The sequence below is a fragment of the Nothobranchius furzeri genome, chromosome 2, assembly GCF_043380555.1.
Source record: "Nothobranchius furzeri strain GRZ-AD chromosome 2, NfurGRZ-RIMD1, whole genome shotgun sequence".
Taxonomy (NCBI): domain Eukaryota; kingdom Metazoa; phylum Chordata; class Actinopteri; order Cyprinodontiformes; family Nothobranchiidae; genus Nothobranchius; species Nothobranchius furzeri.
In genome coordinates, this window is record NC_091742.1 from 90,521,235 (window position 1) to 90,662,057 (window position 140,823).

At 43.2% G+C, this 140,823-nt stretch overlaps 4 protein-coding genes across 13 annotated transcripts; 2 read left to right on the forward strand and 2 right to left on the reverse strand.

Annotated features, from left to right (window-relative positions):
* Positions 1–11,388: 11,388 nt before the first annotated feature.
* Positions 11,389–31,415, reverse strand: LOC139066161 (zinc finger protein 235-like). Of its 6 annotated transcripts, none has more exons than XM_070548270.1 (3): positions 31,333–31,393; positions 31,099–31,201; positions 11,389–13,419 (listed from the first exon to the last, which is right to left on the reverse strand). In XM_070548270.1, exons 2-3 carry the CDS (start codon positions 31,106–31,108, stop codon positions 11,825–11,827), a joined length of 1,605 nt encoding a protein of 534 aa, XP_070404371.1. In that variant the 5' UTR covers positions 31,109–31,201; positions 31,333–31,393; the 3' UTR covers positions 11,389–11,824. The 6 variants fall into 6 exon arrangements, with proteins under 6 accessions (XP_070404371.1, XP_070404373.1, XP_070404376.1 ...); XM_070548272.1 differs by lacking the exons at positions 31,099–31,201; positions 31,333–31,393 and adding exons at positions 16,110–16,290; positions 16,431–19,266 and having other exon boundaries at positions 11,389–15,775; XM_070548275.1 differs by lacking the exons at positions 31,099–31,201; positions 31,333–31,393 and adding exons at positions 15,834–15,903; positions 16,110–19,266 and having other exon boundaries at positions 11,389–15,732.
* A 9,544-nt stretch (positions 31,416–40,959) lies between these two features.
* LOC129159929 (zinc finger protein OZF-like) lies at positions 40,960–58,904 on the reverse strand. Of its 2 annotated transcripts, XM_054737086.2 has the most exons (3): positions 58,757–58,904; positions 58,523–58,625; positions 40,960–43,384 (listed from the first exon to the last, which is right to left on the reverse strand). In XM_054737086.2, exons 2-3 carry the CDS (start codon positions 58,530–58,532, stop codon positions 41,979–41,981), a joined length of 1,416 nt encoding a protein of 471 aa, XP_054593061.2. In that variant the 5' UTR covers positions 58,533–58,625; positions 58,757–58,904; the 3' UTR covers positions 40,960–41,978. The 2 variants fall into 2 exon arrangements, with proteins under 2 accessions (XP_054593061.2, XP_054593060.2); XM_054737085.2 differs by lacking the exon at positions 58,757–58,904 and having other exon boundaries at positions 58,523–58,744.
* A 13,006-nt stretch (positions 58,905–71,910) lies between these two features.
* Positions 71,911–97,217, forward strand: LOC107372741 (gastrula zinc finger protein XlCGF57.1). 4 transcript variants are annotated; one of them, XR_011519132.1, is made up of 4 exons: positions 71,911–72,230; positions 72,355–72,457; positions 80,675–86,171; positions 86,890–87,587. XR_011519132.1 is itself a non-coding variant. In XM_015940944.3 (3 exons), the coding sequence occupies exons 2-3, from the start codon at positions 72,448–72,450 to the stop codon at positions 95,544–95,546; spliced, it is 1,521 nt and encodes a 506-aa protein (XP_015796430.3). In that variant the 5' UTR covers positions 71,911–72,230; positions 72,355–72,447; the 3' UTR covers positions 95,547–97,217. The 4 variants fall into 4 exon arrangements, 3 of the variants coding, with proteins under 3 accessions (XP_015796430.3, XP_070404379.1, XP_054593055.2); XM_015940944.3 differs by lacking the exons at positions 80,675–86,171; positions 86,890–87,587 and adding an exon at positions 94,036–97,217; XM_070548278.1 differs by lacking the exons at positions 71,911–72,230; positions 72,355–72,457; positions 80,675–86,171; positions 86,890–87,587 and adding exons at positions 88,898–92,566; positions 92,682–92,853; positions 94,036–97,217.
* Positions 97,218–118,550: 21,333 nt separating this feature from the next.
* Positions 118,551–133,803, forward strand: LOC107373917 (zinc finger protein 665-like). Its single transcript, XM_070548210.1, has 2 exons — positions 118,551–118,846; positions 131,270–133,803. The coding sequence occupies exons 1-2, from the start codon at positions 118,837–118,839 to the stop codon at positions 133,366–133,368; spliced, it is 2,109 nt and encodes a 702-aa protein (XP_070404311.1). The 5' UTR covers positions 118,551–118,836; the 3' UTR covers positions 133,369–133,803.
* Positions 133,804–140,823: the final 7,020 nt, after the last annotated feature.

The following is a 140,823-nucleotide window of genomic DNA, read 5'->3' on the forward strand; positions in this document are numbered from 1 at the left end:
AGGATGGATTTAGTGAGGAGGAAACATCAGCTTCAGAGGATGATGATGTTAAAGCAAATATGTTTGAAGATTTATTAGCTTCAGAGGGAATTGAGGCTAAATATTTAGTTTCAGAGGATGGATTTATTGAGGAGGAAACATCAGCTTCAGAGGATGATGATGTTAAAGCAAATATGTTTGAAGATTTATTAGCTTCAGGGGTAATTGAGGCTAAATATTTAGTTTCAAAGGATGGATTTATTGAGGAGGAAACATCAGCTTCAGAGGATGATGATGTTAAAGCAAATATGTTTGAAGATTTATTAGCTTCAGAGGGAATTGAGGCTGAATATTTAGTTTCAGAGGATGAATTTAGTGAGGAGGAAACATCAGCTTCAGAGGATGATGATGTTAAAGCAAATATGTTTGAAGATTTATTAGCTTCAGGGGTAATTGAGGCTAAATATTTCGTTTCAGAGGATGGATTTAGTGAGGAGGAAACATCAGCTTCAGAGGATGATGATGTTAAAGGAAATATGTTTGAAGATTTTTTAGCTTCAGAGGGAATTGAGGCTGAATATTTAGTTTCAGAGGATGAACTCACGCAAGATGAAGATGCTTTGGATGAAGGAGGTGTTGAAACAAATGTGTTGGATCTGGGTGACGAGACACTTCAGATCAGGCCTCTTGATAAGGACAGGACAACCACTCAGAGGGCCCTAGCTTCACAAGAGAGTTCGGTTGAAAGAGCGTCGGTAGCTGCAGAGGACAATGAACCTTCTTACAAGCCTGCAGATGAAGGCACTGACTTATGTGGAAACAAGCGCGATCATTCTGTGCTGCTGAAGTCAAGTGATATCACACTTGAGTATTTGTCACTTTTAAGTGATATTAAACAATTTTTTGCTAACCTTCATCTTGATTCTTCAAGCTCTTCTTCTGAAAGTGATGACGACGATGATTTATCTTTAGAAAAGAGCAAAGATCAAGAATCTGTCACATCAGAGCGTCGCCTGTTGCCCCAAAACAGCAACGGGAAATCGATAAGATGGGTGGATAATTTTGGACTTCCCTTGTGTAAAAACAAGTTATTAAGAAAAAATGATAAAACTACTCTTCCCAGCATGCCACCCAATAAAATCCCAATCCCTATTCTCAGGCAGGATAAGACTGCCCTTCCCAGTATGTCCCTTAGTAAGCCATCAACCAGTTTAACAAAGCAGGTTAAGACTGCCCTTCCCAGCATGCCACGCAGTAAAATCCCAATCCCTATTCTCAAGCAGGATAAGACTGCCCTTCCCAGCATGCCACGCAGTAAAATCCCAATCCCTATTCTCAGGCAGGATAAGACTGCCCTTCCCTGTATGTCCCTTAGTAAGCCATCAACCAGTTTAACAAAGCAGGTTAAGACGGCCCTTCCCAGCATGCCACGCAGTAAAATCCCAATCCCTATTCTCAAGCAGGATAAGACTGCCCTTCCCAGCATGCCACCCAGTAAAATCCCAATCAGTATTCTCAGGGAGGTTAAAACTGTCCTTCTCAGGAAGTAAGACGTCATCCACTTCAACAAAGCAGGATAAGACTGCCCTTCCCAGGATGTCCCTTAGTAATGGGCTCGACACACGGGAGGCGACAAACGACCGCGATCAGCGAAATTTGTCGCTGTCGCTTTTATTACCTGACACACGGGAGGCGATCCGCGGCAGTGGCCAGCGGCAAAGCCGTCTACGCGTTCTGTTCCATGGCGAAATCGAAACTTCCGTTGTTTTGTTTGGCTGTGTCAGGTTGGAGGGAATTAAGGTTATTTAAGCGGTTCAGAGTTAATAAAGCGGTAGATATGATGTTTCACAAGGTGCTGCTAGAGTTATGTGAAATCTTACTTCTGATTTTACTATATAAAACATAATAATAATAAACTTCTCCTCCATGTTTGCTCGGAGGTGTACGGAGCATCCTGTCCGCTCATTGGTCAGTGAATGAAACCTCCGTTGATTGGTCCTCGTCCGAGCGACAGCGATGAAAAGTTGAAAATGTTTCAACTTTCTGGGATCGCGTCGCTGGGTCGCCTGTGCACGACACGTGCACGAGCGCAAAATTTTTCGCGTTTCGCTTAGTAGGAGGGAGACCCGCGATTATCGCTTTGTCGCGCATGTCTCATTGAAAATGATTGGAGGAGAGGCGATGTCGCCTCCCGTGTGTCGAGCCCATTTGACGTCATCCATTTTAACAAAGCAGGATAAGACTATCCTTCCCAGGATGTCCCTTAGTAAGACGTCATCCAGTTTAACAGCAGGATAAGACTGTCCTTCCCAGTATTTCCTCCAGTAAAACCTCATCCAGTTTTAGAAAGCAGGATGAAACTGCCCTTTCCAGAATGTCCTGCTTTATGACCCTATCCAGTATTCCTGAATCAATTCCACCAGAAAAAGACACACATTGGTCCCATCTGGAATAATTAGAAAAGCATTTCCATCAAGGGTGACTTTCAATCACGTCCCTTCCCTGGCACACTGCACCACTACGTGTACCCAATAATCTGTTAAAAAAAAAATAAAAAAAGGCAACACAAGGATTATGTCACAGAAAATATTCATCCAAATAATTTTTGTGTATCTTTGTGCTGCACGGGGGGTTTTCTCTGGGAGCTCCAGTTCGCCCCCCCCCCCCCCCCCCACTCCTAAATCCTGATGGATCTGCTCAGATATTTTACGAGGACAAAGCCCCTTGAGATGAAACATCTGGTTTTTGAGAGGGACCTCCTTAACATACAACAGAAAATAGAAAACCAGTAGAACAGATAAGTATTTGAGAGAAATATATAAACTTAGATAAATAATAAACATAAAAAACTTAGATAAATAAAGTTATGATAAACTCAATGGTTATCAAAAAGTGGTCAGACAGGACTGGATTGTGTGGAAATCTGGCAAAAATCACGCCAATGTTGTCTAGGACATATCTGGAGTCCGCCCTGCATGCATTTGTTTTATTCACCGCTTGATTACTACACTGTATTTTGCGCTGAGTCAGGCAGCATTGAAGTGGTTGCAGTTGGTTCAGAATTCGGCAGCTAGATTCCTGACAGGCTCGAACAAAACAACACGCATTACTCCTGTCGTGGCTTCCCTACACTGGCTCCCTGTGGATTACCAGGCAAAGTTGTTCGTCTTCCGCTCCCTCAACGGTGGTACCCCACCATATCAGGCTGGACTGCTTCAGATGCATGCCCCTATGCGCTCTCTTCGCTCAGCTAACCAAGATTTGCTCATCGTCCCAAAAATAAGACTGAAAGCATGAGGTGATAGGGCCTTTTCTGTCCTAGCTCCGAAACAATGGAGCAAGCTCCCACTTGTTGTCACAGACCCCATCTCTGCAGGTCTTTGAGTCGTTTCAAGAGGTTTTTTTTATCGCTTGGCTTTTATGTCATATGGATTTTTAGAATTTTAGTCTTTTATCGTATCTGTTTTTTTTTATTTTAGTTAGTCTTTTATGCAGTTTTAATCTGTCTTGTAGTCTCTTTGCTCTTTTGTTGTTTTGATGTTATGTTCAGCGCCTTGGGCTTCTGAAAGGCAGTGGAAGGTGCTATACAAATTAAATTTGATTGATTGAATGATTGATTGAAATATTGCTATTTCCTCACACCCTATGCCATAAGTCAGCACAAGGTCTAATGTATGATGGCAGGTAGGGATGGGTACCAAATTTGGTACTTTTTAAGGTACCGACCAAATTCCACAGTACCGACCGAGCACCGATTCACTTCATTTGAAATGGTGTCTCGTTTCGGTACCCGTCCTTCACAACGAGAACTTGCCTAGACAGCTGCGCATGCGCAAGAGCGTTAAGACATCGGTCGCTGCGAGCGAGTTGTAAACAGAGCAGCATGGTAAAATGTAAGATAACGTTAGCTTGATTTGTTAGCTTCCGTTTCACTAATGGTGCGTTCGCTTTCTCCTCTGAACTCCGAAATTCCGACAATAAGAACATGAACGCGGACTAAAGTTTGGCTTCACTTTACTAAATGCGACGGGTGATTGGGTGAAGATAAAACCAGTGACAACGATTTAAGTGTGAGGCATCATCGTTTAAATCTGCTCCAGCAGTTAAATAAACTGTTTAAGATAACGTTAGCTTGATATGTTAGCTTCCTATTCCACCATTGTTATCATCTAATGGTGCGTTCGCTTTCTCCTCGGAAATTCTAACTTCCCAGTAGGAAAAATCAATTGAAAAAGGACGGTAAAAGGAATAAAGATACACAGTAAATTTAGTTCACAGTAAAGATGTTTGCTTCAGTTTATTTATCAGCTTATAAAACTACAAAGACGATGTTAAAATACAAACAGTTGTATGTTATTTATCGTGATATTTATCAAATATGGTTATAAATTGAGAAAAATATATATCTAATTATAAAAGAGAATTAAAATATTAAACACTCAAAAGTATCGAATATTGGTACCGTTAAGTACCGGTATCGATTCGTAGGTACCGGGAATTAGTACCGGATCGATTCAAATGTCAAAGGTACCCATCCCTAAAGGATTGGGTGAAGCTGTATTCTTTGAGTTAAATAAACCATTAGAGTCTAAGGCCCAGTCTCAATACTCGCACCGTGCCCTGCGGACTTCAGCTATGTGCACTTTGGAAAAGTGCGCAGTAAGGTTTCGAGTGCGTAGTACACAAGTGTGCAAATAATTGCACAATTGAGACAGGGAGCATTGCGTCATTGATCGTGTAAGAATTCCATAGTAAATAATGAAATCAACCTTATGGATCTTTGGGTACTTTTAACCAGAAGATTGGAAAATTTTATCGCAGGGATTATGTAACAACTTCGTATTAACTCAGAGACAAAAGAGAGTCAAGTTTTAAAAGTTAAAAGATTTATTACTAAACAAATTAAAACTAGACTAACTTTAAACACTAAATGTACGGTGTAACTAAGGTGAAGTGAGACGGAGAATGGTGTCGTGTGGAATGTTGTTCAGAACCAGCAAATCTGGAGAAACGATTAGTTCTGATGGGAGTGAAGGTGATGTTTTCGTGCTAAGCTTTGGTTTGGAGATTCATAACACACATTGAGACGCCATTCTGCCGGTCTACGTACCCTTGGCGAAAGTCCCCGTCTAGATCAGGAGGTGTAGAGGTCCAGCTTGGACCTTTCTGGAGCCAAAGCCTGTAGAACAGCCGCGGCTGCCGACCAGTCCAGTCTTGAGATACTTCCGGGTCACGACAGTTTACTGGCATCTAGCAAGACCCAAAATGGGGTCGTGATGGTTCAGCTTTTATTCTGAAAGGAACCGTTGCTTGGTTGGAACAGCAACAGATTTTATCCAGTTTGTCGTTGGTTCTTTCGGCTGAAGAGGAAAGTTACGGATTGGCCACTCCGACAACTTCTCTAGAACGCTTTGAACTGGCATTAGAGATGACGTGGGCATAGTTTTATAATTCGGATGTTTTGAATTACGGTCAAATGAAAAGATGACAGATTTACCAAGCACCACCAAAACCACGCCTCCGTGAGATCTGGAAGATTCTGACTGGATCAGTAAAAGCAATGTGTCATGTGACTTAACCTTACGTGTAATCAGTCTCTAGTGGAAACGTTTAAAGTTATATTACTTATTATATTCTGTGGGATTATAACATCAAGTAATTAATATTTTCATTTCACAAATTGCTTCACATTTTGTTATTGACTAACACTTTCTTTGATTAGCTTATTAAAATAGAGTTCTTTGATTTATTAAAAAGAAAGAGTCCTTTTTCTTCATTCTTCTCTTGCGCTGGAAAGGAAAACAGTTTAGAAGCAGATGCATGAGACCTTGAACAATATCTCATGCAGACTAGTTCTTGCTAAGGAGAGGGGGGAAATGACTTTTAGGTGGAAAACAGTCATTTCATTCTGTTACATATCCCCCCTTTTCAATGATATGGTGGACCACCTGGTGTTGAACAAACCAGAGTCCTAAAGGGACTCCAACAATAGGGGAAGGTGCAGTTCCCCAGGAAGAGGCCAAAAGTGGTGAGGTATGAACCCCACTCCGAAGAACAGTCTCGCATAATCCCTTTGGAAGCACACAAGTCAGCAGATTGTTACGATATCCACGTGGAGGTCATAATTTGAAGCAGGAGCAACTTTATATATCCACGGATAGGGAATACTTCTCCAAAATAGCATATTGATCTTTGTAATTGCACTTATCGTGATCCAGTGCAGGAAAGAGCAGCAGGTAGGTCAGGTCCCAGCGAGCAAAGTATCCCAGCAACCATGCCGGAATCCACGAACGTCCAGGTCCTACGAGCGGGAACACCCATCAGGAGGAGTAGAATCCGATGACGAATCATAGGTCCAACCCCAGGAAGCGAGGATCATCAGCGAAACTCAGAAGAGGAGAGAGAGCACAGCACAGGGCACTTCAATGTACACAGCAAATTGGTGTCTAATGCAAATTAATAAACAAAAAGAAACCTGGCCCTGTGAGTACCTGCATGTACTATGTGTAGCATTTATGTGAATTAGCGTTTTAAGTGAAGAAATTGATGCAATACACTATGTGTAATGGAAAAAGTGGTGCGAAAAGAATAAAATTAATAAAACCCTATACTGCGTATGGGAGAAATCACTGCACTAAGTAAAAATGTAATCAAAACGAAGGGCAAAAATTGTTGTAGCCCATAATGGTAAATTAACAAAGTTAGTCATAAAGTTTTCAAAACTTAATCACTGTAGTAAAGTTCTATAAAAAGATAATCCCAAAACTCGTTAACTAATCCCAAAACGTCTTTAGTAAGGTTTCCAGTGTGTAGTACACAAATGTGCAGATAATTGCCCAAATGGAACAGTGAGCATTGTCATCAACCACGACGCATGCCAGGATGCAGTCGCTGTTTGTGCTACCTTTTAAACAAACTTTTCAGAGCATGAATAAATATAATTAATTGTCTTAAATAAATTTATTTAGTTAGAAAATACATATTTTCAGAAAAGGCACTTGAGCCGTTGCTCCCTCTCTCTCAAAATTCCCACTCTGCAATGGATGGTGGGTAATCCGGAAAGTGCGCCTCAACTGTGTCAAAGGGGCACGGTCAACTTCCTTACTTGAGAATCGAGATACCTTACTCCAGGGGTACCGGCAGATCAAATGCACACAGGACAATACAATATAACCAAACACCAATACACACCAGCCTATCCTACCCCTTCGATGCAAATGCGACTGCCGGTCCGGGGGAGATGGTTGCTGGCAGTTATGTACTTTTTCACTCTTTGAGGCCACTTTTAATCCTTTAAGTGTTATTTCTGATGATTTGACATCATTCTGGTGATTTTTACCTTCAATCATTAAACTTTTAATGCCAGAAAGATCATACTGAGACAACAAATCGTATATATTTAATGAAACACATAATGATGGAAGGTGGGATTACACCAGCAACCCTCAAAGTGGGAAAGACTTTTCCTTGTTACAATATTAATAAAAAAAGGTGCATATTTGGAAGTTTATCTCGTTAATCTCTTATTTGTGTGCAGTGGTTTACTGTATTAACTGTTATTTAATTCTGAGCTGAAGTAATAATAAAAATGCGCAATGACCGTTGGAGGTCTACGTGGAGTTTGTTTAAGCTGGTCACTCATTGTTGTCCTTATTATAAAAGCCTGAATTATGCTTGTCAGAAAAAATTGAACTTGTAATGATGTGATCGTTCCACAGCAGACAACTTTTCCTCAGATTTATATATTTACTTTATTTTGATTTGGATATTTGGACTTCCAATCATATATCTTTATTTTCAACAAACAATAAGTTTATTGTGATTTTTTTTATTTAAATTTTACCACAGGGAAGCCGAGTTGCTCCCTTGAACCGTCACCTTATCGTGGTGGAGGAGTTTGAGTGCCCTAATGATCCTAGGAGCTATGTTGTCTGGGGCACTTTGTGCCCCTGGTGGGGTCTCCCATGTCAAATTGGTCTTAGGTGAAGGGTGAGAAAAAGAACGGTTCAGAGGATCTTTCATGAATGGAAATTGAAAGAGTTGGAGTACCCGGCCCGGAGGGTTACGGGGGTCCCACCCTAGAGCCAGGCCTGGGGTTGGGGTCCGTGAGCGAGCGCCTGGTGGCCGGGTTTTCGCTCATGGGGCCTGGCCGGGCCCAGCCCGAACCGGATACATGGACTCATCCAACTGTGGACCCACCACCCGCAGGAGGAACATGAAGGGTCTGGTGCAGTGTGGATCGGGTGGCAGACCGAAGCGGGAGCCTTGGCGGTCCAATTCCCTGACAAGGAAACTGGTTTTTGGGACATGGAACGTCACCTCGCTGGCGGGGAAGGAGCAGGAGCTTGTGGCAGAGGTTGAGCGGTACCGGATAGATATAGTCGGACTCACCTCGACACATAGCATTGGCTCTGGGACGCATGTCCTTGAGAGGGGGTGGACACTCTCCTTTGCTGGAATTGCTCCGGGTGAGAGGCGGAGGGCTGGGGTTGGCATTTTGTTAGCCCCAAGACTCTCTGCCTGGGTGTTGGGGTTTACCTCGGGAGACGAGAGGGTAGCTTCCCTGCACCTTCGGGTCGGGGAATGGGTCCTAACTGTTGTTTGTGCTTATGGGCCAAATATAAGTTCAGAGTACCCACCCTTTTTGGAGTCCCTGGGACGAGTGCTAGATAGTGCTCCGTCAGGGGACTCCATTGTCCTGTTGGGGGACTTCAATGCTCACATGGGCAATGACAGCTTGACCTGGAGGGGTGTGATTGGGAGGAACAGCCCGCCTGATCTGAACTCGAGTGGTGTTTCGTTATTGGACTTCTGAGCAAGCCGCAGTTTGGCCATTACGAACACCACGTTTGAACATAAGGATGCCCATCGGTACACTTGGTACCAAGGCAGCCTAGGTCGCAGGTCGATGATAGACTTTGTTGTCATATCATCTGACCTGTGGCCGTATGTTTTGGACACCCGAGTGAAGAGAGGAGCGGAGCTGTCAACTGATCACCACCTTGTGGTGAGTTGGATCAGATGGCAGGGGAAGATGCCACGTAGACCTGGCAGACCCAAACGCATAGTGAGGGTCTGCTGGGAATGCCTGGCAGAAGAACCTGTCAAGACGGTCTACAACTCCCACCTCCGGCAGAGCTTTGACCGCGTCCCGAGAGCAGTGGAGGTCATTGACTCTGAGTGGGCCTTGTTCCACTCTGCGATTGTTGAGGCGGCTGTTGCTAGCTGTGGTCGCAAGGTGGCCGGTGCCAGTCCTGGTAGCAACCCCCTTACCTGCTGGTGGACACCAGAGGTTCGGGGAGCCGTCAGGCTGAAGAAGGAGGCCTACAGGGCGTGGCTGGTCTGTGGGTCTCCGGAGGCAGCAGACAGGTACCAGATAGCCAAGCGGGGTGCAAAAGTGGCAATTGCCAAGGAAAAATCTCAGGCGCGGGAGGAGTTTGGTGAGGCCATGGAGAAAGACTATCGATCGGCTCCAAAGAGGTTCTGGCAAACTGTCCGGCGCCTCAGGAGAGGGAGGCAGCAACTCGCTCACACTGTTTACAGTGGGGATGGGGAGCTGCTGACGTCAACTGGGGCTATAGTCAGACGGTGGAAGGAATACTTTGAGGAGCTCCTCAATCCCACCTACACGCATTCCGAGGAGGAACCAGAGCCGGGAGACCTGGGGATGGACTGTCCAATGTCGGAGGCAGAAGTTGCTGAGGTAGTCAAACAACTACACAGCGGCGGAGCACCGGGGGGAGGGAGAGATTCGTCCTGGGCATCTCAAGGCTATGGATGTTGTAGGGCTGTCATGGTTGACACGTCTCTGCAACATTGCGTGGTCATCGGGGACAGTTCCTGTGGAGTAGCAGACCGGGGTGGTGGTCCCCATCTTTAAGAAGGGTGACCTGAGGCTGTGTTCCAACGATAGGGGGATCAAACTCCTCATCCTCCCTGGAAAGGTCTACTCCAAGTACTCGAGAGGAGGGTCCGATCGATAGTTGAATCTCAGATTGAGGAGGAGCAATGTGGTTTTTGTCCTGGCCGTGGAACTGTGGACCAGCTCTATACCCTTGCAAGGGTGATGGAGGGGGCATGGGAGTTTGCCCAACCAATCCACATGCGTTTTGTGGATTTGGAGAAGGCTTATGACCGTGTCCCCAGGGACACCCTGTGGGGGACGCTCCAGGAGTATGGGGTGGGTGGCTTTCTGTTAAGGGCCATTCAGTCCCTTTACCAGAGGAGCGCGAGTTTGGTCTGCATAGCCGGTAGTAAGTCGGACCTGTTCCTAGTGACGGTTGGACTCCGCCAGGGCCTTTTGTCACCGGTTCTGTTCATTGCCTTTATGGACAGAATTTCTAGGCGCAGCTGTGGTGTGGAGTGTGTCGAGTTTGGTGGCAGGAGAATCTCGTCTCTGCTTTTTGCGGATGATGTGGTCCTCCTAGCTTCATCCAGCTCTGACCTTCAGCTTGCTGGATAGGTTCGCAGCCGAGTGTGAAGTGGCTGGGATGAGGATCAGCACCTCCAAATCTGAGACAATGGTTCTCGATCAGGAAAGGGTGGCTTGCCAACTCCGAATCAGGAGAGAGGTCCTACCTCAAGTGGAGGAGTTTAAGTATCTCGGGGTCTTGTTCACGAGTGAGGGTAGGAGGGATCGGGAGATCGACAGGTGGATTGGTTCAGCATCTGCTATGATGCAGATGCTGAGCCGATCTGTCGTGGTGAAGAGAGAGCTGAGCCAGAAAGCCAGGCTCTCAATTTACCGGTCGATCTACGTCCCAATCCTCACCTATGGTCATGAGCTTTAGGTAATGACCGAAAGAACAAGATCGCGGATACAATCGGCTGAAATGAGTTTCCTCCGTAGGGAGGCCGGGCTAAGCCTTAAAGATAGGGTGAGGAGCTCAGACATTCGGGAGTGACTCGGAGTAGAACCGCTGCTCCTCCAGATCGAAAGGAGTCAGTTGAGGTGGTTTGGGCATCTGGTCAGGATGCCTCCTGGACGCCTCCCTGGGGAGGTGTTTTGGGCATGTCCTGCAGGCGGGAGGCCCCCAGGTCGACACAGGACAAGTTGGAGAGGTTACATCTCCAATCTGTTACGGGAAAGCCTTGGGGTCCTGCCGGAGGAGCTGGTGGAGGTTGCCGGGGAGAGGATGGTCTAGAGCTCCCTAGTTGGGATGCTGCCCCCGCGACCCGGACCCGGATAAGCGGAGGAAGACGACGACAATGAGCCGAGCTATGAGAATCGGTTCTATTAAAAGAGCCGGAGTTCACATCACTAATGTCCTGGCATTTTAAGTTGAACTTATTTTCTGACAAAGATACAGTCAGGTCCATAAATATTGGGACATCAACACAATGCTAACATTTTTGGCGCTATACACCACCACAATGGATCAATGGATATCAAATGAAACAAACAAGATGTGCATTAACTGCAGACTGTCAGCTTTTATTTGAAGGTATTTACATCCAAATCAGGTGAACGGTGTAGGAATTACAACAGTTAGCATATGTGCCTCCCACTTGTTAAGGGACCAAAAGTAATGGGACAATTGGCTTCTCAGCTATTCCATGACCAGGTGTGTGTTATTCCCTCATTATCCCAATTACAATGAGCAGATAAAAGATCTAGAGTTCATTTCAAGTGTGCCATTTGCATTTGGAATCTGTTGCTGTCAACTGTCGAGACATGTTTGAATAGTGCAGAGGTTGTTGACCCTAACAGCCACACATTGGTAAAGTCTTGCTCAAACACAAAAATACTACTTGCTTGCAATCATTTATGTATGTACTGCCCCCTATTGCCAGGAAAAACACAGTCACTTTAAATCTGTCCACAGAGCTCACAAACAGAAGGTTTCTATCCTGTGTGGACTCTCATGTGCTTGAATAAATTTCTCTTTTGTCCATATCTTTCTCCACAGAACTCACAGACAAATGGTTTGTCTCCTGTGTGGACTCTCATGTGAGTATTTAAATTCGACGTTTGGGTAAATCTTTTTCCACAGAGCTCACAGGCAAATGGCTTCTGTCCTGTGTGGACTCTCATGTGACGGTTGAAAGTTGACTTCTGTTTAAATATTTGTCCACAGAGCTCACAGACTATAGGCTTCTGTACTGTGTGGACTCTCATGTGAGCGTTTAAATACAACTTGTGTTTAAATCTTTGTCCACAGAGCTCACAGACAAATGGTTTATGTACTGTGTGGACTCTCATGTGATCGTTTAAATTCGACTTACGGGTAAATCTTTGTCCACAGAGCTCACAGACAAATGGTTTATGTCCTGTGTGGACTCTCATGTGATTGTTTAAATTCGACTTATGTTTAAATGTTTGTCCACAGAGCTCACAGACAAAAGGCTTCTGACCTGTGTGGACTCTCATGTGATCGTTTAAATTCAACTTATGTTTAAATGTTTGTCCACAGAGCTCACAGACAAATGGTTTATGTCCTGTGTGGACTCTCATGTGAGTGTTTAAATTCGCCTTTTGGGTAAATCTTTTTCCACAGAGCTCACAGACAAATGGTTTTTGTCCTGTGTGGACTCTCGTGTGATCGTTTAAATTCGACTTATATTTAAATGTTTGTCCACAGAGCTCACAGACAAAAGGTTTATGTCCTGTGTGGACTCTCATGTGATCGTTTAAATTCGCCTTTTGGGTAAATCTTTGTCCACAGAACTCACAAGCAAATGGTTTCTGTCCTGTGTGGATTCTCTGGTGTCTGTTAAAATTTGATTTTGTACTAAATATTTTTCCACAGTCACCACAACTAAATGATTTTAGTTCTTTCTGGACTTCCCTATATGAGTCTACAGGTTGCTTAAGTCCAACCGATTTCTTATTACCCAAAGAGCTGGAAGACCTGATTGCTGAATGGCTGGTTACTCTCACGTGTTTCTGGAGAGACTGCTTGTCATGAAATCGTTCACCGCACTCAAGACAGCTAAGGGATATGTTGACAGTCTTAACACCTGACTCAGAAGACCTTTTCTCATTCCAGTCATGGTCTTCGTCTCCAGTTTCAGACCCAGAGTCTGACATCCCAGAGTCTAGATTCATATCATCTTCTCCACTAACTTCAGTCTCTGAAGAATCAGATGTTTGTTCATGAGGGTTCAGATCTGGGTTCCTGCTAGTTCCTGCTCCTCCACCAGTTTCTGCTGTCATCTGGTCAGATGAGCTGCTGGTTGGAACATCTTTGTCTTTTATTTGCTGCTGATGAAGCTGTGAGACCAGACGTTTCTCTTCATCATCCTCACTCTTTATAGAAACAGCACTGAAATGAAACCAGGCAGAATCAGTCTCCTCCTTCAAACAGAGATGCTCTCCCTTAAGACTGGTCCAGAGTTCCTCCTTTTCCTCCTTTATGTGGAGGTGTTCTTGGTCCTGCTGTTCCACACCAGCACTCTGTTCTTCAGGATCTTCTTTAACCTGCACCATCTGTTGAACACCTGTAGAAACAGAAACACATAACGTGAATTACCGTCTGCTGTAACTTTAAATTCGCACGTATGAGAGTTGTGTTATTGCAGGGGTCTCCAATATGTCGGTCGTGAGCTACCGGTAGCTCTTGAAAGTCACTGGCCTGGAAGCAGCCAGTGAGCTGCCCAGCCTGACTTGTAATTAACAAGGGACGGATTTCTAATTTGATGGCAAGCCTTCCCCGGTTCTCGTAATATCTCATGTAAAATTAGCATTTTGTGGAAGTAAAATAAAATCTGATTATTGCACAAATCTTTCAGCAAACGTGCTCTACTGGAAATATGTGGAATGGATTAATTGCTTATGTTGCAGCGCGGATCCCCATTTCTGATATCAGCGGCTGCAGGTGCTTCTAAAGACGAGGTGACGTCGGTCATACAGACCTGGTTTCAGAATAAAAAACATCCTCAATAAAATATTCTGGGCGACTGTAAAGTCCTATCTGCGTAAATATGTTGTTAAAGCAAATTAAATGCCCTTCGCTTATTAACACGATTAACAGGCTTTCTGTTGAAGCGAGACTAGTCTCAGGCTTGTTGATAAAATAAATCAAGCCTAAGATAGTCTCCCTCAGTGTAAACCTTTGACCACCTGCCATTCCACTCCTGCACAGGCCTGAGCTCAGCTCCTCTTGGTGTGTGTGTAAACCTTTGACCCGCAGCCCACACTGGTCCCCACTCTCAGCACTTCCGCCCCTGACTCTGGGTGTGTGTGTGGGCTTCTGCCCTGCCTCCACTGCCCCCCTCCCTGCTCTGCACTCAGTTCTGTGGAACAAGCTGACTGGGTCCAACGGAACCAAGATGCCAGAGGTGTGAATGCTGACTTCTCAGAAACCAGAGCAGGAGGTCTAAAAAGGACTGCATGTCTGAAAGAAGAACAGGAAAAGACAATGAGGCCATATGTGTGAGAAGGGGGGACAGGAAACCACAACAGTTCACACTTCAGAAGAATGGGTCTGCAGAAAGGCCTGAAGGCTGCAAAAATAAAGATGTGACTTTTCCTCTCAACAGGTGTTAAAGATAGTGGTCAGACGGAGCATTAAAGCATGTTCTGGAACTGCGCTGCTCTGGGTGGCTGCATGTTGGAGTAGCTCTGTTGACTATATCTTGGAGGATTTTTACTGCTATTTTTTCACTTTTTGAGCATTTGTTATGATGTGTAACCATGGCAACAAGCTGGTTTACAATCGGGAGTAGCTGATTAACATTGGGAAGGCTAAAATAATACCTCAACTGAAGCCACAAATCCCAAATGAGCTAAAACGCAAGAAGCGTGGGTGCAGAGTGGGAGAAAAACGGAGACAGAGAAAGAAGAAATTCAAACCATCTCTTCCATCGATCATAATGGGCAATGTGAGATCACTGACCAACAAGATGGATGAACTCCAAGCCCTTTCAAGAACAGCCAGAGTATTGGCAGTGTAGTGTTATGTGTTTCACTGAGACGTGGCTGCAGGACCATATCCCTGATTCCCGCATCTCTCTGCCAGGATTCCTGACTGTACGAGCAGACAGAGATCTGAATAGGAGCGGGAAAAGAAAAGGAGGTGGAGTGGCAGTGCTTGTCAACAACAGACGGTGCCATCCATGTCATGTTTCAGTGAAATGTCATCTCTGCAGACCAGATGTTGAACTCTTGGCAGTAAGTTGTTGCCCATATTATTTGCCAAGAGAGTTCACCAGTGTTGTCTTGGCAACCATTTATATTCCACCTTCAGCCATTGCTGAAAATGCATGTGATGCCGCCATCAGTTCCGTTGTCGCTAAGCTACAAACCCAGCACCCCAATGCATTGCATGTTTAACTAGCTATTGTGATTAATTAAACTAGCACCTCACTGTTAAAAGCTCGTTCTAATTTCAAGCATGTTTAAGTATTTATGGACATGAACAAAAACAGGAAATATATAAATTGAGATTTATTTAATTAATATAACAAATAAGGGGGAAAGAGTCATTGAAAGGCACATTCTTCTGGAAGTTCCTGATCATCACAATAGAGCTAGTTAAGCATGCAACAATGTGATAATCAATGTAATTTATAAATATCCATTAAAATATCAAAACTGGAATCTAAATGAGATATTTGGCAGCACAAAAAACTTGTCAAACACAATATTTATTATAATAATTGTAGGCAGACAGGAGACAGAGCTGATGGAGGTTCTCAGTCATCGAAGGAAGGCTGAAGGCTTTCCAGGAACAGGAGATGTGGTGTTGTCTCTTCTCTCTCTATTCTGCCAGATGAGCTGATAGGTTACAGGTGTGTGAGGACATCCTCGTGCTGTCATAACCAGATGACAGGAGTTATCAGGTGATCAGCCAGGCTAATGATGAGATGCAGAAAGAAAACAAATTCAGGACAGTGTATGTGGTGTTGCTCACCTTATGTGCTCTTATAGAATATTAATGTGTGCCTGCCTCATGGTGCAGAGTCCATATTTTGCTGAATGTCCTGCAATAATGCAGGTTATTAGTTAATTTACTTTTGATAGCAAAAACAAAATATTTAATGTAAAAGTTATTTTCCAGGAGAATCAGCTTACACGTCACCACCAAGTGTCACGGGAAGAATCAGTAGCCTCCGTCATGATGTCATCACATACTTATTTAATTGTTAATATCTTAAAAATTCTGAAATGTTTTAATTTTTTTTTTTACCTTGAACAGTTCACTGAGCTTGCACTGTCACTGAGGTGGAAGCTGGAATCAACAGCAGACACCTCACACCTTGGTCTTTTCAGGGGGTCTGGACGCTCTGGGACCTTCTGGAAGATGAATTTTCATCATGGTCCCCGTGGGTCACCAGACACACTGCGGCTGTGAACTCCATTCTGACTGGCTATGTAAAAACAAAGAAGCAGCACATTTATAAATGTTTAAAAGAGCATAAAATCACGTGTAAAAATAATCTGTAAAACAAATTAAAACTAGAAGGTGATAATAAAATGTTTGCATAGAAGATTATTAAAAATAATTCACCTTTGCTACAGGGAAGGTTTCACATCAGCCTGGCCAAGTACATTCATGCAGCTAAATCAGTCTGACAGCCAGTGTCTTGGGTAGATTTAGCCTGGAAAAAAAAATAGAAGCACATTGTTGTTGGAGTTTATAGTCAGATAATATACAAAAGAATCTCCTATATAGGCGCTTTATAACATTCCTAGTGTGTGATCGTTGTTATAACGTAAAAGTCAGTCACACATGATGTGGAGAGCCTGAAATGCGACCTCCTGAACAGAATTCCTCACAGAACCGGGTCACAAGCTGGATTTCACGCTGTAATGTTGTCAACAAGTGCTGCGTCAGTTAGAGTCACTGTTGCAGAATTGCCGACTGACTAGCTAAAGGAAGTGAACCACGTCTCTCAGACTTTGCATTTAGGTAGGGAATTGTCTTTAGAAGATGTTAAAACGTTTATTTAGCTGACTCACCTCAGACTGGAGCCCGCCGTGGTGGGGGAGCAGAGTCGGTGGGCTGCATCTAAATCGCGGAAGAGCCACGGTGGGCACAGCCTCCCTCTTCAAACGGAGACGTGCAGAATCGCGGGTAAAATGCCCACAGAGTCACCGCAACCATACTACACTACACCTACTCACCAATACTAAGACGATATGGAACACTAAACCCGAAATACTTTCCCAATTACACTAACAGCCAAACACTAACTAAACTATAATATACAACAGCCAAGCTAACACTAAATAAGTATTTATAACACTAAAAGATATGCTAAAGACTAGGATATGCTAATGCTATATGCTAATGCTGAACTACCGCTGACCTCCTACACTCGCTTGCAAATCCAACTCCCACTCGCCACAGGGCGTGGCCGAGACGCTCGTTGCTTTTATAACTTTGGCACGGAGCTGCTACGTAGTACTCTACTGGTTTACGTAGTACTTTACTCTTTAGCCATTGGCTAAAATTTATTCAAAATGACTCAAATTCTATGTTTTCAGCTGAAGGTGGCGCATTACTGTGGTTTTTAGACAGAATTTTTAATTTTTAAAGAAAATGCACCAAAATGCTAAAATAAAGAATGCACACATTTAAAACACTATTAGACACTCATTTATACAGTTCATCAGCAAAAAAAAGTTAATTTAGACGTTACTTGCTCTTTCAGTTCAGGAACAAACCAAGCATCCTCCTTGCCTGTCCCCAGCCATTCAGATATCCCATCCTCCTCTGATCAGGGGTGGACCTTTAAAGCGCCCGAGCGCCAATGGTGCTAAATTTTCTCGTTGGGCGGTAAATTTTTGACGACTTACCGCCCAGGTGGAGCCCAAGCCTTTTTTGTCAATTACACACCGGCTTTCACCTACATCATGGCCGCGCCCTGTAGAAAGCCGCAGTTTTCGTTTCGCGCGTGTGAACCTGTGCGCCTCTAGCCACGTACTGCACTTGTACGATTCGTGCACGTACTGCACGATTCTAGTTATAGTCACGTGAACTATAAATTCACTATTAAAGACGAAGTGGAACCACGCTAGAAACACACAAGCACGCAGGAAGATGGCGCCGCCACAGGGATGGGATTTCTTGATGAAATCTCCCTCAAAACGCGTTAAAACTGGTGAGGAGAAGCGAGACAGTTCGAAACGGTATGAAGCAGAGAATCGTGTGCGTAGGTGGAATGATTCTTGGCAGTTTAAAGAAGATGGGAGGCGCAGAGAATGGCCGTGACGAGAGCCGACGGAAGCAGCAGGGGGAGTGGCTGAAAGCCGGTGTTTAAGTCGGACAGATTTCCCTACATGTGTAGCTCGGGGGTGACGATGGCTGAAGATATCGTGCTAGCGTTCACACTTGTTCAATTTTAATTCTGGATCCTGTTAGCAGCTGAAACACATCCTCACGTGCTTGTGGATATCATATATTCCATATGAAGACATGACTGTAATAATAAGTAAAAGTTATCAGCTGCAGCTTCAGTGTGATCATAGGAAACGTGACAAAAGAAAACAAAACACATTTCTCTTTATGGCCTATATAGTTGTCATCATCAACATAACATGATTTACAGAATACATGTGACCAACTAACATTTCATGTTCTACCACCGGATGTTTGGATCAAAATGTGAACCAATCAGATCTTAGATCAGGTGAGAGCCAGGCATTTCCCGTCATCTAGTTTTTGCAGCCAAGGGAGAGCAATTGCAGCGCCTTGCTCCAAAATCTGCGGCCGCCTTGATCTCACGAGGTTATCGTTGCCTACGTATGCATGACGTCAGAGCAAGTCGGCGTTAAGTCGGACACAAATCTAACCGGTGTCCGTACAGGATCTGCTCGGGTGCAAGATCGGCTCGGGGTCCTTTGACTGCCGATGATGTCAAAGTACGGCAAACCCACTCGGACAAAATACAGTACACATCTATACTGTTGGGAAGAATTTAGCAGTTTCGTTATTAAAATGTTTCTTAAGACTTAAATTTGTGTTTATAATGGTATTTGTAAAATAAAACACTATATGGTATTCATTATGTTGAACTCCTCTTTGAGCACATCCCTTGAAGGATCATAGGTATTAGCAACACCTGTGAAATTGTATTTGGTGGAAAGAAGTGTGTCCCGTTTATTGAAGAATTTTGTGTTTACCGTAAATCCTCTAATACAGGCCCGGGCCTCTATTTGACTCAAGCTCATCAAGCTCCAGGCCTTTATTGGAAGGAGGGCCAGTATTAGAGGCAGGCCTCTATTTCCATTTGAGCAAAATGAACTAATGTTCATTGGAGTTTTTGACAATTAAAATTGCGCCCACATTTTCGAAGTTAAACACATTTCTTTTAACAACGGTAGTTTCTGCTTCAGCCATCTCCCCCCTCCCCCTGCTTTAGCCCTCTCCCCCCTCCCCCTGCTTTAGCCCTCTCCCCCCTCCCCCTGCGCAGCGGCCGCAAACTCACTGATGCGCCTGCAGCCTCTCGGAGTTCCTGCTGCTCTAAACATTAAAATAATTATTTCATTTTCTGTTCCTCACTTCTGATGACCTTCAATGGTGTCTGTTTGTTGCAACAGCAGGTACAAAAACTAACTTGTTTTTATTTTGACTATTTTTCTGTCCTGTCTGTTTATTATCTTCCTGCATCTCCTCTCAATCCTAAAGAAAAACTGCTACCTGGGTTCATATATATTCACCTCATGAGTTACCTTTGAACTGCAGTTCTAAAAGATCTACCGACCGCAAAAACAGCGGAGTGCTCGCTGTTTGTCGGCCGTATCAGTGATCAGTGCGTCGGAGGACAAGGTGATGCGCGCAGCGCCCCGCTCCACAGCATGCAGCAAACGCATCAGGCGCAAATAAAAGACAGAAAACATTAAAGGAAATGAACTGACATGAACGATCGCGTGTTAAATTAGTTTTTGAGGTGGCGACACCTGATTGTTACTGTCAGGGGCGTTGGACTGGAGGGGGAAAGGGTACCGTTTACCCAGGGCCCACTGCAGGGAGGGGCCCTGAGACAGCTTTGAATAAAAATGTTTTATTGTTGTTGTTTTTTTCCCCCAACTTACTTAATGTCTTAATAAATTTCCCTTTACCTGGATAAAGAGGTTAAGAAACAGAATTTCGCCTTAAAAATAATAACTGAATAATCTCTGAGGCATCTATCACCCCTTAAAAATGTGCAAAGTGGTTTAGTCCACACCAGCGGCCAGGGGCTGCCCGTCTGCATGTGCTAATGAGACATCGCAGATGCCGACAGCCAGAGCTGGAGGCAGGAGAGTCAGTCATGTCTTTTCCCAAGAAAGGGAAATCTGGCTTCCAGAAAAGAAAAGAAAAGAAAAGAAGGAGAAGGAGGAAAAGTTAATTGAACAGAAGCAAGTAGAAGGAAGGTGAGCAGCAGCAGCAGAACACAGTTTTAGCTGATATTAGCTAGCTCTCAGAAGCTGCATTCATGTTAGGTGTTCAGTGTTAAACACCTTTAGTTTCACCATCAAGATCAAATATAAATTAATTAGTGTTATCAGTGAAAACACTAATTTTAGGGATAAGCCGGATACTCATTTCAGACGAGTATCCGGTACGGATAACGCATTTTTGACGAATACGAGCATGAAACTAGTAAAACGAGTCATTATCTGTAATCGTGCTGAAGGAAAATCTTCATTGGGTAACTGACTGTCTTCACGCTCTGTGATTGGCCAGTCACATAGAGCGCCCGCCCCTCCCTACTTACAAAACTCTCTAGCCGACCGGGAGCTCAGTCCGGCCGGCTCATCCACGCACACACGCAGACAGTAACGGATCGCGCTGTGATGGCTTCACTGTTGCTCACGTTTCTTCAGTTTTCCCTAGGTTTTCTTCAGCTCGCCTCTTTTTCGGTTGAATATTTAAAGTTACTTTTTTCATAACTGACATGGTGCATTTGACAAGACAGAGCTGACGTGCTGTTGTCACTACCTCCGCTCCGGTGGGGTTTTTAATTTTTTCTCTCTCTCTCTCTCTCTCTCTCTCTCTCTCTCTCTCTCTCTCTCTCTCTCTCTCTCTCTCTCTCTCTCTCTCTCTCTCTCTCTCTCTCTCTCTCTCTCTCTCTCTCTCTCTCTCTCTCTCTCTCTCTCTCTCTCTCTCTCTCTCTCTCTCTCTCTCTCTCTCTCTCTCTCTCTCTCTCTCTCTCTCTCTCTCTCTCTCTCTCTCTCTCTCTCTCTCTCTCTCTCTCTCTCTCTCTCTCTCTCTCTCTCTCTCTCTCTCTCTCTCTCTCTCTCTCTCTCTCTCTCTCTCTCTCTCTCTCTCTCTCTCTCTCTCACACACACACACACACACACACACACACACACACACACACACACACACACACACACACACACACACACACACACACACACACACACACATTAATCAACATTTCTTTGTTAAACTTTGTGTGGGAAAATGCCAAGAACGTTAAGAAAAAAATCAGTTTAATCAAATTAAAATAAAAAAAAATATATAAAGTTGTGTCTGGTTCTAGCATTTCATATTTCCTAGTTCCTACTGCATGGGTTCAGATGTATTAATCCATGCACTCAAATATTAATGTTCTGATTTTATTGAAACACTTTTTCTGTAATAGTTTCTTTACTATTGTGATCAAAAATATTTAATCTCACTTCTGAGGCTGCTCTGTAAATAGTTTTCAAATAAACAATACACATAGCAACTTCTGATCAATCCATATCAATTTCAGACTTAAAATAATACATTGATGTAAACCATGTCCACTTCCGGTTAAACCACGCCCACTTCCGGGTTATGCCACGCCCATTCCGAGTACAGATACAGATAGTGGTGTACTCGCTCATCCCTAATATATATATATATATATATATATATATATATATATATATATATATATATATATAAAATCAGAATTATTATCGCGGGCGGCCGCCGCCAATTAATTCGCGGACCTCGCAGTAAAAACAGGTTCACTCTGTGTGGATATTTCAGCTCCTTCCCAGTCATGGACCAGGACAAACTTGGTATCGATGGATTCGTGGTAATCTCAGGAATGAGAAGCTGCCACTGTTTTTCGTATAGCATGACGACACTGGTGTTAGAGGATTGTTATTGACTTGGTTAGATATTTTAAGCCTATTTTAAATTTCTTTATATTTGATCTTGAAAACGGACAATCTTATAATTTGGCTGATAATGCAGGGATTATAAAATTTAGAGTGCATTACATTCACAGAGAGAACCTGGTTTATTTCATGTCATATGTATTTAATATATCAATACATATAAGTATTAGCAAAGCTTAACATCATGAACCATGACAGACATGACTGAAGAGCAGATGAAGACATCATGCCAGGCACTGATGAGAAAATATTACAAGGATCTCACAGCTGAATTGGAGAATGAGATGCTACACCTGAGAACAATATATGGTGCCACATTTCCACACATTCAGTCTCCTCTTGAGCTGCTTAATGCCATCTACAGGATGCAATTACAGAGCATTTTTGGAGAAGTTTGTATTGGACTGAGGATTTTTTGCACACTGCCTGTGACTGTTGCTGGGGGTGAACGGGCTTTTAGCAAACTGAAACTGGTGAAAAATTATTTGAGATCAACAATGTCCCAGGATAGACTGAACAGCCTAGTTCTTCTTTCTATTGAAAGCCAATTAGCCAAAGGATTGGACTTTAAAGATCTCATAAGTGATTTTGCTAACATGAAGACCCGTCAGTGGGCATTTACAGGAAAATAAATTCCAGGATTTTTGTTTGAACACATTGTTGGCAAATAAAAATAATTATATGTGAAGTCTTGGCATTTCACTTTTATTATGCTGGCATTTGTATTTGCTCAATATAGAGATTAAACTAAGATCATATTTATTATCTTGTCTTATAGCATGACAAAAAATGTGTCAGAGAGATATTAAGTAATTGAGCATGGGGGCCCACCTAGAAGACTTGTACCTAGGGCCCAGAATTTGGTGCTACGCCCCTGGTTACTATGGCCGTGCTCAGGAGGCAGATCTACCAACCGCGAAAACAGCGGAGCGCTCCCTGCTTGCCGGCCGCATCAGGGACAAGTTGATGCGCCCCGCTCCACAGCAGCGATACACATCAGACGCAAATAAAAGACAGAAAACATTAAAGGAAATGAACCGACATGAACGATCGCGTGTCAGTGCCTACGGTCTGGCACAGCGCGTTGCCCCCCCCCCCCCCCCCCCACCCCCTGAGCGCAGGAGCCTGTCACCTGCTGACAGCAGGCTGCTGTCTTTTCCGAGGGCTGCATCTTGCCGGTCATTATCACGTGACAGCGACTAGTCGACGACAGGCATAAAAAGTCACTATAGTGAAGTCGACTAGTTCATACACCCCCTACTGCTGCTCTCCAGAGTGTTCTGCAGCATAATCAGCATGTTCTCTTTGAACTTGATAGTGTAATGACCTGGCTGGGGTTGTAAGCCAGGTGCATTCTGGGTATTGTGTCATATGTGTTTCCTATCATTCTGCTAGTTCCTATGTGCTGATTTGCGTGTTGTGTGAGTGTTATGTAAGCCACAGGGAAGGTGATGTGTGTTCTGTTGAGTGGGTTAAATTAGCATGGTTAACTGACACCGTGACTCTGTGTGGTAGGAGCGTGATAGAGGATCGTGTCTGTAGCGTTACAAAGCGTTGAAGAAAAAGCTTAATAAAGGTCTGCGTGAACCTCTACTGCCTACTGCTGGTTGATTTGGGGACTATAACCCTGCCACCGGGACGCTCATACTTGCTTGTTACTACATTCCACCCGGCCACAATAAGAGACCGGCCATTATTTACCTAAACTAACTCTGACACCGGCCACAATTGGAGACCCGGCCTTTAATTGAATACCGGCCTGTATTAGAGGATTTACGGTAGTTTTTGACGTCTTGTCCATACGTAGTTCAGTTACGCTCATAGCTGCTAGCCAAAACTCTGGAGTTAAACGTTTTCTGGCTTTACTAAAATACCTGTCTGTACTTATTTGATTGATGGTAGTTTTACTTTCTATTAGACTCCAAATGTAATCATTTGGCACGTTTCTAATTCATAATTTGTAATAATGTAATCGGTGATATTAGCATTAGCATTCCTATGGGTTTTTCCACGTATATTAGCATTGCGCTAACCACTCGCTGCCAAATTACAGCCTTTGCGATTAGAAAATCTCCTTTTGTCACATCACAATTTAATTGCACATGCAGTTAATCATTCAGCCCTAATATACATGCAGCTCTATGCTAAAAGTGTATTTTCAAAGAGGTAATGATGGATTTCTTTGTAAAAGTTGTCCATCTTTCCAAAAGAAAGATTTGCCTGGACCAACGTAACGTGATAACAACGTAACATGATTCCTTAATTCCGTAAGGTTCATGTTCAGCCAATCAACTACTTTGACGTCATCAGCAGTCAACGGACCCCGAGCCGATCTTGCACCCGAGCAAATCTTGTACCGACACCGGCATGCACTGCTCACCGATCACCGCTGGTCTAATCTGCGCAGAACTGGCTCATCTCGAACACAGCCAATGGCTCGAGTACAGCAAAGCGGAGTTGGTGATGTACTGTATTGTATGCCGGAAGTATGCAACAACAAAATCGAGTTTTGTTGAGGGAACAAACAAATTCTAACTTGAATACGTTATTATGTTTGTGAATGTGTACAAAATAAAAGGTTTATTACATTTAAAACAGTTCAGTTCGTTTTGGCAGCTGACCAGCGGGGCCGGTAGATTCTTGGCGGGGCAGGTAAATATTCAGAGTTACCGGCCCGGCTGGCCGGTTGGTTTTGAACAGTGATGGGAACGTTACTTTAAAAAAGTAATTAGTTGTAGTTACTGATCATAAAAGTAACTAATTACCAACAAAAATAACTACTTAGTTACCTTTTTCATTAAAGACTGCAAGAATTACTACAATAGTAAAATATAAATGACTAATGACTGGAACATAAAAAAATGTATGTTCAAATGTTTTTTTAAAAACCTGAATAATTTAAATAAATAAGCACTTAACAGGAGGAACTACTAATGGGAACATTACACTAATCTAGACTATTAAAAGGTCACTGTGTGATATTTAACAATACTCCAATCAGCTAAAATTTAAAATTGCAAATAGAAACACCTGTAAAGGTTCCCCAGCCTTTAAATGGTCTCTCAGTCTAGTTAAATTACAGAAATAAATGTAATTTTGCACAGTATTCTAATTTTTCCAGCTTCACATAATTGTGTGTTTTTAGCAGCATTTCTGTTGCTAGTAATCTAGTAATGGTTAAATAAATAAATATCCTTTAAAATGACACTAGAAGAGACACAAATCTGATGGAGGATTTAAATGTACTAACGTGGGTCAGACCCAACCACAGAAGAGCTGAAGCTGGGTGGTAAACACACACAGGTAGTTCTGATAACACCTGAGCTCCATGACGTCTGAGACTGATGCATCAGTGTTGTAGCGGGACTAAAGACATGATCAGAAACAGGTTACAGCTGGATGATCTAGGAAGGCAGAAGATCAGGACGTCTGAGCGGTGAACAGGTGAGCGGACCTTCGGGACGTCCCGCTGTCACGCCAAGAAGGGCACGGCTGCAGATTCCCACCTGCAGCAGCGAATCTGCGGGTCTGCAGCCGTAGACTATTCATCATGTCTTCCTCGTTCTTCACAGGCCGTGATGCTCTTGGATGAAAACATCTACCTCTTTAGCTCCTGATCAGCTGATGACAGCTTCAACACACCGCGCAGCTTAACGCACGCATTTCCTTATCAGTAACAGAAACGATCGTTTTGTTAAAAGAAGGCGGTAATTAATTAGTTTGCTCGTTACAGAAAGAAATATTTTTTTATTAACGTGGTTATTTTAAACGGCGTTATTACCATCACTTGCTGTGTCTACACTACAGCATGCAGCGAATGAGCATGCAGCGAATGAGACCGTGAGGGTCTCCGCCCACCCGGCCAATCATCATCGTAAGTGCATCACCGACACCTCTCTCTCCCAGGCTGCAGCTGAAGTGTGGCGGTCAGAAAGCCTCACACTGTTGCTCAACGTTCGACAAGCACATAGTTACGCACAACCTTCCGCCCCCAGTAACGGTAACGGCGTTGCAACGTCGGGAAAAGTAATTAATTAGATTATTCCGTTACCTATAAAAGAACGCCGTTAGAAACGCCGTTATACTTAAACGGCGTTACTCCCAACACTGGTAACGACACCCGGTTACGCCAATCGGAGGTCACTAAAATTAATGTTGCTTCGGTGTGTAAGTTTACCAAAACAATGTCGGACTCCGTAATTTTCTCTGGCCCCCTGCCTGATCGGACCAGTGACGACATGTTTAGCCGCATGCTGTCCTTCAACCGCTGGCTGTCTAGGCGGTGTCATGAAAACAACGTGGGCTACATTGACAATTGGAAAACTTTTTGGGGAAAACCTGGTCTGATGCGGAGAGACGGCATCCATCCCTCTTTGGATGGAGCAGGTCTTCTTTCTAGGAATATGGCCAGTTTTATTAGTCCTCCATGACAACCCAGGGTCCAGACCAGGAAGCAGAGTCGTAGTTTAACACACCCCTCTGCAGCTTCTGTACTGTTACCCACCCACTACCCCATTGAGACAGTGTCCTGCCCACGGCCAAAATCACACAGATTAAATAACAGGCTTAATAAAGCAAACCATGGAAATCTCAGAAATATTAGAACAAACTCAACTGAGCAGAAAACTAGAAAAATTAAATGTGGGTCGTTGAACATTAGATCCATTTTTTCTAAGACTTTGTTAGTTAATGACTTGATTTGTGATAATCAGATCTCTTTGCTCTCTCTCACAGAATCCTGGCTGCAGCAAGAGGACTGTGTTAGCTTAAACGAGTCGACTCCTTCAAATTATTTAAATCATCATATTGCTCGAAGTACAGGGCGAGGAGGAGGAGTGGCAACCATTTTTCATTCGGACTTATTAATCAGTCCCTTACCAATTAATAGCTACAGTTCGTTCGAACATCTTATTCTTAGTTTTCCTAATCCAGATTGCAAAACTGTAAAACCACTCTTGTTTGTAGTTTTATATCGTCCACCAGGCCCTTACTCTGAGTTTTTGGATCAGATCTCTGATTTTTTATCAGATTTGGTGCTAAATACTGATAAGGTCATTGTGGTGGGGGATTTTAATATTCATGTGGACATTGAAAATGATTGCCTCAATGTAGCCTTTAGTAATATCTTAGACTCAATTGGTTTTACTCAAAGCATACATAGCTCCACCCACTACTGCCATCATACATTGGACCTTGTGCTGACTTATGGCATTGAGTGTGAGGAAATAACGATCTTTCCACATAATCCAGTCCTCTCGGACCACTTTCTGATAACCTTTGAGTTTTTTATAACTGAGTTCTCGGGACATGAAAGTAAATTTCACTATAGTCGGTCTCTATCTGACAACGCAGTTGCATCTTTTAAATCAACTGTTCCATCTTTACTGTCCTCAGCATCTCAGAGGAACGTAGCAGAGGGCAATATTCTCAGTTCTAACCCCTCACAAATTGATGCCTTAGTTCATCATGTTAATTCCTCTTTACGTGTGGCATTAGATGATGTTGCCCCTTTAAAAAAGAAGGTAATTAGGGACAGGAAGTTGGCTCCCTGGTTTAATTGTCATTTACGAGCCTTAAAACAAAACTCTAGGAAATTGGAGAGAACATGGCGCTCGACGCACCATGAGGAGGCCTACCTATCCTGGAAAAATAGTCTTGTGCTTTATAAAAATAAGCTTCAACAAACTAGAACTGCTTATTTTTCAGCATTAATTGAGGAGAATAAGCATAATCCTACATTTCTTTTCAGTACAAATGCCAAACTTACACAGAATCATAGCTCTGAGCCATCTATTCCCTTAGCCCTCAGCAGCAATGACTTCATGGGATTTTTTACAAGTAAAATTAATTCTATTAGAAACAAAATCTTTAGCATCCTCCCTAATGCGACTTCTTCTTCCTCAGTAAGTGAGGCAGCATCAGAGGTGACTTTAGAACCTCATCTGTGCTTGAACCGTTTTGATCCAGTTGAGCTTTCAGAGTTCTCAAAAATTTTAGCTTCATCTAAACCTTCAACTTGCATTTTGGATCCAATCCCAACCAAATTATTTAAAGAAGCATTTCCTTTGGTTACTGCCCCCATTCTAGATATAATCAATCTATCCTTAGTAAATGGGTATGTACCACAAGATTTTAAGGTTGCTGTAATCAAACCTTCAGTTAAGAAGCCTTCTCTGGATCCAGATGACCCGATGAATTATAGACCAATATCTAACCTTCCATTTTTATCCAAAGTCCTGGAGAAAATAGTGGCCATCCAAGTATGTGAGCATTTAAACACTAATGTTCTGTTTGAGGAATTTCAGTCTGGTTTTAGAGAGTATCACAGCACTGAAACTGCATTAGTGAGAGTTACAAATGATATTCTCATGGCCTCAGATAAGAATCTTGTGTCTGTTCTAGTCTTGTTAGATCTCAGTGCTGCCTTTGACACAGTTGATCACAATGTTCTTTTAGAAAGACTTGAACATATTGTAGGGATTAAAGGAGCAGCGTTATGCTGGTTTAAATCCTACCTGTCTGACAGATTTCCTTTTGTAAATGTACATGACAAATCGTCTTCATACTCCAGGGTTACTTGCGGAGTACCACAGGGTTCAGTGCTTGGACCAATTCTTTTTACTATATATATATATGCTCCCAATTGGTAAAATCATTAGACAGCATGGGATAAACTTCCACTGTTATGCTGACGATACTCAGCTATATTTATCCATTAACCCTGATGAACCTAATCGGTTGGGTAGATTACAGGCTTTACTTGAGGACATAAAAAATTGGATGACTCTAAACTTTTTGCTTTTAAATCAAGACAAGACGGAAGTTCTCATCTTTGGACCAGAAATCCAGAAAAGGAAATTGCTTAGCCAATCACCTGACTTGAATGGCATTACATTAATCTCCAAGAACAAAGTAAGGAACCTTGGTGTTATGTTTGACCAGGACATGTCATTCAAATCCCAGGTTTCACAAGTTTGTAGGATTTCCTTTTTCCACCTTCGGAATATTCTTAAGATTAGAAGCATACTTTCCAGGAGTGATGCTGAAAAACTAGTTCATGCATTTATTACATCAAGACTGGATTACTGTAATTCATTACTCTCAGGAAGTCCACAGAATGTAGTTAAAAGTCTTCAGCTTGTCCAAAATGCTGCAGCTAGAGTTCTGATGAGAATTAAAAAGAGAGATTATATCTCTCCTGTCTTAGCTTCCCTACATTGGCTACCTGTTAAATTCAGAATAGATTTTAAGATCCTCCTTCTCACATATAAAGCTCTTAATAATCAAGCTCCATCAGTGATTTGATTGTTCCATACGTTCCTAACCGAGCACTTCGCTCTCAGACTGCAGGTTTACTGGTGGTTCCCAAAAAATCTAAAATTAGGATGGGAGGCAGATCTTTTAGTTATCAGGCTCCTCTCCTGTGGAACCAGCTCCCAGCCTTAGTCCGTGAGGACAAGTAGACACCTTGTCTACTTTTAAAACTAGGCTTAAAACATTTTTATTTGATAGGGCCTTTTGTTAAAATCTGATGATAGCCTAGATCTGGACAGGTGGGGGAGCAGAGGGAGGTGGAGTGTACAGTCAATAAAGACAGCTCTCCCTTGCCCTGCCTCCAACATGACTCCATCTAAAAAGGCTAGGTTATCCAGAGTTATCTCTGTAGTTATGCTGCTATAGGTTTAGACTGCTGGAGGATACACTGACCACTTTTCACACTCTACTACTTTCTTCTACAATCTGCTCTTTAACTGTATTATTTTCTGCAATTTCAGCTGTTAACTTTATTTTTTCTCTAAGTGTTTTTCTCCCCAAAAGAAGCTACAATGATGTTCTGCTGAGCTGTGGTGGCCTCATGGAGGGGGCCATCATCTAGCACACTGCTGCTAACCACTTAAACATTCTCCCTCTCCTGATAATAACTGTTTGCTTTCCTTGACGTTGGATGTGCTACTACTAGTTTATCCGTTTAATTATAGATCCACTAGGATAAATACAATAAAGTTTATCTCTAACCAAATAGAACATTTACTAAGAAATCACAATATAACTATAGACACATTACTTTGTGTGTGTGTGTGTGTGTGTGTGTGTGTGTGTGTGTATGTGTGTGTGTGTGTGTGTGTGTGTGTGTGTGTGTGTGTGTGTGTGTGTGTCTGCTCTGTCTTCTCGATCCCCAGTGAGTCGTGATGGATGGCTGCTTATACTGAGCCAGGATCCTCTGGAGGTTTCTTACTGTTAAAAGGGAGTTTTCCTCTCCACTGTCCACTGCTTGCTCAGTATGAGGATTGCTGTATAGTCACTGACACTCGTCAGTGACTTGATGCAATTTGCTGGGTTCCTTATAGAGGAAACATTATTTATAATTGGCTTAATGAACTGTGAATTGGAATGTTTATTATGTGAAGTGCCTTGAGACGACTCTTGTCGTGATTTGGCGCTATATAAATAAACTTGAATTGAAACTTGAATTAATATACAACAACTCTTTGATGACTTGATTATTATTATTATTCTGAGCTACTACAGCAATCAATTTCCCTCTGGGATTATTCAAGTATTTTTGAATTGAATTGAATTAAAACTGTAGAAATGCAGTATAACCACACTTTACCATCTATATCAGGGGTCGGCAACCTTTTCCCATCAAAGAGCCATTATTACCGGTTTCCCACAGTAAAGAAAACACTGGGAGCCACAGCAGAGAGCTGCTTTAACCAATCAAAGTGTTTTAAGTGTTTAGCATTTTTCATTATTTTTTATTTTATTTCGATTTCAGGTTTTTAATTCTATTTAGTTTCAACTGAGTTGTCTTTTACCATTTGTTTGATCATTTTAGTAAACAAAGATCAAATTCAATCACTGCCTCCTCGTCTTGAAGTCCTGCTGTGTTAAATTTAAAGTTAGTTCAATAGTTCAAAAGCTCTGGAGCTTCTCTCCTCTGTGAAGAAAGAACCAGAGAGGTTCGGACCGAGCTGCTGCAGCAGACTAAAACACAACACGGACATTTTTTAATGATAACGCCTCATGGGAGAGGCACTGTAATGTCCCACCATGCAGTGATGATATATTCATTCATCCACCAGTACCTGTGTCCATGCTGTCCAGGTCCAGGTGGTGAAGAACACACGATGAATCAGTCCCAGATCCTGAAGTGGTAGCAGGTTTTCTTTAGCCGTGTTTAGCTAACAGCTGCAATAGAAACAAAGCAGGAGAGCTGATTAAGATGCTGCTTCAGAACAACGCAGGAGATTAAAGATCCAACGCTTTGGCTCTGATCAGCTGAGGACAGATCCAGTCTGGAAAAGAGGACCTTTGGTCACCAGAGTTCACGGAGTAGAGCTAACCGCCTCAAATATTCTCCTCACACACCAGAACAAGCTAGCTCGGCTAGCACTTTCCGGTTTCTGCTTCTTCCGGTGGTCGGTGACCAGCGTAAAGGTGCACTACCGCCACCTGCTGGACTCTTTGAGCTCTGATAGAAAAAAACGAATAATACATGGTGGAGGATGCAGAAGACGTGACCTAATGGAGACTGATGGTTGGCGATGAGACTTCTGAAGGTGACAGCCCAACAGACTTCTGAGATTATTTTTAGAGTCATTACGGTAATCAGGAATATCCTTAAGATTGGAGAGGATCAGGTGCATGATCAGCATGATTATCATGTGGAGAGAAATCCTGGTCAGAGATAAAGGTGACTGTATTAAGGCACACTGTAAACGGACTGTAAAAGCATTGGACCAAGGTTGAAACTCGCTTTACACTGGGAATGCTGGCCAGAGCATCACTTAAAGCCCCTTGGAATATAGAGAAGACGAGTTGTAATTGTGGTTGTGCACCTGGCGTCTTTATTATAGCCCATAGGTTAGGACAAGTAAATCAGGATAGCAGCTGATAGACATGATTGCTCATGGTTGTGGTTTTCCTGCAGAATGACAAATATAACGTATGTATAACTTACCCTTATTAAACAATTAACACACATCAGAATATTAACCTTCCGCCACCACATCATCAGTTAATAAACATACTGAACAGTCAGAGGTCACTAAATCATCATCATCTGCTCACATAAAGCCACTATATTAAGCTTTGTCAAGTTACCCTTGACATCGTCAGTCAACTTCCTTCTCTTTAAACAAAAGGGTGCTTTTTTTCTCCCTACTGACATGGGTACTTCCGGTGGCGGGTTAGCTCAGATACTTTGAACCAACTCCCATTCCCGCACCGTAACAACACCGCCATACTTCTCTACATTCCCGTATACTCATCAGACAAAGCACATTCATGCCTCCTCGTATGACCAAGACGCCAGCAGACCAGCCCCGATTGGTCCCGAGGTAAGGTATATCAACAGCGTTTTCACAGGGACAGGAAATGCATAATAATTAACCCGATAGCCATAATCAATCCAACATTGCACTTACTGTTCATCCAGTGGCGGTTCTACATCGAATTACTCCCCGGGCGAGGCCCCCTTTGAGCGCCCCCCCCCCCCCCACCACCACCACCACCACCACCACACCACCCCACCTGCATGAACACACGCATGTTTTCTACAAACAGGCATGTTTTATTAGAACGACTATTGAACATTCATTTTTCTAAGTTGCACATATTTACATTAATTACTATGAAGTTGTCAGAATGTAAAGCACTATACATTATATACTGTATCAAAATATATAGAATCAAATATACAAAAACAAACAATAACTAAATATTAAGAATATATGAACATAATAGATAATAAATATTCTAAATAGCAAAAATATTTCACACATAACAAACTAAAGATAATCACTACAGCATTGCACTTAGAACAGAAAACACAAACTAAAATTAAAACCTAACCTTGATGCAACGTCATCAATAATGTCATCACATGAAATCTGCTCCCCTACTGAGTGATTGATACTAATCAGAGCCAGGTTAGTGAGCCGCCCCTGAAACATAGGTGACCTCAGGTATGACTTGATCAAGTTTTGAAAAGCTCCTCTCAGCTTGAGCCACAGTGACTGGCAGAGCAGTCCAAAAGTTGGGGTAGATCTCCAATAGATCTCATGATCCATAATATTTTAGAATTGCCTCTGAAATTGTAATTTAAACTGACATAAAAAACTGTAGACTACCAAAAATGCCAACTTTTACAGAACAAATCATGTAAAAAATAATCAGTGCAGCCATCTGCAATAAATAAACAGGATAGTTAGTGGTGACTGGGGAGTTTTCTTCTGCTTGTAGAGTGGTTTCATTTATTATTATGTGAACATGATCAACATGTGTTTGTTGTTGTTCAGGCAGGCCACAGGCTGCAGTGAGCATTTAACAAATCCTAGTTTGAATCAGTAAAAAACGATTCAAGGACTTTTTTCAAACCATTTGAATATTCGTTTAAATATTTCAGCCCTATTAGCTCTGTTAGCAATTAGTTGACCGCATTTAACAGTTAAAATCCCAGTTAACTGGTTCAAAAAATTGAAAACATGCATCATGAGAGCTACATACCTTTATCTTTCTGCTCTTTTTTCTTTTTTTCCCCCTGAATCGGGCACCTGGTGGTTTTAGCCTTTTTATGTTCATCTCTTCTGTTTGGCTCCTGACTCAGTAAGTTTCCTTTAGTCAGGACTAAACTATTTGACCTTGATGGGGGGGTGACCACAAAATCGTTTTGTTTTTCCTTTTTTTATTCGGCCATTTCACACAATTCAGAGAAACCTGAAAGAATGATAGGCCTGTGTTTATGATATTATGAATGAAAAATGGAAGAACGTTAAGATGTGATTGACTTTAGCCATGTTAATACAGTTGATTCAGCCCCTGCACGCTCATTTCATTTGGGAAAGACGCAGAGGTGAATTCCCCCGCCGCACCCCTCCCCTTCCTGTTCTTCATAGACACACGGTGCACGTGAACGTTCTCAGTCAGCAGGAGCGCCTGCAACTGCAGGGGGCGCCAACTTGCTGTTTCCAATCCAGACACTGTCATATGACAGATAATAGAAAACCTCGGTGCGGCGCAGATTTCCTTTTTTTTTTTTTACTCCGCGCTTGTGCGCCCCTTTTGTGTCATGAAAAAATGCCGCCCCGGGCAACTGCCCTGTCTGCCCATGCCTAAAACCGCTACTGTGTTCATCCACGTACACACTCGACCATGTCCCGGTGCTACCCCCCAGGCAGCAACATACCGCAGAGAGGAACCCGGGACACAACCTAGAGCTACGTAAACCTCGAGAGATATGAACCTAAAGCCAATTTATCTCTATATCTAGCCAGACTTCCGGAGCAAACTTCCGGCCAACTACAAAATAAAGGTAACAAAGGGAATTCGTTCCCATAACGCAAGACTTTGAGGGCTTTTCTACAGTCACCCTCACACCTTTACCTGTCCTGTTTAGTCAGGTAGGATGGATCTCCTCTTATATACTCCTCCTGTTGGGTAGTTCGTGACCATGAACAGGTTGCATCAGGCATTAGTACCAGAGTTGACTGGCAGAGAGACCAGAGACAAATAACAGAAACACCAAAACGAAAAGGTGAGGTTAGAGCATTAGACTATACAGCCTCTGAAATTCCACCTGATCTGAATGGAAACCATGACGACGTCTTTAGATCAGGCGCGTTGCAAGATATTCAAAAGTGTGGGGGATGTTGTCAGTGCCTAAACTAAGTTCATTTTATTCATCTTGTTAGTTTAATTTCCATAATAGCGGAGCAGGTGCGAATTTTAGACGCGTCGCTCATGTCTCCGTTTTAAACATGTTTAAACAGTTCAGAATACAAATCCAGGCTCTGTCTCGTTAGATCGGTGTAACTAAAGTTTGTACTGAATGAAACTTTACATTAAACCATGTTGAAAAGAAAAGGATCTGATTAAATCGTTTCCCCCTCATTTACAGTCAGAAGTACAGCGCAGTGCGCATGGCTCTGGGCTTAATCACGTTTAATTGTTTCTCTTTGCAAAAATCTTCACAAGAAGGCAAAACAGTTAAATGGCAGGTTACAGATATTTACATTTGACTGTTGATAGACATTTTGACGGATAAACTCAAGGATGTTGGTTGTTTTGAATGAATTACCCCGACGCACACTGATGCGCACACAGATGACCTGACATTTTAATCGTTAACGCACATCGCGGAGGTAACTAAATCAATCAAGAAATGATTCCCATCAGAACATCAGAGCTTTATACTGGACACTGCTCAGCGCGGCTCAGAGCGAACACGGTGGACAGTGAGCTGAAGATCTGTAGAGGGGTTCGCAGCGCAGTGCAGAACCACGACACATGCGGTAAGATTTCCTCCCACTGAAGCGGTCTGGAAAGCCGGTCTCTCTGAGGGATGTGTCACTTGGAAAAATGTTCTCTGATTATGAAACTTTGGCTGAATAGCGCTTGTTCCCGTCTCTAATATGGAGACGCATGACGCTATTTAGTCTGAGGCAGAATAGCTCTTCAGCTCAGAAAGCACCTGTAGAGACATTTGATCAGGCAACAAAGTTTATGTGGAGCAGAAGCGGTCGGGCCACTGCATGTGAAATGTTCCTAGCCTTCATGAAGTGAAACTGTTTAATTGTAACATTAATATGTTACTGGACACGCTGGTCTGGTTGGTTAGACCAGTGTTTGAAGTGGAAAACACACACACACACACACACACACACACACACACACACACACACACACACACACACACACACACACACACCAATTAAAATAATGCTGATAGCATGGACTAGAAGACAGGTGATGGTTTACGTATTTAAATGATGATCAGGCTGCTGTAAAATGTAATCTCCATCCACATCCAGACACAGTTATCCTCTATTCTTTCTCTATTTGCTCTGCTCTTGTCTGGGCTGACGTAGCTGATGGTGCGCGCCTAACTAGCGGCTGTGATGCACATTTTACGCATTTGGAGAGGTGGGCTGGATGCTTTGCTTTTACTGGAAGATGGATTTTTTATTTTATTTTTTCAAAAATGTGGGAGATTTTGCCCCATGAATAACCGTAAAAACTACCGGTGTGCATGTACCCTTATGAAAGAGTCCTACATTGAGAGGTAAATATTAGAAGTGGAGGTAATGCATTCTGGTGACTATAAATGACAAATGAATGAAAATTAAACTGGGAGTTTTACTTCATATTTTAGAAATAAAAATGACGGGGGAACACATTTATGATGTCTTTTTAAACAAGATTTTCTAGCACGACCTGCCTGCTTCACTTAAGTCACTGCTTATTAAGGTCCGTCCAAAATTACCGTGGCCCACCCAAAAAATGAAAACCTGGCGCCGCGCCTGTTATAAACCTCTGCAAACGGCTGTTCTCCACTTTATCAAACTCAGACTTTGTACAGCTAATGTCAAGATGTAAAATTATGAATTCAGTCGAGCTCTTCCCTCCCTCTCCTGTTTCTCCTTGAAACCCGACATGGGCTGTCGGGTTTCAAGGAGGAACAGGAGAGGGAGGGGAAGAAGGAGATGAGGCAAACAGAGTGCAAGAAACCAGACTGGTGTGGAGGTGAGCAACATGGCTGGAAAAGTGTGGGTGTTGAATCCCCCACATCCCCCACGGGTACGACGCCCATGGGTAGATTACAGGCTTGTCTTGAGGACATAAAAAATTGGATGACTCTAAACTTTTTGCTTTTAAATCAAGACAAGACGGAAGTTCTCATCTTTGGACCAGAAATCCAGAAAAGGAAATTGCTTAGCCAATCACCTGACCTGAATGGCATTACATTAATCTCCGAGAACAAAGTAAAGAACCTTGGTGTTATCTCTGACCAGGACATGTCATTCGAATCCCAGGTGAAACAGGTTTGTAGGATTTCCTTTTTCCACCTTCGGAATATTGCTAAGATTAGAAGCATACTTTCCAGGAGTGAACTGAAAAACTAGTTCATGCATTTATTACATCAAGACTGGATTACTGTAATTCATTACTCTCAGGAAGTCCACAGAATGTAGTTAAAAGTCTTCAGCTTGTCCAAAATGCTGCAGCTAGAGTTCTGATGAGAATTAAAAAGAGAGATCATATCTCTCCTGTCTTAGCTTCCCTACATTGGCTACCTGTTAAATTCAGAATAGATTTTAAGATCCTTCTTCTCACATATAAAGCTCTTAATAATCAAGGTCCATCATACATCAGTGATCTGATTGTTCCATACGTTCCTAACCGAGCACTTCGCTCTCAGACTGCAGGTCTACTGGTGGTTCCCAGAATATCTAAAATTAGGATGGGAGGCAGATCTTTTAGTTATCAGGCTCCTCTCTTGTGGAACCAACTCCCAGCTTTAGTCCATGAGGCAGACACCTTGTCTAATTTTAAGACTAGGCCCAAAACATTTTTATTTGATAGGGCTAATGGTTAAAATCTGATGTTAGCTTAGATGTGGACAAGTGGGGGAGTAGAGGGAGGTGGAGTGTACAGTCTGCAAAGACGGCTCTCCCTTGCCCTGCCTCCAACATGCCTCCATCTAAAAAGGCTAGGTTATCCAGAGTTATCTGTAGTTATGCTGCTATAGGCTTAGACTGCTGGAGGATACACTGACCACTTTTCACACACTACTACTTTCTTCCACAATCTGCTCTTTAACTGTATTATTTTCTGCAATTTCAGCTGTTAACTCCAAGTCTCCAAGTGTTTTTCTCCCCAGAAGAAGCTACAATGATGTTCTGCTCAGCTGTGGTGGCCTCATGGAGGGGGCCATCGTCTAGCACACTGCTGCTAACCACTTAAACATTCTCCCTCTCCTGATAATAACTTTTTGCTTTCCTTGACATTGGATGTGCTACTGTTAGTTTACCCGTTTAATTATAGATTCACTAGGATAAATACAATAAAGTTTACCTCTCGCCAAATAGAATATTTACTAAGAAATCACAACATAACTATAGACACATTGCTTGGTGTGTGTGTGCCTGCTCTGTCTTCTTGATCCCCAGTGAGTCGTGGTGGATGGCTGCTTATACTGAGCCAGGATTCTCTGGAGGTTTCTTCCTGTTAAAAGGGAGTTTTCCTCTCCACTGTCGCTGCATGCTTGCTTAGTATGAGGATTGCATCAAGTCACTGTCAGTGACTTGATGCAATCTGCTGGGTTCCTTATACACACCCACCCTGATGATGTCACCACAGAGCATGACTTCTAAAGATGACGCGGTGGTTCTGTTGGAGTTTCTGATGACCCGCTGAGGTTCTGATAACCTGTTTAGATGTGAAGTGGATCTGATAGCGTTCCTTTGAGCCTCCAGAGTTCAGTCTGCAGCAGAGAGCTGTCAGTCACATCCATCAGCTGGAGCTGGATGTAGTATGCTCTTAAGCATCATTATTGTTTGAACTAAATGGAAAATGATTAAATAAATATGATGCATTTTGAATGGTTTGGTTGATTACACAAGTATAAATGACATGTAATTCAAATAAATATATCCTATTTATCCAGCATACGTAACCTAATTTTTATGCAATTCAAAATTATTTATGTATTTGAAATAAATACCCTCATTATTATTAATTAAGAGTAATTATACTTTATTAATACTAAATACATAAACTTGATCATTGTGCATTTCAATTAAATAGGCTTTATTACACTAATGAATATGCATCATGTAAAGTTTATTTGGTAGGTTTGTCTAAAAATTACCTAAAAAAACATAAATGGGAATTTGTCATGTAAAAAAACATAAATCTTAAGTTTTAGGTTAAATATTTCTGTGAGTGTGAACGGTGTAGGAATTACAACAGTTAGCATATGCCTCCTACTTGTTAAGGGACCAAAAGTAATGGGACAATTGGCTTCTGTAACTGTACATCTCCTTTAAGCCCCATGAGATGTCTAAGCTGCAGCTGTTACACACCTGCTTAGACTCTATCAAAACCTGGATGGCTGGGAGCTTTCTTCAGCTGAATGAAGATAAGACTGAGATCCTCATCTGTGCTCCAGACAAGCTGGTTCCCAAAGTCAGAGACTCTCTTGGTCAGCTTGCTTCCCACACCAAATCTTCCGTCAGGAATCTTGGCGTGACCTTTGACTAGGGCTGTCACAATAATCGCAAGAACAATATATCGCGATATTAAGAAACCCACCGCGCTGCATGACGTGCCACCGCAATTACCGCACTTGATTAAATCTCGCGACAGCGCATGCTGAGAGGTAAAGTCTGCGCTGTTCGAGGAGATAGTAGGGCACTTTTTTTTATTTCTGTTAGATGTTGCAGCCAAATTTGCATTTCAAAGTTAAACCTCCTGAATGTCGTTTTTAAGTTCAGTCAGAGAATGCCGTTACTGCCCTTTGATCTGCATTCAATAAAGTGTTAAAAATGGCCATGTATTTTTTTCTAACATTTTTTAAATGTGTAAGCACAATGTTTCAAAGGAAATATTGCCATGAGTTTAGTAATTAACAAACAAATTTGCTAAGTACATAAATAAAAACGAGGTGCAATAATATCGCATATCGCAATATTGAGCTGCCCTGACTCACCGCAGGGGGAATTCCTCAATCGCGACAGCCCTACCTTTGACCCAGCTCTCACCCTGGATTCTCATGTCAGTTCTCTTGTTCGCTCTTCCTTCTTCCATCTCAGGAACATTGCTAAGCTGAGTCACATTCTGTCCCGCTCTGAACTTGAGACAGTTATCAACACCTTCATCTCCTCACGCTTAGACTACTGTAACTCTCTTTTCACGTGTCTGAGCAGAACCTCCCTGAACCGTCTACAGGTGGTTCAGAATGCCTGTGCTCGGCTTCTGACCAAGTCCTCCAAACACACCCACATCACCCCGCTTCTCCTCCAGCTTCACTGGCTGCCAGTCAACTTCAGGGTTCATTTCAAGATCCTGGTTCTGGTCTATAGGGCCTTACATTGACAAGCACCATCTTACATTGGTGATCTTCTTAGTTCCTACACCTCCAGCAGGTCCCTGAGGTCCAGTGATCAAAGCCTACTGGTTGTGCAGCACCAGGCTAAAGACCAAAGGTGACAGATCATCTGCTGCTGTGGCCCCCAGACTCTGGAACTCTCTCCCCCTGAGCCTGAGATCAGTGGACTCAGTGGTCTCCTTTAAAATCAGCTGAAGACTCACTTGTTCAAGCTGGCTTTTGTACGACCTTCTTCACCACTCTCTTTATTCTGCTCTCCCCACCTATCCCACCTTCCTCAGGATCCACTGATTTCCCTCTTTCCTGTTCACTCTCTTTTTTAACATTTTTTCTTTTAAATCGCAACAGCTTATTCTTGCTCATTTTAAATATATTTTAAACATTTTTGAAATGCTTTTTATATTTTTACAATTTTTATTTTGTTTTTGTGAAGCGCCTCGTGATTTTTATCTTGAGAGGCGCTATAGAAATGATATTTTCTTCTTCTTCTTCTCAGCTATTCCATGGCCAGGTGTGTGTTATTCCCTCACTAACCCTATTACAATGAGCAGATAAAAAGTCCAGAGTTCATTTCAAGTGTGCTATTTGCATTTGGAATCTGTTGCTGTCAACTGTCAAGACATGTTTGAATAGTGCAGAGGTTGTTGACCCTAACAGCCATACACTCGTAAAGTCTTACTCAAACACAAAAATACTGCTTGCTTGCAATCATTTATGTATGAAATCAAAGTCAAAGTCGTTTTATTGTCAATTCTACCACATGTGCAAGACATACAGAGAAATGAAATTGAGTTTCAGTACACACAATTCAGAGATCAGACATACATGGGCAAGACACATGACAAGAATTGGTGACTGCGGTCATTCGCAACACGAGTCGCGCTACCTTAATAGATGAAAAGGGAATTACATGAGGATAAGTGGGGGAGGGAAAAGAGGCATACCAGAGTTACTCCCGACAGGGCGTAGCTGTACTATGCAAAAAAAAAAAAAACACCTCAAACATATAAGCACGAACATCAACATTCACAAAATGAGACTCCGATAGGAAGGGGGGGGGGGGGGGGGGGGGGGCTGGGATCCTGTTTTCTCCAGGGCGAGCAGCCATGTGTAGCGCTCAGCCAGCTGTATCCGCAGGAGGGAGGGAGTAGCGCAGCGCACATTGAGTTCCCGCAGATTGATGGTCTCGCTATGCAGAAGTCCACAATCTGAAGGGGGAGGGGGCACGGGTTTCCATAGCATCTGTCTGCATTCCTTCGGTCGTGGGGGTTGTCGTTGGCAGTTGAAGGCTGCCTTGGCGTCAGATTAGGATAACAAGACTGTGTTTGGGTCAGGCAGAGATAATTTCCCCCTCTGCCTTCAGTCTGTAATTGGTCATTCCAGTCCTTCAGTGAAGCCAATTCGGGTTATTAAACATCTCCACACCGTCCGGTGACCCTCTCCGAGATGACATCCATTTTGCGCACTAACACCGGTAACGCAGCTAAGACATTGTCCAGCTTACGATTCACCTCGAGTAACGTCCAAGTCTGTGAGGTCTCCACCCGGACGGTGCTGTCCAAGGGTGCGGGTCGCCCTCCAATCGCTCCCGTCTTCCCAATTTTCTGGAAAACCAGATATCCTCCCACTCCAATCAGAAGAAATCCAGTGATCATCAGGCCAAATATCCACATATCTTCGACGTCCTCAATGGACAGCTGAGAGAGACATACAACCTTCCACTCCTTCCAGGAATCAAGCATATATCCTGCTGCGTGTGTCCCATGAGGGCAAGTAGGAGCTCCTCCTCCGTTCTCATCATAGAAAAAATCTTATCAATCGCGTTGAATGACCAATTAATTAAATCTATTTCTGAAAAATAGGGATTTCCAGAAGAAATGCAGAGAAGCGCTCTGTAGGCAGACAGGACAAAAAAGCCTTGGGAAAAAAAAATAAGGGAGCAAAGCAGAAGCGTCTGTGCTCTGTGAGTGCCAGGAGAAGTAAGAATTAATGCCCTCTATTGCCAGGGAAAATACACACAGTCACTTTAAATTTGTCCACAGAGCTCACAAACAGGTTTCTATCCTGTGTGGACACTCATGTGCTTGAATAAATTTCTCTTTTGTCCATATCTTTCTCCACAGAACTCACAAATGGTTTATCTCCTGTGTGGACTCTCATGTGAGCGTTTAAATTCCACTTACGGGTAAATCTTTGTCCACAGAGCTCACAGACAAATGGTTTATGTCCTGTGTGGACTCTCATGTGAGTGTTTAAATTCGCCTTTTGGGTACATCTTTTTCCACAGAGCTCACAGACAAATGGTTTATGTCCTGTGTGGACTCTCGTGTGATCGTTTAAATTCGATTTATGTTTAAATGTTTGTCCACATAGCTCACAGACAAAAGGCTTCTGACCTGTGTGGACTCTCATGTGACAGGTTAAAGTTGACTTATGTTTAAATCTTTGTCCACAGAGCTCACAGACAAATGGTTTCTGTCCTGTGTGGACTCTCATGTGACTGTTTAAATTCACCTTTTGGGTAAATCTTTTTCCACAGAGCTCACAGACAAAAGGCTTCTGTCCTGTGTGGACTCTCGTGTGATCGTTTAAACTCGACTTATGTTTAAATGTTTGTCCACAGAGCTCACAGACAAAAGGTCTATGTCCTGTGTGGACTCTCATGTGATCGTTTAAATTCGCCTTTCGGGTAAATCTTTGTCCACAGAACTCACAAGCAAATGGTTTCTGTCCTGTGTGTATTCTCTGGTGTCTATTAAAACTTGATTTTGTACTAAATATTTTTCCACAGTCACCACAACTAAATGATTTTAGTTCTTTCTGGACTTCCCTAAATGAGTCTACAGGCTGCTTAAGTCTAAACGATTTCTTATTACCCAAAGAGCTGGAAGACCTGATTGCTGAATGGTTGGTTACTCTCACGTGTTTCTGGAGAGACTGCTTGTCATGAAATCGTTCACCACACTCAAGACAGCTAAAGGATATGTTGACAGTCTTAACACCTGACTCAGAAGACCTTTTCTCATTCCAGTCATGGTCTTCGTCTCCAGTTTCGGACCCAGAGTCTGACATCCCAGAGTCTAGATTCATATCATCATCTCCACTAACTTCAGTCTCTGAAGAATCAGATGTTTGTTCATGAGGGTTCAGATCTGGGTTCCTGCTAGTTCCTGCTCCTCCACCAGTTTCTGCTGTCATCTGGTCAGATGAGCTGCTGGTTGGAACATCTTTGTCTTTTATTTGCTGCTGATGAAGCTGTGATGACAGACGTTTCTCTTCATCATCCTCACTCTTTATAGAAACAGAACTGAAATGAAACCAGGCAGAATCAGTCTCCTCCTTCAAACAGAGATGCTCTCCCTTAAGACTGGTCCAGAGTTCCTCCTTTTCCTCCTTTATGTGGAGATGTTCTGGGTCCTGCTGTTCCACACCAGCACTCTGTTCTTCAGGATCTTCTTTAACCTGCACAATCTGTTGAACATCTGTAGGAAACAGAAACACATAACGTGAATTACCGACTGCTGTAACTTTAAATTCACACATATGAGAGTTGTGTTATTGCAGGGGTCTCCCAACATGGTGGACGTAAGCTACCGGTAGCTCTTGAAAGTCGCTGGCCTGGAAGCAGCCAGTGAGCTGCCCAGCCTGACTTGTAATTAACAAGGGACGGATTTCTAATTTGATGGCAAGCCTTCCCCGGTTCTGGTAATATCTAATGTAAAATTAGCATTTGTGGAAGTAAAATAAAATGTGATTATTGCACAAATCTTTCAGCAAACGTGTTCTACTGGAAATATGTGGAATGGATTAATTGCTCAGGTTGCAGCGCGGATCCCCATTTCTGATACCAGCGGCTGCAGCTGCTTCTAAAGACGAGGTGATGTCGGTCATACAGACCTGGTTTCAGAAAAACATCCTCAATAAAATATTCTGGGCGACTGTAAAGTCCTATCTGCGTAAATATGTCGTTAAAGCAAATTTAATGCCCTTCGCTTATTAACACAATTAACAGGCTTTCTGCTGAAGGGAGACTAGTCTCAGGCATGTTGATAAAATAAATCAAGCCTGAGATAGTCTCCCTCTGTGTAAACCTTTGACCACCGGCCATTCCACTCCTGCACACAGGCCTGACCTCAGCTCCTCTTGGTGTGTAAACCTTTGACCCGCAGCCCACACTGGTCCCCACTCTCTGCACTTCCGCCCCTGACTCTGGGTGTGTGTGTGGGCTTCTGCCCTGCCTCCACTGCCCCCCTCCCTGCTCTGCACCCAGTTCTGTGGAACAAGCTGACTGGGTCCAACGGAACCAAGATGCCAGAGGTGTGAATGCTGACTTCTCAGAAACCAGAGCAGGAGGTCTAAAAAGGACTGCATGTCTGAAAGAAGAACAGGAAAAGAAAATGAGGCCATACGTGTGAGAAGGGGGGACAGGGAACCACAACAGTTCACACTTCAGAAGAATGGGTCTGCAGAAAGACCTGAAGGCTGCAAAAATAAAGATGTGACTTTTCCTCTTAACAGGTGTTAAAGATAGTGACCAGACTGAGCATTAAAGCATGTTCTGGAACTGCGCTGCTCTGGGTGGCTGCATGTTGGAGTAGCTAAGTTGACTACATCTAGGAGGATTTTTACTGCTATTTTTTTCACTTTTTGAGCATTTGTTACGAAGCGTAACCATGGCAACACGCAGGTTTACAATCGGGAGCAGCTGATAACATTGGGAAGGCTGAAATGATACCTCAACTGAAGCCACAGATCCCAAATGAGCTAAAACGCAAGAAGCGTGGGTGCAGATCGGGAGCAAAACGGAGGCAGAGAAAGAGGAAATTGAAACCATCTCTTCCATCGATCATAATGGGCAATGTGAGATCACTGGCCAACAAGATGGATGAACTCCAAGCCCTTTCAAGGACTCAGCCTGAGTATCGGCAGTGTAGTGTTATGTGTTTCACTGAGACGTGGCTGCAGGACCATATCCCTGATTCCAGCGTCTCTCTGCCAGGATTCCTGACTGTACGATCAGACAGAGATCTGAAGAGGAGCGGGAAAAGAAAAGGAGGTGGAGTGGCAGTGCTTGTCAACAACAGACGGTGCCATCCATGTCATGTTTCAGTGAAATGTCATCTCTGCAGCCCAGATGTTGAACTGTTGGCAGTAAGTTGTCGCCCATATTATTTGCCAAGAGAGTTCACCAGTGTTGTCTTGGCAACCATTTATATTCCACCTTCAGCCATTGCTGTAAATGCATGTGATGCCGCCATCAGTTTCGTTGTCGCTAAGCTACAAACCCAGCACCCCAATGCATTTCAAAGTCAAAGTCATTTTATTCTCATTTCTACCACATGTGCAAGACATACAGAGAAACGAAATTGAGTTTCAGTACACACAATTCAGAGATCAGACATACATGGGCAAGACACATGAAGGAAATTGGTGACTGCGGTCATTCGCAACATGAGTCGCGCTACCTTAATAGATGAAAAGGAATTACATGAGGATAGGTTGGTGGAGGGAAAAAAACAGGCATACCATAGTTACACCCAACAGGGCGTAGCTGTACTATGCAAAAAAAAAAAACCACCTCAGTTACAAAAACATCACAGATAACATCAGACTCCGATAGGGAGGCGGGCGGGGACGGGATCCTGAATCCTCCAACGGGAGCTGCCAGTGTACGGCGCTCAGCCAGCTGCAGTCAAACAGGTGGGAGGGAGAGAGGAGGGCCAGAGAGCACACTGAGTTTCCTGCAGGTTGATGACCTCGAAGCAGAAGTCAGAATCTGAAGGCAGGGGGGGGAAGGTCGGGTCACAGCATCCATCTACATTCCTCCTTTCGTGGGGGTGATATTGATGGCAGCTGTGGAGGCTGCCTTGGCATCAGATTAGGATAACAGACTTTGTTTAGGGCAGACAGAGATAATTTTCCTCTGCCTTGGAGTCTATTAAGTGATCATTCATGTGTACCAATGCAGCCAATTATACGTTCTAAACATCCCACACCGTCCGGCAACCCCCTCCGAGATGACATCCATCTTGCGCAATAACACCGGCAACGCAGCGAGGACATTGTCCAGCTTACGATTCACCTCGAGTAACGTCCCAGTCTGTGAGGTCACCGCACGGGCGGCACATTCCGTGGGTACGGGTCGCACTCCAATCGCTCCCGTCTTCCCAAATTTCCTGAAAACCAGATATCCACCCACTTCAATCAGAAAAAATCCAGTGATCATCAGGCCAAATATCCATAAATCTTCCACGTCCTCGATGGTCAACTGAGAGAGGCACACGATTCGCCAGACTTCCCAAGAATCGAGTGCATATCCCGCTGCGTATGTGTTGGGTAAAAAGATTGTTTTTTCAAACAGAGTTCATTAACCTTACTCACATTTAATGTGGTAAATATGATTTTGTCTGAGAAACATCTGGTGTCATTAACCGGCCCCTGCCGCAGGGGAAAATCGACCTTGTAAGTCTGCAGTCGTTGTTATCACAACAAACCCTCTGAACCTGGGAAAGTTAAGGAGGAGGTTGGGTCAACTTTCAATGTGTGTGTGCTTTGACATCTGTGAATAAAACCTTTTGATGAGTTTCTGCTTGTTGAGAGACTAAACAACCTCCTTGTTGTGTGGGTTTCCTTTATTCCCTCCAGTTTTGCAAAATCTGATTATTGATCATTGGTGTTTATTGGTAAATGGTTTTAATAACAACAATATTATCTCTAACCCCCCTTGTGTGTTTTGGACTTTCTTTGAGGTACGCCTGGATTAAATACATAAATAAATAAATAAAAATACCCAACAGTTTGTCTCTTGAGGACAGGTGGGAGCCCCCTTCTCAGTTCTCATCGTAGAAAAAATCTTATCAATCGCGTTGAATGACAGGTTAATTAAGTCCATTTTCCCAAAAAAAAAAAGCAGTGATTTTCAGGAGAAATGCAGAGAAGTGCTCTGTAGGCAGACAGGACAGAGAGCCTTAGGAAAAGCAGATAAGGGAGCTGAAGCAAAAGCGTGTGCACTCTCTGAGAGCCGGAACAGTGGCTATATCTGGTGATTTTAATCATGCCTCACTCTCTGCTATACTTCCAACATTTCAACAGTTTGCCAGCTGCTCCACCAGAGAAAACAAGACAGTGGATTTGTGTTATGCAAATGTAAAGAATGCATACATGTCCAAAACAAGACCTCCTCTGAGACAATCAGATCACAATCTTGTTTTTCTCTGCTCAGAATACAAACCACTTGTTCAGAGGCAACCTGTGACAAGAAGAACTGTGAGAAAATGGTCACAGGATGCTGAAGAAGCCCTGCAGGGTTGTTTTGAGACCACAGATTGGATGACTCTCTGCCAAGGATATGAAGAGGACATCAATGACATGACTGGATGTGTCACTGACTATATAAACTTCTGTGTGGACAACATCATACCCACCAGAACAGTGAGATGCTTCGCTAATAACAAACCCTGGATCACCAGTGAACTGAAGAATCTGCTAAATGAGAAAAAAAAGTGCCTTCAAGGAGGGAGACAGGGAATTATTAAGGAGTATACAGAAGCAACTGAAGATCAAGATCAGAGACAGCAAGGAGGCATACAGGAAGAAGCTGGAGAACAAACTACAGAGGAACAATATCAGAGATGTCTGGTCAGGGATGAAGAAGATCACAGGCTTCAAGCAGAGGAAGGATAGCACAGATGGCAGCCTGGACACAACCAATGAACTGAACAAGTTCTTCAATAGGTTCAGTTAAGGAACAAACCCAGCATCCTCCTCGCCTGTCCCCAGCCATTCAGATATCCCATCCTCCTCTGATCCAACATTTTCCTGTCACACGCCAGATCTCTTGTCCTCCAATGCAGTCATGGACTCTTCTGGTTCTATAAATCTGTCTTCAACCAAGCCAGGAGATGCTGCTGCCCCATTTACCTCCCCCTCCCACCTCTCTGTCTCTAGAAGTCAGGTGAAGAGGCAGCTGGAGAGACGGAACAGGAACAAGGCTGCAGGTCCAGATAGTGTCAGCCCCAGGGTACTGAAGGCCTGTGCAGAGCAGCTCTGTGGGATTCTGCAGCACCTCTTCAACCTCAGCCTAGCCCAGGAGAAGGTTCCAGTCCTGCCTTGTCCCAGTTCCAAAGAAAACTCGCCCATCCGTCAATCCCACATCATGAAGGTCCTGGAGAGACTCCTGTTGGTCCACCTGAATAAGCAAACTAGAACATATCAGGACCCGCTGCAGTTTGATTGTCGCCATGGAGTTGGAGTTGAAGATGCCATCATCCAGCTGCTTCAATCAATCCACTGTCATCTGGACAAAGCAGGCAGCACTGTCAGTTAAACACCATTTCCATCATGGGAGAAGAAGTGGAGGTGGTTGAGGAATACAAATACCTTGGAGTTCACCTGGACAACAGACTGGACTGGAGAAAGAACAGCGAAGCCATTTACAAGAAGGGACACAGCAGACTGCACTTCTTGAGGACGCTTAGGTCCTTCAATATCTGTAGCAAGATGCTGCAGATATTCTACAAGTCTGTTGTTGAGAGTGTAATCTGTTGGGATAGTAGCATCAGAAGCAGGGACTTGAAAAGGCTCAACAGCCTAATAAAAAAGTCTGGTTCTGTCCTGGGGACGACTGTGGAACCGCTGGAGGAGATAATGCAAAGAAGGATTCTCCAGAGAATCAAGAAAATTATGCACAACCCTGAGAATTCTCTTCACAAGACTGTCCGACAACAGAAGAGTGTCTTCAGTCAGAGGCTTCTTCAGTTTCGCTGCAACACTGACCGCTACTGGAGATCCTTCCTGCCAACAGCCAATGTAATATACAACAACTCTTTGATGACTTGATTATTATTATTATTATTCTGAGCTTCTACAGCAATCAATTTCCCTCTGGGATTAATAAAGTATTTTAGAATTGAATTGAATTAAAATTGTAGAAATGCAGTATAACCTACATCTATAAATCCATTTAGAACCGCACTGGTACTTCTGGACTCCAGCAGGCGAGTCCCGTCAGCATGACTGCCGCAGCACAAACCGTGTTAGCTCCGGTAAAGAACAAGTAATTTGTGAAAGCTACCACACCCACACACACGCGCGCGCGCGCGCACACACACACACACACACACACACACACACACACACACACACACACACACACACACACACACACACACACACACACACACACACACACACACACACACACACACACACACACACACACACACACACACACATCTAAAAGATGATTACCATTTTTCAACAATGGATCCTCTTATAGGACCAGTTGTCATCCTGGATAGAAAACAACGATCCGAGCTAGCAAGTTAGCATTGGCAATCGGTTAAATATTTTCCGATGTTATATCAATAAATACACACAGCGGTAAAGCTGGCAACATGTTATTTTACTCATCTGTAGATTACTAAATCATACTGGGACAATATGATGGAGGTAATCAGCTGAGAACTTAACTGAAAGCTACCAGTGGAGCACAGACATGAAATATATAACAAACTTTAACAAACTGTACTGATTTTGGTTCCGAAGACTAACAGAATCCTCCCCGGTGTCCAAATCGGGCCGCGGGTTTTCTGAGTGAAACGGTCCAAAGCATGTCTGCACCTCCGGTTCTGATATCCAGCTGCAGAACACGGAGTTAGGTTTATCTTCTCCGGTAATCCAATATCCGCTCTTGTCGCCGTAACCCAGAGAAAAAAAATACAAATCTGACCAACTAGTAGAGGCTTCAGAAGCTACATCTGACTGGTGACACATTGTTCTCTGCTATAACGCAGAAACACCAGAGTCAGGCGTTGTTTACTATAGCTGTTTCAGCAGATCTCCTTGTGAAACCTCACCAGCTGCCCAGGGCTTAGACCAGAAGTTCATTTATGTTTTTCCCACGCAATTAAAAAACATCAGATTTTCTTTAAATTCCAGCCGTGAAAATCCAAAAACCTTTTTCATCTGAGGTTTTAATACTTCTTTACACACGCCATTCAAAGGACTTTTGACTCTGGTCAATATCTTTAAAAAAGTTGTAATAAAACAGGAAACAGACCGGAAGAAAAAAAATTATAATGCATGATGTGTGTGTGTGTGTTGCGGGGGTGGGGGGGGGTGGGGGGGGGGGGTCTGGTTTGGGGAAGAGTTGTTGGAGAGTTGGTGATTGGGACAGTTGAAGTGTGTGCTACACAGAGAGAGCTAGCTTCTCCTCGCATCTGCTGGACACGGGTTTTTTTGATAAGAACTTTTCCTATTTAGCCTACGCTATTGTTCCTTGTTTGGAGTAACTTTTTTCCTTTTTGTCAGTGGAATAAAATTTTCCTTCCTTGGGGAAGGAATTAAAATTAACACGTGGGGGCCTCCTTTCTTCTCTGGCGCAGCAAAGGTGAGTGCTGGTTGCTTCACTCCATCCCAGGTTGTAATAATCAGCTGTCGCCTGAACAGAGGAGAAGCTGACGGGGGTCTGTGAAGAGCGTGATCAGCTCTTGCAGTGTGTGTGTGTGTGTGTGTGTGTGTGTGTGTGTGTGTGTGTGTGTGTGTGTGTGTGTGTGTGTGTGTGTGTGTGTGTGTGTGTGTGTGTGTGTGTGTGTGTGTGTGTGTGTGTTCTGACACAGCATGAGTCTACCTACAGCAAAACAAAGGTGATTTAACCAGAATTAAAAGCCTAGGTTGCATACAGGTAACAGATCCTCTCTCTACAGAGTAAGGGTGTCCACCGGAGGGGGCAGAGGTCAAGCCCACCATCTAATACCGTGAGTCGGGGACTTGAGATTTAACATCTAGAGCTATCCTGGTGGCCTGACTCACGACACTTCCAAAGTCTGGACATCTCCGGTGATTTAGTTTCAACAAATTTCCCTCAACAGTTTCAGCTGATTGTCCCGTTTAGGAATAAAACACAATTTTTAAATCTCTCTCTCTCTCTCTCTATGTGTTGCTCATCCGTCAGATGGGGCGACGGTGGCACAGGAGTTAAGTGCTCGCCCCGTAATCGGAAGGTTGCAGGTTCGAGCCCCGCTCAGTCTGTCGCTGTCGTTGTGTCCTTGGGCAAGACACTTAACCCACGTTGCCTGCTGGTGGTGGTCGGAGGGACCGGTGGCGCCAGTGCTCGGCAGCCTCGCCTCTGTCAGTGCGCCCCAGGGCAGCTGTGGCTACATTGTAGCTCATCCCCACCAGTGTGTGAATGTGTGTGTGAATGGGTGAATGACTGATTGTGTTGTAAAGCGCCTTGGGGGGTTCCAAGAACTCTAGAAGGCGCTATATCAAATACAGACCATTTACCCGCTGATCCAGAGGCAGAGAAAAAGGTTAAACCTCCAACCCTGCTTTAATGTTGTCAACAATAAATGCAGCAAAGCATTTATTGTTAACAGGTTAATCATTCACAGAAAGTAGATTTGTTATTCATTATCTGAAAGTATCTGATTAGTTAATAAACAAAATATTTTGTTTAGTTTGATTTTCAGAATCTCACGTTCTTCTTTGTACTTTTTTATAATATTGATGTATTGAAATACAGAGAAATCAACTAACATAAGCACATTCACACATGGACTTGAATACATGGTATGGCGGTAGCTCTTCTGTACTTTCATTAAGTAGCTCACGAGCCCAAAAAGGTTGGAGATGCCTGGATTAATGCTTTAAGTTGGTGAAATCAGAAATGACTCAAATTACAGGAAATCTCTTTTGAATTGAGACTTTTTCTTGGGAGGTGAATAAAAAATGTAGGCTTGCTAGTTCCAGACCAACAAAAGCCCGTGTTACTCTGAGGTTCAGGTTATGTTATTGACAAAAAGTAGAAAGATTATAGGGTTGGGCATCGAGCATCGATTGGAACCGGTTCTCGCTGTTCATTTTTCCTGGAATCGTTCAAAGTTTTTAATTTCGATTCCGAGTTTGGATTCCTAGAATGCCGACCGGAAGAGGAATCCGCGGCCGATCTCCGTGAAATATAAACGTGATCTGCAAATTGTGATCAAGGCTTTTCAGAGCTGATCACACCAGCTGTCTGTGTGCAGAACGAGTCCCCCCTCCCCCCACCCCCCCAGATGTAAACAAACGCTTCTGCCGAACTTTTACTCCCTAATGTAAACTTTAACTCCTGCAGCATAGAGGAAACTTGTTAAAATACGTCAACACGGTGGATTTAATAGAAGCTTTAAAGAACAAACTCTGGATGGTGTGACGTGAGTTTGTCTCACTGCAGAAATAAACACACACACAGAGCATCAGCAGTCAGACGCAGCCAGCTACATTTAAGTTTCACTTTCTGCTCTGACTGAATGCTGCTGCAGCATGGAGGTGTAGTTCGAACCCCGGCTTTCCACGGGAGCCGTCAGCAGCACGTTACTGCAGCAGCACGTCATAGCTGCTGATGGGAACCGCTGTGATCAACAGAACCTTTTCCACTGGAGCCGTCGGCAGCCGTCAGCAGCGCGAGTCGGCCGCGTCTCAGGAGCAGCATGTCGCGGCCTTTATGCGCCGGTTCTATTTTCTACGCGCGACGCCTCTGAAACGGGTCAAGTTTGACATTTTTGGGGAAGGAAAGACAGGAAATCGGACGCGGAAATGGAGAGAAGCTACAGCGATTTTCAGAATAAAGAACGTGCTGCCTTCCGGTTGCTTTACTTTTAAAAAAAGTTACTAACTGTGCGGCCCCGTGAGAAGTTATCACCTAGCTAGCGGTCTCCTTTGTTTTTCAGGTCCGTATTGGCAATTATAAAACGGACAGAACATAAAACACAAACCATGTTGTAGTTTTCTCCTGCTTGTTGTTGTGTTTACTGACGAAGTCACTCGTGTGACTTCGTGCTCGGTCGGTGACAGCTGCTCCCCTGCTGCTTCGCGTCTCGTGGGAAGGGCCAAGCAGTAGCATAAGCGAGCAAGACGTGCTGCTGCAGTAAAGTGCTGCTGACGGCTCCCGTGGAAACCCGGGGTTAGTCATCCTGGACATGATCATCCTGAGAGTTTTAGCTGAAAACAGCTGGACGTTTCTGGATATGTTGGAGACATTTAGCCTCTCATCCCAGAGGCTTCTTCCAGACTTTGGTTGTGGTCAGAAACAAACACACTGGTTGTGCTGCAAGTCTTTTTCTTTTTTTCTCCAAAACCTGTTTTTGTCTAAATGAAGGTGATGTTGTTGTTCATAGAGTTAAAATTCATGTTGAAGTTAAGATTATTTCATCAAGTAGGACCTGTGGTTAGCTGGCTCATGTAAAACATGTCATGTCTTGAAAGAATCGGAATCGATAGGAATCGAAACGAGGAATCGGAATCGTTCAAAATCAAACGATGCCCAACCCTAGTTACAAATATATACAAAAATAAAAAATACAGTTTGAAGATTAAAAGGAATTCTCAGCGTAGCACCACCACAAAGTGTAGATATGAAATTTAACTCATAAAAATAAAAAAAAAACTAAATAAGACTTTCTGGTACCCATCACTGTGCACAACACATTCATGCTGTTATTTTAGCACTTTCATTTGTATTTGTTCCTTTAATTGACTGTTATAAACACTCAGTGGTTTACTTTGCAGATCAACCTGTTCAGGCTTGTGTTCCTGAGCTCAGGGTCCCTCATTAAAATGTGGAATATCAATCCAACTATCCATTTTCGGACGCTTATCCGGGGTCGGCCGCGGGGGCAGCAGCCTAAGCAGGGAGGCCCAGACGTCCCTCTCCCCACCTACTTGGGCCAGCTCGAAAGGGGGGGGGGGGGGTACCCCAAGGCGTTCCTTGGCCAGCAGAGAGACATCGTCCCTCCAGCATGTCCTGAGTCTTCCTTTAGGTATCCTCCTGGGTGAACGTGCCCAGAAAACCTCACAAGGAGGCATCATAATCAGATGCCTGAGCCACCTCAACGGCTCCTCTCGATGTGGAGGAGCAGCGGATCTACTACAAGCCCCTCCTAGATGATGGTGTTTCTAACCCTATCTCTAAGGGAGAGCCCAGACACCTTGTGGAGAAAACTAGTTTTGGACACTGGTTCTATCAGACCCTACCCAAGCTCGTGACCATAGATGAGGGTGGGAACATAGATCAACCAATCAAGAGCTTTGCCTTCCGACTCAGCTCTCTTTTCATCACGTTGTGAGGAGAAACCTGCTGACAAGTCAGCCACCAAGTCTGGTGGAGACAACCCATTCAGTATAAGGACCTGGGGTCTCATTTATCGAACATTGCGTAGAATCCTTACTAAAACCGTACTTAAGCTCAGCAAAAACATGTACTTACGCGAAGTAGGTTTGTGATCTATCAAACATGGAGTATGCACAGCTGCACGCAATCTCCGCTTCATAAATCAGACACTAAGGAGAAAGGTTCTCAGCTGCTTTTTAGTCACATCCCGCCCTCACCACGCCCACTTTCTGCCATAAATGGTCAGTGCAAAGTGCCTGGTGAACCTCATGCATATACATAAGCCGGCTTGTTGCAGCATTTCGATCACGACCGCGGATCAAGGAAGCGTTATTTCACAAGCAGAAGTTGAGGTACTTGTGGGTGAGGTGGAGAATTGAAAGGAAGTGCTTTTGCAAAACAAATAAGAGAAAATCCACGGAGTGGCACAGCGTTGCTGAAGCCGTCAATGCTGAGTTCTTCAGAGAGATCTGTGGCGGATATAAAAAATTATCCAATTGGGATTCGATCCCCAGACTCCTGAGTGAAAGTCACACACACTAACCAGTCAGCCCAAGCGAGATCTCCCTTGGCCAAGTAACCAGGGTGCATGATCAATTGGGTCACAGTGACAGGACGCTCACAATGACTACGTTTACCTGCAGCCAATATCCGGGTTATGATCGGGTTAAGGTCGGTATTCGGGTTTCTGAGTTGATCAGAATAACCCGTTTACAAGCATAAATAGAAAGAGTTACCCCTAACTTGCATAACCCGATTTAAATGCGGACGTTGGGGTAGCGTCAGGACGTATGGACTACGTCCAGACGCAATATGCGTCATTTCCGGTTCTTCTTGTTCCGGTATCCGTGAAAACAACAACATGTTTCCCAGTTCGGAAGAGATAGCGACCGCGTTTGTTTGCGCTTTAGTTTCCTCGTCACTCCAAAAGTGTAATGCTGTGCCGCGACTCGCCATGTTGCTCCCAACTTGTTGTTTACTTCCGGTGTTCTGGCGCATACAAGACGTCTCACTACTCAAAAGACCAAGATTCCTTGTGAACAGAGCATGCGCAGAACACACGCTTTGATGGGGATATCCCGGTATGCGTTTACACGACCAAACATTCGGGTTAGAAAAGGGTTACCCCAGGTGTAGTAACCGGGTTTTTAAAAACCCGGTTATGAGCATATCCGGGTTTCTGGCGGTGTTTACACGGACCTGCGGAACCGGGTTATTGTGAATATTCGGGTTTTAAAAGGGTTACTAGCTGCATGTAAACGCACTCACTGTCACAGACGCATGACATTCTGCCTCAATCTGCCCCCCTGCTGATTTTCAGCATTCCGTATTCTGCACTTCAGCCTGTGTGTGTGTGTGTGTGTGTGTGTGTGTGTGCGCGTGTGTGGGGGGGGTTCTTGTTCTGTGTGAAACAAAGCAGTACAAGCAGGGTCCGAAATTAAATTTTTTACTCACCGGCCAAGTTGGCCGGTAGATGATGAAAATCTACCGGCCAAGCATATTTTTTACCGGCCAAAATTCTAAATGATTTAGATCTACCTAAAGCATGTTATTCTATATTATGTTGATTCCAAACAGAGTGACAAAATAATTAAAACATCAATTAATAAGGAAAACAACTCTTTTGTCATTTTTACTATTTATTTATTTTTAGAGATGTTTTTATGAACTCTTTCATTGAAATCTAGTCAGACTCCTTGTTTTCTCTGTCCATGAAGTCTGGCCTCCTGCTTCTGACACCTTCTTTGTGCCAAAGCATTACAGCCTCATTTGGGTCCTAGTCCTTGATCTCTGGAGAAGACAGCTGCACCATGAGAATATCTGAAAGTGTGTCAGGGCTAGGGTTGTCACGGTAACCGGTGTAGCAGTAAACCCCGGTAAAAAAGTAGACAATAATAATAACCGTCTTGTTTTTAAAAAATATATATTATCTCGGTGGATTACCGTGGCTGCGGTGTAGGCGCGGTGACCCTTACCAGCCACCGTATCAGCTGTAGTTGCCGGCGGCACATGCGCACTTTTTTGTTTATGACCAAAACTTTCTTTAAGCTAAAGCTGAAATAATGGCCAGAGGCGACGGCACTCGGGACACTTATTATCCCTCAAAGAAGACAAAGTCGGAAGTATGGGCATTTTTTGGATATTTGAAGAATGCCGAGGGACAGTTGTCTGTGAAAGGCAGCAACGCAACGTGGCCATCATAATGTAGCCATTGTCTCACGACTCCGCCGTCTCCAGTTCGCCACTTTTCACAAAATCTTCTGGTTGCCACTGGTCCTGGTGGTTTTTCTTCCAGTTCGACGAGTTTTCTTTTGGAAGGCTGGCTGACTCCAGTTAAAAACCGCCACATTTCACCACTAGTTTTAACACAAAGCTAACTGCTAACTTGATAAACTGATTGAATGGGATAGGTGGAAATGACGTTGGATGCGGCGCTCACGTTTCGCGTACGTTTGTGTACGTTGCATGCAGGCGGGAGGAGTATCAGAAATCCATGGAAGATGACTGATAAACATAACTAATTTGGTGCAAATATTTACTCGCCATGTGGCAGATAGAGCTCAAAAATTTACTCGCCAAATGGAGCAATTTACTCGCATTTGGCGAGTGGCGAGTGTTAATTTCGGACCCTGAGTACAAGGGATAATGCTGCAGGATTTCATAATTTTATCCTTCTCAGCAGCAGCACTGCAGGTGCTCTCCATGTCCAACATGTGCGTAAGCCAGGGCCTTAGTCAACTTAAAGTTGCGCACATTTTCCCGCTAAGTTTTCTTTCATAAATCCCAAAGTTTGGGTGGAAAGTTGCTTACGCAGTTTCCCGACCCGTTTTGTGCGTAAGCAAGCTTGATAAATGAGGCCCCTGAAAACCAGTTCATCTCATTGTGGACGTCAAACTAGCAACCAGCGTGATTTCAACCACTCATAAACTAGATCCCTCTTTCCTAGAGAAAACTTAATGACATACTAACCCAGGGGTCGGCAACCCGCGGCTCTTCCATCCGTCTGATGCGGTTCTCTGTGCTTGTAAAATAATGAATGGATTTTTAAATAAAATGCTTTATATTTTAGTGTCTTAATTTTATATGTGCATGCCAATTCTAAATGTAAAGATTGTCTGCATAAACCTGAACAGGTCCAAGGTTGACGGGTCACGCTTGTGCCTAATCATAGGCGCTTTCTGAGCTGAAGAGGATGTGAGATTCTGGGATTCTCCTCAGACGGCTCCTGAATGCGTCGCCACATTAGAGACAGGAACAAGCGCTATTCAGCCAAATTTTCATAATCAGGGAACATTTTTTAACTTGACAGGTCTTTTTGAGAGATAGGGTTTGGAAAACACTCGCTTCAGTGGGAGGAACCTTCCTGCATGCGCTCTGGTTCTGTGACGCACTCCAAGCCTCTCTCCACATCTTAAGCTCGCTGTGCACCTTACGTACGCGCTGACAGCGAGCTGCGCTGAGCAGTGTCCAGCTCAGATGTTCAGATGGGAAACTTTTCTTGAGTGATTTAGCTACATCTGTGATGTGCGTAATGAATAAAATGTCAGTTCGTCTGCATTCTTTCTCCGTCAAAATAAACGGTCAAATACGGGAACTATCCGGTCAACACAAGCCCTGCTTTTGTTTTCTTGTGAAAATTGTTGCAAAGAGATAAAATTAAACTTGATTACCACCAGAGCCATATGTCCGTCACTGTAAATGAGGGAAAAACAAATTGATCGGATCCTTTTCTGACCTTCCCCACCTACAAAGTTTAATTACAACAATCAAACGTGACAGAGCCTGGATTTGTATTCTGAACAGTTTAAAACGTGTGACCAAAGTGGCACCTGCTCAGTAAAACCACCAACAGGGTGAAAAATATCAAAATATTGCAGGCAGAGACGGGCTACAACTTCTGGATCCATTTTATACAAATCATTTTACTGATTATCTTCTGTTGAAAGATGAATTTGACGTACACGAGCGACCGGTACTGGCTGCTGTCACCTGTTGTGATTGGTTAAAGCAGCTCTCTGCTGTGGCTCCCAGTGTTTCCTTTATTGTGGGAAACAGGTACTAATGGCTCTTTGATGGGAAAAGGTTGCCGACCCCTGTACTAACCAAAGTGTTTTAAGTGTGTAGCATTTTTCATTATTTTTTATTTTATTTCGATTTCAGGTTTTTAATTCTATTTAGTTTCAACTGAGTTGTCTTTTACCATTTGTTCGATCATTTTAGTAAACAAAGGTCAAATTCAATCACTGCCTCCTCGTCTTGAAGTCCTGCTGTGTTAAAATTAAAGTTAGTTCAATAGTTCAAAAGCTCTGGAGCTTCTCTCCTCTGTGAAGAAAGAACCAGAGAGGTTCGGACCGAGCTGCTGCAGCAGACTAAAACACAACACGGACATTTTTTAATGATAACACCTCATGGGAGAGGTACTGTAATGTCCCACCATGCAGTGATGATATATTCATTCATCCACCAGTACCTGTGTCCATGCTGTCCAGGTCCAGGTGGTGAAGAACACACGATGAATCAGTCCCAGATCCTGAAGTGGTAGCAGGTTTTCTTTAGCCGTGTTTAGCTAACAGCTGCAATAGAAACAAAGCAGGAGAGCTGATTAAGATGCTGCTTCAGAACAACGCAGGAGATTAAAGATCCAACGCTTTGGTTCTGATCAGCTGAGGACAGATCCAGTCTGGAAAAGAGAACCTTTGCTCACCTGAGTTCACGAAATAGAGCTAACCGCCTCTGAATACTCTCCTCACACACCAGAACAAGCTAGCTCGGCTAGCACTTTCCGGTTTCTGCTTCTTCTGGTGGTCGGTGACCAGCGTAAAGGTGCACTACCGCCGCCTGCTGGACTCTTTGAGCTCTGATAAGCTAAAGAAAAAAAAACAAATAATGCATGGTGGAGGATGCAGAAGACGTGACCTAATGGAGACTGGTGATTGGCTGATGAGACTTCTGAAGGTGACAGCCCAAAATACTTCTGAGATTATTTTTAGAGTCATTACGGTAATCAGGAATATCATTAAGATTGGAGAGGATCAGGTGCATGATCAGCATGATTATCATGTGGAGAGAAATCCTGGTGAGAGATAAAGGTGACTGTATTAAGGCACACTGTAAACGGACTGTAAAAGCATTGGACCAAGGTTGAAACTCGCTTTACACTGGGGATGCTGGCCAGAGCATCACTTAAAGCCCCTCGGAATATAAAGAAGACGGGCTGTAATTGTAGTTTTGCACCTGGCATCTTTATTATAGCCCATAGGTTAAGACAAGTAAATCAGGATAGCAGCTGATAGACATGATAGCTCATGGGTGTGGTTTTCCTGCAGAATGACAAATATAACGTATTTATAACTTACCCTTAATAAAACAATTAACACACATCAGAATATTAACCTTCCGCCACCACATCATCAGTTAATAACCATACTAAACAGTCAGAGGTCACTAAATCATCATCATCTGCTCACATAAAGCCACTATATTAAGCTTTGTCAAGTTACCAGTGACATCGTCAGTCAACTTCCGGTCTGTAAACAAAAGGGTGCTTTTGTTCTCCCTACTGACATGGGTACTTCCGGTGGCGGGCTAGCTTAGCTCAGATACTCTGAACCAACTCCCGTTGCCGCACCGTAACAACACCGCCGTACTTCTCTACATTCCCGTATACTCATACAAAACACATTCATGCCTCCTCGTACGACCAAGACGCCAGCAGACCGGCCCCGATTGGTCCCGAGGTAAGGTATATCAACAGCGTTTTCACAGGGACAGGAAATGCATAATAATTAACCCGATAGTCATAATCATTCCAACATTGCACTTACTGTTCATCCACGCACACACTCGACCATGTCCCGGTGCTATCCCCCAGGCAGTAACATACCGCAGAGAGGAACCCAGGACACAACCTAGAGCTACGTAAACCTCGAGAGATATGAACCTAAAGCCAATTTATCTCTATCTCTAGCCAGACTTCCGGAGTAAACTTCCAGCCAACTACAAAATAAAGGTAACAAAGGGAATTCGTTCCCATAACGCAAGACTTTGAGGGCTTTTCTACAGTCACCCTCACACCTTTACCTGTCCTGTTTAGTCAGGTAGGATGGATCTCCTCTTATATACTCCTCCTGTTGGGTAGTTCGTGACCATGAACAGGTTGCATCAGGCATTAGTACCAGAGTGGACTGGCAGAGAGACCAGAGACAAATAACAGAAACACCCAAACGAAAAGGTGAGGTCAGAGCATTAGACTATACAGCCTCTGAAATTCCACCTGATCTGAATGGAAACCACGACGACGTCTTTAGATGAATAGTTTCTGTCCTGGAAACATTTCTCCATGTTTTTGTCCTTCATGTCTTTAATGAAACTAAATGAAGAACTTCTCTGACTCATGATGCTCTGAGCTGAACTATTAAACTCTCTAACTCGTTGTCTGAGCCTTTTGATTTGGTTTGATGCAAATAATGCAGAGATGGATGAGAGTGAAGGAGAATCCATCAGCAGCAGCGACACCATCACAGACATCAGCAGCAGCAGCTGTGAGTTTGGACCAAAGGAATAAAGACAACTAGAAACAAAAGGTTGGTTTGTAATCTCATGAGCTCTAAATTCAAATCTCAGATTAAATTTGATTTTATTAATTATCCACATCAGAAATGTTCTTAAAAGTCTGGATAAAACTGGTCTGAGTTTATTTCCTACAAGAAAATTAACGTAAATTAAACGTTGGTGGATGACCTCATTTATCACCATACAAAAAAGACACCATGTGTTTTTCTGGCCTTATTTGGTCATATTTCCTGTATTCTAATAATAAATTAACTCCTTACACATAAATGTTAGGAATATGAAATATCCTGATGTTGAGACTGAAAAGTCACCAACTGGGTGCTAAATTATTTAGCTTATTTGTCAAGTAAAACAACACGTGAAGTCCTGAAGGACATCATAAATAAATAAAGTAAAATAAATAGATAAACCTAAGTATTGGTGAGAAAAACTGTGTCGCTGTGAGACATTAAAGGCTCTGGGACACAAAAACATCAGACTCCTGGATCTGATGGCTGTTTTCTAGTTTCTGGGTCTGAGTCTGTTATCAGGGTCTGGGTCGGTCTCCAGGCTGTCAGAACCAAGGAGCAAAGTCTGCCGGCCAGAAGTGAAGTTAACCAGGAAATCCACCCCAATCCACTAGGTGCTGGCACCAAAACAGAGGGTGTTTCTCAATGCCAAGGAACCTTGCCTTGATGTCTTGGCCCCGCCCCGGTTGCCTAGGAGATACGTCATCGGGAGCCACCAAGTCGTGTTCCAATGTTCATGTTCTACCGAGGCGTGTGTTCTCCGTTTGTTAGCCATTTAGCTAGCTGAGCGAGGATACACGGGAGATGTCTTGTAGCCTAGCCTTGGTCGAAAATTACCCAGAATACGCCGCGGTATTTTCAAAAGGATGGCGGATCAGAAGCCGGCAGCTACTTCGGGGAAAATTTTCAAGTTTAAAAGTAAGTCAACTAAAATGTTTTTTTTAGATCCAAAGAAGTTATCCATGGTTGATCAGTTTTTGCAGCTTCGGTGGCTAGCGGGTAGTAACTCACTTATATTTTTAATTTAAGAAACATATACACAATTTAACTTGTTATATATTTATACTGAAACTATTATGTATAAAATATAACGTTATCTCCCGTGTCACGTGACGTTACGTGACCGCCGTGGAAGCCACGGTCATGTGATGCAAGTCTGTTCCATTTAACCATTTTCTTTGACCTAGGAAGGACAGTGTCCTCGTAAGCAAGGAGCCTGGCCTCGCAAGACATGGCCTCGCAAGGCCAGGCGCCTTGACATTGAGAAACACCCAGAGTAAGTTAACTCCCATGATTAAAATGCCAATTTCAGAACAGAAATACACATTTTTACAGTCTGATTCAAAATTTTTGGAGTAAAGGAACAACTGGCCGTTTTGGCTCGCTTTTAGCACCCCCTAGGGTTCTGTTAGCAAAATGTATTTCCTTGCTGAGTGTTTGTCTTTTTAACATCTTCATCTAACAGCTGAAATGTCTCCTCAGCCTTCATTAGTTTCTGTAGGAGTGATTCATCACTAAATCAAACAAACCAGCTCTGTTCACAATCTAAAACATGCAGGAAACGTGCCGGAAGCAGACAGCAGATATGTTAGCTCCACTTTACTAGGTCTAACAGACCGGACCGGTGTAGGTACCGGATCAGCTCGGGTCCTGCGCCTGCCGACGACGTCACACTGTGATAAATCTACTTGGCTTTCACACACAAGTTTTGGAAAGAGTTTACCAGTTTATTCTTGTTTCTTACCAACTAAATGTTTTCTTTAGAACTGTAACTGTAACTTTTGATAGATTGAGGACCAACAGAACTTTAAGACAGAGAGGAAATTATCTCTGTCTGGCCCCAAAACAATTTCTAATCTGAATCTGGTGCCCTTGAGCCTGTAAGGCTGCAAACGAATACTCCCCCTCAGAAGAATTGTGGAATGCTGCCATCGCTATGGCAACTCTGTCTCCTATCCCAGCCTGGGTGGGACTGCGGGCTGTGAAGGCCGCCGAATCGTTACAGGAGCCACTGTGCCCTCCAAACCTCAACGACCTCCTCCCCCTATCCACACTGAGGTGACATTCGCTGCTTATCGTGGCTGCATGCACTGATGTGTGGAGAGTCCCCAACCCTACCTCCCCACCTAGTGGACACTTATGTTGTGTGATGTATGAAGTCTGTTGCATCTCTGTCTGAGGTGTTTTTGCATAGCAAAGCTGCCCTCCCTGTGGAGGGTAACTCTGAAGTGCCTTTTTCCCTCCACCTGAACCAATCCTCAGGGAACCCTCTGATCTCAATTAAGGTAGCGTGACTCAGGGTTGCGAATGACCACAGTCACCAATTCTTGTCATGTGTCTTACCCATGTATGTCTGATCTCTGAATTGTGTGTACTGAAACTCTAATTTCCCGCTGGGATTAATTAAAGTATCTTTGAATTGAATTTGTTAACAAAACACCATATTGCCTTTGTTTTGCAAAGAATGCAAAACTACGTAAAACCAACATCAGACTGTCTGAAAGCACGACAGTTCCTATATGTGAACAAATGTAAGTGCATTTGCATAATTAGCAGCCCTTCCAATTTAAATGAATGTACAATTTAAATGAATGTGGAATTCTTCTGTATATTTGTTAGTTTTTATGTAACTAAATCCATTCATTCATTTAAAATGTTGCTTGCTATTTGTTCAGTAAAGTTCTTTTATTTTTATTTCGCCCCATTTCATGAAAATCAGAGCTGCTGAGCGTCTTTGTTTATCAGTTGATATTTTTGCTTTTGTTTTATGTTGACTTTGGCAATATAAACATTTTCCTTGAAAAGTGTTAGTTTTTGGACTACAGGACTACAACAGCAAGGACTTCAACCACAAATTTGTTCAGACCAATCAAAATCTTCAGTGTCAACATGCTAACGTAACTTTTACAAACGTAGTTTTGTAACTTCCGTAAGTCCTACGCTCAGCCTATATTCTAGTGCGACATCATCGGCAGGCGCAGGACCCCCAGCCAATCTGGCAGCCCGAGCAGACCTGGTACCTACACTGGCACTCTGAAATTGCAAATGCGGTATTCTGGCCACATAGGGCGATAGGGGTCTGAGTGAAATTTAGTTAACCCTGTAGAGGGTTATTTTAGATCATACTGGTTCTTCGTATGGCTTTGATAAATCTACAGTCATGGCAACTCTTAGGGGGTGCATTTTTGTAACTCTTCCAGGTTACACCAGGTTTAGGTGTAATTAAATGCTTGAAATCATGAATAATAAGATTTGTTTGACAGCTAGCATGAGCGTCAGAGCTAGTGTAAGCAGCTAGCTCGGAGGAGGACTTCAGCCACACGTTAATAGTTGTTTGGCTATTTCAACTTTCTGAACTTTAGCTGTGTTCTCAGTGTGTTTGTGTTTGGATGTTAATCACAGCAGGTCTGTGGCCCCTCACTCACTATTGGACGCTTCTATAGAGAAACCTTACATATACAAGCATGTGTATGCACAATTTTCAACACTCCACGTGTGTGGTGGCTGTGGTCGGCACTAAATGCAGTATGAATTATTATCATGTGTTTCTCAAGAAAAAAGTAACTTTTATATATCCTCACGTTGTTGGCACAGTGATATTTTGATCTTGTTGTATTTTTGGTCGTCCCCATTTCCTCTCTCTCTCTTTCTGCAGGTCTAGATGCAGATTCGTCATCATTTATTGTTTATTTTTGTGAACCCCTCTCCCCCACCTCTTCTTCCTCTCTCACACTTCTGTCTCTGTTGGTATTTTAAACAACAAAATATATTTCTAATAAAGTTTTGGTATCAGGAGTGGCATTAGAGCAGAAGCTGTACTGTTCCGCCCAGGGTCTGAAATTAACACTCGCCACTCGCCAAATGTGAGCAAATAGCTCCATTTGGCGAGTAAAATTTTGAGCTCTATCTGCCACATAGCGAGTAAATGTTTGCACCAAATTAGTTATGTTTATCAGTCATCTTCCATGGATTTCTGATACTCCTCCCGCCTGCAGGCAACGTACACAAACGTACGCGAAACGTGAGCGCCGCATCCAACGTCATTTCCACCTATCCCATTCAATCAGTTTATCAAGTTAGCAGTTAGCTTTGTGTTAAAACTAGCGGTGAAATGTGGCGGTTTTTAACTGGAGTCAGCCAGCCTTCCAAAAGAAAACTCGTCGAACTGGAAGAAAAACCACCAGGACCAGTGGCAACCACAAGATTTTGTGAACAGTGGCGAACTGGAGATGGCGGAGCTGTGAGACAATGGCTACATTATGATGGCCACGTAGCGTTGCTGCCTTTCACAGACAACTGTCCCTCGGCATTCTTCAAATATCCAAAAAATGCCCGTACTTCCCACTTTGTCTTCTCTGAGGTATAATAAATGTCCCGAGTGCTGCCTCTCCTCCTTTGGCCATTATTTCAGCTTTAGCTTAAAGAAAGTTTTGGTCGTACACAACAAAGTGCGCATGTGCCGCCGGCAACTTCAGCAGATGATATGGTGGCTGGTAAGGGTCACCGCGCCTACGCCGCAGCCACGGTAATCCACCGAGATAATATATTTTTTTAAAAACAAAACTGTTATTATTATTGTCAACTTTTTTACCGGGGTTTACCGCTACACCGGTTACCGTGACAACCCTAGCCCTGACAAAGTTTCAGATATTCTCATGGTGCAGCTGTGTTCTCCAGAGATCAAGGACTATGACCCAAATGAGGCTGTAATGGTTTGGCACAAAGACGGTGTCAGAAGCAGGAGGCCAGACTTCATGGACAGAGAAAACAAGGAGTCTGACTAGATTTCAATGAAAGAGTTCATAAAACATCTCTAAAAATAAATAGTAAAAATGACAAAAGAGTTGTTTTTCTTATTAATTGATGTTTTCATTATTTTGTCACTCTGTTTGGAATCAACATAATATAGAATAACATGCTTTAGGTAGATCTAAATCATTTACCATTTTGGCCGGTAAAAAATATGCTTGGCCGGTAGATTTTCATCATCTACCAGCCAACTTGGCCGGTGAGTAAAACATTTAATTTCGGACCCTGGCTCCGCCTGTGAGAATAAAACTGCAAGGCTTGTCTTCGGCATTCAGACATACATTCTGAATCAGATAGACACGATAAAAAAAAGAGTCACTAATATGCATTTTTCTGGCTAAAAGCACCAACGTTTGCTTCAGTTCGCTCAATTAGCTTGTAGCTGGGAACAGTGTTGGACTCAAATCCCCATAGTTCCACTCTCAGCTCCACCTCTTTGACCATTTTTGGATTGTATGGGCCTGACGAGACTTGTGACATAGCCAAGATGTCGGCAATCAGAACTGCTTATTTGGCTTGGGTGACATCACGGAGCGTTGTCCAGTATTTTAACATGGATCTGGGATGGGATTGTCAGTCAGTCTTTCTTTCTTTCCCGTTTTCTCTCTCCTCAGGTCTCCAGCACACACCACTGACATGTGGGATAACTCCACCTCCATCTTTGAGGAGCTTCTCAGACCTTTTTGCTCCAAGACTAAAAACCCAGCATTCATTTCTGCTGGTTTTCTAGCAGCTAGAAGCGTCCTGGTACTTCCTCTCTGCATCTACGTCCTCTACCTGGGTTATCGTCGATGGCGACAGCAGCACTCCTTCAGCCACTCTGATGTCTTCACCCACCACCTGTCTCTGATGGAGATGTTCTGGCCTCTCGGTTTGGCCTGCTACCTCCATGGCTCGCTCAGCGGTAACATAGTGATAAAGTTGGTGGGAACGGCGTCCTCCTCCTTCGTTTTGTTTGCAGAGATTATGTTACACAGCCTGATCTGTGTGGAGTGGTACCTGGCTGTTGTCCACCCCGTCACCTACCTGATGTTCAGGAACCAGCGTGGAGCCCGTATCAGAAACATCAGCATCGGCTGTGTTTGGCTGCTCTGCTCTGGACTGATAAGCCTGCAGAGAGATCTGAGGTCCAACTACACCGTCATCTTAATGTTTTGCTTCCAGGCTTTTGCCATCCTAGCTGTAACCTTCTGCTGCTTCTCCGTTCTCTGGGTTCTGCTGCGTCCAGGACCAGGGAAAGGAGGCTGGGAGAAGGTTGACCAATCCAAGCTGAGATCCTTTTACACCATCACAGCCATAACCTCTGTGCTGTGGCTCTGGGTTGTGGGCTTCCTGCTGTTCTATGCTGTAACTAAATCTTCTCTGCTGACTGAAACCGCAGGCTGTGAGCTGATAGCAGGTGTAAACTGGCTCAGTCTGCCCACCGGGTTGGTGGCACCGCTGCTCTATCTGCAGCGGGCAGGAAAACTGTCCTGCTGCTACTTTAACCATGAGTAAGGGAGTCTAACCTGACCTGTGGAGCTCATGGTCATAGGTGAGAAGATTAGACGTAGATGAGCAGCAGTCTCAGCAGGGTGGCATCACTGAACGTCCTCCTCCAAGTGTCTGAAAATCCCTTTTATGTAAACGAGTCAATAACAAAAAAAAGTCCACAAAACACTAAAACAATTTACGTATTATTAGTAAACAAAATTAGGTGTAAATGATAAAAAAATATTTTAAAGCACAAATACAGAAGACAAACGGATGTGGGGGGCAGCTGGGGGCTAAAGCCTCTAGACTTTCCCCCCTGTAGATCTGCCCCTGAACCAGTCCAACAGCAAACTGGACTGGTGTCTCACCTGTCCTATGAGAGGAACTGACACATTCGGAGACAGTTGGGAATTCAGAAAACTTCACATCTAATGAGAAAAGTAAAAAATATACAGGAGTTGGTTTTCATCCTCATGAAGATATTTAGGATTTTTAAATCGTAAAAGAAAAAATATTCTAACATGTTGACTAAATTAAACCTTAAAAACTAATGTACCGTAAATCCTCTAATACAGGCCCGGGCCTGTATTTGACTCACGCTCATCAAGCTCCAGGCCTTTATTGGAAGGAGGGCCAGTATTAGAGGCAGGCCTCTATTTCTATTTGAGCAAAATGAACTAATGGTTCGCTGGAGTTTTTGACAATTAAAATTGCGCCCACATTTTCAAAGTTAAACACATTTCTTTTAACAACGGTAGTTTCTGCTTCAGCTCTCTCCCCCCTCCCCCTGCGCAGCGGCGCAAACTCACTGATGCGCCTGCAGCCTCTCGGAGTTCCTGCTGCTCTAAACATTAAAATAATTATTTAATTTTCTGTTCCTCACTTCTGATGACCTTCAATGGTGTCTGTTTGTTGCAACCAGCAGGTACAAAACTAACTTGTTTTTATTTGACTATTTTTCTGTCCTGCCTGTTTATTATCTTCCTGCATCTCCTCTCAATCCTAAAGAGAAACTGGGTTCATATATATTCACCTCATGAGTTACCTTTGAACTGCAGTTCTAAAAGATCTACCGACCGCAAAAACAGCGGAGCGCTCGCTGTTTGGCGGCCGTATCAGTGATCAGTGTGTCGGAGGACAAGGTGATGCGCGCAGCGCCCCGCTCCACAGCATGCAGCGAAACGCATCAGGCTCAAATAAAAGACAGAAAACATTAAAGGAAATGAACTGACATGAACGATCGCGTGTTAAATTAGTTTTTGAGGTGGCGACACCTGATTGTTACTGTGGCCGTGCTCAGGAGGCAGATCTACCGACCGCGAAAACAGCGGAGCGCTCCCTGCTTGGAGGCCGCATCAGTGATCAGTGCGTCGGAGGACAAGGTGATGCGCCCCGCTCCACAGCAGCGATACACATCAGGCGCAAATAAAAGACAGAAAACATTAAAGGAAATGAACCGACATGAACGATCGCGTGTCAGTACCTACGGTCTGGCACAGAGCGTTGCCCCCCACCTCCCGAGCGCAGGAGCTTGTCACCTGCTGACAGCAGGCTGCTGTCTTTTCCGAGGGCTGCATCTTGCCGGTCATTATCACGTGACAGCGACTAGTCGACGACAGGCATAAAAAGTCACTATAGTGAAGTCGACTAGTTCATACACCCCCTACTGCTGCTCTCCAGAGTGTTCTGCAGCATAATCAGCACGTTCTCTTTGAACTTGATAGTGTAATGACCTGGCTGGGGTTGTAAGCCAGGTGCATTCTGGGTATTGTGTTATATGTGTTTCCTATCGTTCTGCTAGTTCCTATGTGTTGATTTGCGTGTTGTGTGAGTGTTATGTAAGCCACAGGGAAGGTGATGTGTGTTCTGTTGAGTGGGTTGAATTAGCATGGTTAACTGACACCGTGACTCTGTGTGGTAGGAGCGTGATAGAGGATCGTGTCTGTAGCGTTGAAGAAAAAACCTAATAAAGACCTGCGTGAACCTCTACTGCCTCCTGCTTGTTGATTTGTGGACTATAACCCTGCCGCTGAGATGCTCATACTTGCTGGTTACCATATTCCACCCGGCCATTATTCACCTCCGCTGACTCCACCTCCGCTGACTCCGACACCCGTTATTGAATACCGGCCTGTATTAGAGGATTTATGGTAAGTGTATTTTGTTGATTATGTTGGTTTTAATGTCTGTTTATTTAAATAAACATTTCTTGACATAATATGTGTTTAATAAGGTGTTTCTATCTACGACACCAAGCACACTCAATGCATTTGGCAGCAGGATCTTTCAGCCTCATCCCGTGTGCCAGTGCCCACTTCCAATTTTAAGCTGCACTTAAGACACAGAGGGAAGAGAGATGGTGTGGTGGCATCAGCTGGCGTCGGCCAGACGATGCCTGCACTGTCCAGTCACCACAGCCATGGAATACACCTCATCGACACCCACCAACACAGTATTGGAGAAGGCGGAGGGTGACTAGGGGTCTTAGCACACCTCTGTTGTCACTTGGCTTTCCGGGGCTAGAGGCTAGGAGGGGGATCGGGCTGGGTCTGGGGTGGTGGATTGCTTTTCTTGGCACTTGGCGGGGGAGGGGGGGGGGGGGGGGGGCTGCTCATCAGCACTCCAGCCGAAAGGGTCAAACTCTGGGAACCGGTGATGGTTGTACCCTTTGTGTGGCAGTGCAGTTTCTGTTATTTGTCTCTGGTCTCTCTGCCAGTCCACTCTGGTACCAATGCCTGATGCAGCCTGTTCACGGTCACGAACTACCCAACAGGAGGAGTATATAAGAGGAGATCCATCCTACCTGACTAAACAGGACAGGTAAAGGTGTGAGGGTAACTGTAGAAAAGCCCTCAAAGTCTTGTGTTATGGGAACGAATTCCCTTTGTTACCTTTATTTTGTAGTTGGCTGGAAGTTTGCTCCGGAAGTCTGGCTAGAGATAGAGATAAATTGGCTTTAGGTTCATATCTCTCAAGGTTTACGTAGCTCTAGGTTGTGTCCCGGGTTCCTCTCTGCGGTATGTTGCTGCCTGGGGGATAGCACCGGGACATGGTCGAGTGTGTACGTGGATCATCGACATACATATATTGACAATGGTTTTCCATAGACTCCAATAACACGTTTTTGTACTAAAATGGGAGGTGGCCACCACTGCCATTTGGACCGTGTCACAGGTTCCGTCAAGCCCAGACAATTCCATGAAAGGGAAGAGAGGAGGAGCTGAGGGTGGGGCTGTAAGGCTGGGATCAACTGACGACACCCGGTCGAACTAGCTACAAGCTAACCTGAAGCGAACCCAAAGCTAATGCGGAGGTGGGAGCTAAGCTAACGGAGGTAGCAACCTAGCTACAACCGGAGTTAACTGTGCACAACACCAGAGCTTCTGAGTCAGAAATACGCCAGGCTGACCGCTGGGTAAAACCGGGTGGAACACAGAGGTCTACGAGAGCTCCACAAGCCGGCAGCCCGCGCTGCAGACAAGCGCCGCTGCGAGCTGAGATGCGCAGAGCTGTCGCTGGGGAGAACCGGGTGGAAAGGTTTCCATCCCAGAGCTCCACAAGCCGTCAGCCCGCGCAGCACACAGAAGCCGCGATCAGACAGAGATGTGCCGAGCTGCGGGGAGACCCAGCCGTCAGCCCGCGCAGCAGACAGAGATGCACCGGGCTGCGGGGGAGGGGAGAAACGGGTGGAAAACATCGGTCTCCCGAGACCTCCACAAGCTGATAGTCGGAACCCAGCTCCACCAACATGTTTTATTTCAATTCATTTTCTAAAGTACAGCATTATGTTAAATGCACTGGGTTTTACCCTATTACATTTAAATTTCATGGTTAAACAGTACATGTTAAAATCTAAGCTCAGGTCGGCAGTGACCTAAAATACATAAATATAATTTTACTTACCAAAAAAAAATGAAGTGGATACTCCTTGGATGCTCTATTAGTTCAATTAATGCCACAGCAAGTCATTTTGTCCAACAATTGCACAAATAATATCCAAAAAAGAATACACAAACACAGAGACTCAAAATCCCGGAGCAGTTTCCAAGCCAGACCGAGGCTCTACTGAGGCCTTTTCACGGAGTTAGCTCTGCGGTCACGTGGGTCTGATGCTCATTAATTATACAGAATTTTAGGCTTTTAATACACTTAAACAGAAGAGTGAGAAAAAAATTCACCCCCCTCAGAGTTGTCATGAGTGTAAACTAGATCATTTAAACCAAAAACATGTTTTGGAACCATGCTGTAAACATGTTTATTTCTGCTGTGAAATTGGTATTTTTAACATGGGAGTCAATGAGGATTTGCTCGCTTCTGACACCAGCCCCTAGTGGATGACAGTGGAACTGCAATTTTTGGTACTTCCGGGTTGAGACCAATTTTAGAACCGCATTGTGGGGGCTTGGCATGGATGAACAATAAGTGCAATGTTGGAATGATTATGGCTATCGGGTTAATTATTGTGCATTTCCTGTCCCTGTGAAAAGGCTGTTGATATACCTTACCTCGGGACCAATCGGGGCCGGTCTGCTGGCGTCTTGGTCGCACGAGGAGGCATGAATGTGCTTTGTATGAGTATACGGGAATGTAGAGAAGTACGGCGGTGTTGTTACGGTGTTGGAACGGAAGTTGGTTCAGAGTATCTGAGCTAAGCTAGCCCGCCACCGGAAGTACCCATGTCAGTAGGGAGAATAAAAGCACCCTTTTGTTTACAGACCGGAAGTTGACTGACGATAGGGTAACTTGACAAAGCTTAATATAGTGGCTTTATGTTAGCAGATGATGATGATTTAGTGACCTCTGACTGTTTAGTATGGTTATTAACTGATGATGTGGTGGCGGAAGGTTAATATTCTGATGTGTGTTAATTGTTTAATAAGGTTAAGTTATACATACGTCATATTTGTCATTCTGCAGGAAAACCACACCCATGAGCTATTATGTCTATCAGCTGCTATCCTGATTTACTTGTCCTAACCTATGGGCTATAACAAAGACGCCAGGTGCAAAACTACAATTACAACTCGTTTTCTTTATATTCCGAGGGGCTTTAAGTGATGCTCTGGCCAGCATTACTTCAGAAGTCTCATCAGCCAACCATCGGTCTCCATTAGGTCACGACTTCAGCATCCTCCACATTATTCGTTTTTTTTTCTATCAGAGCTCAAAGAGTCCAGCAGGCGGCGGTAGTGCACCTTTACGCTGGTCACCGACCGCCAGAAGAAGCAGAAACCGGAAAATGCTAGCGGAGCTAGCTTGTTGTTCTGGTGTGTGAGGAGAATATTTGAGGCGGTTAGCTCTACTCCGTGAACTCAGGTGAGCAAAGGTTCTCTTTTCCAGACTGGATCTGTCCTCAGCTGATCAGAACCAAGATCTTTAATCTCCTGCGTTGTTCTGAAGCAGCATCTTAATCAGCTCTCCTGCTTTGTTTCTATTGCAGCTGTTAGCTAAACACGGCTAAAGAAAACCTGCTACCACTTCAGGATCTGGGACTGATTCATCGTGTGTTCTTCACCACCTGGACCTGTACAGCATGGACACAGGTACTGGTGGATGAATGAATATATCATCACTGCATGGTGGGACATTACAGTGCCTCTCCCATGAGGTGTTATCATTAAAAAATGTCCGTGTTGTGTTTTAGTCTGCTGCTGCAGCTCGGTCCGAACCTCTGGTTCTTTCTTCACAGAGGAGAGAAGCTCCAGAGCTTTTGAACTATTGAACTAACTTTAATTTTAACACAGCAGGACTTCAAGACGAGGAGGCAGTGATTGAATTTGATCTTTGTTTACTAAAATGATCAAACAAATGGTAAAAGACAACTCAGTTGAAACTAAATAGTATTAAAAACCTGAAATCGAAATAAAATAAAAAATAATGAAAAATGCAAGACACTTAAAACACTTTGGTTAGTACAGGGGTCGGCAACCTTTTCCCATCAAAGAGACATTATTACCTGTTTACCACAATAAAGGAAACACTGGGAGCCACAGCAGAGAGCTGCTTTAACCAATCACAACAGGTGACAGCAGCCAATACCGGTCGCTCGTGTACGTCAAATTCATCTTTCAACAGAAGATCATCAATAAAATGATTTGTATAAAATGGATCCAGAAGTTGTATTCAGTCTCTGCCTGCAATATTTTGATATTTTTCACCCTGTTGGTGGTTTTACTGAGCAGGTGCCACGTTGGTCACACATTTTAAACTGTTCAGAATACAAATCCAGGCTCTGTCACGTTTGATTGTTGTAATTAAACTTTGTAGGTGGGGAAGGTCAGAAAAGGATCCGATCAATTTGTTTTTCCCTCATTTACAGTGACGGACATATGGCTCTGGTGGTAATCAAGTTTAATTTTATCTCTTTGCAACAATTTTCACAAGAAAACAAAAGCAGGGCTTGTGTTGACCGGATAGTTCCCGTATTTGACCGTTTATTTTGACGGAGAAAGAATGCAGACGAACTGACGTTTTATTCGTTACGCACATCACAGATGTAGCTAAATCACTGAAGAAAAGTTTCCCATCTGAACATCTGAGCTGGATACTGCTCAGCGCAGCTCGCTGTCAGCGCGTACATAAGGTGCACAGCGAGCTGAAGATGTGGAGAGAGGCTTGGAGTGCGTCACAGAACCAGAGCGCATGCGGGAAGGTTCCTCCCACTGAAGCAAGTGTTTTCCAAACCCTGTCTCCCAAAAAGACCTGTCGACTTAGAAAATGTTCCCTGATTATGAAACTTTGGCTGAATAGCGCTTGTTCCTGTCTCTAATGTGGCGACGCATTCAGGAGCCGTCTGAGGAGAAGCTCAGAATCTCACATCCTCTTCAGCTTAGAAAGCGCCTATATGATTACGCACAAGCGTAACCCGTCAACCTTGGACCTGTTCAGGTTTACGCAGACAATCTTTACATTTAGAATTGGCATGCACATATAAAATTAAGGCACTAAAATATAAAGCATTTTATTTAAAAATCCATTCATTATTTTACAAGCACAGAGAACCGCATCAGATGGATGGAAGAGCCGCGGGTTGCCGACCCCTGGGTTAGTATGTCATTAAGTTTTCTCTAGGAAGAGGGATCTAGTTTGTGAGTGGTTGAAATCACCCTGGTTGCTAGTTTGACGTCCACAATGAGATGAACTGGGTTTCAGGGGCCTCATTTATCAAGCTTGCTTACGCACAAAACGGGGTCGGAAAACTGCGTAAGCAAGTTTCTACGCAAACTTTGGGATTTATGAAAGAAAACGTAGCGGAAAAATGTGCACAACTTTAAGTTGACTAAGGACCTGGCTTATGCACATGTTGGACATGGAGAGCACCTGCAGTGCTGCTGCTGAGGAGGATAAAATTATGAAATCCTGCAGCATTATCACTTGTACCGCTTTGCTTTCACGCAGAACAAGACCCCCCCACACACACACACACACACACGCACGCGCGCACACACACTTTCAGCTTTTGTAACCTTGTTAATCAGGATAGTTGATTTGCTGCTGCACATAAACTGTCAGTCAGAAGCTCTGCTAGCCGGTTATCTTAGAGGAGCTAGTTCAATTTGTTAGCTTGTTATCAGAATCATAGTTACAGTGTCATCATCTGAGCTGCTTTTTAAGATCCAGGTAAACTTGTTCAATTTGGGGTTAAAACCAAACATTTTCACATAATTTCCATGTAGTTTTTTTTGCCAGTTCCTCTTCTGAAAGGTAGACAATTGTTTTTCTCTTTCCCTCAAAAAATCTTAATATTCTCCTAGTTTGGCCCAGCACAGTTCACTTCCCAATTACAGCAACAGCCTTATATCATAACCACATAAGTGGAGAAAATGTTCAGTAGCAATGAGATAATTTGCTGTTGCATTTAAGTGATGTTAACTATTATTTAACATTTAAACTTATTTTCTGATTTTTTTATTTTATTTTTTTATTTATTCAAAAAACCCTGGTAAGGGATGTTTTTCTGTATTTGGAGCATCAGAAAAAGTTTTATGGTGGTGGTGATGTTTTAAAGTCACTGAGAAAGTAAAACAAGTCACCCAAAAGTAAAACAAGTCACCCAAATTACTCCTATCCATGTTACATAAAATTGTGGCGAGCCAGCCAAGTGAAGCGTAACATCAAACTACATGAGGAAACTCCCTTTAAACACCGACCCAGAACTATCCACCCCCAAGATATTGAGGCTGTCCGCAAACATTTGCAGTACCTACTGGAGTCTGGAGTAATCAGAGAGTCGGAGTCTCTGTATGCTTCACCTATTGTTGTTGTTCGGAAAAAGAACGGTGATGTCCGTTTATGTGTTGATTATCGATAGCTGAACCTGCAAACCGTAAAGGATGCATATGCCCTACCCAACCTGGAAGAGTCGTTTTCTGCATTGACTGGTTCAAAATGGTTCTGTGTGCTGGATCTCAAAAGTGGATACTATCAAATTGAGGTGAGCGAAGCTGATAAACCCAAGACTGCTTTTGTTACTCCTCTCGGATTCTGGGAGCTCAGTCGTATGCCACAAGGTGTTACGAATGCACTGAGTACATTTCAGCGACTTATGGTAAAGTGTATGGGAGATCTGCACTTGAAAGAGGTTCTTGTGTTCCTCGATGATTTGATTGACCTTTCCCGGACGTTGGAGGAACATGAACATTGGTTGATAAGTGTGCTCAAGCGATTGAAGGAATATGGTCTCAAATTGTCACCAGAAAATGCAAATTTTTCCTGACATCAGTGAGATATTTGGGACACATAGTATCTGAGCAAGGAGTGGAAACTGACCCTGAGAAAATAAGTACACTCAAATCCTGGCCAACTCCCAAAACCCTGAAGGAACTGAGATCATATTTAGGATTTGCAGGCTACTACCGGCAGTTTATTAAAGGTTACGCTACTATAACGAGTAGGGTTGTCACGGTAACCGGTATAGCGGTAAACCCCGGTAAAAAAGTTGACAATAAAAATAACCGTCCAGTTTTTAAAAAACTATATTATCTCGGTGGGTTTACCGTGGCCGCGGTTTCGGCGCGATGACCCTTACCAGCCACCGTCGCTTCAGCTGAAGTTCCCGCGGCGCGCACACGCACTTTTTAGTTTGCAACGGCACCAAAACTTTGAAGCTGAAATAATGGCCGAAGGAGGAGACGGCAGCGCCCAGGACATCCATCCGCCCTCAAAGAAGACTAAATCGGAAGTATGGGCATATTTGGGATTTCTGAAAAATGCTGAGGGACAGTTAATAGAAGACGGCTATCCCGTTTGCAGAACGTGCAGGAAACAAGTGTCTGCAAAAGGTAACACTTCGAATCTAATGGCACATCTGTGTGACGATCACCCACGTCTCTACAGCCAGTGCAAGGTAAGTTAACATTAGCATTTTAGCTTAAATGCACGACGTGAGGACTTTTGGTTGAGAGAGAATGCAACGAGTCACTATATGCTGCAGCCGCAGCGTCCTCTGCCAGCATTTAAACCGTGTCACGGACACCCTGTTGCTGGATGAAGCATCTTATTTGTTGATGATGAAGAGAAATATACAATTAGTTCCTTGTCATTGATTTGTTTACTTATTCAATGCCATTTATACTTGAACATTTGGATTTGATTACATAGTGTAGTAGTTATTTTAGTAATTTGTTTAAAGTGGCTATTTGTTTTAAATACATATTTTTTAAGGTTGACTTGTACAGTGCTCAAGTCAAGTGTGGACTGGAGTTTTAGATTTTCATTTTGATAATGAAGAAAACAAGTATATGAGAAAACAAGTGGTGTTTCTTTGATTTGTTTACATATTGTTTATGTTTTGAATGTTTGGATTTGTATAATTTAAACCTGCACTGACTACTGTAACATGTTCCAGAAAAATAAGCTATTTGTTCCTTTACTTGTGAAAAGTTGCACTTTTGCTAAGGCTTTGTGTTATTTTAGGTTTAATAAACACTGTTAAACATTTTCAAAACTATTTCAGTTTGTGTAGAACAGGACTATCAATGCTTTCTGAACATATGCAACACCGTTTAAAAAATACCGCGATAATACCGAAAACCGTGATAATTTTGGTCACAATAACCGTGAGGTTAAATTTTCATACCGTGACAACCCTAATAACGAGACCACTAAAAGAGCTGACTCGAGGCTTTATATCAACTCGCAAGTCCGCATCCAAAAAGACCCGTACCACGGCAAAGTCCCAAGATGCAAAGAAGCCTTTTGGAGAGTGCTGGACTGCTATATGTCAGCAAGCCTTTGAGAATTTGATCGATTAACTGACAACTGCACCAGTTCTGGGATTTGCTGACCCCAAGCTGCCATACATCCTTCATACCGATGCTAGTGTCACCGGACTCGGGGCGGCTTTATACCAGGAACAGGAGGGACAATCTCGGGGTAATAGCGTATGCTAGCCGTGGGTTATCGTTAAGTGAATCAAGATACCCAGCACACAGACTTGAGTTTCTTGCGTTGAAGTGGAGTGTCACGGAAAAATTTCACGACTATTTGTATGGGGCCAATTTCACAGTGGTTACAGACAACAATCCCCTCACGTACATCCTCACCTCAGCGAAACTGGATGCCGCCAGTCACCGATTGCTCGCTGCTCTTTCTACTTATAAATTTAAGCTCCAGTACCAAGCCGGAAAGCAGAATGTTGATGCTGATTCGTTGTCTAGACGTCCACATACCATTTTGGCAGACGCTTCTGCACAGGAAGACTCTGATGTAATCGCACAGTTCACCCAAGATCATGGCGCATGTGAAGCTGCACCCAAAGTTGTGGCTGCCATTTGTAAAGGTTGCATGGTGAAGTGTGGGTTTCCTGAATCTGTAGACCGACCAATACTCTTGGTTCAATCATTGGGCATGGCAGCTAAAGCCATACCTCCATGTTATGCTGACGAAACCCAACACGGACTCCCATTAGTCCCCCCACTTGTCTCTCCGTGCTATCGGAGAGAAGCAGAGAGCTGCATCAGAGAAGTCATTCACCAGCTAGAGGCTGGAGAGCAAGTTCCCTCTACAGCATGGCAAGAGTTTCCGGATTTAGCTCTTATGCTCAGAGAGCTGAGCCGCCTTGAGCTACAGGATGGCATCTTGTACAGGAAGAGACGGGAGGGAGGGAAGGGGTTGTTCCAGCTGGTTCTACCTGAAGAGCTGAGATCCATGGTTTTAACCAGTCTTCACGCAGACATGGGCCATATGGGTGTGGAAAGAACTCTTGATCTCATCCGCGCAAGATTTTTTTGGCCCAGAATGGCAGCGGATGTGGACAATAAAGTCCGGACCTGTGAGCGATGTGTAAAGAGGAAAGCTTTGCCTGAGCAAGCTGCGCCCTTGGTTAGCATTGTTACTACTCGGCCACTGGAGCTCGTCTGTATGGACTATCTCTCATTGGAACCTGATCAAAGTAACACCAAAAATGTACTTGTCCTCACAGACCATTTCACAAAATATGTAGTGGCACTACCAACTGCCAATCAGAAAGCGAAGACTGTGGCGCGAGATGCTTATGGGAATATTTCATCGTTCATTACGGGATCTCTGAACATCTCCATACTGACAAAGGGCCCAATTTTGAATCAAAGCTCATAAAAGAACTTTGTGACCTGAGGGGCATAGAAAAAATCCGTACCACTCCGTACCACCCATGTGGAAACCCTGTGGAGCATTTCAATAGAACATTATTTGGTATGTTGTAGGGCTGGGGGTAAACGATTATTTTTAAAACGATTATTCTGACGATTATTTTATCGAATAGTCGACTATTCTAATGACTATTTAGAAAATTAATCTAATGATTATTTTTCTATTGCACAATTAACAAAAACCAGAAAATCTCAAATAAATTCCTCAAAAAAATTGATAAATTGTTACTGTAAGAGAATAAACACTACAGACCTTCCATTTTGTATAACACTGCTTTTATTGTGTTGCGGTTGGTTATGTTCTGGTGACGTGTAGAACTTGGGAGTGCAGGCTGCTGCCTGAGAGGTGGTAGAAGATGGAGTGTCTCCATGCTGCTTTGTTTTGGTCACTTATGTGCGGGAGGGGAGTGGTGTTACGACCCTTCCTGGGGAGTTTGGCTCGTGTGCAAAAAGGAAGGGACAATAACGGGATTTAAAAGTTAAAATGATGATCAGGTTTATTTACAACAACAAAAATCATAAATCTTTCCATCCACAGGTTGGGAATAATAAAACTAATTCTGCCTGTGGGGAATTAAAACAAAGTACAAATAAGTAGGGATCCAAACTCTAAACTGGGTGGTTAAACCAAACTCAAGGTGATATTTTAAACTAAACCGAAAACCCACAACACTCTAAATGTAATAAAAGGGAGATCTGCACCACAAAAAAGATGAACTCTAAACCAAAACGTAACAGCTTATCCAAACGCAAGAAGCTGTTAGCGAAGATGCTAACAGTAGCTTTACCAACGTTAAGTTCAAGTTACCACGTTTAAATAAACCAAAAACACCCAGCAGCAAACAGACCAGCACGGAGGAGAGACTGCTACCACCAAAACAGCTCTCCTAATGTCCGAAAGAAGCTCCTTAATGAAGGGAGAAACGCTCCCGGTGATTTTCTACATCTGCGGTAGACACGAAGCAGCGCATCTGACCCCGGAAGTTGTTGTCCGTTGCCGGGAGACGAAGGCGGGCAAAACAGGAAAATAATCTAGTAGTGGACGGACATTGTTCCGGGTCTTCGGTATTTGGCGGAGATGTTAGTGAAGGCGGAGAAGAGGGCGAACTAGAGGAAAAACAGGCAGATTCCTCCTCTATTTACAAACTCCTGGGGATGCAACAAGTGGGCGCGGTGCGTCGACTTCCGGATCTGACGTCGACAAATTTTTAGAATCGAGCCGTCGACGTCATCGATGCGTCGCTACAGCCCTAGTATGTTGGGCACTTTGGAACCAAGGCAGAAGAAGAAATGGAAAGGGTACGTAAGACCCCTTGTTCATGCGTATAACTGTACTCTGAATGAGGTCACAGGTTACTCTCCCTATGAGCTTCTGTTTGGACGTTCCCCTCGTCTTCCCGTGGATAAAGCTTTTGGGCTACCGCTGCGAGAGGGCCAAGTCACATTTGCAGTATGTACAGGATCTGCGGGCAAGATTACTAGAGAGTTATCAACTGGCTTCTAAAAATGCAGTGAAGCTGGCAGAACGAAATAGAACCCACTTCAATCAGCGTGTGAAACCCTCCTGCCTGGAAGTTGGAAGCTGGTCCGCAATGTGAGGTTGCGTGGAAAACATAAGCTTGAGGATAAATGGGAGCATGATATCTACAAGGTTCTCAAGCGTGCAGGTGACCTTCCGGTTTACACTGTCAGACCAGAGAAGGATGCTGATGGTCCGACTCGGACACTACATCGTGATCTCCTTCTGCCTTGTGGGTTTCTCCCAGTTGAGGTTGTCTCTGAACCTCCCAAGGGTATGTCTTTGTCTCGGCCAACAACGCTTGGTCCATCCTCCATGGATGCAGAGCTAGGTGGTGACGTATGTGACAGTGGTGTTGAGTGGGATCTGTGTTGTGTTCCGTCCCCCCCTTCTTTTACGTTCAAGTCGGAGGGTTTTCTCTCACCCCATGAACTCTCCAGCCGAGACGCTGACTTCTCTCTTACTCCAGCTGGATCTGCACATGTGCTTTCGGCTCTTGGTTCTGACCATCTGGTTCTGTCTTTACGAGCAAATGACGGCTTACCTGATCCGGGGAAGCCTTCAGTGATATCTGATGCTTTACAGCCTCCTGATACTCTGATGCTTTACAGCCTCCTGATACTCTGATGCATATCAAGGGTGGATCTTCTGAAGATTTCCTGGGGGGTGCCCCTTCAGGATGTTGACTCAGGGCCCTGTGGCCGGGCACAGACAACCCCAGATTTGGTTTCATCCCCTGATGCTGCTGAGCTTAGTGACCCTCCCGTTCGTCGCTCTACCAGGAACAGGCAACCACCTGACCGTCTTCAGTATGCTGTTAAGGGTAATCCTCTTCTTTCGGCAGTGCAGATTTTGTATCATGGTTTGGTTGATGCGTATTGCACCGTTTTTGATTCTACTGCAGCAACTAATGGTTTTAACTCTCCTGTTATGGTTGTGTAGCATGCTCCAGAGGTGCATGGTCTTAAGGGGGGAGGGTGTAACCCAGTTGCCAGGTGATGGGTCCAGGGTTTCCCTCTGTCTCTAATAAAGTGGCCGGAACGTCTTCGATGTTGCCGGTCACGTGGCCAAATCTAGGTCAATCAGGAAGTTAAATAGCTCACAGCCAGACGTTATCGGTAAGCGCAAGGAGACAGGCAAAGGAGTTGCTGCAGGTCAGTATAAAGTTACAACTTTCTGTTTTCACGCTTTGAGTAGTGAAACTAAGAGCGTTGACTGTCCGTTTTTAGGAGCCAACTACCGGTTGTCGGACGTATAGGAAAGAGCGCAGAGATATCTTTAAATTGACGGAAAAGGTGAGTTGTTGTCGTTAGCTTTAGCGTCCCCTATTATTTCCATGGGCCGATTAGCTTAGCTTTTCAGTGCAGATGAGGTTGGCTGATTAGTCTGGGCTACTGTGTGTGATTTCTGTAAGTAAAGTCACCACTTGGTTAATTGCCTGAGGAGTTATTCTATAGTGAGTTATTGTGTATGGGGCTATTTGGAAATGTTAACGCACTTGAAATGCTCTTGTGTTTTGGTTGTCAATGATTAATGTTATCTGAATGACTAAATGATTAGTGTCATCTGAATGACTGAATGATTAGTTTTATCAGAATGACTAAATGATTAATGTTATATGAGCGACTTATTCGGATATAAATATATCCAGTGAACATTATTGTTAGTTGTTGGATGAATGTATTATACAATATATCACGACTGTGAGCGCATTTGGATGTCCTTTTACCACCTGGTCCTGTTCTTCCAGGCCAGGTTTTCTTCATGGATGGCGAGCTACCCACTAGAACCTAGGCTGTAAGCCCAGAATCCCTGAGTTCCTGAACCAAGTCAGGCAGATTGAATCAGACTCACTCCACTACTGTTGGGCTGGTAGGAGGCTCCTGTAACCACCTTTAAGTCTCTGTTCCGCAGCAACTTTACTAAACAGCGAGCCGCGTTTACCCTGATCACATCCTTCACAACCCCCCCACCCCCCACCTCCTTCATGAACATTGAACTCACTCTTTAGGACCCATTCGTGGGTCCGCTGGAGCTTGGAAGTTGCCAACGATCATGTGCTACCCCCATCTATTGGACAGTTGATTGAATTTTGATGATTTGTAATTTATTCTCTGTATATTGTCAATTATTATTTATTGTATGATTTGTTAAATAAGTGTTATAATATATTCTATATTGGTACCAACCTAACAGTCTATTCCATTCTGTCTCTGTGTCACTTACTCCTGTGGGCTGATCCCAGCTTCTGATCTGAATTACATCTGGTCCTGATAAAACAAGTCACCCAAATTACTCCTATCCATGTTACATAAAATTATGGCGAGCCAGCCAGGAGAAAACCTGGCCTGAAAGAACAGGACCAGGTGGTAAAAGGACATCCAAAATGCGCTCACAGTCGTGATAACTAGCCTTGTTGACTGCTGCTCCGGCTTACCCTAAGCAATCTGGTTCCTGTAAGGCCACTACTGAGAGTAAATCTGGTGCAAGTCTGAAGGGTGGCAAGTCACGTCAAAAAATCCTGCCTGCAGGACCCAAACAAGGTTACTGTTTCCAGTGTGGTGAAGAAGATGGTCATGCAAAGGTTACTTGCGACAACCCTCCAAACCCGGTTCTTGTTGCTGCCAAGAAAAAGCAGTTCATTGATAAGCAACAGAAGTGGCAGAAGTAAAACCTGCCTCCTAAGTCGTTAAACTAACGCAAGTTCCAGTTGTGGGGCAAACTGGAACTGCTTTGGATCAAAAATGTCCCAAGAGAACAGCTACACTTACGCAAACCACCTCAGCTGTAAGGACTCGATCAGCAGCTGTGACTGGTGCTCTGGGGGAGGGTGTGACCTTTACATGGCCATTTTCAATTAAATTAAATTAAATTCAATGTTATTTGTATAGCGCCAAATCATGACAAGAGTCATCTCAAGGCACTTCACATAATAAACATTCCAATTCAGGTCAGTTCATTAAGCCAATCAGAAATAATGTTTCCTATATAAGGAACCCAGCAAATTGCATCAAGTCACTGACTAGTGTCAGTGACTTGATGCAATCCTCATACTAAGCAAGCATAAAGCGACAGTGGAGAGGAAAACTCCCTTTTAACAGGAAGAAACCTCCAGAGAATCCTGGCTCAGTATAAGCAGCTATCCTCCACGACTCACTGGGGCTGGAGAAGACAGGGCAGACACACACACACGCACGCACGCACGCACACACAAAGTAATGTGTCTATAGTTATACTGTGATTTCTCAGTAAATATTCTATTTGGTGAGAGATAAACTTTATTGTATTTATCCTAGTGAATCTATAATTAAACGGGTAAACTAGTAGTAGCACATCCAACGTCAAGGAAAGCAAAAAGTTATTATCAGAAAAGGAAGAATGTTTAAGTGGTTAGCAGCAGTGTGCTAGACGATGGCCCCCTCCATGAGGCCACCACAGCTCAGCAGAACATCATTGTAGCTTCTTCTGGGGAGAAAAACACTTAGAGAGAAAATAAAGTTAACAGCTGAAATTGCAGAAAATAATACAGTTAAAGAGCAGATTGTAGAAGAAAGTAGTCGAGTGTGAAAAGTGGTCAGTGTATCCTCCAGCAGTCTAAGCCTATAGCAGCATAACTACAGAGATAACTCTGGATAATCTATCCTATTTAGATGGAGGCATGTTGGAGGCAGGGCAAGGGAGAGCCGTCTTTACCGACTGTACACTCCACCTCCTTGTAATCCCCCACTTGCCCAGATTTAGGCTAACATCAGATTTTAACCATAGGCCCTATCAAATAAAAATGTTTTAAGCCTAGTCTTAAAAGTAGACAAGGTGTCTGCCTCACGGACTAAAGCTGGGAGCTGGTTCCACAGGAGAGGAGCCTGATAACTAAAATATCTGCCTCCCATCCTAATTTTAGATATTCTGGGAACCACCAGTAAACCTGCAGTCTGAGAGTGAAGTGCTCGGTTAGGAACATATGGAACAATCAGATTACTGATGTATTATGGAGCTTGATTATTAAGAGCTTTATATGTGAGAAGAAGGATCTTAAAATCTATTCTGAATTTAACAGGTAGCCAATGTAAGGAAGCTAAGACAGGAGAGATATGATCTCTCTTTTTAATCCTCATCAGAACTCTAGCTGCAGCATTTTGGACAAGCTGAAGACTTTTAACTACATTTTGTGGACTTCATGAGAGTAATGTATTACAGTAATCCAGTCTTGATGTAATAAATGCATGAACTAGTTTTTCAGCATCACTCCTGGAAAGGATGCTTCTAATCTTGGCCTTACAGGAAACAGATTGCTTAGGGTTAGCCGGAGCAGCAGTCAACGAGGCTAGTTGTCTCTGAATGTCAGCCATTTGCTTAGCCAGTTGTTCAGTGATAGTAGTCAGTGCAGCAACTGCATCTCTTTCTTCACTGCCAGTGTAAGCATATTGTGCATGGGCAGTGGCTCTTGACTTAGTTGAACCAAGATGCTGCTTCATGCGCATCACTTTTGCAGCTTCACAGTCTTCTTCTGTATGTAGAAGCAGCAGAAATTCAGCAAATGATGGTGGCGTCAGCTTGCGCTGTTTGAGTTGCAGTTCAGATATCAATGTACTGTCCCAACACCCTCTACAAAATTGATTTAGCAGATGTCGATTTATTTCTTTATCCGAAACTCCTCTTTTCACAGCCAAACTTAATGCCACTTGCAGTTGTTGTAGATATGCTGATGGTTTCTCACCCGCATCTTGTAATGTATCCCTGAACATAGCATAAAGTTCTTCACCATCTTGAACAATTCCATAAGTTGAATCCAAAATCTGGAGGTAGACAACAGGTTGTGTATCAAGCCTAAGGTGTTTCACGACATCAGCAGCAGGCGGCAGTGAACTTTCATATATTTTACACGAACGTTGTAAATCAGATATGGAGGGATCTTTCAACAGGAGATCAACACTAGAGCGCCACGCTTCATAATCCGTCTCATTCGGAGGTCGTGGCTGTCGGCCAGAAAAACATGTGAGGCGTTGAGCGGACAGATGTACCATTGCACTGTCCTCATTTTTCACTATGCGCTCCACCACATATCGTTGAACTTCTGGCGGATTAAGTTCAGGTGCTGGCATGGACGTGCTTGAAAGTCCTGTGGCATGACGAACAGTAGGTTCTGGGCTTTTGCGCTGATTGACCTAGATTTGGCCACGTGACTGGCAACGTCGAAGACGTTCCGGCCACTTTATTAGAGACAGACTGAAAAGACAGAAAAATCCCGGACCCATCACCTGGCAACTGGGTTACACAACCCTATTTGTAAGTCCATGTCTGTCAACTTTTTGCCAATAACATAACCTGAACCTCAGAGTAACACGGGCTTTTGTTGGTCTGGAACTAGTAAGCCTACATTTTTTATTCACTTCCCAAGAAAAAGTCTCAATAGCTGGGTTTCATGTGACGTCATCACCAGCGCGCGCAAATTCGTTGGAGGGCAGGAAGTGAAGTGGAATACAGCAATTTAGCAATCGCAACGGTAAAAATGCCTATGTTTTGTGTTGTTTATGGTTGCTCCAATCGCTCTAACCGAGAAAAAAATAAAAGATTTTTTAAGAGTACCGAAGGTTGTCGTTCACAGAGGCAACAAATATTAAAAGCTTACAGAACGTCGGAAAAAATGGATTTTAAACCTACGCCTGCGGTCAGGAGGAGCAGAGACTGACAATGCCCGCGTCTGCGGTGACCACTTCCTCCAAGGTATATTAACAGCTAATGTTGTTTTATGGCGGTGTTTAAATACCGCAATGTTAGTTCTATTGTAGTGATTACTTGTAGTCTTAATATGAACATTATGCGACTTTTTTGGCCACCCTAGCTCCTTAGATGAGGTTGAGTCGGAAGACTGGGCTCCAACGGTCAACCTCGGTTACCAGAAGTCTAAGCCCAAGTCAGAAGCCTCTCTTCAACGGGATCAGAGGATGAAGCTAAAGGAAGACAAACAAAAATGGTATGATTGTGCAGAAACTCTGTTGGATCTTCAGATACCAGACAAGCAGAGAGTTGAGAGCTCCGAACCAACGCTGACACCTGACCACCCACAGTCCGAGCGCATCGGTGTGATTGAGACGTTTAATGGTGGAGGTACGTTTTTTTTTTAATGTTTATACTGCAGATGTGGTTAAGAATCTAAAACAGCATACAAAATATAATGTAAACATATAAATGACCTGAACTTGTGTTGCGCCTTTCAGAGTCAGAGGACTCCAAAGAGCTTTACATCATTCACCCATTCACACACTGATGGTGATGACCTGCAATGTCGTCACAGCTGCCCTGGGGCGCACTGACTGAGACAACAGACAACATCTTTATTTTTTAACATGTTTCTGCAATACAGTTTCAGTAAATGATGTCAGGCGTACACTAAATCTAGATGCAAATACTGATTTCTTCCAATAATCTTATCAAAACATAGTAATGTCTTAACTTAATTCTCATACACATTTTAGATTACAGTTCTTTAGGTTAAAGTTGCTTTCTAGCACATAACTAAAATGATGCGCCAGTTATTAACACGTCTTCTGATTTTCTCAGTCATTATTACAGAAATGAATCAAGTGCTGCTTAAAATAGGGACATCTAAAACAGGGAGGTGTACACATCTTGTAAAATTGTCATTACACATTTTTAAAAATTAAGTTTTTTTTTTCACATTTACCATGGCTCTACAAATCATTTGGCTCAAGTGCCTGGTAGAGTTGCGATCTTTTTATCATATCTCAGCTGTTTATACATTATTTTTAATAGTACAGACACAATTCCTTTACTTGACTTCAGTAATTATGCCCTCCGATTGCAGGCTACGCAGATGCCGGGACCCAGACAGAGCTTACGATGAAGGACATTGAGAAGATGGAGGACGTTCTGAGACAGAACACAACAGAGCTGGCAGATCTTCACTCCAAGGCACTGGACACAAATTTTTGTCAGGACTCATTTGAAAAAAATGAGGACAAGACTTAATTCTACACGGGACTCCCCAACTTTTTAGTTTTATTGCAGATTTTTGAGCTGTGTGAGCCCTACATCACCTATGGCCCCATGTCTGTGCTGTCTAAATTTGAACAGTTTATGTTAGTGACCACTTTTCACACAAGAAAAGCCTGCATGCTCCCGACCCATTAGCTTCTCATATGCTCCTCTGGCCTGTGATTCATGTTGGCATCCATAACTGCAAACAGTACATATGCAAATCGTGAAAAAGGAAATAAATATTTATTACTGGGTTAGGGTTAGAATCACTTACATTTTTAGAATTTGTCATTATCCTAACCCCTATACAGAGTGCTACTCCTGTATAAACCTATACATACAAAACTACAAATCGTTTTAACAGTTTATTACTGTCCATATTAAGAATTAAGAAAAGGGTGAAAATCTGTTAAGAATAAAAAAGGCCTAATATAGAGGCAGAATGTATGCTGTTTTGTTGTGGTCTTGATTCTCCTCCCACTAAATAAAACATTTTGTTTTATTTTTTTACATAAAGTTCTCAATGTGGACAGATCTTACAGCTGTCTTACCCTCAATCCAACCCTAAATCCCTTGTGGCATCTGTGGTGAACCTATATGCTTCTGGGTATCATATAGCCATGATCAAGCTCTTGGAGGGTTGCTGGGGGCTGGTTCTAAGAACTCTTCTCATCTTTGATGCAGTGATGCGTCCAGCTCTCTGCCTAAACCAAATCCTGCTTGCACTCTGATCTCGGGTAGCCCTCTCTACAGCCTGGACTTGGGACGGGGTGAGCTCTTCAAACTGGAACTCCTGGCACAGCTCTGCAAGCTCTTTGGGTGGTAATTGCAAAGTTTCTGAAGTTCTATAGTCAAGAACAGTTTTAGGGAGCATACTAGATTTGGGGATGAATTCTTTGTAGTAAGGCTCCCGTGCCATCAGTGCTGCACTCTTTGGACAGTTTTTACTTAAGGCATCAAAAAACCTACTATAGGTTTCAGATCCCTTCTTCACCCTTGGATACAGAAGCGATTTCACAGGCTTGCTGTCGGTTGTCCTGCCATCAATGGAACGGTCAAGCTTTAGTTTCTTGGACTTAGCTGAGGAGAAGTCAATCATAGCAACGGGGGCAGCAGGAATCTGAAAATAATTTAATCCAAATAAGGTAATCAAGTCCAAATTTTTTAGCTTGGCCTGCCAGACTCCACCTCTGTTTAATTCTACACAGAGAAGTACTCTGTGTAGAATTAAACAGAGGTGGAGTCTGGCAGGCCAAGCTACACATTTCTAGGGTCTATAACACACTTGAACCAGAACTGAACCAGAGCAAAGTCATAAACAATAGGGCACAACCTAATAATTTACATCTCATAGATAGCCTAGTCCTCCATGTTGATCAGAAATGACATTCTCTGATTATTCTTACCTTTTTAACATGTGATGGCATCAACCACTTGCACTGCTCAGATGTACAAGAAGCAGAGTCTTGCATTCTCACCCCCGCTTCAATGGAGAACAGGACTGCCCCCACATGAGAACATGACTCCGATAGTCTGTGAATAGAACACTATATTATATGTACAACACTAATACCATAACAAGAATCTCAGCCTACATAGATCACTTACCCTGCCATGCAGTTGCAATTAGCTGCAATAACTTCACCATCTTCCTTCGAAATAATCCACGTCTTCAGAGGTGTTTCACTCTATCTTTGTGAGTGGTTTATCTTGAAACATCAACGACTGTCAGGCTAATGACGTCGTTACTGCGTGTTGATGTTAATCCTCCTAGCTGCTAACTAGCCTAGCGTGCCAGACTCGTGCTCCGTTTAATTCTACACAGAATGATAGTTTTCTGTGTAGAATTAAACAGAGCACAAGTCTGGCAGGCTAGGCTAGCTGCTAACAAATTTACGTATAAATCAATCTAAAGACAAAAACTCACCCTGGCGAGTACCAGACGATAATCATCACAGAGCCGTTTAGTACTGAGGTTGTGGACCCACCCGCTAACAAAAAAAATTATATGCCTCCAGACTTTTATATGCTTTCATTTGTTGTTTAGTGTAGAACGATGTCTGAAGGACCAGGTTGTTTGTAATATCAACAGACTCTATTCTCGGCAAAGCCGTTAATTCTGGGGTAAACTCACTCATTTTCATTAAATATGGATCACGTCCAACATATTTGTTTGTTAAATCCGTGTACTTTTGTTTCAAAACTGAGTCTAAAGACATGCAATGAGGACTCTCATCTGCGGTTTCCTCAGTAGCTGTACTCTGCTGTTTACTTCCTGCCCTCCAACCAAAATCCGCGCGTCATTTTAACCACGTGACTGAAACCCTCCTATTCAAAAGAGATTTCCTGTAATTTGAGTCATTTCTGATTTCACCAACTTAAAGCATTAATCCAGGCATCTCCAACCTTTTTGGGCTCGTGAGCTACTTAATGAAAGTACAGAAGAGCTACTGCCATACGATGTGTTCAAGTCCATGTGTGAATGTGCTTATGTTAGTTGATTTCTCTGTATTTCAATACATCAATATTATAAAAAAGTACAAAGAAGAAAGTGAGATTCTGAAAATCAAACTAAACAAAATATTTTGTTTATTTACTAATCAGATACTTTCAGATAATGAATAACAAATCTACTTTCTGTGAATAATTAACCTGTTAACAATAAATGCTTTGCTGCATTTATTGTTGACAACATTAAAGCAGGGTTGGAGGTTTAACCTTTTTCTCTGCCTCTGGATCAGCGGGTCTGATGGATGAGCAACACAGAGAGAGAGATTTGAAAATCGTGTTTTATTCCTAAACGGGACAATCAGCTAAAACTGTTGAGGGAAATTTGTTGAAACTATCACCAGAGATGTCCAGACTTTGGAAGTGTCGTGAGTCAGGCCACCAGTATAGCTCTAGATCAGGGGTGTCAAACTCAAACTCACACGGGGCCGAAATGAAACTCTAGGACGGAGTCGCGGGCCAAACTTAATATTTTTTGAAAAAACGACGGCAAATTTGCACATTTTCTTTATCAACATATATACAATTTTGAAACTTTAAATTTGGAAACAAACATATTTCTGCATTAACACTGAATGTGGAATAACCAAATGACACACGAGCAAGTCAGTTTTAAATAAAACACATCAGTGGTATTCATTACTTGTGGTATAATCAGCATTTTAAAAATCTATTCAGGATTTATGTTTTCTTGTTGTTTATTCATTTTTCTTATTTTTTATTCTCCCTTTTTCCTCCTGTAATACATGTCATCGCTGCAGTGACATCTGGCTTTCCCCACTAAGGAACAATAAAGGGATTTTTTGTTCTATTCATCTATCTGCAGCCTTTCCACTTCCTGTTTTACTGTAGGTTAAATCTTTTCTCACGGGCCAACAACAAAATAAAAATATTATTCTATCTTAAATGAAAATGCAACATCTCACCTGTTAACTTTCATGTTTTGGAGCAGAAAAAGAGCATAAAACCAACATATTTAAAGCTCAGTTTGCTCCACTGGTTTACTGTGATGCTCACCTGTTCCAGCCAGATACCTGCATCATGGGGTTGATCTGAGCTGAGGAGGAGACTCCTGTTGTTTTGTTCATCTTCATCATCATAATGACAACATTAGATGATAACAGGTGCTCACATAGGTTTGTGCTGATGAACATGTCTGAGCAGCTTGACCACGTTGTTGTGTGTCGGGGAGGAAAAACAACGACAGCAACCACAGAGCCGTGCTGGTTTGAGCGTGTCGCTGTTCGCTGAAGTTATATCAGCTCTGTCTGGACGTTAGTTGGAAAACTTTCTCTTTCAGTCGTGAACACATTACTGAGCGGCTAGAATCTCCGTTTCTGGGCTTCAACGTCAGAAAATAGCTGAGTGAACTCTGTGCTGAGTGAGAGGAGTGGTTAGTTTATCCGAGACAGCGGAGCTGCAGACACCGGCAGCAGAATATTGCGCCATTTCGATTTGAACTGTTGCATGCCGAGAGAAGTGACGTCAACTCCCGGAGCTCTATTGGATTACTGGAGAAGATAAACCAAACTCCGTGCCCTGCAGCTGGATATCAGAACCGGAGGTGCAGACATGGTTTGGACCGTTTCACTCAGAAAACCCGCGGCCTGATTAAGACACCGGGGAGGATTCTGTTCGTCTTCGGAACCAAAATCGGTACAGTTTGTTAGTTTGTTATATATTTCATGTCTGTGCTCCACTGGTAGCTTTCAATTAAGTTCTCGGCTGATTAGCTCCATCATATTGTCCCAGTATGATTCGGTAATCTACAGATGAGTAAAATAAGGTGTTGCCAGCTTTACCGCTGTGTGTATTTATTGATATAACATCGAAAAATATTTAACCGATTGCCAATGCTAACTTGCTAGCTCGGATCGTTGTTTTCTATCCAGGATGACAACTGGTCCTATAGGAAGATCCATTGTTGAAAAATGGTAATCATCTTTTAGATATTTGTGTGTGTGTGTGTGTGTGTGTGTGTGTGTGTGTGTGTGTGTGTGTGTGTGTGTGTGTGTGTGTTTGTGGTAGCTTTCACAAATTAGTTGTTCTTTACTGGAGCTAACACGGTTTGTGCTGCGGCAGTCATGCTGAAAGGACTCGCCTGCTGGAGTCCAGAAGTACCGGTGCGGTTCTAAATGGATTTATAGATGTAGGTTATTATTTTAGATCAAACCTATGTTAGTTAAAAATACTTGTAGGACACGGACATGTGGCTCAGACCTTCAGCTGCAGCTGTAAACACAATTTTCTGTTTTAATTAGCAGCACGATAGTAAACAAAATACAGTGATTTACAATGCTAGCAACAGCAGCTACCTAGTATGACGTGTGTGAGTGACGTATTCAAAACACAGTTCTTCACAGCCTGGAGGAGAGAATTTTGATTTTCTGTAATGGTTTATTACTAAAATCCTTAACAAAATGAAAAACTGAACCCAGTTCATATTTATAGAGATGGTGAAGTGTGGTTATACTGCATTTCTACAATTTTAATTCAATTCAATTCTAAAATACTTTATTAATCCCAGAGGGAAATTGATTGCTGTAGTAGCTCAGAATAATAATAATAATCAAGTCATCAAAGAGTTATTGTATATTACAATGGCTGTTGGCAGGAAGGATTTCCAGTAGTGGTCAGTGTTGCAGCGAAACTGAAGAAGAATCTTCAGGGTTGTCCATCATTTTCTTGATTCTCTGGAGAATCCTTCTTTGCATTATCTCCTCCAGTGGTTCCACAGTCGTCCCCAGAACAGAACCAGCCTTTTTTATTAGGCTGTTGAGCCTTTTCAGGTCCCTGCTTCTGATGCTACTACCCCAACAGATGATGTCTGAGGAGATTACACTCTCAACAACAGACTTGTAGAAGATCTGCAGCATCTTGCTACAGACATTGAAGGTCCTAAGCGTCCTCAAGAAGTGCAGTCTGCTGTGTCCCTTCTTGTAAGCGGCTTCGCTGTTATTTCTCCAGTCCAGTCTGTTGTCCAGATGAACTCCAAGGTATTTGTATTCCTCAACCACCTCCACTTCTTCACCCATGATGGAAAAGGTGTTTGACTCCACCCATTTTCTTCTGAAGTCTAAAATCATCTCCTTTGTTTTGTTCACATTCAAGGTCAGATGATTGTTTCCACACCATGCCGCAAAGCGCTCCACCAGCTCTCTGTACTCAGCTTCCTGTCCATCTCTGACACACCCGACAACTGCAGAGTCTTCTGAGTATTTCTGTAGATGACAGGTCTCTGATTTGTACTGGAAGTCTGAGGTGTACAGGGTGAAAAGAAATGGTGAGAGTTAGGGCTGCTCAATTAATCGAATTTTAATCACGATTACGATCTGAGTTTTGGATGATTATAAAAAACAAAACAAGCCGATTATTTGCTCCTCCCGCTTGCGCTGCCCTGAGTTGCAAGCGCTCCTCCCACTGTGTTACCAACTTGGCGACTTTGACGCTATTTCTAACAGCTTTTCAGACCCCCTTCTTGACCTTTTAAATCTTAATAATACCTAGTGAACACCTCAGAAACATCTCTCGGAACCCTTAGCTACTTTCTGGATAACTGTCGTCGACAATTCTTGCAGGTTAGCTTACACTCCGCCTGCGCTCCGGACCGTTCTTCACAACATTAAGAAAGGGAATGATGTATGTTGGACCCAGTCAGCTTGTTCCACAGAACTGAGTGCAGAGCAGGGGGGGGGGGGGGGCAGTGAAGGCAGGGCAGAAGCCCACACACACACCCAGAGTCAGGGGCGGAAGTGCTGAGAGTGGGGACCAGTGTGGGCTGCGGGTCAAAGGTCAAGAGGAGCTGATCTCAGGCCTGTGTGCAGGAGTGGAATGGCAGGTGGTCAAAGGTTTACACAGAGGGAGACTATCTCAGGCTTGATTTATTTTATCAACAAGCCTGAGACTAGTCTCCCTTCAACAGAAAGCCTGTTAATTGTGTTAATAAGCGAAGGGCATTTAACTTGCTTTAACAACATATTTACGCAGATAGGACTCTACAGTCGCCCAAAATATTTTATTGAGGATGTTTTTCTGAAACCAGGTTCTGTATGACCGACGTCACCTCGTCTTTAGAAACACCTGCAGCTGCAGCCGCTGATATCAGAAACGGGGATCCGCACTGCAACCTGAGCAATTAATCCATTCCACATATTTCCAGTAGAGCATGTTTGCTGAGAGATTTGTGCAATAATCAGATTTTATTTTACTTCCACAAAATGCTAATTTTACATGAGATATTACGAGAACCGGGGAAGGCTTGCCATCAAATTAGAAATCCGTCCCTTGTTAATTACAAGTCAGGCTGGGCAGCTCACTGGCTGCTTCCAGGCCAGTGACTTTCAAGAGCTACCTGTAGCTTACGACCACCATGTTGGGAGACCCCTGCCATAACACAACTCTCATATGTGTGAATTTAAAGTTACAGCAGTCGGTATTTCACGTTATGTGTTTCTGTTTCCTACAGGTGTTCAACAGATGGTGCAGGTTAAAGAAGATCCTGAAGAACAGAGTGCTGGTGTGGAACAGCAGGACCCAGAACATCTCCACATAAAGGAGGAAAATGAGGAACTCTGGACCAGTCTTAAGGGAGAGCATCTCTGTTTGAAGGAGGAGACTGATTCTGCCTGGTTTCAATTCAGTGCTGTTTCTATAAAGAGTGAGGATGATGAAGAGAAACCTGTGGTCTTACAGCTTCATCAGCAGGAAATAGAAGACAAAGATGTTCCAACCAACAGCTCATCTGACCAGATGACAGCGGAAACTGGTGGAGGAGCAGGAACTAGCAGGAACCCAGATCTGAACCCTCAAGAACAAACATCTGATTCTTCAGAGACTGAAGTTAGTGGAGATGATGATATGAATCTAGACTCTGGGATGTCAGACTCTGGGTCTGAAACTGGAGACGAAGGCCATGACTGGAATGAGAAAAGGTCTTCTGAGTCAGATGTTAAGACTGTCAACATATCCCTTAGCTGTCTTGAGTGCGGTGAACGATTTCATGACAAGCAGTCTCTCCAGAAACACGTGAGAGTAACCAGCCATTCAGCAATCAGGTCTTCCAACTCTTTGGGTAATAAGAAATCGGTTAGACTTAAGCAACCCTTAGACTCATATAGGGAAGTCCAGAAAGAACTAAAATCATTTAGTTGTGGTGACTGTGGAAAAATATTTAGTACAAAATCAAGTTTTAACAGACACCAGAGAATCCACACAGGACAGAAACCATTTGCTTGTGAGTTCTGTGGAGAAAGATATGGACAAAAGAAAAATTTATTCAATCACATGAAAGTCCACACAGGACATAAACCTTTTGTCTGTGAGCTCTGTGGACAAACATTTAAACATAAGTCGAATTTAAACGATCACACGAGAGTCCACACAGGACATAAACCATTTGTCTGTGAGCTCTGTGGAAAAAGATTTACCCAAAAGGCAAATTTACACACTCACATGAGAGTCCACACAGGACATAAACCATTTGTCTGTGAGCTCTGTGGAAAAAGATTTACCCAAAAGGTGAATTTAAACACTCACATGAGAGGCCACACAGGTCAGAAGCCTTTTGTCTGTGAACTCTGTGGAAATCAATTTACCCGTAAGTCAAACTTAAACGATCACATGAGAGTCCACACAGGACATGAACCATTTGTCTGTGAGCTCTGTGGACAAAGATTTAAACACAAGTCGGATTTAAATGCTCACATGAGAGTCCACACAGTACAGAACCCTTTAGTCTGTGAGCCCTGTGGACAAAGATTTAAACAAAAGTCAACTTTCAACCGTCACATGAGAGTCCACACAGGACAGAAGCCTTTTGCCTGTGAGCACTGTGGAAAAAGATTTACCCAAAAGTCGAATTTAAATGCTCACATGAGAGTTCACACAGGAGATAAACCATTTGTCTGTGAGTTCTGTGGACAAAGATATGGACAAAAGAGAAATTTATTCAAGCACATGAGTGTCCACACAGGATAGAAACCTGTTTGTGAGCTCTGTGGACAAATTTAAAGTGACTGTGTGTATTTTCCCTTGCAATAGGGGACAGCACATACATAAATGCAAGCAAGTAGTATTTTTGTGTTTGAGTAAGACTTTACCAATGTATGGCTATTAGGGTCAAAAACCTCTGCACTATTCAAACATGTCTTGACAGTTGACAGCAACAGATTCCAAATGCAAATAGCACACTTGAAATGAACTCTAGACCTTTTATCTGCTCATTGTAATAGGGTTAATGAGGGAATAACACACACCTGGCCATGGAACAGCTGAGACGCCAATTGTCCCATTACTTTCTTATGGCACTCGCAGAGTACAGACGCTTTTCTTTTTGCTCCCTTGTCTTTTATTCCCCAAGGCTCTTTGTCCTGTCTATCCACAGAGCGCTTCTCTGCATTTCTTCTGAAAAACCCTATTTTTTAACGATGGATTTGATTAATTGGTCATTCAACGCGATTGATAAGATCTTTTCAACAATGAGAACGGAGCAGGGGGCTCCCACTTGCCCGCAAGGGACACACCCGGCGGGGTATATGCTCGATTCCTGGAAGGAGTGGAAGATCGTATGCCTCTCCCAGCTGTCCATTGAGGATGTCGAAGACGTGTGGATGTTTAGCCTGATGATCACTGGATTTCTTCTGATTGGAGTGGGAGGATGTCTGGTTTTCTGGAAATTTGGGAAGACGGGAGCGATTGGAGGGCGACCCGCACCCACGGAAAGCACCGTCCGTGTGGAGACCTCACAGACTGGGACGCTACTCGAGGTGAATCGTAAGCTGGACAATGTTTTAGCTGTGATACCAGTATTGGTGCGCAAAATGGATGTCATCTCGGAGAGGGTCACCGGACGGTATGGACAAGTTTAAAAACCAAATTGGCTTCACTGGAGGACTTGAATGATCAGTTTAAAGACTGAAGGCAGAGAGGAAAATTATCTCAGCCTGACCCAAATTCTTGTTATCCGAATCTGAAGCCATAGCAGCCTTCAAGATGCTAACAACAACCCCCACGAAGGAATGCAGGCAGATGCTGTGAACCCCCCCGCCCCGCCGCCTTCGGATTGGTGGACTTCCGCCTGGTGAGGTCATCAACCTGCAGGAGTCAATGTGCTCTGTGCTCCTCCCAAGATCTCCCTCCCACCTGTGGCTACAGTGACTGAGCGCCGTACATGGCTGCTCTCGCTGGGGAAACAGAATCCCAGCCACCCCGCCCTGCCTTCCAATTGGAGTATCATGTTATGTTGTGATGTCTGATGTCTGTTGCTTATCTTTTTGAGGTGTTTTATTTTTTTGCAGAGCAAAGCTGCCCTCCTGGTGGGAGAGCAGCTATGAAGTGCCTTTTTTCCCTCCTCCCGAATCAATTCCTCATGTTACCGTCTTATCTCTTTTAAGGTAGCGTGACTCGGGGGTTACGAATGACCACAGTCACCAATTCTTGTCGTGTCTTGCCCATGTATGTCTGATCTCTGAATTGTGTGTACTGAAACTCTAATTCCCTCTGGGATTTATAAAGTACCTTTGATTTGATTTGATTTTGGTCCCTTAACAAGTGGGAGGCACATATGCTAACTGTTGTAATTCCTACACCATTCACCTGATTTGGATGTAAATACCCTCAAATAAAAGCTGACAGTCTGCAGTTAATGCACATCTTGTTTGTTTCACTTGATATCCATTGATCCATTGTGGTGATGTATAGAGCCAAAAATGTTAGCATTGTGTCGATGTCCCAATATTTATGGACCTGACTGTATCTTTGTCAGAAAATAAGTTCAACTTAAAATGCCAGGAAATTAGTGACGTGAACTCCGGCTCTTTTAATAGAACCGATTCTCATAGCTCAGCTTGTTGTTGTCGTCTTCCTCCGCTTATCCGGGTCGCTGGGGCAGTGTCCCAACTAGGGAGCTCCAGACCGTCCTCTCCCCGGCCACCTCCACCATCTCCTCCGGCAGGACCCCAAGGCTTTCCCGGACCAGATTGGAGATGTAACCTCTTCAACGTGTCCTGGGTCGACCCGGGGGCCTCCTGCCAGCAGGACATGCCCGAAACACCTTCCCAGGGAGGCGTCCAGGAGGCATCCTGACCAGAGGCCCAAACCACCTCAACTGACTCCTTTCGATCTGGAGGAGCAGAGGTTCTACTCCGAGTCCCTTCCGAATGTCCGAACTCCTCACCCTTTCTTTAAGGCTGAGCCCGGCCACCCTACAGAGGAAACTCATTTCGGCCGCTTGTATCCACGATCTTTTTCTTTCGGTCATTACCCAAAGCTCATGACCATAGATGAGGTTTGGGACGTAGATCGACCGGTAAATCGAGAGCCTGGCTTTCTGGCTCAGCTCCCTCTTCACCATGACAAATCGGCTCAGCGTCCGTATCACTGCAGACGCCGAACCAATCCGCCTGTCAATTTCCCGATCCCTCCTACCCTCACTCGTGAACAAGACCCCGAGATACTTAAACCTCCACTTGAGGTAGGACCTCTCTCCCGACCCGGAGTTGGCAAGCCACCCTTTTCCAGTCGAGAACCATGGTCTAAGATTTGGAGGTGCTGATCCTCATCCCAGCCGCTTCACACTCGGCCATGAACCTACCCAGCAAGAGCTGAAGGTCAGAGCTGGATGAAGCTAGGAGGACCACATCATCCGCAAAAAGCAGAGATGAGATTCTCCTGCCACCAAACTCGATACACTCCACACGGCTGCACCTAGAAATTCTGTTCATAAAGGTAATGAACAGAACCGGTGACAAAGGGCAGCCCTGGCGGAGTCTAACCCTCACCGGGAACGGTTCCGACTTACTACCGGCTATGCGGACCAAACTCACGCTCCTCTGGTAAAGGGACTGAATGGCCCTTAACAGAAAGCCACCCACCCCATACTCCTGGAGCGTCCCCCACAGGGTGCCCCTGGTGGCACGGTCATAAGCCTCCAAATCCACAAAACACATGTGGATTGGTTGGGCAAACTCCCATGCCCCCTCCATCACCGTTGCAAGGGTATAGAGCTGGTCCACAGTTCCACGGCCAGGATTTTGTACAAATCTGCTGTGAATGCCTTTGAGCCCAATGATATCATTAACAACAAATTAAACATGATCTAAATGATTTGCTATAAAGTACCGAGTAAGAAATTGTCCAGTGATGCAGCAGTTCAACAGGCGATCTAGATTTAATCAGCTGTCTGTCAGGATGCCTATATCACTAAAGGATGCCTGTATCGGTCATCCAGCTCTGATGTTCACCTGCCTGTAGATCCACACTGGTGGAGCTCAGATCACTCGGGCAAAGGGGAGCTACTTGACATCATCAGTAACACAGCACCCTGCAGAAGTAGGTGACGTTATTAAAAGTAAAATAAAATGATGTGTAACATCAGGGGTGCTGGTTCTGTGTGCGCACGAACCGGTACAAGTGATAACGATGCAGAGGACGAAACAGGTGATCCGCTGCGCAGCAGTAAAACGCATCAGGCACAAATATAAGACAGCAAACATAAAAGGAAATTAGCCGACATAAACGATTGCGTGTTAAATTTGTTTCTGAGGGGACGACACTTTGAGAATGTTACTGTGGCCGTGCTCAGGACGCATCTGTCTGGAGCGCGTCAACCATCAGAGCTCTGCGCCTCTCAGCTGTAAATAATCCCAGCAGAGTCCACATGAATAATATAATATAAATAGAACCAGGATCGTTTTCGGGCTAAAAAAATAGTCTACAGTCCATCTTCCCTAATGTGTTTGTGGCCCTGCGGATTTTTCTAACTCTACCTGCACCTCTCAATGTTCGACTCTTTCATACGGATACCGCACCATCAGCTACGTCAGCCCAGATAAGAGCAGAGAAAATGGAGAAAGAATAGAGGATAATTCTGTCTGGATGTGGATGGAGATTACATTTTACAGCAGCCTGATCATCATTTAAATAAACCATCATCTGGCTTCTAGTCCACGCTATCACCATTATTTTATTTGGTGCGTTTGTGTGTGTGTGCGCGCACGCGTGTGTGAGTGAGTCCTTGGGGGGCTCTAGGACTACAGAAGGCACTACTTCAAATACAGATCATTTACCATTTTGACTAATCTACACAGGGCATAAGAGCCCACCAAGTAACAAAAACTAGAATAAAAATTAAATAAATAAAATTAAAAATTAATTAAACTATCTGAAACTATTAGTTCACAAAAATAACTCATGTCTTATTCGTAATCTCCTTTTTTTTTTTTTTTTTTTTTTGCTAATGGCTAATTTACATTGATGGTAATAATGCTGTTTAAAGCACCGGTGTCGGTACCGGATCGGCTCGGGGTCCTTCGCCTGCCGATGACGTCAAAGTAGTTGATTGGCTGAACATGAAGCTTACGGAAGTTACGTTGTCACGTTATGATTTGGATTGGTCAGAACAAATTTGCGGTCGTAGTCTTAGCGGTTGTAGTCCTGTAGTCCAAAAATCAACAGTTTTTGGAGAAAATTTGTTTGAATTTCTAAAGGAAATGTAAATTATAAGCAAATGATAAACAGTGACCCTCAAAAGCTCTTGATGTTGATTAAATGGGGCAAAATAAAATATAAGAACTTTATTGAAAGACACCAAGCAATATTTTGAATCAAAGAATGTATTTAGATAACAACTAAGGAAATATACAGACGAACTCCACATTAATACAAACAGATGTGGCTTCACATATAAGAACTGTTCTGTTTTTTGTCAGTCCGATGTTGGTTTTATGCAGTTTCACATTCTTTACAAAACAAAGATAATCTGGTGTTTTATTAACAAATTACAATTATAAAGAAAACATTTAGGTGTTAACAAACAAGAATTTATTAACAAAACTGCTGATGTCTTTCCAAAACGTGTGTGTGAAAGCCGAGTAGATTTGCAGTAATGTGACGTCATCGGCAGTCGAAGGACCCCGAGCCGATCCTGTACCGACACCGGCGTAATAACGAAAGTTATTTCTTTCAGTAACATGTTGTAATGTTTTGTAAGTGGTTACTTGTAACAAATTGTCAATAAAATAAAAAGGTATTCAATAAAATGTAATATTCCATAAAAATATGGATTATCAATATTATTGAGCCTTTAATATTTGATTGCCGATGAAACTAGGTAATTTGGTTAATCCAGGAAAACAACACTTTATAATAATTAGACACGGAGACAAAAATACAGTTTATAAAAATCTATTTATTACTATATTAATGATGATGAAAGGCAAATGATTATGAATGGTGATTAACAGAGATATCAAATGAGACAAAGAATGAACTCTGGTGAAACACGACCTTTTATATTTAAGAGTTTTTCGAAATGACTCAGAAAGGTGTGATGTCTGGGTTTATAATATCTATTTGCAGTGGCGGCTGGTGAAAAATATTTTTGGTGGGGCTGTGCTATTTTTTTTTTAAACAAACTTGTGCTTTCTGAGCTTTGTGCACAACTTCACTATTTCCTGAATTAAGCACAGCTCTTTTATTTCCTGTCTTACATTATTGGACAAACTGATTAATCCAGGTGTGTCTGATTATTGGCAAACTGCCTTGCGGACCAAGGTTGAAAAATACTGCATTAAATTGCACATAAAATAACATGACCATAAATGGTAAATAGGCAATGCAAGAGGCAAGTAACAAAAACATTTTGTTTAATTTCAACATTTGAGTGAACACGAAAAATTATGAGCAGGTCACTGTTACAGTAATGGTAGTAAACACTACTTAGACAAAATGCCAGAAATTTACACTGTTAGGACTTATGGAAAGTGGAAACACTTTCATAGGAAATAATGTCATCAGTATCCTCTTACAAATGTCATATTTCCCACTTTTTGGGACAAATCAGGAATGTTTTATTGTCCCAAAAGCTGGGAAATTTGTTTGCTGCAGCAGAAGTGTAACAAGTAAAATGGAATCAGACTGATGTATGTACAAATTTACTTGAAATACACATTTACATGATTAAATATGTATAATAGGTATGTGTGTTGAAATTAGTTTTTACAGTTATTGCACATTAAACAATGTACATGTTATTAAACAAATGTCCCGGTTTGTGGGACAACCAAGGATTTCTGATTCTGATTGTCTTGTTTACAGAAATGTAATGTACAGCTTACCTCTGCACCCAGCTGCTGTTCTCCCTGTCCAAACGTCCTCCGTTTCTTTGTTGGCTGCTGCTGCACTGATGCGCTGCATTCCTCAGTCAGAGAATGAATGGAGTCCCCAATGAGACACAAGTTCCACATCCACCTTCTGTGGATCCCAGCCATTTTGAATAACAAACACAGAAAGCAAAATAATGCATTAGCGTGATTGCATCCAGCTAGCCACTGCTTCCTGGTGTACCAATTTTGGGAGAAGCGTCGTGTGTACAGTTTACCCTTCTCCTTGTCCTGCTGGCTTATCTTTACGTCGGGCTGATCTGGTCCAAGCTCTTTGACATTAAGTTTTTCCACCATAGTTCTCCTCTCGAACGGATACTGGAGAAGAGACCGAACTGAATTCAGTGGCTGCTGAGATCCGGTATCCTGGTTGTAGGCTCACTGGCGTCCATGTCTACGTCTGCTCCATGTGCGTCACGAGTCACGACCAAAAACGTGCTGGAGTCGAGACTCTCCGAGCTCCTATATTCATGAAACCAAAGAAGTCCAATTGCCTTCCTAAAAAATCCATTTGATGTCATACTGAACAACTGTTGTATTTGATTCTAATTTGAATTATTCTGTTTCAGGTAGAAATGCTGTGTGATTCCTGTGTCCTGTGGCCCATGACCTGTGTCAGCCCGGTTCTGGATGTGGCCTTGCTGAGTTCTCTGTAGCAAGGTTTTCTGGCGCTTGTGGCCGTTCCAGAGTGCACCTGGTCCTTGGCGGTCTAACACTTCACATCCCAGCACACGCACGAACACATGCTTGTCGATGTTTGTTGTTCATGATGTTTGTGGTTCATGGTTTACATGTTTATAGTTGTTCATCCCACGTTTTCTTGATGACTCTTAGAAATGTTTCTTCACAGGTGCAGCTGCTGGTTGCTGTTTTTTATGTTGGTTTCCTAGTTGTATTAATTTTAACTCTTATTTACTTGTTTATCCTCTATCAGCAGTATTTATTCCAGATTGGTTCAGCATTTACATGCTGATGTGGCGATACATAACCCAAACCAATATTACTCAAGGGGAACCTCGTACACATTAAGGCTCCTCTTGATAGAGCAAATCTGTTCAGCACATTCTGACAGACAGACCACCATTCTTCTGTCATGTTGCTATACAGGACATTTTTAGAGTTTTTCTTTTTAAAGATAAATAGGATTATATTTAAAATGCAATACTTTCACATTATCATTTTCCCACACTTTCTGTATACCAGTATTTTGTTGTTTTTCAATAAAGAATAACAAATTATTTAAGTTTGGTTTTTGTTGCACACAAATATCTACAAAGCTAATGTTTACATAACAAGTATGATTGGGTTTTGCAATACGGCACTCTGTTTATTTTAGTAAGATTTTTAAACCAAGTAAAGTTATTAAAGAACACATTTCTATTGGCTGCTAAGAAACTGTTGGGATTTAAAATGGGCCTGTTGTACAAATAACTTGTAAATGATAATTCCTCACTTTGTAGTCTTAACCAAAGAAATTCCAGTAATTGAGCAAAAACATTTATTTTTTACACTACATTTTATAAAACAGGGCACAAAGTGTCGACACATTAAAAAAAACGTAAAATATTAAAAGGTTGTCTCCGAGGGTCTCTGCAGCTCTCTGGGCACCACGCCTCACGTAGCTGTCTCCAATGATCCAAATGGCTATGGAGAAAAAATAACAGGTTTGTCATAATTGTTTAAAGTACAAAACCATACATGAAGTGGTCAAGACAGGTATTTGGAACTTACACTTGCTGCGTTGTGTAGCTGATGTTGGAGACACACAGGCCGCCATGGTGACCTTTTAACAGATCTAAGAAAAAAATGTAATAAAAGAATGAAACTTAAAAACTCCCAGACCTCATGTCATATTTACTAATCAGCTATGGCTGATTTATTGTTTGGATCACAGCGAGTTACACTAATTCTAATATATTTTTATTTCTATTACACATACATACTTTTTAACTGCTATTTTCACATGACTGTTATCAGGCTGTCTTGTTCTGGTTCTGATGATAATTCTGTGTCTTCCAGTAAGTTATCTTGTGCTTACTTCATTTGTATAACGTCTCTTTACTTTTGGTGAATTTTACTGAGCCCAGAATAAAGGCTAGTTGGCTGTACAAGATACAAACAAGTATTACGTTTTGGAAATATATGAAATGTATTTAGGCTGCTAATTTAGCGATAGCCCGGAAAATACAGTACTGAAAACTTGCTCAAAGCAAAATGTTTTCATTATGGAAATCAATTATAAACTTACCGATTTAATACTTTTTAATCCAGGTACTTTTCACGAACAGGCGCCGAAAACCTCCACCTAAACTTCGTGTTAGGTTCAGGTCCATGGGTGTTCCATAGTTAGCTCCGGTAGGGTTGAAGCTAGGTGGCTACATCCGTTAGCCCGGCTCCCACCTCCGCGTTAGCTTTGGGTTAGCCAGGGTTAGCTTCAAGTTAGCACGTAGCTAGTTCACCCAGGTGTCGTCACTCGATCCCAGCCTTACAGCCCCACCCTCAGCTCCTCCTCTCTTCCCTTTTATGGAATTGTCTGGGCTGGACAGAACCTGTGACAAGGTCAAAATGGCGGTGGTGGCCACCTCCCATTATAGACAAAAAACGTGTTATTGGAGCCTATGGAATCGTTTTGTCCAGTATGTACAGTCTATGGAAGAATCTCAGTCGGTGACATTCTGAAACAGAAAGAAGTTTCCTGCTAACTCATCATGCTGCTTTCAGATGGTTTTCCGCTGCTGCAGTCTTCTCCACCCAGGTCATGATCGGACCAGTGACGACATGTTTAGCCGCATCCTGTCCTTCAACCGCTGGTTGTCTAGGTGGTGTCCTGAAAACAACGTGGGCTACATTGATAATTGGAAAACTTTTTGGGGAAAACCTGGTCTGATGTGGAGAGACGGCATCCATCCCTCTTTGGATGGAGCAGCTCTTCTTTCTAGGAACATGGCCAGTTTTATTAGTCCTCCATGACAACCCAGGGTCCAAACCAGAAAGCAGAGTCGTAGACACCCCTCTGCAGCTTCTGTACTGTTACTCACCCACTACCCCATAGAGACAGTGTCCTGCCCACGGCCAAAACCACACTGATTAAATATCAGGCTTAATAAAGCAAATCATGGAAATCTCAGAAATATTAGAACAAATTCAACTGAGCAGAAAACTAGAAAAATTAAATGTGGGTTGTTGAACATTAGATCAATTTTTTCTAAGACTTTGTTAGTTAATGACTTGATTTGTGATAATCAGATCTCTTTGCTCTCTCTCAGAATCCTGGCTGCAGCAAGAAGACTATGTTAGCTTAAACGAGTCGACTCCTTCAAATTATTTAAATCATCATATTGCTCGAAGTACAGGGCGAGGAGGAGGAGTAGCAACCATTTTTCATTCGGAGTTATTAATCAGTCCCTTACCAGTTAATAGTTACAGTTCGTTCGAACATCTTATTCTTAGTTTTCCTAATCCAGATTGCAAAACTGTAAAACCACTCTTGTTTGTAGTTTTATATCGTCCACCAGGCCCTTACTCTGAGTTTTTGGATCAGATCTCAGATTTTTTATCTGATTTGGTGCTAAATACTGATAAGGTCATTGTAGTGGGGGATTTTAATATTCATGTGGACATTAAAAATGATAGCCTCACTGTAGCCTTTAGTAATATCTTAGACTCAATTGGTTCTACTCAAAGAATACATAGCTCCACCCACTCCTGCCATCATACATTAGACCTTGTGCTGACTTATGGCATAGAGTGTGAGGAAATAACAATCTTTCCACATAATCCAGTCCTCTCGGACCACTTTCTGATAACCTTTGAGTTTTTTATAACTGAGTTCTCGAGACATGAAAGTAAATTTCACTATAGTCGGTCTCTATCTGACAACGCAGTTGCATCTTTTAAATCAACTGTTCCATCTTTACTGTCCTCAGCATCTCAGAGGCATGTAGCAGAGGGCAATATTTTCAGTTCTAGCCCCTCACAAATTGATGCCTTAGTTCATCATGTAAATTCCTCTTTACGTGTGGCATTAGATGATGTTGCCCCTTTAAAAAAGAAGGTAATTAGGGACAGGAAGTTGGCTCCCTGGTTTAATTCTCATTAACGAGCCTTAAAACAAAACTCTAGGAAATTGGAGAGAACATGGCGCTCTACGCACCATGAGGAGGCCTACCTATCCTGGAAAAATAGTCTTGTGCTTTATAAAAATAAGCTTGGACAAACTAGAACTGCTTATTTCTCAGCATTAATTGAGGAGAATAAGCATAATCCTAAATTTCTTTTCAGTACAGTTGCTAAACTTACACAGAATCATAGCTCTGAGCCATTTATTCCCTTAGCCCTCAGCAGCAATGACTTCATGGGATTTTTTACAAGTAAAATTAATTCTATTGCAAACAAAATCTTTAGCATCCTCCCTAATGTGATTTCTTCTTCCTCAGTAAGTGAGGTAGCATCAGAGGTGACTGTTGAACCTCATCTGTGCTTCAACCGTTTTGATCCAGTTGAGCTTTCAGAGTCATCAAAAATATTAGCTTAATCTAAACCTTCAACTTGCATTTTGGATCCAATCCCAACCAAATTATTTAAAGAAGCATTTCCTTTGGTTACTGCCCCCATTCTAGAAAATTGCTAGTTCATGTTGCTGTATGTATATTTGTGACCCAGCAAATTTGATCACTTTTCTCTGTTAACCCATAATAAAGACATTAAAGAACCAAACTTCATAAATGTTTTTTGTAACAAAGAAGTATCTGTTCCAATCACTCTATCAGAGAAAAATCAGAGTTTTAGAAATAACGGGACACTCAGTAGAGCCATTATATTATATTTTTTACAAGTGTATGTAAACTTCTGACCACAACTGTATCAATCTATCCTTAGTAAATGGATATGTACCACAGGATTTTAAGGTTGCTGTAATCAAACCTTCACTTAAGAAGCCTTCTCTGGATCCAGATGACCCAATGAATTATAGACCAATATCTAACCTTCCATTTTTATCCAAAGTCCTGGAGAAAATAGTGGCCATCCAAGCATGTGAGCATTTAAACACTAATGCTCTGTTTGAGGAATTTCAGTCTGGTTTTAGAGAGTATCACAGCACTGAAACTGCTTTAGTGAGAGTTACATATGATATTCTCATGGCCTCAGATAAGAATCTTGTGTCTGTTCTAGTCTTGTTAGATCTCAGTGCTGCTTTTGACACAGTTGACCACAATGTTCTTTTAGAAAGACTTGAACATGTTGTAGGGATCAAAGGAACAGCGCTAGGCTGGTTTAAATCCTACCTGTCTGACAGATTTCATTTTGTAAATTTACATGACAAATTGTCTTCATACCGTCTTCATACAGTAAGTAATTATTGTTACTTGTGGAGTACCACAGGGCTCAGTGCTTGGACCAATTCTTTTTACTATGTATATGCTCCCAATTGGTAAAATCACTAGACAGCATGGCATAAACTTTCACTGTTATGCTGACGATACTCAGTTATATTTATCCATTAACCCTGATGAACCTAATTGGTTGGGTAGATTACAGGCTTGTCTTGAGGACATAAAAAATTGGATGACTCTAAACTTTTTGCTTTTAAATCAAGACAAGATGGAAGTTCTCATCTTTGGACCAGAAATCCAGAAAAGGAAATTGCTTAGTCAATCACCTGACCTGAATGGCATTACATTAATCTCTGAGAACAAAGTATGGTACCTTGGTGTTATCTTTGACCAGGACATGTCATTCAAATCCCAGGTTCAACAGGTTTGTAGGATTTCCTTTTTCCACCATCGGAATTTTGCTAAGATTAGAAGCATCCTTTCCAGGAGTGATGCTGAAAAACTAGTTCATGCATTTATTACATCAAGACTGGATTACTGTAATTCATTACTCTCAGGAAGTCCACAGAATGTAGTTAAAAGTCTTCAGCTGGTCCAAAATGCTGCAGCTAGAGTTCTGATGAGAATTAAAAAGAGAGATCATATCTCTCCTGTCTTAGCTTCCCTACATTGGCTACCTGTTAAATTCAGAATAGATTGTAAGATCCTTCTTCTCACATATAATTAATAATCAAGCTCCATCATACACCAGTGATCTGATTGTTCCATACGTTCCTAACCGAGCACTTCGCTCTCAGACTGCAGGTCTACTGGTGGTTCCCAGAATATCTAAACTTAGGATGGGAGGCAGATCTTTTAGTTATCAGGCTCCTCTCCTGTGGAACCAGCTCCCAGCTTTAGTCCGTGAGGCAGACACCTTGTTTACTTTTAAGACTAGGCTTAAAACATTTTTATTTGATAGGGCCTTTTGTTAAAATCTGATGATAGCCTAGATCTGGACAGGTGGGGGAGCAGAGGGAGGTGGAGTGTACAGTCAATAAAGACAGCTCTCCCTTGCCCTGCCTCCAACATGCCTCCATCTAAATAGGATAGATTATCCAGAGTTATCTCTGTAGTTATGCTGCTATAGGCTTAGACTGCTGGAGGATACACTGACCACTTTTCACACTCTACTACTTTCTTCTACAATCTGCTCTTTAACTGTATTATTTTCTGCAATTTCAGCTGTTAACTTTATTTTCTCTGTAAGTGTTTTTCTCCCCAGAAGAAGCTACAATGATGTTCTGCTGAGCTGTGGTGGCCTCATGGAGGGGCCATCGTCTAGCACACTGCTGCTAACCACTTAAACATTCTCCCTCTCCTGATAATAACTGTTTGCTTTCCTTGACGTTGGATGTGCTACTACTAGTTTATCCGTTTAATTATAGATTCACTAGGATAAATACAATAAAGTTTATCTCTAACCAAATAGAACATTTACTAAGAAATCACAATATAACTATAGACACATTACTTTGTGTGTGTGTGTGTGTGTGTGTGTGTGTGTGTGTGTGTGTGTGTGCGTGCGTGCGTGCGTGCGTGTGTGTGTGTGTGTGTGTGTGTGTCTGTGTCTCTGCTCTGTCTTCTCTATCCCCAGTGAGTCGTGGAGGATGACTGCTTATACTGAGCCAGGATTCTCTGGAGGTTTCTTCCTGTTAAAAGGGAGTTTTCCTCTCCACTGTCGCTGCATGCTTGCTTAGTATGAGGACTGCTGTTGATGCAATTTGCTGGGTTCCTTATATAGGAAACATTATTTCTGATTGGCTTAATGAACTGACCTGAATTGTAATGTTTATTATGTGAAGTGCCTTCAGGCGACTCTTGTCATGATTTGGCACTATATAAATAAAATTGAATTGAATTGAAATTGAATGTGACCAAAGAAAAATCTGATTAAATACCTGCAGGAAGAGGGTGAATGAAGTCAAATTGCTGTGGTTAAAGCTGCATTAGGCTTCCGTTCGCTTCACACCTGAATCCTTGGGCCGTTTCTGCAATTAGAGACTTTATAACATTAGAATGAAGCAGCACTTTAGCTGGATCTGTAGATCTTACTGCAGCCTCTGTCCTGTTAGTGAGGCAGTTCATCATGGTGGGCTCAGAAAAACATCTAAAACAAAACATCGGATTTCTAAGTAAAAATAAGAGCTGACAAAGATTCAGACAGCACATCCTCACGTGGTTTATCATTGTTATTTATGATGAAACCTCGTTTTCTGCTGAAGCAGTGATCCAGATATAATCATTCAAACTTCACTTGTTGCTAAGCGATATAAAAAACATTTACAAACTAAGCTGGGTTGAATTCTGACTCTCTACAGTCCCATTTTAATGGTGCTTAGTGTAAACGTATCTCAGACAACAGCAGCAGCCTCTGAGAATGACCTAAAAAGCCACAATAACGTTTTTAAAGTCTCATGTGAACTTTGTTATTAATTCACCTGCTGAGAGATTTTACTGTCAGTGTGTTCACTATGTGGGTGTTGAGACTGGGAGTGCATTAAATCAGCATGGTGCGTGGGAGGTATTTGTGCATTCACTGTGTAATGTGATAAAGGAGCTATTCCACCAAGGTTATTTAACCTTTTCCACAGTGCCCTTTGACACAGCGCCAGAGTGCATGAAACAGCCTCAAGGTCATGTATTCGCTTCTAAACTGTTTATGTTCCAGCAATGAAGACAGAAGATGAAGAGTCTCTTTTCTTTTATTAAATCAAAGAACTCTATTTTCAATAATGCTAATCAAAACAACTGTTAGTCAATAATACAATGTGACAGATCTGTGAAATCCCAATATTATGATCAATATGTTTTAATAAGTAATATGACTTAATCTAGTCACTAGGCACACTGACACACGTAAGGAAAACAATCTCATGACACATTGCTGTACTGATTCAATCAGAACCTTCCTAGTCTGAAGCGTGGCAGAGTCTCTGTGGTGTTTATAAATCTGCCGGCTTTGATTCCTCCAGAATCAAAAACATCCAGATGAATAAAACTGTTCCAACGCCATCTTAGTTCAGTTCTCAAGATCTCGTTCTCAAGACCCCATGAAGTTCACCGCATGTTAAGTGAAGTATCGGATCGACCATCTGTACTTCTCTTTTTAAGCTGAGAACCGTCAAGATGGGAAATTCTGTTGTTTGTGAACCAAGCAACGGTACCTTTCAGAATAAAAGCTGAACTCGCTGACCCAAGGATGCAAGGGTTCTGAATAACACTCATTCACACACACACCAATGATCTCACACCTCATTCAAACAGAACATCCATCATTAGAGAGTTAGTTTTGTTAAATTGTTTAAAATTATTTACTAATAAATTTCCTTAAACGTTTGAAGGTCTCTCTCTCTTCTCTTGTCTCTTAGTTAATACGAAGTGTTATCTAAATTCCCTGCAATAAAAAGATCCAATCTTCTGATTTAAATAACCCAGTGTCCATAAGATGGAATTCATACTCAATATGAATTTTAATGTCTTATGGTCCTTAATTAAATGTAATTAACACTCATTACATAATGGCGAGCCAGCCGGGAGCAGCAAAGTCTGAGTGGGAGATGATGTTTTGCTCCTAACTGATCAGAATTTGAGACTCGTAGTCATAAACACATGAGACGCCTTTTGTGTCATATCCACATACCCTCAGTGAGACCTCTGTACAGATCTGGATGCCAGGTCCACGATCCTCCTTGGGACTGGAGCCCATGAAGCAATGTCGACAGTACGACAAACCTGTAATTAACACTTCATTACAACTGTATTCTTTCTAAATTGTAATAAATGTATTTTCCTGCAACTTGGTCACCTGGAGGAACGTGTCAGCTACAGCGGTTCAAAGAGTCTAAATCACGAGTTTCAGAGCAGAAGTTAAAGTTTAATAGGAGATTTATTCAGTCATGGAGTCATCTAAAATACAATAAAAGTCCAATGTTGCTAAAAAATAAAAAAAAGCTCAAACATTGAATCTATATTAAAGAGCAAGTCACTCCCTACAACACATATGTCAGAGTCAAGGCCCGTGGGCCAGATGCGGCCCGCGGAGCATTTTTATGTGGCCCGTGAGATAAATATCAAAAATATATTAAAAGTTGCCCACTGGCCGATTTTACAGCAAAGACTACAACTCCCATGATGCTTTGCGGCACCAGCGCGGAGCAGACGCGCCCCCTCCTTTGTGTTTTTTCAGCGCCGAGGCAGTCAGAGGTAGTTGGGTGTCTGCAGCTCCGCTGTCTCGGACAAACTACACTCCTCTCACTCAGCGCCGAGTTCACTCAGCTGATTTCTGACGTTGAAGCCCAGAAACGGAGATTCTAGCCGCTCAGTAATGTGTTCATGACTTAAAGAGAAAGTTTTCCAACTAACTTCCAGACAGAGCTGATTTAACTCCAGCGAGCAGCGACACGCTCAAGCCAGCATGACTCTGTGGCTGCTGTCGTGTTTCCCCCCCGACACACAGCAACGTGGTCAAGCTGCTCAGACATGTTCAGCAGCACAAACCTATGTGAGCACCTGTTGTCATCTAATGCTGTCATTATTATGATGAAGATGAACAAAACAACAGGAGTCTCCTCCTCAGCTCAGATCAACCCCATGATGCAGGTATCTGGCTGGAACAGGTGAGCATCACAGTAAACCAGTGGAACAAACTGAGCTTTAAATATGTTGGTTTTATGCTCTTTTTCTGCTCCAGAACATGAAAGTTAACAGGTGAGATGTTGCATTTTCATTTAAGATAAAATGATATTTTTATTTTGTTGTTGGCACGTGAGAAAAGATTTAACCTACAGTAAACAGGAAGTGGAAAGGCTGCAGATAGATGAATAGAATAGAAAATCCCTTTATTGTTCCTCAGTGGGGAAAGCTAGACGTCACCGCAGCGATGACACTTATTACAGGAGAACAAAGGAGAATAAAAAATAAGAAAAATGAATAAACAAGAAAACATAAATCCTGAATAAATTTTAAAAATGCTGAATATACCACAAGTAATGAATACCACTGATGTGTTTTATTTAAAACTGACTTGCTCGTGTGTAATTTGGTTATTCCACATTCAGAGTTAATGCAGAAATATGTTTGTTTCCAAATTTAAAGTTTCAAAATTGCATACATGTTGATAAAGAAAACGTGCAAATTTGCCATCACTTTTTCAAAAAATATTAAGTTTGGCCCTCGACTCCGTCCCCGAGTTTCATTTCGGCCCCGTGTGAGTTTGAGACAGACAGGAGACAGAGGTGAAAGAGAAAGGTAAAGGTGGGGAGAGAGAGAGAGAGGGGGGGGGGGGGTCCACAAAAATAAACAATAATGAACAAGAGTCTGCTTCTAGACCTGCAGAAAAAGACAAAAAAAAAAACAAAAGGACAAAAAAAGGGACACAACAACAATACAACAAGATCTAGCTATCACTGCGTCAACTTGATGAAAAATATATAATCAACATTGCTTAACTGAAGAATCACGATAATAAATCACAGTGCATTAAGTGCCCACCATAGTCTTAAGACCTGTGTTTAATGTGCCCAAGCCCATACTTTTGAGAGCACCATGTGAGCACCTGTGTGTGTACACGCGCTTGTTTATTTAAGGTTTCTCTATAGGAGCGTCCAACAGAGAGTGTGAGGGGCCACAGATCCGCCCCCCAAAGATGCGCAGGAGACAGGGCGAGCTCCAAGTCCCAGAGATCCAGGCGCTGCCCCAGAACACAGGAACCCCAAGGAGACTGCAACCAGGAAGGCCCCCGCCCCCCTCGAGAGGCACAGAGGATCGCCCCGGGGGGCTACAACCAGCAGCCGGCAGAGTCCCGGGAGACATCAGCGGCAAGCCCACAGGCCTGCCCGCAGCCTCCCACCCCCTAGCAGGCCGAGCCCGGGACCCAGCGACCCGGGACCCAGGGGCGACCACCCCCACCGGGGACCCAGCAGGAGGCTTTCCAGACCGCTTCAGTGGGAGGAAATCTTACCGCATGTGCCGTGGTTCTGCACTGCGCTGCCAACCCCTCTACAGATCTTCAGCTCACTGTCCACCGTGTTCGCTCTGAGCCGCACTGAGCAGTGTCCAGTATAAAGCTCTAATGTTCTGATGGGAATCATTTCTTAATGTATTTAGTTACCTCCGCGATGTGCGTTAACGATTAAAATGTCAGCTCATCTGTGTGTGCATCAGTGTGCGTCGGGGTAATTCTTTCAAAACAACCAACATCCTTGAGTTTATCCGTCAAAATAAACAGTCAAATGGAAATATCTGTAACCTGCCATTTAACTGTTTTGCCTTCTTGTGAAGATTGTTGCAAAGAGAAACAATTAAACTTGATTAAGCCCAGAGCCATGCGCACTGCGCTGTACTTCCTGACTGCAAATGAGGGGGAAACGATTTAATCGGATACTTTTCTTTTCAACATGGTTTAATGTAACGTTTCATTCAGTACAAACTTTAATTACACCGATCTAACGAGACAGAGCCTGGATTTGTATTCTGAACTGTTTAAACATGTTTAAAACGGAGACATGAGCGACGCGACTAAAATTCGCACCTGCTCCGCTATTATGGAAATTAAACTAACAAGATGAATAACATGAACTTATTTTAGGCACAGACAACATCCCCCACACTTTTGAATATCTTGCAACGCGCCTGATCTAAAGACGTCGTCATGGTTTCCATTCAGATCAGGTGGAATTTCAGAGGCTGTATAGTCTAACCCCCAAATTCCACTACCTCCGCTCCGGTCCGCCCCCGCCCTCCGCAACCGCTCGCTTCCGAACTCAATTTTTACTGCTACCCGCTCTACAACGGCTCCGCTCCGGTGCGGAGACCTGAGGTGGACAAACAAGCATGCGCGGCATTTTCGAGATCTGGCGATACAGTCCGAGCAATAAACGCGGAAGTTAGATCCAAACACCCGTTGTGTGGGAGAAGCATCAACATGAACTGTTTAATCTGCCTATCATTTGTGTTGAGAGATCAGCAGTGTTTGGATCAACAAAGTGTGACTACTTTGATAGTGGAAACTGTATTTATGGCTTACTTTTGTGCATTTAAACTTCAGCCGCCACTGATAGTTGTTAAAAGTTGTTAAACCTGTGCATATGAAACAAAAAACGCCTTTTGTTTATCGATGTATTGTGAAAAACGGAAGTTGTGCTCGCTCCTTTTCCTGTTGGGCGTTTGTGATTTCTGTCCATTGACTGCGGAGGTGCTCCGGCGTCCGGCAAAAATAGGATCAATTCTATTTTTGTCGGACGCCGGAACAGAGGGCGGCGCACGGCGCCGCACTGCCGGAGCACGGCCGCAGTAGTAGGAATTGCTCTGATTGACTAGAACGGGACCGATTTTGCTCCGGCGTTCGTGTCGGAACGGAGCGGAGCGGAGGTAGTGGAATTTGGGGGTAATGCTCTAACCTCACCTTTTCGTTTTGGTGTTTCTGTTATTTGTCTCTGGTCTCTCTGCCAGTCCACTCTGGTACTAATGCTTGATGCAGCCTGTTCATGGTCACGAACTACCCAACAGGAGGTGTATCTAAGAGGAGATCCATCCTACCTGACTAAACAGGACAGGTAAAGGTGTGAGGGTGACTGTAGAAAAGCTCTCAAAGTCTTGGGTTATGGGAACGAATTCCCTTTGTTACCTTTATTTTGTAGTTGGCCGGAAGTTTGCTCCGGGAGTCTGGCTAGAGATGGAGATAAATTGGCTTTAGGTTCATATCTCTCAAGGTTTACGTAGCTCTAGGTTGTGTCCCGGGTTCCTCTCTGCGGTATGTTGCTGCCTGGGGGATAGCACCGCGACATGGTCGAGTGTGTGCGTGGATGAACAGTAAGTGCAATGTTGGGTTGATTATGGCTATCGGGTTAATTATTATGCATTTCCTGTCCCTGTGAAAACGCTGTTGATATACCTTACCTCGGGACCAATCGAGGCTGGTCTGCTGGCGTCTTGGTCGTACGAGGAGGCATGAATGTGCTTTGTATGAGTATACGGGAATGTAGAGAAGTACGGTGGTGTTGTTACGTTGCGGCAACGGGAGTTGGTTCAGAGTATCTGAGCTAACCCGCCACCGGAAGTACCCATGTCAGTAGGGAGAATAAAAGCACCCTTTTGTTTACAGACCGGAAGTTGACTGACGATGTCAAGGGTAACTTGACAAAGCTTAATATAGTGGCTTTATGTGAGCAGATGATGGTGATTTAGTGACCTCTGACTTTTTAGTATGTTCAGCGCCGGCGCTCCGCACACGCACACCACGCATAGCGCGTAGGGCACCACGCCGGGGGAGGGGCACCAAACGCAAGCTTATAAAAAATAATATATATATATATGATAAAGCCAGATTTCAATTAGAAGAGGTGCTAAGCAAGTTAACAGCATGTTTACAGAGAGAAAACAATACAATAAGTAAAGGAGATGGACCGTGTCCACTTTTCACTCTGTCCTGGACGTCCAGACTGGCGGTTCTTGTGAAAATATCCGGATTTTCATCCAGGAGCAGGGATCGAACTATGGGGGAGCTGTATATCCTACAGGGGAGCCAGAAAAATTTTTTCTACCTATATCACATCAGTTATGGACTCTTTTGAGCAGAGAGCTCAGACAGCAGCACAGCGCTGATCGTTGTTGGGCAGCGCTCCAGGCTGCTGCTTCCAGCGCACGGTCCATTCTCAAAGTGGCACAACCAAAAAACTATAATTAGCACACGATCGTTCATGTCCGCACATGTTCTCTACTTTCTGTTTTATCTGTGCCTGAAGTGCTCTGCTACTGCGGAGCTCATCACCTGTGCTGTGGTGATTTCACCTCACTGACGCAGCATTGAAAACGCGCTCTGCGCTTTGCGGTCAGGAGATCCCTTTGATCTGCTCAAAAGTAACTGATGAGGTGAAAAGTAAGAATCCAGGCAGCAGATTTTCTGGAGAGTTTAGAGGAGATGCAGGAAGATGAGAGACAGACAGGACAGGAAAATAGTTAAATAAAAACAAGAAAACAAAACAAAACAAAGTGTTGAAAAGTAAAATGTAGGTAGATTTATCTCCACTACACATTTTTACCTGTATAAAACAATAAGTTATACACATGTAATATTTATACATCTGATACAATTTAGATCACCTTCATAACTCAGTCACACACCCAGGGCCGTTTCAAGACATTTTGGGGGCCAAGGCAAAATGACCCCCCCCCCCCCACACACACACACACACACACACACACGCACACACCACCACCACCACCACCACCCCATAACTGGGCTCCCCAGAAGCCTCTGTGTAATTCCTACCCTCTCCAGGAGTATTAGTTATGCGGTGTATATAAAAGCCCCTCAAACATCACTGACATGTTCTAATATTATCAGATGAAAAACTAAATTATCAGACATGCTGTCTCATCTGCTGCTTTTCTTAACTTGCAAAAAGTAACAAAACCATTTGAAAGCCACTATTTGTGGATTCTCTGAAAGTTTCCATGGAGTGTGTGACAACTTATTTTATCATTGATCCTATCGTCTAATCTCACAGCTGAAACAAGCATCCTTAATAATCTGTGCACAGGAAGCTTACCGATGCTGTAGTAAAACAAAAGGTATAATAATTTATTATTAATAAAACCTTGTTGCAGCACAAAAGCAGAAAAATGAGATTTTGCAATAAATATGCAAAATATTTACATATGAATTGTTTTAGAGCCCTTTTATTGGCAGACTCTGATATTAATTTAGTTCTTACAAAAAATGGGCCCCAACGTGGTTTATGTGGCGTTGCCATAGTGTGACGTCATAGGCACAGACCCCCTGTCCTCTTTTTTGGAAATGGAAATATGATCACCCTACATTAAACAAACTGTCCACCCGGGCTTTTGCGCTGCACAGAGACGCTTCGCTGCCTATGACTTTGAACGTCAGTTGAGAGTCAGTCTCATGCAGACTGACCAATGAAGAGAGGGCCTCAAGTTAAGACCTTCTCCTCATTGGTCAGTCCACACGAGGGGGGTCAAAGGTTAACCTGAGCGGGTTACGTGATGTCCGGCATTCAAGTATTGAGTATATTTACTGCATATTACAGTAAAATATTCTGTATGTGACCATATTGTGGTGATCCTTGGGTCGTGATGATGGGGCCCTTTAATATTGTTGCCCAGGGTACAACAAAGTGTTAATCTGGCCCTGCCTACCGGGCATTTATTAGTAGCTGAGTGAGAGAGGCTGAGAGGGAGAGAAACTCAGAGAAGCTTTTGAGCTTTTTTACTGCTGGAGAAAAAAACGTAGCAAGTCATCATCTTCCCAAATGCAGTTATTCTCTTCTGAATCAGCACTTGTATAAAGAAGAAATAGTTAAATGCAACAAAGGGAAATATAATTTTATTCAGCCTGTTCATGTGACTTGGATAAAAAAAAGTCAGAACAGTGTAAAAGGTTGTTCATCTAAAAATAATCCTTGAAGAGTTTGAAGATTTTTTTGTTTTAATAAGTTCATCTTAAAACATCTTTCTCAAGTAAAATAATGTTTCCTCTGTGAGGTCAGATAGGCCCATCTGTGCTGTTTTGTAACAGAAATAAACAAATGAATCATATTTGTCCACCCAAATACTTAAATATCACAAAAACAGGAAGGACAAAAACACCGTCAAGGTAAAGTAAGAATTTTTTTTTAAATAAGCGGTTGTTTGTGATTAATCATGAGTCAACTATGGACATGATTTATATCATTATTAAATAGCCTATGTGGCCTATAGGCTATGTAACTGAGATTTAATATGAAAAATTAGACAAACCTATTTTCTAATTAGGTATTTGCTCTATGTTGATATATATGTCATAAACATTTGCGGGCCAAGAGGAACATCAGCTGCTGATGGTATAATTTGAAGAAAAAAAGTCCATTATGCTAACCTCCTCCCTTCATATTCAGAATTTTCTAGTTGTGTATAAAATGTGCACATTGTGCCTCTCTAGTTGTTAATAAAGGTTAAATAGTTTTGAATTTAGTCATGTCACATGCCAGTGATTGTGTTGTTTTTTTCTCTCTCTCTGTGTGTGTGTGTGTGTGTGTGTGGGATGGGGGGGGGGGGGGGGCACCACGAAGACTTTGTGCTTAGGGCACCAAAATAGCAACGGCCCTGAGTATGGTTGTTAACTGATGATGTGGTGGCGGAAGGTTAATATTCTGATGTGTGCTAATTGGACCTCTCCAATCTTAAGGATATTCCTGATTACCGTAATATTACCGTCATATGACTCTAAAGATAATCTCAGAATTCTGTTGGGCTGTCGCCTTCAGAAGTCTCATCAGCCAATCATCAGTCTCCATTAGGGCACGTCTTCTGCATCCTCCACCATGCATTATTCGTTTTTTTCTTTAGTTTATCAGAGCTCAAAGACTCCAGCAGGTGGCGGTAGTGCATCTTTACGCTGGTCACCGACCACCGGAAGAAGCAGAAACCGGAAAATGCTAGCGGAGCTAGCTTGTTGTTCTGGTGTGTGAGGAGAATAGATGAGGCGGTTAGCTCTACTCCGTGAACTCTGGTGACCAAAGGTCCTCTTTTCCAGACTGGATCTGTCCTCAGCTGATCAGAACTAAAGCGTTGGATCTTTAATCTCCTGCGTTGTTCTGAAGCAGCATCTTAATCAGCTCTCCTGCTTTGTTTCTATTGCAGCTGTTAGCTAAACACGGCTAAAGAAAACCTGCTACCACTTCAGGATCTGGGACTGATTCATCGTGTGTTCTTCACCACCTGGACCTGGACAGCATGGACACAGGTACTAGTGGATGAATGAATATATCATCACTGCATGGTGGGACATTACAGTACCTCTCCCATGAGGTGTTATCATTAAAAAATGCCCGTGTTGTGTTTTAGTCTGCTGCAGCAGCTCGGTCCGAACCTCTCTGGTTCTTTCTTCACAGAGGAGAGAAGCTCCAGAGCTTTTGAACTATTGAACTAACTTTAATTTTAACACAGCAGGACTTCAAGACGAGGAGGCAGTGATTGAATTTTATTTTTGTTTACTAAAATGATGAAACAAATGGTAAAAGACAACTCAGTTGAAACTAAATAGAATTAAAAACCTGAAATCGAAATAAAATAAAAAATAATGAAAAATGCAAAACACTTAAAACACTTTGGTTAGTACAGGGGTCGGCAACCTTTTCCCATCAAAGAGCCATTATTACCTGAGCATGCGCATGCGCTGATGGCCCGATCACCGGACACACGGCGGCGTCTTGAAGCAGATGGCAGCTTGTTAATCAGCTTCCACAAAAAATAAAGACAGATTTTCGCCTAATATACTCACTGACAACGCAAAAAAATTAATAAATCTGGTAAATATAACACACTCAACCTGGAGGTAAGTGGAGAAAATCTGGGAAATTTGCAAACATATATTGACGAGGTTTTTGAGCTTTTTGTCATGGGACCGAAGAAAGCAGCAGCAGCAGAGGCGGAAACGCCGTTGACCAAGAGGATCCGACCCCAGGACTCGCCCGAGGCCTCATCTCCCCATAAGGATGTCTTAGATTTACTACAGTCCATAGATAAACGGCTTCTGGGATTTGAGGGACGGCTCCACCTGCTTGAGGTGCTTCACAAGAAGTTCCAGGACCTCCGAACATCTCTGGAGTTTAGCCAGGAGCAAGTGGAGCGGCTCGCGGCTGAGAACACGTCTCTGCTGGAAACGGTTTCCTCCTTGACTGCAGGAATAGATGGGATCTCCCAGGACAACAAAGTTCTAAAGGAGACGGTTCTGGATCTCCAATCACGCAGCATGAGAGATAACCTGGTGTTCGCAGGCCTCCCAGAGCAGACCGGAGGAGAAGCGGAGGATTGCGAAAAAACCATCAAGAATTTTCTCCACACCCACATGAAGATACCTGAGGAAACGGTTAAAAACATCACCTTTCATCGGGTACATCGCCTTGGAGCCAGGAGAACAGACAGCAGAAGAACTCGTCCCATCGTGGAAAAATTTGAGTACTTCAAGCTGAAAGATCTTGTTAAAAGCTGCGGGAGGGAGCTTAAAGGTAAAGATTACAGCGTAAACGATCAGTTTCCTAAAGAAATTCTGGATCGCCGCCGAGTTCTCTTCCCGCTGCGTAAGAAGTTCATCCAGGATGGGAAGCGGGCTGTGATCTCTGTGGATAAACTGTTTGTTGACGGTAAGATCTACAAAGAACGAGGAGTAACAGACTGGCTTTATTAGACAAACTTCAGGTACAACCTTATTGTTATTAAAAGCACTCACTGGGTTTGAACATGTCAGGATTTATAGCTGCTAGATCCGTTTAGAAATGTTCACCTATTCCCTCACCACCTCACAACCACACTTTTTCTTTTCTTTCTTTTTTTACTCTATTTAACCTTTATAATTCCTTTCTTTCCCTTTTTTAAATCTGCTTCTGGGTTTTTACATCTGCATGGCACAATTTTTTTCCCCGCACACTGCAGCACACAACTTGTGCGCGCACACACGCACACACACACACACACACACACACACACACACACACACACACACACACACACAGACTCCATACGCAGTCACACACACACATAGACTCCATACGCAGTCACACAGATAAGTAGCCTAAGGCATTTCATTGCATCAAAACACTGTTGGGCTTGTCTTGTTATTATTATTATTATTATTATTGTTGTTGTTGTTGTTGTTTTATTATTTATTTTTACTTTATCATTATCAGCATTAATATTTTTATATTAATGTTGTGGGGGATTTTTTTATTGTTGTTTTTTTACTACTATTATTATTATATTTAATGTTGCAAATGATAATAATGATTATAACGATACCCTTATTATTATTATTTACTATAAGATTAATGTAGGCGTTTAATTACTTATCTTTTCTCATACACATGAAGGCGTCATATTATAGCTACTCACACACACATCTATGGGTGCACTAAGGTTTGTCTCATGGAACATACATGGGGCTGGCTCTAGAGAGAAGAGACTAAAAATTTTTGATCAGCTAAAGAGAGTGCAAGCAGACGTAATATTGTTACAAGAGACTCATAGATCTGCCACATCCGCAGATGAACTTAAGACACCTGAGTTTCCCAGCATGTTCTCTGCCTGCTATAACTCTAGGCAAAGAGGTGTAGCTATTTTAATGCATAAAAACATCAATTTCACAGTATTGGACAGTCTCTGATCCAGAGGGTAGATTTATAATGTTAAAAATATCTGTACAGAACCAAAGCTTATGTATTGTCAGCATATACTGTCCAAATATTGATGACCCTCCATTCTTTCATAATTTTTTCTCTGTACTCTCCGAACACTTGGACTGTCCACTTATACTTGGAGGTGATTTTAATTTTTGGATGAATTCCTTAACAGACAGGCTCAGTACAGCTGGGACTCAGCGCAATTGGCAATCCACTAACATAGTTAAACAGTACATGAGTGATTATGGGCTTTGTGATGCATGGCGATCTCTTCATCCTAACTGTAGAGAGTATACTTTTTTTTCGCACGTCCATCACTCTCATTCACGTTTGGATTATTTTCTAGTCAGCAGCTCATTGGTGGCTGACATTTCAGACACTGAGATACACCCCATAGCTGTCAGCGACCATGCTCCGGTTTCATTAACTCTGGTAAATAAGAAGACAATCCCACCAAGCAAAAACTGGAGGTTTAATACATCACTGCTTAAAGACAAAGGTTTTATTGATTTTTAAAAAAAGGAGTGGGCTTTATATTTAAAACATAATGACCTGCCTGGAACATCAGCATCTATTCTTTGGGAGGCAGGAAAGGCAGTGATGAGAGGTAAAATAATCTCTTTCTCATCACATAGGAAAAAAACAGAAAACAAACGTATTCAGGAGTTAGAGGAAATCATCAAGTCTTTAGAGGCATCCACAGAAGAAGAGTCAATGAGCAAATTACGTAAAGCTAAATTAGAACTTCATGGAATTATTGACAAAAAGACACAATTTTTAGCACAAAGACTACGAATAGAAAACTTTGAACATAGTAATAATTCAGGTAAATTTTTAGCTAGCCAATTAAAAATTAATAAAGAGAAAACTACCATATCTGCTGTTAAAGACTCAACCAGGAATATAGTTAATGACCCTGAAAGAATAAACAACAGCTTCAGAGACTTTCACCAAACTTTGTACTCACCACAGATAAACCCATCAGATAATGAGATCAATGAGTTCCTTGACAGGATAATACTTCCTAAATTATCAGACAGCCAAGTTACAGTCCTGGACTCGCCACTAACATCAGCGGAGCTCCAGGAAGCCCTTAAATCCATGACTAATAGGAAAGCTCCAGGTCCAGATGGATTTCCAGCAGAGTTCTACAAAGAATTCCGGATCATTCTGGCTCCAATATTTTTCAGAATGGTGAGGGAAATCGAAGAGAGCGGCAGATTACAGCCTAACATGAATTCCTCCAATATTAGTCTCTTGTTAAAACCAGGCAAAGACCCAGCATTTCCAACCAGCTATCGCCCAATTTCTCTTATTAATGTTGATCTCAAAATAATTTGTAAAGCCCTGGCAAAAAAATTAGAGAAGGTAACCCCCTTCATTATACACCCTGACCAAACTGGTTTCATCAAGGGTAGACAGTCATCCACTAATTCACGTAGATTACTTAATTTGATAGATTTCTCTTACAGTAGAAACATAGAAACTAGTATATTATCTCTAGATGCAGAAAAAGATTTTGCTAGAGTTAACTGGAAGTTCTTATTTGCAACTTTTCATAAATTTGGTTTTGGGAACTTCTTCATAAACTGGCTACAAGGATTATACAGTTCACCAACAGCACGTGTCAGGACGAACGACCAAATATCAGCTAGCTTCTGTCTTCAGAGGGGGACCAGGCAGGGATGCCCACTCTCCCCCTCACTATTTGCTATCTTTATCGAACCACTAGCAGCAGCAATTAGGCAAACAACAGATATTAAAGGGATAAAGTGTAAGAAAATAGAACATAAGATCAGTCTTTATGCAGATGATGTTTTACTCTTTCTCCAGAATTCTCAATCCTCTCTCTCCCAAGCAATAGAACTGATAAACTATTTTTCAAGAGCTTCAGATTACTCTATAAACTGGTTAAAATCCACAGTTCTACCAATTAATTTCTCATTTGTCAATTTGCTTAATACACAATTGGAGTCAGGGAATATCACATACCTGGGAATTAATATCTCTCCCAAGTTAGCAGATCTAACCAAACTAAACTACATCCCACTTTTAAGGAAAGTGGAAGATGATCTTGCAAGATGGAAATCCTTACCAATATCACTCATGGGGAGAGTTGCTACAATTAAAATGATGGTCTTACCCAGAATAAATTACTTATTCTCGATGATCCCAAACAAGCCACCAGCTGACTGGTTTAAATCTCTGGACTCCTCAATTACTAAATTCCTTTGGCAGGATAAACCTCCACGAATTAGCTTAAAAACGCTTCAGAAGACCAAAGACAGAGGAGGACTGGATTTACCCAACTTTTATTATTATTTCTTAGCCAACAGGCTGCAATGTATACCAAGATGGTTGCAAGATAACCCACTAGATGAGTCCTGGTTAGATATAGAACAGACACTTTGCAATACGATAGAGCTTTCAGACTTACCATTTATTAGCTCAAGCATAAGAAAACATGAAAGTTTCAAAATTATTAGTATCAGCACCTCTCTGACAGCATGGTGGGAGTATCTTAAAATGACCGAGTCTTCACTAGTACCATGCAGATGCACACCTATCTGGAATAATCCTGACATTTTGAAAAAACAAAATGATGAACCTTCCGGACTGGAAAAACAAAGGAATCCTATACCTGGAACACATATATGAAGGATTGGACCTCATCCCATTTAATCAAATAGTCTCCCTATTTGGAATGGATAAGAATAGCATTTTAGAATATCACCAAATTAAATCTGTAGTCAAACAAAAATGTAAGCTCAATAAAATAGAATTACAAACACCACCAAGGGTATATGACTTTTATAATCTCAAACCCCCCAAACTACTGTCTAAAGTATATAAGACACTGTCCAAAATAGACGATAAAATTGCAATCCCTATTGAAAAATGGGAGGTGGATCTATCAGTCAGCTTTGACCAGGACTTCTGGTCCCAAACTTGTTTAAAAACTTTTAAAATGATCAGACACTCCAATTTACAATTAATTCAGTACAAAATTCTACACAGAGTACACTATACAGGTCATCGGATGTTCAAGATGGGGTTTGTGTAGTCTGACAACTGTACACACTGCACAAACAACATTCCTGACAATTACATTCATGCACTGTGGTCCTGCCCACCTGTCCAGGAATTTTGGGGTAGAGTATGTGAGGATCTGTCAAAATGTCTGAAATGTCATATCCCAACTTCCCCCTCTCTTTTGTTTACTGGGAAACCTGGACGATGTCCCGATTGAAACATCTTTGGTTCACGTGGTTATGACTGCCATATGCATTGCTAAGAAAACTATCCTCTTGAATTGGAAAAATAGAAAAACTCTCTGCATTAACCAGTATAGAAATCTTTTGTTAGATCCTACTGCACTTGATTTAGCCTCTGCTTCCACTTCAAATCAATCTCTCCAGGCTCCTTTGATCGGTTCACCCACATAGCGATGATGGGGGACCGTTGATGTTGTCCTGCGGGATGATGTGGGTGGGGGGGGGTGGAGGGTCTGAGTTTGAAGTATCCGGATGTTCCCTGGAGGTGGGTTCACTGGGGGTGTCTGGGACTGGGGGGCCGTTGCCCCTCTCTGGAGGTGCTTGGGTTGCCTCGGGGGGTGGACTGCTGGCGGTCGTGAGTGGGGCCCCTTGGAGGTCTTGGCGGCGGCCATGGGTCACTGCCTGGCGGCTGCATTGCCCCTGGGTGGGGGCCTGGGGGCCCGGGGTGTGGGGGTGGCCGGCCCCGTGTGGGGATCTGGGCGGGGCCTTGGGGGTCGGGTCCTGACATGTATGCTGCTGCAGAAGGCAGGAACATGCAGCAGTGCCTGGCCCGGGTTCAGGGACCTCATGTAGACCTTGGCTCCTCTGCTGTTCCATCACAGGGGAGGGGGAGGTCCAGGAGGGAGAGTACCCAACCTTACCTGGATGTCCTATGTCTTATATATTCTGGAAGTTGTGCAAATGCAGGGATGGGCATAGATTTTCTGCTGGGATGGGGCTGGGTTGGTGCCCTCGTACTCCGTGTGGCTCTGTAATGCTGCTGCTTTGGGCCCTGTCAGGATGGGCTGTGGTCTCCGTGCCCTTGGTGGCAATTTGACAACAGAGGTGCCTATTGGGGCCAGTGTGGGAGCTGGCTCCCTGGAGGGCTAAGCCCAACCAGCCGTTCCTCCCCATCCCCGCATATTTCTCTCCTCCTGCTCCCTCACATCATCACACAAACATACACATAGGACCTTGGGGGGTGGACAAGTCAGGGAGTGTGGGTATGGACCCCATTTCCGCATTCCTGTGGCAACCTGCCTCCCAATTTTATTTGCACCTTATACACTTCCACCAACGACATTCCACGCAAACACACACTTAGGGCCTTGGGAGTGAGCACGTTCAACTGCATTTGGCAGGGGGATTTCTCAGCCTCCTCCCGAGTGCCGGTGCCCACTTCCAATTTTAATCTGCACTTAGACACCGAGGGCTGTGGGTGCAAGTGGGGTGGTGCTGTGGCATCCGCTGGCATAGGCCAGACAATGCCTGCACTGTCCGCTCACCACAGCCATGGAATACACCTCATCAACACACAACACTATAATGGAGCAGGCGGAGGGAGACTAGGGGTCTTAGCACACCTCTGTTGTTGCTTGGCTTCCTGGGGCTGGAGACTAGGAGGGAGATCTGGCCATCTGGTTGGGGTCTGGGGTGGTGGGTTGCTGTGCTCGGCGTTGGGCGGGGGAGCCTGCTCATCAGCACCCCAGCAGAAAGGGTCAAACTCTGGTAACCGGTGATGGTTGTACCCAGTGTGCAGCAGTACTGGGACCAGAGTGAATAGGGTGTGTATGGGGAGCATGAGTGGGTGTCCGGCCTGCATTTTTGTAAGTCTTTGGTTGTATGTGTATGTGTGAGCATGAGGGAGGGAGTGTATGACTGTGTTTGTGTATGACTGTATATGTCAGGTGACTCCTCCCCTCTCCTGGGACCTCCTTTGATGACATAGATCCTAGTCTCCCCTCCCCCTGCCACACCTGGTGTGGGGTGTGGTGCCTTGGTCTCCCTGAGTGTTCGTGGCTCCCGGGTCAGGGGTTTTAAGATCTTTGGTGCCTGCCTGGTCAATCCCGGTGGCTGCCTGGTGGGGTCTGGGTCCCTGGGCTCTGCTGGGTCCCCGGCGTGGGTGGTCGTCCCTGGGTCCCGGGTCGCTGGGTACCGGGCTCGGCCGGCTAGGGGGTGGGAGGCGGCTGGCAGGCCTGTGGGCTTGCCGCTGATATCTCCCGGGACTCTGCCGGCTGATGGTTGTGGCCCCCCGGGGCGATCCTCTGCGCCTCTTGAGGGGGGCGGGGGGCCTTTCTGGTTGCAGTCCCCTTGGGGTTCCTGTGTTCTGGGGCAGCGCCTGGATCTCTGGTACTTGGAGCTCCCCCCATCAGGTCCCTGCTTCTGATGCTACTACCCCAACAGATGATGGCTGAAGAGATTACACTCTCAAAAACAGACTTGTAGAAGATCTGCAGCATCTTGCTACAGACATTGAAGGACCTAAGCGTCCTCAAGAAGTGCAGTCTGCTGTGTCCCTTCTTGTAAGCGGCTTCGCTATTCTTTCTCCAGTCCAGTCTGTTGTCCAGGTGACCTCCAAGGTATTTGTATTCTTCAACCTCCTCCACTTCTTCTCCCATGATGGAAACAGTGTTTGACTCCACCCTGTTTCTTCTGAAGTCTAAAATCATCTCCTTAGTGTTGTTCACATTCAAGGTCAGATGATTGTTTCCACACCATGCCACAAAGCTCTCCACCAGCTCTCTGTACTCAGCTTCCTGTCCATCTCTGATATACCTGACAACTGCAGAGTCATCTGAGAATTTCTGTAGATGACAGGTCTCTGATTTGTACTGGAAGTCTGAGGTGTACAGGGTGAAAAGAAATGGTGAGAGTACAGTGCCCTGTGGTGCTCCAATGTGCTCCAATGTTACTGATCGCCTGGTTTGATGTGCAGTTCCTCAGCCTCACAAATTGTGCTCTGTTTGTCAGGTAGTCTTTAATCCAGGCGATAGTTGAGGCCCCCACCTGTGTCTTCTGGAGTTTCTGGCAAAGTACATCAGGCTGGATTGTGTTAAATGCACTGGAGAAATCAAAGAACATGACCCTGACAGTGCTGCCTGATTTGTCCAGATGACTGGATTGGTTGAAGCAGCTGGATGATGGCATCTTCAACTCCAACTCCATGGCGATAAGCAAACTGCAGCAGTTCCTGATACGTTCTTGTTTGCTTATTCAGGTGGACCATTAGGAGTCTCTCCAGGACCTTCATGAAGTGGGATGTCAGGGCAACCGGTCTGTAGTCGTCATTGACGGATGGGCGAGTTTTATTTGGAACTGGAACAAGGCAGGATGTCTTCCACAGGACTGGAACCTTCTCCTGGGCCAGGCTGAGGTTGAAGAGGTGCTGCAGAATCCCACAGATCTGCTCTGCACAGGCCTTCAGTACACTGGGGCTGACACCATCTGGACCTGCAGCCTTGTTCCTGTTCCGTCTCTCCAGCTGCCTCTTCACCTTACTTCTAGAGACAGATAGGTGGGAGGGGGAGGTAAATGGGGCAGCAGCATCTCCTGACTTGGTTGAAGACAGATTTATAGAGCCAGAAGAGTCCATGACTGCATTAGAGGACAAAACATCTGGCGTGTGACAGGAAAATGTTGGATCAAAGCAGGATGGGATATCTGATTGGCTGGGGACAGGCGAGGAGGATGATGGGTTTGTTCCTGAACTGAACCTATTGAAGAACTTGTTCAGTTCATTGGCTGTGTCCAGGCTGCCATCTGTCCAATCCTTCCTCTGCCTGAAGCCTGTGATCTTCTTCATCCCTGACCAGACATCTCTGATATTGTTCCTCTGTGGTTTGTTCTCCAGCTTCTTCCTGTATGCCTCCTTGATGTCTCTGATCTTGATCTTCAGTTGCTTCTGTATACTCCTCAATAATTCCCTGTCTCCTTCTTGAAGGCTCTTTTTTTTCTCATTTAGATTCTTCAGTTCACTGGTGATTTAGGGTTTGTTATTAATTCAATTCAATTTTATTTGTATAGCGCCAAATCACGACAAGAGAGCACTTCGCATAATAAATAGAGGAAATTAGAATTAGAAAATTCAGGTCAGTTCATTAAGCCAATCAGAAATAATGTTTCCTATATAAGGAACCCAGCAAATTGCATCAAGTCACTGACTAGTGTCAGTGACTTTACAGCAATCCTCATACTAAGCAAGCATAAAGCGACAGTGGAGAGGAAAACTCCCTTGTAACAGGAAGAAACCTCCAGAGAATCCTGACTCAGTATAATTAGCCATCCTCCACGACTCACTGGGGATCGAGAAGACAGAGCAGGCACACACACACACACACTTATTAGTGAAGCATCTCACTGTTCTGGTGGGTGTATGTTGTCCACACAGAAGTTTATATAGTCAGTGACACATCCAGTCATGGCATTGATGTCCTCTTCATATCCTTGGCAGAGTCATCCAATCTGTGGTCTCAAAACAACTCTGCAGGGCTTCTTCAGCATCCTGTGACCATTTTCTCACAGTTCTTCTTGTCACAGGTTGCCTCTGAACAAGTGGTTTGTATTCTGAGCAGAATAAAACAAGATTGTGATCTGATTGTCCCAGAGAAGGTCTTGTTTTGGACATGTGTGCATTGTTTACATTTGCATAACACAAATCCAATGTCTTGTTTTCTCTGGTGGAGCAGCTGACAAACTGTTGAAATGTTGGAAGTATAGCAGAGAGCGAGGCATGATTAAAATCACCAGATACAGCCACAAATGCATTGGGGTGCTGGGTTTGTACCTTAGCGACAACAGAACTGATGGCGGCATTACATGCATTTTCAGCAATGGCTGAAGGTGTAATATAAACGGTTGCCAAGACAAAACTGGTGAACTCTTGGCAAATAATATGGGTGACAACTTACTGCCAAGAGTACAACATCTGGGCTGTAGAGACAACATTTCACTGAAACATGACATGGATGGCACCATCTGTTGTTGACAAGCACTGCCACTCCACCTCCTTTTCTTTTCCCGCTCCTCTTCAGATCTCTGTCTGCTCGTACAGTCAGGAATCCTGGCAGAGAGATGCTGGAATCAGGGATATGGTCCTGAAGCCACGTCTCAGTGAAACACATAACACTACATTGCCGATACTCTGGCTGAGTCCTTGAAAGGGCTTGGAGTTCATCCATCTTGTTGGCCAGTGATCTCACATTGCCCATTATGATCGATGGAAGAGATGGTTTGAATTTCCTCTTTCTCTGTCACCGTTTTGCTCCCGCTCTGCACCCACGCTTCTTGCGTTTTAGCTCATTTGGGATTTGTGGCTTCAGTTGAGGTATTATTTCAGCCTTCCCAATGTTAATCAGCTACTCCCGATTGTAAACCAGCTTGTTGCCATGGTTACGCATCATAACAAATGCTCAAAAATTGAAAAAATAGCAGTAAAAATCCTCCAAGATATAGTCAACAGAGCTACTCCAACATGCAGCCACCCAGAGCAGCGCAGTTCCAGAACATGCTTTAATGCTCCGTCTGGCCACTATCTTTAACACCTGTTGAGAGGAAAAGTCACATCCTTATTTTTGCAGCCTTCAGGCCTTTCTGCAGACCCATTCTTCTGAAGTGTGAACTGTTGTGGTTCCCTGTCCCCCCTTCTCACACGTATGGCCTCATCTTCTTTTCCTGTTCGTCTTTCAGACATGCAGTCCTTTTTAAGCCTGATTCATGCATCTCCATCTGCGCCAGTGCGGAGAAGCGCAACGTCCTTGCGGGGCTGCCGGAGAGCTCCGCAAGGATGGACAGAGTCGAGCTATCTTTTCTAAACATCCGTCAGTCGAGACGGACAACGCAAGCTTGTGATTGGTCAGGACGCCGCTGTTGTCTACAGTGCCGCCATTGCGCCCTTAAAAACATAAAGAGAGCCAAGGATACAAGGGGCAGACATGGTGAAGCTTGAAGAATACCTCGCGAAAAAACTCTAAAATATGAACGTTTATCTCCCCGTGACTGAAGGAGTGAAAAGATGCGCAGCAAGCGTTTTATTTGTCGATGGAAATGACAGGAAACGTGGGTTTAGAGGCGGCGAGCGCATGAAGAGGTGGAGGAGAAGGAGAGACAAATTTGTCTGTGTTAAAAAGTCTCTTATATACAAATAACACAATATAAACACACTATCTTGGACCGATACATGACAGGATACCACAGAACAGCGCTACGCCACACACACACCCAGAGTCGGGCGGAAGTGCAGAGAGTGGGGACCAGTGTGGGCTGCGGGTCAAAGGTTTACACACACATACCAAGAGGAGCTGAGCTCAGGCCTGTGTGCAGGAGTGGAATGGCCGGTGGTCAAAGGTTTACACAGAGGGAGACTATCTCAGGCTTGATTTATTTTATCAACAAGCCTGAGACTAGTCTCCCCTCAACAGGAAGCCTGTTAATCGTGTTATTAAGAGAAGGGCATTTAATTTGCTTCACCAACATATTTACGCAGATAGGACTTTACAGTCGCCCAGAACATTTTATTGAGGATGTTTTTCTGAAACCAGGTCTGTATGACTGACGTCACCTCGTCTTTAGAAGCACCTGCAGCTGCAGCCGCTGATATCAGAAACGGGGATCCGCGCTGCAACCTGAGCAATTAATCCATTCCACATATTTCCAGTAGAACACGTTTGCTGAAAGATTTGTGCAATAATCAGATTTTATTTTACTTCCACAAAATGCTAATTTTACATGAGATATTACGAGAACCGGGGAAGGCTTGCCATCAAATTAGAAATCCGTCCCTTGTTAATTACAAGTCAGGTTGGGCAGCTCACTGGCTGCTTCCAGGCCAGCGACTTTCAAGAGCTACCGGTAGCTCACAACCAACATGTTGGCGACCCCTGCAATAACACAACTCTCATATGTGTGAATTTAAAGTTACAGCAGTCGGTAATTCACGTTATGTGTTTCTGTTTCCTATAGGTGTTCAACAGATGGTGCAGGTTAAAGAAGATCCTGAAGAACAGAGTGCTGGTGTGGAACAGCAGGACCCACAACATCTCCACATAAAGGAGGAAAAGGAGGAACTCTGGACCAGTCTTACGGGAGAGCATCTCTGTTTGAAGGAGGAGACTGATTCTGCCTGGTTTCAATTCAGTGCTGTTTCTATAAAGAGTGAGGATGATGAAGAGAAACGTGTGGTCTCACAGCTTCATCGGCAGCAAATAGAAGACAAAGATGTTCCAACCAGCAGCTCTTCTGACCAGATGACAGCGGAAACTGGTGGAGGAGCAGGAACTAGCAGGAACCCAGATCTGAACCCTCATGAACAAACATCTGATTCTTCAGAGACTGAAGTTAGTGGAGATGATGATATGAATCTAGACTCTGGGATGTCAGACTCTGGGTCTGAAACTGGAGGCGAAGGCCATGACTGGAATGAGAAAAGGTCTTCTGAGTCAGATGTTAAGACTGTCAACATATCCTTTAGCTGCCTTGAGTGCGGTGAACGATTTCATGACAAGCAGTCTCTCCAGAAACACGTGAGAGTAACCAGTCATTCAGCAATCAGGTCTTCCATCTCTCTGGGTAATAAGAAATCGGTTGGACTTAAGCAACCTGTAGACTCATATAGGGAAGTCCAGAAAGAACTAAAATCATTTAGTTGTGGTGACTGTGGAAAAATATTTAGTACAAAATCAAGTTTTAACAGACACCAGAGAATCCACACAGGACAGAAACCATTTGCTTGTGAGTTCTGTGGAGAAAGATATCGAAAAAAGAAAAATTTATTCAATCACATGAAAGTCCACACAGGACATAAACCTTTTGTCTGTGAGCTCTGTGGACAAACATTTAAACATAAGTCGAATTTAAACGATCACACGAGAGTCCACACAGGACATAAACCATTTGTCTGTGAGCTCTGTGGAAAAAGATTTACCCAAAAGGCAAATTTAAACACTCACATAAGAGTCCACACAGGACATAAACCATTTGTCTGTGAGCTCTGTGGACAAAGATTTAAACATAAGTCAACTTTCAACTGTCACATGAGAGTCCACACAGGTCAGAAGCCTTTTGTCTGTGAGCTCTGTGGAAAAAGATTTACCCATAAGTCGAATTTAAACGATCACATGAGAGTCCACACAGGACATAAACCATTTGTCTGTGAGCTCTGTGGACAAAGATTTAAACATAAGTCATCTTTCAACTGTCACATGAGAGTCCACACAGGTCAGAAGCCTTTTGTCTGTGAGCTCTGTGGAAAAAAATTTACCCAAAAGTCTAATTTAAATGCTCACATGAGAGTCCACACAGGACTTAGACCTTTTGCTTGTGAGTTCTGTGGAGAAAGATTTGAACACAAGTTGGATTTAAACGCTCACATGAGAGTCCACACAGTACAGAAGCCTTTAATCTGTGAGCGCTGTGGACAAAGATTTAAACATAAGTCAGCTTTAAACCGTCACATGAGAGTCCACACAGGACAGAAGCCTTTTGCCTGTAAGCTCTGTGGGAAAAGATTTACCCAAAAGTTGAATTTAAACACTCACATGAGAGTCCACACAGGACATAAACCATTTGCTTGTGAGTTCTGTGGAAAAAGATTTACCCAAAAGTCGAATTTAAACACTCACATGAGAGTCCACACAGGACATAAACCATTTGCTTGTGAGTTCTGTGGAGAAAGATTTGAACACAAGTTGGATTTAAACGCTCACTTGAGAGTCCACACAGTACAGAAGCCTTTAATCTGTGAGCACTGTGGACAAAAATTTAAACATAAGTCAACTTTCAACCGTCACATGAGAGTCCACACAGGACAGAAGCCTTTTGCCTGTGAGCTCTGTGGAAAAAGATTTACCCAAAAGTCTAATTTAAACACTCACATGAGAGTCCACACAGGACATAAACCATTTGCCTGTGAGCTCTGTGGAAAAAGATTTACCCAAAAGTCTAATTTAAACACTCACATGAGAGTCCACACAGGACATAAACCATTTGCTTGTGAGTTCTGTGGAGAAAGATATGGACAAAAGAGAAATTTATTCAAGCACATGAGTGTCCACACAGGATAGAAACCTGTTTGTGAGCTCTGTGGACAAATTTAAAGTGACTGTATGTATTTTCCCTGGCAATAGGGGGCAGTGCATACATAAATGATTGCAAACAAGTAGTATTTTTGTGTTTGAGTAAGACCTTACCAATGTATGGTTATTAGGGTCAAAAACCTCTGCACTATTCAAACATGTCTTGTCAGTTGACAGCAACAGATTCCAAATGCAAATAGCACACTTGAAATGAACTCTAGACCTTTTATCTGCTCATTGTAATAGGGATAATGAGGGAATAACACAACTGGCCATGGAACAGCTGAGAAGCCAATTGTCCCATTACTTTTGGTCCCTTAACAAGTCGGAGGCACATATGCTAAGTGTTGTAATTCCTACACCGTTCACCTGATTTGGATGTAAATACCCTCAAATAAAAGCTGACAGTCTGCCTTTAATGCACACCTTGTTCGTTTCATTTGATATCCATTGTGGTGGTGTAAAGAGCCAAAAATGTTACCATTGTGTTGATGTCCCAATATTTATGGACCTGACCAGTGGCGGCTGGTGAAAAATATTTTTGGTGGGGCTGTGCTATTTTTTATTTTTAAACAAACTTGTGCTTTCTGAGCTTTGTGCACAAATCCACTATTTCCTGAATTAAGCACAGCTCTTTTATTTCCTGTCTTACATCATTGGACAAACTGATTAATCCAGGTGTGTCTGACTAACCTTGCAGACCAAGGTTGAAAAATACTATATTAAATTGCACATAAAATAACATGACCATAAATGGTAAATAGGCAATGCAAGAGGCAAGTAACAAAAACATTTTGTTTAATTTCAACATTTGAGTGAACACGAAAAATTATGAACAGGTCACTGTTACAGTAATGGTAGTAAACACTACTTAGACAAAATGCCAGAAATTTACACTGTTAAAATATTTCTGGAGTGTTGTGCCAAGGTCAACTTTATACAAAGATCAAGTGGATGCATTTGTGTGTGTGTGATACCTCATTTGTACAGAAATTTTGCCCTTCTGTCCTTCTGAGTGGCAAAGCTCTCGATGCCCTCTTTATTGAAGTCAGGAATGTTTGTGACAAGCTTGTTTTCCATGGAGAGCATGGCAAGAGCATTCAGCCCATCCTGTGTCACGGTGTTCCTCAGGAAAGTCTTAATCCTCTTTAAAGTAGATAAATAAAAAAACAACAGATAAGTACATAGGAAACTTTTTCATAGGAAATAATGTCATCAGTATCCTCTTACAAATGTCATATTTCCCAGTTTTTGGGAAAATAGAACATTTCTGATTCTCAATCAGATGTTTTTACATTTGAAGTAAAAACATCTAATTGAGAATCAGAAATGTTTTATTCTCCCAAAACCTGGGAAATTTGTTTGCTGCAGCAGAAGTGTAACAAGTAAAATGGAATCAGACTGATGTATGTACAAATTTACATGAAATACACATTTACATGATTAAATATGTATAATAAGTATGTGTGTTGAAATGAGTTTTTACAGTTATTGCACATTAAACAATGTACATGGTATTAAACAAATGTCCCTGTTTGTGGGACAACCAAGGATTTCTGATTGTCTTGTTCACAGAAATGTAATGCACAGCTTACCTCTGCACCCAGCTGCTGTTGTTCTCCCTGGCCAACGTCCTCCGTTTCTTCCGTTTCCCTCGTCGAGCTGCATGGCAATGTTAGCTCTGCCTAGCATGGCTAGCTTCACCGTGTTGTCCATGTGTGCCCAGGATGACTCGTGTTTCTTCACCTTCTCAGAAAAATGTTTCTTGTCTGTAACTCCTGACTCAATCCATGCCTTATATGTCCCAGCCGTTTTGAATAAAAAACACGGAAAGCAAAATAACGCATTAGCGTGATTGCATCCAGCTAGCCAAGCCTTCCTGGTGTACCAATTTCGGGAGAAGCCTTGTGTGTACAGTTTACCCTTCTCCTTGTCCTGCTGGCTTATCTTAACGTCGGGCTGATCTGGTCCAAGCTCTTTGACATTAAGTTTTTCCACCATAGTTCTCCTCTCGAACGGATACTGGAGAAGAGACCAAACTGAATTCAGTGGCTGCTGAGAACCGGGATCCATGCTGGTTGTAGGCTCACTGGTCTATTACATCTGCGTCATGACCAAAAATGTGCTGGAGTAGTCGAGACTCTGCCGAGTTCTACCGAACACCAACGAAAGCCTTTGGCGGTAGCTCTATCGCCCATCATGCTTCTGAAACAAGGTCAACGCTGATTGGATACATTCCCATTCCTACCGTTTGATTTTCTTGTCAGCAATTGGCCGGCTGGTGCCGTACTGTTTGGGCGATTGAAACACAGCCCACAGCCTTTCTGTCGCCTCCACCGCTCGGCAGAGACCAATATATATATATGATTTGTTTTTGTTACAAAACACACAATTAACTTAGAATATGTGATTATTGTTAATTTTATTTATTTATTTTTTTTAAATAAAAATTAAAAACACTGGGGAAAACTGGGAGGGTGGCGCCCTATCGCCCTCTACTGGCCAGCCGCCACTGGACCTGACTGTATCTTTGTCAGAAAATAAGTTCAACTTAAAATGCCAGGAGATTAGTGATGTGAACTCCGGCTCTTTTAATAGAGCCGATTCTCACAGCTGGGCTCGTCATCGTCGTCTTCCTCCGCTTATCTGGGTCCAGGTCGCAGGGGCAGCATCCCAACTAGGGAGCTCCAGACTGTCCTCTCCCCGGCCACCTCCACCAGCTCCTCCGGCAGGACCCCAAGGCGTTCCCGGAGATGTAACCTCTCCAACGTGTCCTGGGTCGACCCGGGGGCCTTCTGCCAGCAGGACATGCCTGAAACTCATCCCCAGGGAGGCATGCAGGAGGCATCCTGACCAGATGCCCAAACAACCTCAACTGACTCCTTTCGATCCGGAGGAGCAGCGGTTCTACTCCGAGTCCCTCCCTAATGTCCGAGCTCCTCACCCTATCTTTAAGGCTTAGCCCAGCCACCCTACGGAGGAAACTCATTTCGGCCGCTTGTATCCGCGATCTTGTTCTTTCGGTCATTACCCAAAGCTCATGACCATAGGTGAGGTTTGGGACGTAGATCAACCGGTAAATCGAGAGCCTGGCTTTCTGGCTCAGTTCCCTCTTCACCACGACAGACCGGCTCAGCGTCCGTATCACTGCAGATGTCGAACCAATCCGCCTGTCAATTTCCCGATACCTTCTACCCTCACTCGTGAACAAGACCCCAAGATACTTAAACTCCTCCACTTGAGGTAGGACCTCTCTCCCGACCCGGAGTTGGCAAGCCACCCTTTTCCGGTCGAGAACCATGGTCTCAGATTTGGAGGTGCTTATCCTCATCCCAGCCGCTTCACACTCGGCCGCGAACCTACCCAGCAAGAGCTGAAGGTCAGAGCTGGATGAAGCTAGGATCACATCATCCGCAAAAGCAGAGACGAGATTCTCCTGCCACCAAACTTCCTTTAGAGATAAGACAGGCCAGTTCCTTATCTGCTTTTAAGGCACTCCTGAAAACACACCTCTTTACCCTGGCTTTTAATACCTTGTGAGATGTTGGTTTCTATTTTTTATTTTATTTTAGCTGTTTTAGGTGATTCAAATGCGGTTTTATCAAGTTTTATCAAGTTTTTATTTTAATATAGGGCTAGTTTAATTTTATGTATCATGTGTTTTATTTATCTTTGCTGTTTTCTTTCTAGTCAGTTGTTTTGGTGTACTTTCTGTGCGGCACTTTGTTCCTGTGCTGGGTCTTGTAAAGTGCTTTATAAATAAACTGGATTGGATTGGATTGGATTGGAAATGGGTAATAATGGCTCTTTGATGGGAACAGGGTGCCAACCCCTGATAAGATCTGAGCTGGTAAAACAAAAATCCTCATCAGCAGGCTTTTTTGAAAGTGGGGGGGGGGGGGGGGACACCGCTGCCAATCACAAATTTTGCCGGGGACATGTCCCCGGTGTCCCCAGTTAAAATGATGCCTATGGGCCGGATTTAGCAATTTGGGGGCCCAAGGTGAACACAGACATGGGGCCCCATACACTAAATTTTCGACAATCTTACCTTTATCTGGATTTGCGAAACTCTCCCCTCTTCTGACACGAGTTATTTTCCCTTTTTATTAGTCCTCCTCTTTTTTCCTGTACTTCCCTTCCTTTGAGTGCCTTCAATATTTGCTCTGCTTTCTTCTTCCTGTCAGTGCTCCTGTGCTTTAGCCTTAGTTATTTTTTTTTCTATTTTCCATTTTGGTCTATGTTTTCCTCCCTTAAACATTTTCCATTGTCTTTCCTTTCTGCTTCCTTTTGATGTTTACATCGAAAAACAACGTCACTTTCAGAGGTGAAAATAAAAGCTTTTATGAAGCAAGCTGCTTCTTTCTCTTATTGGAGCCACTAGGATAACTCCATGTCATGCTTAATGTTTTGACTATCACTTTGAGTTTGTTACGACCACTCCCGCCTCTCTTCTTATTATTATTTGTGGTCTTATGGGATTTGGCAAACAACAATTTGGTGCATTACTGCCACCAACTGGATTGGTGTGGAATGACTACCAATCACTTCCTGTTTGTGCATCGCCGTCTTAATAACCCTCTTATGAACATAATTATAACAGGGCTGCCTGGTATTTTTTAAATCTTATGGCTGTAAAATTGTAATAAAAAGTGCAAAGTGTGTGTAACTCTTCTCCTTTTTTCAGAACAACCTCAGCTTTCAGTGTATGGTTTGTATTTCCAAACCACTATAACATTTCACGAAAAGAAACAGGAAGCCACTTCTCCTCCAGCTTCACTGGCTGCCAGTCAACTTCCGGGTTCATTTCAAGATCCTGGTTCTGGTCTATAGGGCCTTACATGGACAAGCACCATCTTACATTGGTGATCTTCTTAGTCCCTACACCCCCAGCAGGTCCCTGAGGTCCAGTGATCAAAGCCTACTGGTTGTGCAGCACCAGGCTAAAGGTCAAAGGTGACAGATCATCTGCTGCTGTGGCCCCCAGACTCTGGAACTCTCTCCCCCTGACAGGGGCGTGTCCAGGGAGTGGCCTGGGGTAGCACATGCCACCCTTGGAATCTGATTGGCCACCCCAGGTGCCACCACACTAATTTATCTTTAAATAGGCTTTTCATTGTCCACAAAAGGCTTGGGGGTAAAACAAGAAAGCCTAACCATTGGTGCCACCCATGCACAAAGTTGGACCTCACCTGGGCCACCCCATTTTAAAAGATCTGGACACGCCACTGCCCCCTGAGCCTGAGATCAGTGGACTCAGTGGTCTCCTTCAAAAAACAGCTGAAGACTCACTTGTTCAAGCTGGCTTTTGTATGACCTTCTTCACCACTCTCTCTTTATTCTGCTCTCCCCACCTATTCCACCTTCCTCAGGATCCATTGATTTCCCTCTTTCCTATTCACTCTCTCTCTTTTTTAACATTTTTTCTTTTAAATCGCAATTCCTATTTTTTGCTCATTTTAAATATATTTTTAAACATTTTCTAAATGCTTTTTTATACATATTTTTTTGTTTATGTGAAGCGCCTCGTGATTTTTATCTTGAGGCGCTATAGAAATGATATTTTCTTCTTCTTCTATTTAGAATTTATTTCTATTACAGCCTTTAAAAAATCAGCTTAAAAGTGAAAAAAGCAAAAAACGGATTTGAATTTTTTACATTTCTTACTGAACAGGAACTTCAAAATTACTGGGCAAACAATTTAAACTTTGAACAGAAATGCATCTATTCTTAACAAAGTGTGAACCTTGGTGTCTTTTTTAGCAGTTTTTAAGACCATTTATTTTTGTAAACTTTCAGACGTTTTTATTTGATGTGGTAGACCTTGAAGCAGTTTCTCTCCAGCTGCAGGCAGAGTCCTGCACACCTAACGCCCCATGGGGTGCTTCTCTGGCACACCGTGCACTGCTATACCAAAAACTTTTGTTTTAGCAAATGTAATTATTTATGTTAAAAAGATAAATAATGCTGGAATGATGCTGAATCTTACAATTAGCAAATAGTTGAGGGTTGTTCAAATAAAAAAATAAAAAAATAAAGACTGAACAAACGTTCATACCCTGGTTCACTGGAGATCTGTCTTTCTTCGTGGTCACTGTCTTCAGATATAAGCCTTCTGGGACACCTAACAGATCGTGTTGATTTTCTTTGAGGCATTACCATAATTTCATGCTGGTTTTTATGCTGATTAGCTTCCCTGTTCCGTTATCCGCATTCATCGCGGCGCTGCGCTCCGTTTCAATCAGGCTGTACAGCAGGATTTCCCCTCGTAGCGATATTTTCCCTAACTCTGATTGCTTCATGCTATAGATCGTTGGAAAGCTGCTTTTATGTACTTTTAGGAACCGTTGGAATTTCTTGGATCAGATCAGCCAGTCTTGAACATTTTGGATGACAAACTCAGCACGTCTCTGAATCTGTGCTGTGATTCGTTGCGCTCAAAACAGGGAATCCCGGTAGCTACCGTAATGTATTGTACAGGTGCTGGCCAGTAAATTAGAATATCATCAAAAGGTTGAAAATATTTCAGTAATTCCATTCAAAACGTGAAACTTGTACATTATATTCATGCAATGCACACAGACCAATGTATTTCCAATGTTCATTACATTTAAATTTGATATTCATAAGTGACAACTAATGAAAACTCCAAATTTGGTGTCTCAAAAAATTAGAATATTCTGAAAAGGCTGAATATAAAAGACACCTGCTGCCACTCTAATCAGCTGATTTACTCAAAACACCTGCAAAGGCCTTTAAAAGGTCCCTCAGTCTTGTTTTGAAGGCCCCACAATCATGGGGAAGACTTCTGACTTAACAGCTGTCCAAAAGACAATCATTGACACCTTGCACAAGGAGGGCAAGACACAAAAGGTGATTGCTAAAGAAGCTGGCTGTTCGCAGAGCTCTGTGTCCAAGCACATTAACAGACAGGCGAAGGGACGGAAAAAATGTGGTAGAAAAAAGTGTACAAGCTCTAGGGATAACCGCACCCTGCAGAGAATTGTGACGACAAACCCATTCAAAAATGTGGGGGAGATCCACAAAGAGTGGACTGCAGCTGGAGTCAGCGCTTCAAGAACCACCACGAGGAGACTCATGAAAGACATGGGATTCAGGTGTCGCATTCCGTGTGTCAAGCCACTCTTGAACAAGAAACAGCGCAAGAAGCGTCTCGCCTGGGCCAAGGACAAAAAGGACTGGACTGATGCTGAGTGGTCCAAAGTTATGTTTTCTGATGAAAGCAAGTTCTGCATTTCCTTTGGAAATCAAGGACCCAGAGTCTGGAGGAAGAGCGGAGAAGCACAGAATCCACGTTGCATGAGGTCCAGTGTAAAGTTTCCACCGTCAGTGATGGTGTGGGGTGCCATGTCATCTGCCGGTGTTGGCCCACTCTGTTTCCTGAGGTCCAGGGTCAATGCAGCCGTCTACCAGGAAGTTTTA